The sequence below is a fragment of the Carcharhinus amblyrhynchos genome, chromosome 24 (assembly GCF_965287045.1).
Source record: "Carcharhinus amblyrhynchos chromosome 24, sCarAmb.v2.hapA, whole genome shotgun sequence".
Classification (NCBI taxonomy): domain Eukaryota; kingdom Metazoa; phylum Chordata; class Chondrichthyes; order Carcharhiniformes; family Carcharhinidae; genus Carcharhinus; species Carcharhinus amblyrhynchos.
The window spans coordinates 32503415-32635343 of NC_137347.1; the positions used below are offsets into that span (position 1 = coordinate 32503415).

Consider the following 131929-nt stretch of genomic DNA (forward strand, 5'->3'; position numbering starts at 1 on the left):
AACAGGGAGAGATGCCGAACAAATGGGGGATGCTGGAACTCACGCCATTCACCTACTTTGAGGAGCAGATGGCAAACCTGACCAATGAGGACAAGGACCATTCCTGCACCTAAGGCGAGATCAGTGTTTCAAACCATCCCGCAATCCAAAGATAAGCAGATTAGGTGGATTGGCCACGGTAAATTGCCTCTTAGTGTCCCAATATGTGTAGGTTAGATGGATTAGCCATGGTAAACATATGGGTTTACAGGGATAGGACAGGCGAGCTACTCTGTCAGAGATTCAGTGCAGACTCAGTGGGACACATAGCCTCTTCTGCACTTAGAAATTCTATGATTCTATGAACAGTCTCCAGCCACTCACCAAAACTATCAATGTTCATTAATGTAGGTGACATTCCCAATTGCTTCGTTACAGCCACCAAAATGAAAGGAAAGGCACACCATCGACCAGCCCATTAGTCCCAGTTCACAGACTACCTTGGATCAGAATCTGGACGGTCCACTAGATGTAGAGCAATACAACATTTACCTCCATTTCCCAGCAGCACAGAGACACAAACCTCGGTTGGATTTTGCTTTAGAGCAGGCTTAGAGTCACCATTTGCTGAGCACAGCACACATCCTGGTCCACAGAAAGCAGAAGCAGTGACAGGCAAAGTCACCAACACTCGGAGTACTCCTAAAGGCCAGACTTTTGCTGAGTCCAAGTTTGATGGCAAGTCCCTGTGTCGGCTCTCAGAGAGATGTTGAAACTTCAAAGACAGACAGGTACAGCAGGCAGGGTGGTTGGGAGGATATCAGCAAGATTAGAACGGAAGATGCGTATGTGCTCAGATCTACACATACTCTGCACGTCTGTAAATAAATTTTGCTTATCAGATGCAGTGTTCCAAAATCATAGATTGCCGCCCATTTCCCCCACACCACCTTACTTATCTCCCATCTTACTGTTTTCACAGATCTATGGTGTCTCACACTGAGTCATTTTTCTCTTCACGGGAGTGACATGAGAAAAGCTTGTTTTTCCATCAAGGTGGTGGTTGGGCATTATATATCCTGGATTTGCAAAAGAGGAACATATTATGTTGTCTGATAAGTACAGATTTGCAGTTGTATTTGTTTTCTTGATGATGCTTTGCTGAAGACTGGTCTATGTTGATGTTATAGATTTAAATGGTGACCAGCATTGGAGTCAATCTAGCTTGGTGAATCTTTCAATGGCCTTGATGTAATGCCTGTCAGGCTTGGGTGTGGGTCTTTCCAGTAGTACTTGGGTTCCATAGCTGCTCATGGCAGTCTGCAGCATGATGTCATGACCACGTGTACAGCCAGATATTGACCCAAAGTAGTTCCCACGTTCCTCTGCATGATGAAGAGTTAGGGACCTAGCTAGCACTTGGTGACTCCTGAAATGTCTGCTAGATAGCCACGACCATGCAATATTAGAGATGTATAACTAAGCCCCTGATCCTGACTTTAAATAGGAGGATGCTGGTTTGGACTTGCGGTTTGGTTAGCATAGCTTGACATAATCTCGATTCTCAGCTTGGGTCACTGTCTGTGTGGAGTCTGCATGTTCTCCTCATGTCCGAAAGACTGGTTAGGTGCTGATTAGGTGTATTGGCCATGCTAAATTCTCCCTTAGTGTACCCAAACAGGCGCTGGAGTGTGGCAACTTGGGGATTTTCACTGTAACTTCATTGCACTATTAATGTAAGCTTACTTGTGACACTAATAAATAAACTTAGAACTTAAAAACTTTAATACCATGTGTGCAGTTGATGGCTGCATGCACCTGTGAGAAGCCAGAGATTTTTGCAAATCCCATTGCTCTGGCTGCCTGGCTCGCTTCATCCAGGGGGAGCTGGACATAATTGTGATCCTTCCTGAATAGGATGCCAGCGACCTCTCAGATGCACTTGTGAATGAAAGATTGTGATATTCCACAGAAATCTCCACTTGTAAAAAAGCCACTTGCAAAAAAGGTTAAGTGACGCTGTCAGCTTCAGAGCCATTGACAATGAGTCCAGTCTGTGTGACATCAGTGCACTGAGGTTGCATGGGGCAGATATGAGACACCACATCTCCTGACAACTGAAGGTGAGTCCGGCATTGTTTCTGTCTCATCTGTAAGTAAGAGAAGCAGATTCAATACACTTGGAGTCCCTGTGGAATTGGTCTGTCCTGAGCTTCTGGGTCTTCATGGGGACCTGTTGACCTTTATTCCTCAAAGTGAGTCTCTTTTGTCCTACCTGATGGTGGCAGGCCTTTCTTCTCCTCCTCAGTTGTATGAGAGTCATGAAAAAGATAATATTTGAACATATAATGATCACTTACCATCGCCATGCCAGGGAGTCATTGTGAAGCCCTCGTTTCATCCTCAGATCATTCCTTGTAGCTGTAGCACAAACGTAAGGGTCTCTGAAAGTTGACCACTGCCCTGCCTCCTACCCCAAACCCCAGGCATGACAGTGCTTTCACAAAGGGACCAGACCTGGATGACAATGGCCAGGTACAATCAGCCTCAGTTGGGGCACTGTCAGTCTACCTCATTTGGAGTAGACTACAACCCAACCTTGCATTCATGTAATGACTATAATCATTCGGGCTTATAAAGCCTAAACTTCTCGGCAATAATGCGTAGAGGTCTTTGGAGCATTTTGCAAATGTACTTTAGCCATTACCCCTTTCCATTTGGATGCTTCTGAGCAGTCCAATGAGAGCGACAAATGGTCACTCTTCCAAGAATCTTCACATTGCAGTCTGGTTCCCAAATCCTTACTTAGCATTTGAGTTTTCCTAATATATTTTAGCTGAGCCTTGCATCCCAGGTCCTGAAGTGGAAGTTATTGGAGTGCCTCTTCAATGGGATCAAAAATGCAGCAGTCAGATCCTCCAAGCCCCCAGCCCCCTCCCCTATGATTTCTTTCCTAGCTTATTTTTCAACTGCACCATTCCATCAGCTAGTGAAATGTTGCTGATCTGCATTGACCACGAGGCCATCTTCCAACACCTCCCCATAATCCCCCCACCCCTCACCCACCCCACCTACTAAACATCCAAGTCCTTTCTAACAGCTTGGAAGAAAATCATCTGCGAATTTCCCTCCTGCCTCCCCCTCTAACTCTGGAGCTCATTGTATTGGCTGAATGATGTGTCTACTTGGCATTGCAATGTAAAGGTGTTTGACAGAGCAAGGTTTAATGTGGAGAATAGAGAATAGCACCATCCACAGTATGATGTATATCGCACAGAATCACTTGGTAATAAACTCAGGAAGAACACTCGAGAAGCAGCCTAACTGAATGAAGCAACAGTAAACTGTGATCTGTATATAGTTAAATGGTTTATCTTTAAATACACAAGTCTCAAGTTCTTATTAATGAGACATCTAAAATACCCATTTTGCAACAGTATTTCTTGTATATTTCTCTATTTTCTGTAGCTGCCCTGATGCCCATGTCGACCTCACCCCGTCCCCCACCTACATCTTGAGGCCCAATGCTTAGCAACCTATTGAGACACTGTCTCCCATGAGACCATCGATCGCATCCGCCCCCCTTCTTTGTCACCAGATTTTCATTTATTGGCTCCAGATCTCTCCCTGACTGTGACTGTGCCATCTATAGCATAGTACCAAGCCACCAACCCCCATAATCTAAATGTGTGGAGCACTAACCATGCCCTGCACACCGTGAAGTGCATGACTGACAGCCCTGGACTGGGGCCAGGACCTGCCTTGCAGCATGGCTCAGGACTGCTTTTGCTTTCTGATCCTGAATACAGACTGTGCACAGTCCATGAAAATGGGCAGGGAAAGCTGACTTTTGGCCACACATTGGATTTTCAGGTTTCACCCGTCATAGTGCTGGTGGGATTAGAAAATACGACTCATAAAATAGTCACTTATAAATTTAGCAGAGAGTTCAGAAGAAAATTTGTTGGCCAGAAAGTGGTTAGAATGTGGAATTTGCTACTACTTTTTTTAAAAATGATTTATTTGTGGGACATGGGCGTCGCTGGCTGGCCAGCATTTATTGCCTATCTCAAGATGCCCTTGAGAAGGTGGTGGTGAGCTGCCTTCTTGAATCACTGCAGTCCACGTTCTGTGGGTTAACTCACAATGCTGTTAGGGAGGGACTTCCAGGATTTTGACCGAGCGACTGTGAAGGAATGGCAATATATTTCCAAGTCAGGATGGTGAGTGGCTTAGTGGGGAACTTGCAGGTGGTATCCATGTATCTGCTGCCCTTGTCCTTCTAGATGGAAGTGGTCATGGGTTTGGAAGGTGCTGTTGAAGAATCTTTGGTGAATTGCTGCAATGCATTTTGTAGATAGTACACACTGCTGCGACTGAGCATCAGTGGTGGAGGGAGTAGATATTTGTAGATGTGGTGCCAGTCAAGCGGGCTACTTTGTCCTGGCTGGTGTCAAGATTTTTAAGTGTTGTTGGAGCTGCACCCATCCAGGCAAGTGGGGAGTATCCCATTACACTCCTGACTTATGCCTTGTAGATATGGATAGGCATTGGGCAGACAGGAGGTAAGTTACCCACTGCAGTATTCCTAGCCTGTGACCTGCTCTTAAAGCCACTGTGTTTATTTGGTGAGTCCAGTTGAGTTTCTGGTCAATGGTAACCCCGAGGATATTGATGGTTGATGATTCAGTGACGGTTACACCATTGAATGTTAAGGGGCAGCGGTTATCGTGTCTCTTATTGGTGATGGTCATTGCCTGGCGTTGGCATTGTGTGGTGCAAGTGTTACTTGCCACTTGTCAGCCCAAGCCTGGATATTGTCCAGATCTTGTTGCATTTAAACAGGATTTGAGGAGTTGCAAATGGTGCTGAACATTGTGCAATCATTCGTGAACATCCCCACTTCTGACGTTATGATGGAGGGAAGGTCATTGATGAAGCAGCTGAGGATTGTTGGGCCTAGGACACTACCCTGAGAGACTTCTGCAGAGATGTCCTGGAGCTGAGATTACTGACCCTGCACAACCCCAACCATCTTCCTGTGTACCAGGTATGACCCCAACCAGCAGAGAGTTTGCCCTGATACCCGTTGATTCTAGTTTTGCGAGGGCTCCTTAATGCCACACTCTGTTGAATGCAGCCTTGATGTCAAAGGGCTGTCACTCTCACCTCACCTCTGGAATTCAGCTCTTTTGTCCATGTTGTAACCAAGACTGTAATGAGATCAGAAGCTGAGTGACCCTGGTGAATCCCAAACTGGGTGTCACTGAGTAGGTTATTGCTGAGCAGGTGCTGCTTGATAGCACTGTTGATGACTCCTTCCATCACTTTACTGATGATGGAGAGTAGACTGATTGGGCAGTAATTGGCCGAGTTTGATTTGTCCTGCTTTTTGTGTACAGGACACACCTGGGCAATTTTCCACCTTGTTGGGTAGATGCCAGTGTTGTAACTGTACTGGAAGAGCTTGGCTAGGAGAGCGGCAAGTTCTGGAGCACAAGTCTTCAATTCAACTGCTGAAATGTTATCAGGGCCCATTGCCTTTGCAGTGTCCAGTGCCTCCAACTGATTTTTGACATCATGTGAAGTGAATCGAATTGGCTGGAGACTGGCATCTGAGAAGCTGGGGACCACTGGAGGAGGCCAAGATGGATCATTCATTTGACATTCTGGCTGAAGGTTGCTGCGAATATTTCAGCCTTATCTCTTGCACTGATGTGCTAGGGTCCTCCTCCAGTGAGTTGTTTAATTGTCTACCACCAATCCTGACTGGGTGTGGAAGGACTGCAGAGCTTATATCTGATCCATTGGTTCTGGGATTGCTTAGCCCTGTCTGTGACTTGCTGTTTTTGCCATTTGGCTTGCAAGTAGTCATGTTTGGTATTTTCATCCTGCACAAGCCTCTGGCTTGATGGACGTGGTTGAGTGGGGGATATGCCGGGCCATGAGGTTGCAGATTGTGCTGGAGTACAATTCCACTATTGTTGATGGCTCAGAGCACCTCATGGATGCCCAGTCGAGTTGCTAGATTGGTTCGAAGTCTGTCCCATTTAGCATGGTGATAGTGCCATACAACACGATGGAGGTTATTCACAATGTAAAGGCAGGACTTCATTTCCACAAGGACTGTGTGGTGGTCACTCTTACTGATACTGTCGTGGGCAGTTGCATCTGCAGCCAGCAGATTGGTAAGGATCAGGTCAAGTGTGTTATTTCCTCTTGTTTGTTCCTTCGCCACCCAGTCTTGCTGTTATATCCTTTAGGACCCGACCAGCTCAATCAGTAATGCTGCTGCCGAGCGACTCTAAGTGGACATTGAACTCCCCCATCCAGGGTACATTCCGCACCCTTGCCACCCTCAGTGCTCCTCCAAGTGTTGTTCAACATGGAGGAATACTGATTTATCAGCTGAAGGAGGACGGTATGTGGTAACCAGTAAGAGGTTTCTGAAGAAGGGAAAGGGTTAATGAATTTTGTACCTGGAATTTGAGCAAGACAATTGCAACCCTTATCTGTTTGTGGAGGCTTGTGTGTTAACTAAACATAACTAAGCAGTTGCAGATGCTGAAATGTGATAACGGCTGTTTGAAAGGAGGACTTGTGTTGACAACAGATGTGACTACACAAGGAAGGAACTGCATTCGTGACTGAAGCAGGAAGAACTATGGTTGTGGCTGAAACTGGAAGCTGCGATCGTAACCGGAGCACGAAGAGCTGCATTGTGACTGGGACTAGGACTATACTGTATAAATATCCACATCACTTGTATTCAGAGAGAAGTCTGGCAGACCACTTTTAGAAACCTGCTTCACCAAAAGCTTTTGTAATAAAGCCGCTGTACTTGACTCACTAGCAGTCTCAGGGGTATTATTTTATCTACAACAGTTTCTTTGGCCATGTTTAACCTGAAGTCATGAGACTTCATGAGCTCCAGAGTCAATGTTAAGACTCCCAGGGCAACTTTACATAAAATAAATGACGTGAACAGCGTAGATGCAGTTCACATGAAGGAGAAAGGAATATAAGTAGACTACCTTTTACACAGTGGCACAGTGATTAGCACTGCTGCCTCACAGCACCAGGGACTCAGGTTCAGTTCTGGCCCTGGGTCACTGTCTGTGTGGAGTTTGCATGTTCTCCCTGTGTCTACGTGGGTTTTCACTGAGTGCTCTAGTTTCCTCTCACAGTACAAGGATTAGGTTAGGTGGATTGGCTATGCTAAATTGCCCCTTAATTTGTGTGTGGGCGTGTGCGTGTGTGTGTATGCTTGATGTGGGTAATACCCTTTAAACTCCAAGTCTCTGGTGACAGACTAGCAACCTGTTCCAGGAATAATTCGTGACAGAAACAGATGAAAGTCAATGCAATGCACCATCAGGTGTGGAAAGGCTGAGTGAGGGAGATCTTTCTCATGCAGGAAAAGCTTATAATTATATGTCTCATTTGGTTATCTGTTCAATTGCCCCCTCAGATGCTGAATGGAGAAGTGAAATGCCTCCTGCAACATGCATATATTACTCGGTAAGTTAGACATGGCCCCAATCACACTTTGTGTCATCATAATTTTCCACTGATGGAACAGGTGGCTGCATCCATCTTTGCCCAGAATGGATTTGCTCAAGCGTTGTCCAGTGTCTCCAGCAAGGTTGAAGCCAGCTGTTGGGTTGGTGAGGTTTTTTTTAATGTTGTGTGCCCCTCACACGTCTGTCCACCAAGAGTCATAGAGGTTTATAGCATGAAAACAGGCCCTTCGGCCCAACTAGTCCATGCCGTCCTTTTTTAAAACCCCTAAACTAATCCCAACAACCTGCATTTGGCCCATATTCCTCTATAGCCATCGTACCCATGTAACTATCTAAATGCTTTTTAAAAGATAAAATGGTACCTGCCTCTACTATCTCTGGCAGCTTGTTCCAGACACTCACCACTGTCTGTGTGAAAAAATTGCCCCCTGGACATTTTTGTAAGTCTCCCCTCTCACCTTAAATCTATGCCCTCTAAGTTTTAGAATCCCCTACCTTTGGGAAAAGATATTGACTATCTACCTTGTCTATGCCCCTCATTATTTTATAGACCTCTATAAGGTCACCCCTTATCCTCCTACGCTCCAAAGAAAGAAGTCCTAGTCTATTCAGCCTCTCCTTATAACTCAATCCATTAAGTCCCATTAACATTCTAGTAGATCTTTTCTGCACTCTTTCTAGTTTAATAATATCCTTTCTATAATTGGGTGACCAGAATTGCACAGTATTCTAAGCATGGCCTTACCAATATCTTGTACAACTTTAACAGAACGTCCCAACTCCTATATTCAATGTTCTGACCGATGAAACCAAACATGCTGAATGCCTTCTTCACCACTTTGTCCACCTGTGACTCCACTTTTAAGGAGCTATGAACATGTACCCCTAGATCTCTTTGTTCTGAACTCTCCCCAACACCCTACCATTAACTGAGTAATTCCTGGCCTGGTTCAATCTACCAAAATGCAGTACCTCACATTTGTCTAAATTAAACTCCATCTGCCATTTGTCAGCCCACTGGCCCAATTGATCAAGATCCCACTGCAATTAGAGATAACCTTCCTCACTGTCCACCATGCCACCAATCTTGCAAACTTATTAATCATGCCCTCCTATATTCTCATCCAAATAATTAATATAAATGACAAATAACAGTGGGCCCAGCACTGATCCCTGAGGCACACCGCTGGTCACAGGCCTCCAGTTTGAAAAACAACTCTCTACAACTACCCTCTGGCTTCTGTCAAGAAGCAAAATTTGTATCCATTTAGATACCTCACCCTGGATATCATGAGATTTAACTTTATGCAACAACCTACCATGCGATACCTTGTCAAAGGCCTTGCTAAAGTCCATGTAGACAACATCAACTGCACTCATCTACCTTCTTGGTTACCCATTCAAAACACTCAATTAAATTTGAGACATGATTTTCCACTCACAAAGCCATGCTGACTGTCCCTAATCAGCCCTTGCGTCTCTAAATGCCTGCAGATTCTGTCTCTCGAAATACCTTGCAACAATTTACCCATCACAGATGTGAGGCTCACTGGCCTGTAAATCCAAGGCTTTACCTGCAGCCCTTTTTAAACAAGGGCACAACATTTGCCACTCTCCAATCTTCAGGCACCTCACCCATGACTATCGATGATTCAAATATCTCAGATAGGGGACCCACAGTTTCCTCCCTAGCCTCCTACAACATCCTGGGATATACCTCATCAGGTCCTGCAGATTTATCTACCTTGATGCGCTTTAAGACTTCCAGCACCTCCTTCTCTGTAGTATGTACACTCCTCAAGACATCAATATCTATTTCCCCAAGTTCCCTAACATCCATGCTTTTCTCAACAGTAAATACTGATGAGAAATATTCACTTAGGATCTCACCTATCTCTTGTCGATCCTTAAGAGGCCATACTCCCTCCCTTGTTACTCTTTTGCCTTTATGCATTTGTAGAAGCTCTTTGGATTCTCCTTTGCCTTATCTGCCAAAACAATTTCATGTCCCCTTTTTGCCCTCCTGATTTCTCTCTTAACTCTGCTCCTACACCCTCTATATTCTTCAAGAGATTCACTTGATCCCAGCTGCCTATGCATGTCATGTGCCTCTTCTTGACCAGGGCCTCAATATTCTGAGTCATCCAGGGTCCCTGACTTCTGCCAGGTTTGCCCTTCACTCCAAGAGGAATGTGTTTACCCTGAAACCTGGTTAACACACTTTTGAAAGCATGCCACTTACCAGATGTCCCTTTTCCTTCCCACAGACTGCCCCAATTAACTTTTGAAAGTTCCTGTCTCATATCTTGGCCTTGCCCCAGTTTAGAGTATTAACTTATGGGACAGACCTATCATTCTCCATAACTATCTTAAAACTAATAGAATTATGGTCACTGGTCCCAAAGTGATCCCTCACTAACACTTCTGTCACCTCCCCTTCCTTATTTCCCAAGAGGAAGTCAAGTTTTGCCCTCTCTCAAGTAGTGCCATCCACATACCGAATGAGAAATTCCTCTTGAATACACTCAACAAGTTTCTCTCCATCCAACCCTCTAATACTATGGCTGTCCCAGTCAATGTTGGGAAAATTAAAATCTCCAATTATTACCATCCTATTTTCTTTCACCTATAAGTTGAATTGACACCAGCTGCATGAATATTAGTTACTATTTCCCAGAACAGCCTGCATTATTTTAAGTGTTTTCTTCGTGGGTGTTTGAATGGCGGGGTTGTTGTTGCTGTTGATGCTCTCATCGAGCATGATGGTATTGTGGCAAATTGCAGTTGGAGAAATGTGACACGGCAGAGCAAAACTCAGCTGGAGCTGACTTAATCATCTCTAAGACTGTCATCTTAGTGCTGTTTGGCTTCCCACTGACAATCTTTGTGCAGTAACTGCAGAACCATGAGGCACTACTGTATCGTGCAACAGAGTAGACTAAGGCCACAGTTGTTGTGCTAAGCGTTTGGCTGTGCTCCCTCATGATATTTCAGATCAAATTTATTGCGGTTTTGAATTATTGACCATAGTTGATGAGTTTAGATCAGTGTTGAGAGTTCTATGCAGGGCGAGAACCAGACATTTATGAATAGAGGTCATGGGTAAGTCACCTTTTGCAAATGCAATTTACATCTTTCCTGGTGAAAATACTGTCTTCTGTGGATTGGTGCAGAGTTGCTGTGTGCATTCTACTTGCTTCCTCTAGCAATATGTTGATAGGATTGGATGAGCTGAGGTGAAAGGAGACTTGTGTGCAAAATTGACAATGGTAGACCTTTTGGGGTAAATGTGCTGTGCTCTAAATTCTACAGAAATTCCCATTTATAATAATTACTTATGTAAACTTACCTCATTGAAACAACAGATCCTACAAGAGGCGATACTTTAATTCTGTCACCCCGTGTCACCGGAGGACTAAACTTGTCATGATTCCTTGGCTGCAAAGGGACAAGAAACTAAATCGTAAATAAAATTGATTGATGGGAATCAGGGTCTTGGTGGCACTTGGACAAAGTGGGGTGCGTAGATATACTTACCCTGAGGAAAGATTGGTGTCGATGAGGAGAAGTATATTTGTTTAATTGTGCATTTCAGTTAATAAAACTTTAGCTGTGATCAGCAGATAAATATAATGAGCATAGAGTTTGGTAGAAGCACGAATGAATCAAAGCCTTTGTGCAATTATTAACGGCAGACAGTCACTGTACTTTCACTGATGTAGGACGATAACTGAGTGTTAAAGTGACTAACAATATTTAGGATTCATTTGAGATAGTCTGCAATCCACAGATTTGATGGACCTCACTCAAAAGATCATAAGCAATTGTCCGTTCTTGATTCACTGAAAATGAGTTAAACTGATGAATGGGATGAATGTTGTGGATGGTGATGCAGGATCTAAGTGTGGATAGACTGAGGTAGAGAAATAGGAATATAAAGAACTTTTTTTTTTACAGCATTCACAAATAACTTCAACCAGATCACTAATATTTCATTTTCATTTATTGATTATTCAAAAATGCTTGTGAAAAATACCGAATCAGAAAGTTAAAGGGGTTGAATGAATCCCAACATATTAATTCCATGCAGATAAATATTGCAACATTTAATACAAAGACAGAATTACCACAATAGCAAACAGGCTGAGGACAAGTTGGGAGGGTTGGGGGGGCTTCACATCTCTCTTGGCTGGAAATGGAGTCCTTCTGAGATCTTCAGGCACTGGATTGGAAGGTGGGTGTTGGATCAAGAGCTTGGAGTTTCTGTAACCTTAGCGGAGTAAGTGTCTAAAATGAGATCCACATCATCTTACCAAATCACACAGAAGGTCACTTGGAGACAGGTTTGTGGTTATACAAAAGCTATGAAGATCTCAACCAATGACGAAAAAAAAATGCAGGAATCAGCTCTGTGGCTGAAGGATGTATGATACAACAATAACTTGCATTCATATTCGAATTTTAATATAGCAAAATATCCCAAGGTGCTTCATGGGAATGTAAAATCAGACAAATTATCAATTCTAACTGAGGGAGAGATATTAGGACCAAAGCTTAGTCAAAAAGTTGGTTTTCAATGAACGATTAAGGAAAAAAGGCAGAGGTTTAGTGCTGGAAGTAGAGCCTGGATGGGGCCCTCAATGGTGAGGCAAGAAAATTCAAGGATGCTGAAATGGGAGATTTAGAAGAACACAGAGAACTTGGAGTGCTGCTGAGCAGGAGAGGGCATACATTATAAATAAGTTATGACAGTAACCTAGCAAAAGCTTTGATGCCACGCTTGGTCAATGGACGCCAATTTTAATAGGATAATTTCCAAGAATTGCTTTTGATTAACCAGCATCATTCAAACTTCTTTGAGACTGTAGGCTTCAAGAAGCAAAAGGATTTTACAGAAATTATGGGAATGATTTTCTACCCCACCCCACTCTGCAATGGTGTGTTTTCTGGCCGTGGAGGTGGCTTGTCATTGTCCACCAGTGGATTCTTCAAGTCCCACTGATATCTATAGAATTTTGTGTGGCTTGCTCATCCTGCTGCCTGAAAAGGCAGGTGTTGGGGGGGGGGGGGGGGGGGGGGGCGGCGGCGGCGGCGGCGGCGGGTGGTGTGGTTTCTGTTTCACCTTAGGTGCTAAAAAGATTTGTGTTTTTTTAAATTTTTAATGTGAAGACGTTTGATTAATAATCACAGAACAAATCACAGCCAATTGAAATATTAGAAATAATACCCAGTAAAAGTTTTCTTTGGAGAATTGCTGATCAGGATATGGTCAGAAAGAGAACAATTATGCATGATTAGGTAAGTATTCACATAGCAACTGGTAAAATACACGTGTATCACTGCATTGCAAGGCTGGTGGAGGCATGATAGATAGAGCCTGCATGGCCCTGTTCTCTAATTTATATCCCTATCATAGTACTGTCTATTCTAGGCCCTGTCACAGAGACTCTAGTGATGCAGAGGTTCCAATGTGTTGAGATGGCTACAGTCCAAATTGTTACCTTTTCAGCATTAACACTGAAACTGGTGTTCTTTGCTAGCCACAATAGTGAGTGCCAAACTCCTAAACTCAAATTCTTACACATTTAGCTCCTAAATATAGCCTCATGCTCTCCCAATTAAATTTGGTTCCCCATCTTGGGGCCTGTGACCCATTTGGAATATCTACGAAGGACGGGCCAGGTCACACAGACTATTGATTATATTTTGGAGTGGCACTTTGTTCTGTGATTATTGCATAGAATTCATGTTGAGTCTGAGTGGTAATATGGACTCTACCCACTGCCCAGGTTCTGAAAGCATTCTTTGCCATGCAGAAATCTCTTCCTCATTTGAATCCATCCAGTTGACAGATTGGCCATAGCTGAGACCTAGAATAGGACAGAAATTATGTGTGAACAGTGGGACTTGGCACTTATCTTCATTAAGATTAATTACACAGAGCAGAACTACTGTTAAAAATTACACAAAATCTGGAGTGCTAATTTCTTATCAGCACCTGATCTACAACAAAGAACAATTTGCAGTTATAAAACACAGTTAACATGGAAAACAACAAGTACATTGATATTGTAACCTAGCTTTTAGAATGCGTTAAAACACCAGGGCCTTGCTCATCCCGAAACCATCCCACCCGAGATCAGTGGGTGTTTCCATGTTCCACTTCTTGCCTGCTCCGATTCCTGTGGGTGCAGGAGGGGGTAAAATTCCAGCCCAGCTGTACAATGAGCGGCTTTGAAATGTACAGATACTTACCCATGTGTCAGGATCTCGAATGTGCCTCAGAACCCCAGAGCGAATAGCGAATCGTGAGGTTAACAGCAGGGATTTTCCTTCAAGGTGCAATTCCCAGGACAGGAAAACTGCCTGTTCAGTCTTATAAGCTCTGACTTCACCATCATGTCTGAAGTTATACGTGCTTAAGTTTATGGCATTGGAACAGCCTCTGATTGGAACTTCAACTTTTGATGATGATGCTTGGCCCTTATTGTTGCAGCATTTAAAGAACTAGGTATCATCATTGCACTGATCAATTTATTGTTGTTACGATCTACTGTATGGCTCACAGCCCTTCCACTCCCATTTCAGCATTTTGGGAATTGCAGCATTGCCATCTCTACAATGGACAAAAAGCAGGCTCCAAGCAGAACTGTATCAATTGAAGGAAGTGATTAGGGTGGTGCTTGCAAATATAACCACTCCCTCTTGGTCACTCAGTGCCAGAAAATGACTTTTAGTCAGGCAGTGAGAAGAGTCAGTCATGTCTACAATGTTCACACCTCAGACAGTGCTAAATGGCTTACCATCAGAAACCCCTTGTGGAATGTGAATGTTTCTTGCATTTTTATGGAACTGAAGTACAGACTAACATGATCAAACTTAATGGCAGGACTGACATGAGGGGCTAAATAGTCTGCTCCTGTTTTAGCTTCCTGTTTCCAGCTTCCTATGTACATGTCACTAGGGACCAGATTTTCAAAGTAAAGACAGGAACTCAATACCTGGTTGAATTCCGATGCCTGACCCTGCGCATGAATTGCACTGCACTGTTTTTGAATTCAAATGCTCCAATCAGGCAAACTCAGAACACAACGAATGACGCTGAGTGCTTCCACACGGCGAGAGCTGTCTGCCAGGTTGGGAGCTGCCGCTACCTAGTCAAAGGAACAGGTAGTACTTAGAGGGCCAGACGTGTCAACGGGAATGGAAGTGGACATGATGAGGAACTTGGGCATTCAGAATTGCATTTAAAAGTGTAGGAGCTGCACTCATCCAGGCAAGTGGAGAATATTCCATTACTTCCTGACTTGTGCTTTGTTTATGGTGGACAGGCTTTGGAAGGCAGGGGGATGAGGGTTCAGGAGGTGAGTTGCTTGCTGCAGGATTCCTAGCCTTTGACCTGCTTTGGTAGCCACATATTTATATGGCTAGTCCAGTTCAGATCGTTTTGATTTGATTTATTGTCATACATATTAGTATACAGTGAAAAGTATTGTTTCTTGCACACTATACGATAAAGCATATTGTACATAGAGAAGGAAAGGAGAAGGTGCAGAATGTAGTATTACAATCATTGCTAGGGTATAGCAAAAGATCAACTTAATATGAAGTAGGTTTGTTCAAAGGTCTGATGGCAGCAGGGAAGAAGCTATTCTTGAGTTGGTTGACACATGACCTCAGACTTTTAAGAACAGAAGAACTTGGAGCAGGAGTAGGCCATTTAGCCCCTCGAGCCTGCTCCACCATTCAATAAGATCATGGCTGATCTTTTCGTTGACTCAGCTCCACTTACCCGTCCATTCACCGTAACCCTTAATTACTTTACTGTTCAAAAATTTATCTATCCTTGCCTTAAAAACAGTGAGGTAGTCTCAACTGCTTCACTGAGCAGGGAATTCCATAGATTCACAACCCTCTGTGAGAAGAAGTTCCTCCTCAACTCAGACCTAAATCTCCCTTACTTTGGGGCCATGCCCTCCTAGTTTTCGTACAACTTCCCTGCTTCTTTCTTATCTATTCCCTTTGTAATCTTATATGTTTCTATAAGGTCTCCCCTCATTCTTGTGAAGTCCTATGAGTAAAGCCCCAATCTATTCAGTCTCTCCTCATAAGCCAACCCTCTCAACTCCAGAATCAACCTAGTGAATCTCCTCTGTACCCCCTCCAGTGCCAGTACATCCTTTCTCAAGTAAGGAGACCAAAACTATACACAGGTGTGGCCTCACTGGCACTTTATACAGCTGCAACATAACCTCTGTTTTTAAACTCCATCTCTTTAGCAATCTATTTGCCTCCTTAATTACCTACTGCATCTGAATGCCGATGTTTTGCGATTCATGCACAAGGACACTCAGGTCCCTCTGCACTGAAATTTTTTACTGTATAAATAATAGTCCGTTTTGCTGTTATTCCTACCAGAATGGATGACCTCACATTTACCAACATGGTGCTCCATCTGTCAGACCCTTGCCCACTCATTTAGACTATATCTTTTTGCAGACTTTATGTCCTCTGCATACTTTGCTCTACCACTTATCTTAGTGTCATCTCCAAATTTTGACAAACTACACTTGGTTCCCAACTCCAAATCATCTATGTAAATTGTAAACAATTGCAGTCCCAACACTGATCCCTGAGGCACACTACTAGTCACCAATCACCAATCAGAAAAGCACCCATTTATTCCCACTCTTTGCTTTCTGTTAGTTAACCAATTCTCTAGCCATAATACATTACCAATAATACCATGCACCTTTATCTTATGCAGCAGCCTTTGGTACATCACCTTGTCAAATGCCTTCCAGAAATATAGATATACCACATCCACAGGTTTCCCCATTTTCCACCATGCACAATCTTTTTCCCTGATGGAAGAAGGTGAAAGAGAATATGTCCGGGATGCGTGGGGTCCTTGATTATGCTAGCTGCTTTTTTAAGGCAGTGGGAAGTGTAGACAGAATCAATGGATAGGAGGCTGGTTTGCATGATGGACTGGGCTTCGTTCATGACCCTTTGTAGTCTTGTTCAGAGCAGGAGCCATACCAAGCTGTGATACAACTGGAAACAATGCTTTCTAAAGTGCATCTATAAAAGTTGATGAGAGCTGTACTGGACATGCCAAATTTCCAAAGCCTCCTGAGGATGTAAAGGAGTTGGTGGGCTTTCTTAACTATAATGTCAATGCGGTGGGATGACAACAGGTTGTTGGTGATCTGGACACCTGGAAACTTGAAACTCTCGGCCATTTCCACTTCATCCCCCTTACGCACACAGGGGCAAATCCTCCATCCGAGGTTGATAACTATCTCTTTCATTTTGCTGACATCGAGGGAGAGATTATTATCATCACAACTCAATTGTAACCAAGATGTTGATAGTGGCAGATTCAGTGATGGTAAAGCCATTGAATGAAAGGAACAAAGGTTAGATCCTCTCTAGTTGGAGATGGCTATTGCCTCTCCCTAGTGTGACGTGACTGTTACTTGCCACTTGTCAGCCTAGATATTGTCCAGGTCTTGCTGCATTTGGGCATAAACTGCTTCAGTACTTGAGAAGCTACAAATGGTGCTGAACATTGTGTAGTCAGTGAACACGCCCACTTTTGACCTTGTAGTGGAAGGAAGGTCATTGATTAAGCAGCTGAAGATGGTTGGGCCTAGGACAGTACCTTGTAGAACTCCTGCAGTGATGTCCTGGAGTTGAGATGATTGACCTTCAACCAATGCATTCCTGGTCAGGTTCCCAAATTCCACCCTTGGTTAAAGTTGAGGTTAAAAAAAAATCTGCTGTAATCCTAAATTGCACCAGGACTCGTTCACTCACCACCTCTGAACTTACTGGCTTACATTAGCTCCTGATTAACCAATGCCTCTATTTTAAAATCTCATCCTTCTTTTTACATCACTCCATGTTCTCCCCTGCTGCCCATCTCTGAAATCTCCTTCCATTCTTCACAACCTTCTGAAATATCTGTGCTCCTCAAATTCTGATCTCCCTAGTGTCCTTATTTTTAAAAATATATTTTGATTAGAGTTTTCCCATTCTTACAAAATGTAACACTATCTCGTTCTCCCTCAAAACTGATACAGTTGGTCATTTTTTCATTGATCAATATGGAAAAAACAGGAGTAAATTAACACATTTGGTTCAGTATATTCAGTACACCTGGCCATGTCACATAGACAAAAAAGATGACAAGTAACAGGATGGAGAAAAAGAGGATAAAGCCATTGAAACATGGCAAAAATGGTGTGTGTGTGTGTGTGTGTGTGCGTGTGCGTGCATGCATGTGTGCTATATAGCCTATGGAAAGCCTTGTAGGAATAAGACAGACGTTTACGGAACCTGCATATTTGAGAAAGGTACCCTATACTTCCCGTAATGCATCCATTTTGGATCAGAGCATGCAGGTTAGAATTCCATTGGGATACGATGCATAATAATTTTATGCCAATTCTGAACAGAACGAGATTTACTGCTAATCCAGGAACACAGGATATTCTCCTGCGCTGCAAATGTTCTGATATTGTACTGCTGCTTTTCATGGGTATCAATTATCTTTTCACCTGGGAGCGCCAGGATCAAATATAAAGGATCAAACTGTAAGGTTGTATCAAATATCTTCTCAAGCTCTAAGTATGCCCAACCAGTAGGATTTAATTTTGACACAGCACTACGTGCAATGGGGAGATTTTTACAAAAAAATTCTAAGTGAAAGTGGGAGAGTTGAAGATCCATTTTTTGGGCAGGTGTTTACATCCAATTTTATGCACTTAGTGCATGAAAAATGGGCTAGATGGTTTCTAGCCACTAGAGGCAATGGGCAGGGTTTAACTCACCAGCCAGCCTCATTAGACAGCAAAGGAAGTATTGCACAAGTGCAGACCTCTGTGGCTCCACATGCACAATAGCAACAGCAGAAGTCAGAGAAAAAGCTGTCAGGCCTCTGCTGCTGCAGCCAGCTTCAACTCGTCCCTCCCCCTGCGATGGAGTGGGCCTGTGACCAATCACAAGCCCCACACTGCCCAAAAATATGTGACACCAATGGCAAGCACAGTGGCAGTGGGGCCCTCCCTCTCTCCCCACTGATCGCAGCTGCAGAGTGTGCAGCACCCCTCCCCCAATCTTTGGGCAGGATGAGCCAATAAAATGGCAGCCAATGTATGCAATCACCTCTCATCACTTTGCATTTTTGGTACAGGGAGGATATAGTGGGGTCAATCCTGTGTATTAAGCTTGTTGTAATATGGAGATGATATAATATTTTAAGTTGGGTTTTCTTCATTCTGTTTGCAGACTGGAGATTCTATTATATCGATGCAGATTCTATTGACTCTGCATCTCAGTATGTAACATTACCACTGTTCCACCGCCTCTCCCTAAGCCAAAAAGGAGCCAAATCTACCCACAATATCAATAACATGAGGAACAGAGACAGCTAGCTTAGTTGGAACTTTTTGTTGTTTTCTATCAATTGATAACCCAGAAACTGAAAGAATATGTCTAATTGCGTCCATTAAGGGTTCAATAGCTATTGCAAACAATAATGGGGAGAACGGGCAACCTTGCTTAGTCCCTTGCTAAAGACTAAAATCTATAACTGTTGGTAAGAATTGCCACCAGTGGATTTTTATACAGCAGTTGTCTCCACTTAAATTGCTGCCACCAGCCATCACTCCCCCGAGCCCAAATTTCTGCAACGTTAAAATAATTCCACTTCACCTAGTTGAAAGTTTTCTCTGCATCTAATGCAATCACTAAGTTATGATCTGCTTTCGAAAGACCTGATTTAATAGCCTCCTAACATTGTTACATGAATTCTGGCCCTTTATGAACACAGTTTCATCACCATGGATAATCAAGGAGAGGAGCTTTCCCAGACACAACACCAGTATTTTAGACAACAATTTCAAATTTACATTCAAGAGTGATATTGGCCTATAAAATGTACATTTCTCAGTATTCTCGAATGCCTTCAAAATTAAGGAGATATTTGCTTCTCGAAGTGACTAAGGTTAAAATGGTTAAATGTATCAACCAGAGGATCTATAACCAGTCTCTAAATTCCTGAAAAATTCACTCCCACTTCTTTCAGCATTGAGTAGCTTGGATTCATACCATACTCCCTCTCCTTTTCAGCTAATTTTACTTCAAGCTGGTGCTGTCGCTCCAGCATTTAATCTTTTTATTGACCATATACAAAATGACCAAATCCTTTGCAAAAGCCTTGCAGGTTTTGCACAGGATTGAAGGGCTTACTTTAGAGAGAGAATTGACTGAGTAGAAGAGATCAAAGTTGGCCTTAAAGTACAGGATAAAGTTATGATCCTTAAGCAGAGACGCATTAAGTTTCCAAGATCTAGACTGAAGATGAATCCTCTTGAGTAAAAGTTTCAGGAAGACAGGAGTGTGATCAGAGACCACAATATGACTCATGAAGCTGAAGTCCACTGAGTGCAACAGTGTTTTTGGCATGAAAGATAATCAATTCTAGTAATACATTAGTGAGAGGAAGATAAGAAGGTGAACTCTATCTTTAGGATGCAGTCCTAAACATCTTTAAACATCCAAGAATCTCACTTCCTCACATATTGATGCTAATGCCTTTGCCTGTTGAGTAGGGGGATTCCTAGTTAAGGGAAGTTTATTCATCGAAGGATTAACATGACAGTTAAAAGTTCTCACCTATGAAGGAATTTGTTGATGTGAACTGAGCAAAATCCATAAAGACATTAGTAATAAAATCAGCAAATAATTTGGAGGGGGGGTCATAGACATTTATTATTGAAGTGCTTTCCCCACCCTGCAGCCCCTCAACAATCACATACAGTCCCCAACCCCATCCTTTGTACAGAGCTCCACTCTAAAAGGCAAATTCTTATTAACTAAAACTGCAACCCCTCAGCTTCTAGTCAAGAATGGGGCACAAATCACCTGCCCCACCCAATCCCTTCAATTTCAGATGCTCCTTGTCATCAATGTGAATTTCCTGTGACAAAACTATGTCAACTTTCTCCCCAATGAGGTGTTGGACTGGGGTGAGCACAGTAATAAGTCTGACAACACCAAGTTCAAAGCCGTCAGGTTTATTTGGAATTGCGAGCTTTTGGAGCACTGCTCCTTCATCATGTGAGAGTGTAGAGGTAGGTTCACAAACACGGCGTATATAGGCAAAGACACAATCACAAGATAATTACAAATTGGAATGTGAAAAATGGTTGGAATGCGAGTCTCTTTACCAGTAATCAAGTCTGTACAGGTACAGATAGTCTCGAGCCCTGGCTTGAGATAATTCACACCTCTTTAACCTGTGATTATCCTTCTCTCCACTTGCACTGTCTGTACCTATAAATACTTGATTATCTGTAAAGACTTGCATTCCACCCATTCTTCATATTCCAATCTGTAATTATCTTGCAATTGTGTCTTTGCCTCTATATGCCACGTTTGCGAACTTAGCTCTCCACTCACCTGATGAAGGAGCAGTGCTCCAAAAGCTTGTGATTCCAAATAAACCTGTTGGACTTTAACTTGGTGCTGTGAGACTTCTTACTGAACTTTCGCCTTCAAGAGAAAGAGAAAGGGCAGGATTTTCCAGCTGCGCATATCCCAAAACCAAAATTCCCATCTGATCTCAACAGACCTTTGAATGGTCCACCAAATTCTGTCTCACCTGCTATAATTCCCATGGTGGATGAGACGGGAGAATTTCAGCCAAATTTTTTTTCTTTTAATAGAATCTATGCGCTGTACATTCCAGGAGAAATGTTTCAAAATAGCTATTGTGATTGCTTATTCAGCCAAAAGAAATATAGGATATTGACAAAGAGAAAATGGCTCACCAGCCAAAAATTTTCTTGCCCCGCTCAGGGGTGCGCCAAAACCTACTCTCTCCATCTCCAGCTATACAAGAAGCACCAGTGATATTTTACAAAGTATTTTTCTATGAAATAAGACCTGTCTGTACCCTTGCAGGAACCAGTTAATGATTATTTAACCCCAGAATAGTATGCAAACGTGAAACCCTTAGTTCTGAGGGGCTTTTCTTCACCAAAAGTGAGGCTATGTCAACTTTCCATTATGTTTGTAGGTATAGCCATACAGGAGTCTCTGAAAAAAGTGGAGACAAGGTTTGCCACAAAAAAAGGGCAAGTACATAGCGCCTGCCAATCTTCAAGATAAAAGCTCACTGTAGTGCTCAATTACTAGATCATCTGTCAGAATGGTAAATATCAACACAAAAATCAGGAAGAAGTTTAATCACAAGGAACAGAGTTCAGATTTTACACCGAACTGATCCTGCATCCTCATTTTTCTTCATTTTACTGACGGTGCTTTCAGCAGCCAGGGCCTTATGCTCTGGAATTTCCTTCCTTAAGCCTCTTTGTATTGTCCCTCTTAAAATAGTCCTTAAAACCTACCTCTGCTGAATGTTTGTGCCATCTGTGGCTGTTGGGTTGTGTACCGTCCCATTGATTTGACATTGCAGCTGCCACCAACTTGGTTTGGATATTTTCCTATTTCAACTGTAAGACCATATTAACGTACAAGTCGGAGTCTTGATCTATGGAGAATCTCAACTACAATTTTGAGGTATAAATGGGCAGGGAGCGAGCAACCACACTCATACATTTGTAGTTCAGCCTTTACAATGGTGGTCCTTAGAGATAGGTCTCAAACATACCAAAGATGGTTTTAACTTTTATTATGTATAGCCAAGAGGAATAATTGTTACCTGTTCCTAGACTGAGCCGCAATCCTCCAAGGAGCTGGTTGGAAAAGGTATCATGATCCCAGACAGTGATCTCTGCACAGGTCTCCTTCATATCATCTGTCTGAAAGCCATCATATACCATTGTGTGGTTATAGATAGGATTCAAATCCTTCTTTATCACTCTGGTCTTTTGTCGGCTGGATTTAGCGACGTCTGGGAGAATATAACTGATAACAACAGCATAATGGTACAAGAGTCAGTCACACAACACTCAAAAATCCGTTCAGTATTACTGATCACAACATTAGTATGCTGCATATTGCACATTGCTTCAGTCACACTGCATGTTGCCATAACAGCTTAGTCATACTGCATACTTGGGATGCCAGCCCAAAAGCAGTGCTTGTTGTGGGCACTGTGTTGCCACGAATCTGCTTCGGTATATGCAGCATAATATTTGTCAGGATTCAGAAGTCGTCCATGGGAATCCTCAAAAGGCTGTGGGACAATCAGGGGAACTAGAATGTTGGATGACCAGTTGTCAATTGCTCGGATCAGGGAAAAGTGGAAAGCAGAGCCTCAAACCCTCTGGTATACCAGGAATTTAGCCCAGGTGGCAACAGGTGCACCAGAAGATAACTTATTTCTTCCATTTTCCCAGCTTCTTTATCAAGGTAGTCATCAATTCCACAACTACATCAGTTCCATTGTTCCACAATACCATTGAATCCACCACCATCAGCATTCTGGGCACTTACTATTGATTAGAAATTAAACCAGACTAGCCATATAAATACTGTGGCTGTAAGAGCAGGTTGGGAGCTGGGAATTCTGATGTACTTGCGGTGGGATACTCTCTACTTGCTAGAATGAATGCAGTTCCAACAACATTCAAGAACCTCAACATCCAGGACAAAATGGCCCACTTTATCAGCACCAGAAATATTCACTTCCTCCACCAGCAATGCACAGTGGCAGCGTATACAACATGCACTGTAGCAACTTACCGAGGCTCCTTTGACAGCACTTTCCAAAACTGCGATTTCTACCACCTAGGAGGCTAAGGGCATGGGAACACTACCTCCTGCAAGTTCCCTTCCAAGATACTCACCATCCTCACTTGGAACTATATTGCCATTCTTTCACTGTTGATGGGTCAAAATATTGGAACTGTAACAGCACTGTGGGTGTATCTACAATGCAAGGACTGCAGCGATCGAAGGCGGCAATTAACGATAGACAATAAATGCTGGCCTTGCCAGTTTTGCCCACATCCCATGAAAGAGTAAAAAAAAATCCATGAAATGAAAGACTTTGTTACCATTTGACAAAGGAGTTGACATCCTTGGATCGGATTGGGACGAGATTCCGTGCTTCTTTTAGCCAGATGTGCAGCTCTGCGGTGGGAGGCAGCCCCTGATCTAAAGCAGGATATTAGAGTTCAGATATAATTTCATCCCTACCTCATCCCTGATCTGCCCACTCCACCCTTCCCTCAGAATCTGAGTGACAGGTCTGACCCTTCTTGATCCAATTCCATGCAAGGAACAATAATACAGCAAACTATTAGTGTTACAACAAACAACTACTTGCATTTATGGAGTGGCTTTAACATAATAAAATGTTCCAAAGAATTTCTCAAGAGCATAAGTCAAACAAATTTTGACACCAAGCCATAGAAGGAGAAATGACCAAAAAACTTGGCCAATGATATAGGTACTTTTAAATTATTATCTTAAAAGTCAGGAGGCTAAGAGGGGAAGCATGATAGAGCTGAGGACCTTACTCTCTAACAATACTATGAGTATATCTACACCATGTGGTCCTCAGCAATACAAGAAGGTAGCTCATCACCACCTTCTCAGGGGCAATAAATGTTGACATTATCAGTGATGCCCATATCCCATGAAAGAGTAAAAAAACCAAGATGACAGAAGACATGGCTATTAATGGGACAAAGATGCACATGAGGCTAGAATTGGGGGAGTGCAGAGTTATCAGAGGATTTTAGAGTTTAAGAAGGCCACATTGATAGAGATGGGTGACCTTGGAGAAACTTGAACACGAGGATAAAAATTTTAAGATCAAAACATTGCTGGACTGTAGGTCAGTGAATACAAAAGTAATGGGTGAATAGACTTGATGAAAGGAAGCTAGACAAGTACATGAGAGAAAAGGGAACAGAAAGATATGCAGAAATGTTGAAATAAGGCAGATGGGAGGAGACGTGTGCTGTATAATCACTAGCACAGATTAGTTGGACAATTAGCTTGTTTTTGTGGCATGCATTCTATTTAATTCAATATAAGAAAAATTATTAAGGGATACGGGGCAAAGGTGGGTAGTGAGAATTTGTTCACAGATTAGGCAGTATCTCATTGAACAGTGGAACAGGTTCATGGGCCTAAATCACCTCCTCCTGATTCTATGTTTTAAGTTTCTATCTGTGTAACAGCATTTAGTGCAAGATAGGATATGGGCACCAGATTTTTGGATTCACTGAAGTTTACGGAGGTAGCCCAGGAAGTGTGGCTCAGAATGAGGATTGGTTAATATGTGGAAAACAGAGAATAGGACTAGAAGGATTATTTGCAAATGATTAGGATCAGGAATTCATTGCTGAGAATGTGGTGGCAGCAGATTCAATTGTGGCTTTCAAAAGAAAAGTGAATGAGGATCTGAAGAGAGAAAAATTGCGGAAGGATAGGAAAAGGCAGCGGAGCGTGACAAGTTGAATTTTCTTGCAGAAAGATGGCAGTAAGTGGTGGGCTGAATTGTCTTCTTCTGTGCTGTAACCATTCTATGATTGTCAACTTTCAACCTCGGCTACACTGAGAGTGGGTTGCCATGTTTAAAGGATGCTCTGATCAGATCTCCTCTAGCCCACCATGAGAGGTTTCAGGGACTCCCCCCACACATCCCACTGATTGGAGTCAACATTTAACCCCCGGTCAGATTTGGCTTCCCCCAAGGTTCCCTCTGTGTCTGCCTTGGCACAAATTGACACTGCCAAGTTAGCACCATACTGACCTGGCAGTGCCAAACTGTCTGGCCAAGTTCCTCTCTCCCAGGGCTATACTCCCTTTACACCCCCAGGGAATTCCCATGACAGGTACACATCTGGGTGAAACTGTTGTAAACTGCACCAATGTGACATCACATCAATGTTGCATGAATATACTGCACGGGGTGGGGGTGGGGAGGAGGGAGGTCAATATATGGCGAGGGGGTGTGTTAATGAGAGGTGGCAAGCACAATCTCACTGGCAACATCTGTGACTTCCAGGTTTAGCTGCATCTTGAGCCCCTGCTGACATTCTCGGACAGTGAAAGTGAGCTCAAGATCCCATCCAGGTTTTCAAGATATGGGGGTGGCCATTTAAGGCTGAGATAAAGAAAAATTTCTTCACCCGGTGGGTAGTAAATCTCTAAATTTTCAGCGTGGTGGATGTTTAGTCACTGAGTGCCAAGGTAGCACAGTTGTTAACACTGCTGTCTCACAGTGCCAGGAACCTGGGTTCAATTCTGACCTCAGGAATTATCTATGTGAAGTTTGCACATTCTCCGGTGTCTGGATGGTTTTCTCCGGGTGCCTCCCACAGTCGAAAGACGTGGGGGTTAGGTTGATTAAGGAGTAATTTTGCATGCCCAACGTCAGGGGGATTAGTAGGGTAAATACGTGGGTTATGGAGATAGGGCCTGAGTGGGATTGTTGTTGGTGTGGGTTTGATGGGCCAAACGGGCCTCCTTTTGCACTGTAGGGATTTCATGATTCTATGAGTAGATTCAAAAATAAAGTTGATACATTTTGAATAATCAAGGAATCAAAGACTATGGGTGTTCAGGGGGATGGGGGAAGAGTAGAATTAAGGTAGAAGATCAATGTTGTTTTTACTGAATGGTACAGATGACTCAAGGTGTACTCCTCGAGTACAATGGCCTACTCCTACTCTTATTTCTTATGTTATGATTGTAACTGAAAAGCATTTTGCCAGGACTGAGCAGACTGGATGCAGGGTTGATATTTCCTATGGCTGGGGGTGGAGAACAAGGGGGTCACAGTCTCAGGATAGGCCATTTAGAAGCGAGATGAAGTGAAACATCTTCATTCAGAGGCTGGTGAACCTGTGGAATTCTCTACCACAGAAGGCTGTAGAGGCCAAGTCACTGAATATATTTAAGGAGGAAATAGATTTCAAGACTCTAAAAGCATCATGGGGCATAGGAGGTCTTGTGGTGAAGTGCCTCAACCACTAGATAAGAATTTCTGGGTCCAAGTCCAAAACCAGAACTTGTTGGCCACCAAGAAGCATTGCTAACTTGGATCAATGGGCTGATAATCAGCTCTGGAATCCATCCACTACTTCTCCCACTATTCCCAAAAGATAAAAAGCAATGTGGGTGTGTAAAAAGGGTATGGGGAGAGCACAGGAGTATGCGATGAGAAAAAGGATCAACCTTGGATCATATTGAATGATAGAACAGGTTTGAAGGCCGAATGACTTACTCCTGCTCCTACTTTCTATGTTTCTATGATGTGACTGAACATACCTTGTGTTCCTGCTGGGATGAATTTCAGCGACAAGCACAGCTGACTTTTGCTTTGGAACATGTTTGGTGGCGTAGGAATCTGTACAGGAGTAGATGCACATACTTATTTCCACATCTATTATTGTTTACACTTCACATAACAATATGGGGAAAGACAGTGTGGCTCAGCCTCAGACAGTATTAGATGAGGGCAGCCCAACAATGGAAGATTTTAGCAGGTGGGCGTGCAGATAGATAGATTTGAATCTTGAGACAAGGTCAGTGGTGGATATGGTGATAGGAAGCAAGATCCCAACATGCACATGTATACCTGAGTGGCAATGAGCTAAGCTGAGCTGCATTGTCTATTCCATTACCTAGTAGGTAATTGCAAACTTGCACCCTACAGAAGGGTAATGGGAAATTTAACAAAACAAAAATGGATGGGTTTTCATCAAAACATGTGGAAAGGAAAATTTAGGACAAATCCTACCTGTTTTTGGAATATTTTTGTCCATTTGCAGGCTATTGACAGTAAACAATTTATTTACATGCATCTGGAGCAGATTAGATTGTAAAACTACAGAGATACATATAGGTTTTGCCAAAAAGTCACTCACCTGAAATGTTCAACTCACTCAAAACCTATTTAATTATCGGAAGTTCAAATTGGGTCTACGTACCTCTGTTTTACTCTCTGCAGATGTTGTCTAACCTGTTGAGCCTTACCAATAGGAGGGGTAGGATATTCAAATACCTACGGATGAATTTTGGCAGCCCATGGGTGACAGGGAAGAAAGGCGGATAAATAGTGGGGACCTGTGCTAGGACAGCTTCCCACTGTCATCATGGAAATTTCACTGAGGTCAACACTGCGAGGTGGTGTCTGCAGTGGAGACCTTAGTGCAGGACGTGGCAGGAGATGTCTGCACCATGGTACAGGGCTTTGCCTGCCTGGTGCAGGCATTGGTGGGAATCCACAAGAGTCAGTGCCGGAGGACAATGGGGCTTCTGTATCTCACTCCAGCTGCCCCTCTATACCAAAGGTGGAGCAGAGGCCCCTGGGAACCAGAAGGGAAGATTGGCAGTACAGCCAAGGACCCTGCAGCCAGGGAGTCCTGGGTGTCTCTAGCCCATCTCACACCTGTCACCTCCCCCCCCACTCGTCAAGGTCCCAACCCACCAGGGGACGTCTCCCAAGGTCATCTCAGGTAAAAGGGTGTGGAGGTCAGTAGGTCACCTCAACTTCAGTTGTGGATCCTGGGGATACAGCTGGACATAGTGGAAGTTTCAGAAAGATTAAGAAACTATAGGCATTTAGTGGCTAGGGTGAATATAGGCACTAGCGCAGATAGGTCACCATTTTGTTTTGAATGTTTGGCAATAAATTTCACGTTATTCATTCACAGAGCCTCCACACTGTCTGTTCATTCCACCAAGCTTGGGGGAACCACCACACTCACCCAGTGCCTTGCAACTCCTCCTGAGGAAGGGCACTCCCTCAACTGTGATGTGGACAGGAATCCAGGAAGGAGGACAATGGGAAGCGCTGCCTGCATACCAGCCTTCACAAACTTTTTAAGTTTGTGGGGGAGAATATGCAAACTTCACACAGTCAGTCACCCAAAGCTGGAATTGAATGTGGGTCCCTGGCACTGAGGCAGCAGTGCCAATCACTGTCACCATGCCAAAGGGAAGCTAAGGCCTTCTGACCTCTCTCCCCCGAAATTGCAATTCTGGGACCCTATCCCTAAACCCAAGTTGAACTTATCTATGCCCCCCCCTCTCCCCAGTCCTCTCATGTCCCCGGAGCAGTGCACACTGCGAAGGATGCTGGCTACCTGAATGCCACCTCCAAAATCCTTCTCAGAGGGGAAGACGCCAGGTTCGTGCTTATGTAGACTTATTGTAAATGGCATCGTGTGGTGTCATTATGGCACCTGCTGAATATCTGGTGAGGAGACATGTCCTGGAGAGAGTGCTTGCTAATGATATGCTAATATGTTCAAATGAGCTTTCTGCAGTCCCATGGCATATTTCACGGTGAGGGGCTGGTAAGATTGGAACTTGGAAACGTGCCAGCACCGCCATTCCCTCAGATGGAAAGCACTGGCTCAAAATCATCTCCTATGATTACTTCCAAAAAAGAATTAGATGAAAAGGATGTGGAATGCCCTGCCTGCAACAGTAGTGGACTCGCCAACATTAAGGGCATTTAAACGGTCATTGGATAAACATATGGATGATATTGGAATAGTGTAGGTTAGATGGGCTTTATGTTGGTTTCACAGGTTGGCACAACATTGAGGGCTGAAGGGCCTGTACTGCGCTGTAATGTTCTATATTCTACATTCTATGAATGCTTGAAGTGGAAACAAATGATGGGCTAACGGGACAGAGCTGGGAAGTATGCCTTTTTGGACAGCTCTTGCAACTGTAAATCAGTGTAGTGTTAAGAAAGGTTTTTTTTAAAAAATTCTGTTCTCTGAAATTGTAAGCAGACCCTTTCTCAGTTTGGTTTCATTGCTGTCGAGTTGTCTCTAAGGGGTTCTTTTATTCTTACTTCAATAGCTTAAATGGGATCTGTTTATTTAAACTCTGGGTTGTTTTAGGATCCTGCATTGTTCAGAGGATGGTCATGTGTTATTGGACAGTTTTATTTTCCCTTTCGAGTTTAAGGTTTCATTTTCTGTTTGGCTGAGTTAGAGTTGTGTTTTAGAGGGGAAAGCAAGCTGGAAGGAAGAGTTTCTCTCTCTCCCTGTTTTCTTTGGAAATCCTGCTGGTTACCTGAAAGCAAGTTCTTGTTTTTCTGAAGGGGAGAAGCTGCTGCTGGTGGTTTGAACAGAGTCTCTCCCTGTTGTTCTGACTCCAAATGGTTCCGTGTATCAGAAGACCCACAGCATTCAGCCAAAGGACTCAAGTCCAATATCATGTGAGCATTAGTCTTTGTTGTGTTAAACCATTGAAAATGGTCTTTTGTCTGTGGGATTAATTTGATTGGAACATATTTGATGTTTGTTAAAGGGTTATACGTTATAGTGGTTTTCTTTTGTTTGTTTGTAATTGATAAACGTTCTTGCTAATTTTCTCACTATACACGTTAACTATATTCTTAAATAAACGCTGTTGATAAAACTCCCTAGAGGGTCATTTGAATCATATCTGAAATGAAACATATCATGCTTATCCTAGCCAAATTCAATATGCAAAAATTATGATCCAGGCAGCCTCCAGAAAACACTTTGGAGTTTCTGACCTGACCTAAGACAAAGATCTGATGGGGACATAATGAGCTCCCTCTATGCAATAAAGATTCTTTGATTGAAATATGAATACTGGACTCAGTGGGTGTGAGGTAGATGAATACTGATATTCCTCCCTGGAATTTCACTGCATATATATTTTTTTAAACCATGTGATGCATCAGCAGAAAATTTGATGTGAATAGAAAGACTCGACCAACGAAATACTTTGGACATCTGGTCACCGTTACAATTTCGGAAACACAGTAGCTAATTTACAGATAACAGGCTCCTACAAACAGCAATGTGATAATGACTAGATAATCCTTTTGTGATGCTGATAGAGAGATAAATATTGGCCAGGACACTTCCAGCTTTTCCTACATTCACATGAGAAGGCAGATCAATCTCATCCTTCAACAGTTCAACACTCCCTCAACATTGCTCTGGAGTATCAGCCTAGAATTCTATATTCAGCTTTTGGAGTGGAACTTGAATCCACAACCTTCTAACTCAGAGGCAGAAATGCAACTGACTGATCCATGGTTTTCTTTCTTGGAGTTGTGTGAGAAGCAGAACTCTAAATAAATTCAAATGAAGTTTAAACTGAAGGTGATTCCAGCATTATTTGTGGCAATAAAAACAATTTATTTTTGCAATATGGATATACAAGTAGATTATTTGATGAATTCTTTCAGTGTTAATTTTATTTTTGAGAGTTTATAGCAAGGGAGACTTAATCGCATCACATGTATTGGAATGGGTTATTATAAAACCTTCCCCATTTTCCGCTTTTATCTGAATGTGCCACAATGATTAGAACTGCAGGAAATTGGGTGTGAGTGATTAAAATTGACTGCTTGGGTGATGGAAGGTAGTTTCATCACCAGTCTCACTTTTACAGAAAAAGCTGGGCCATTTATACTTAACTGAACTTACTGACTGTCTTTGCACTACAAACAAAATTACTAAATGGAACATGTCACTAAATGAGCATAAATCAAATACCATACTATTTTCCGTGATTTCAATTAATCACATTCACTGGAACATTTACACTAACATGTTTAATACTCAAATCAAGAATATTACCTAAGAATATGAAAATTAACTGCTGTACAACGTGCAAGCTCAGCATCAATCACCATCAGGATATCCCATGACAGTGCACATCATGCCTACTCTGTTGGAAGGGGCAGCTTTTTTGGCAAAGGATGGCCATTCCTTAGTCCCTATATTGCAGATATAACAGTGTACACGGTTATAATGTGTATTATAATTATTCTGCAGGTAAGTGTGTGCTGGACAGTCATAATATCTTACCCGTGGCTGTAGGACATAGGATGTAGGTTTGGTATTGCTCCAATCCCATATTTCAAGTGGGATCTCCACCTCACCCAGGAAGAGGTTGCGCCCAAAATGATCACTGTGCCACACGGAGAGATTCAGAGTCCGACTCTGCAGCTCATCTTTCTCCAGTTTGTACTTTAACAAAAAACAGAGGGTGAGTGAAGACATTTTCCCAAAAACAGGCAGTCTGATTAACCTCCCAAACCTACAACCACAACCATTTAGAAGGACAAGGGCAGCAAATACCTGGGAACACAACTACATGCATATTACCTTCCATGTCACTCACCATCCTGACTTGGAAATATGTTGATGTTACTGCATTGCCACTGGGTCAAAACCCTGGAATTCCTTTCCTAACAGCACTGCGGGTGCACCTATACCTCAGGGACTGCAGTGCAACTGGGGATGGGCAATAAATACTGGCCTAGCCAGCAACATCCTTATCTCATGAATTAATTTAAAAAAAAAAGGTACAATGCAATGGTTAGCAACCAGATTAAATGGATCAATGAACGCCTGAGCTAAGAGTTGAACTATATCAAAGGAACTAAAGGAGGGTATCAGATTGAAAGAAAATGCATACAAAGTGGCAAAAATTAGTGGGAACCTAGAGGATTGGGAAAACTTTAAAGGTCAGCAGAAAGCCACACAAAAAAAAATAAAGAAAAGATGGATTATGAAAATAAACTAGCTCAGAATATAAAAACAGATAGCAAAAGTTTCTACAAATATATAAAATGAAAAAGAGTAGCTAAAGTAAACATTGGTCCTTTAGACGATGAGAAAGGGGACATAATAAATGGAAATGAGAGCATGGCTGGGGCATTGAACAAGTAGTGTGTGTCAGTCTTCATGCTGGAAGACACAAATAACACTCCAAAAATTGATGGCAGGAAGGCTACGGTAGATGAGGATCTGGAAACTTTCATTATCACAAAAGGGTAATGTTGGGCAAGTTAATGGGGCTAAAGGTAGACAAGTCTCCTGGTCCTGATGGAGTGCATCCCAGGGTACTAAAAGACATGGCAGGAGAAATAGCAAATGCATTAATGGTAATTTACCAAAATTTACTGGACTTTGGAGTTGTTCCCGCAGATTGAAAAACAGCAAATGTGACGCCGTTGTTTAAAAAAAGGAAGTAGACAAAAGGTAGGTAACTATAGGCCAGTTAGCTTAACTTCTGTAGTAGGGAAAATGCTTGAATCTATCATCAAGGAAGAAATAGTGAGACATCTGGATATAAATTGTCCCATTGGCAAGATGCAGCATGGGTTCGTGAAGGGAAGATCATGTTTGACTAATGTGGTGGAATTCTTTGAGAACATTACACGTGCAGTGGACAATGGGGAACCTGTGGATGTGGTGTATCTGGATTTCCAGAAGGCATTTGACAAGGTGCTGCACCAAAGACTGCGACATAAGATAAAGGTGCATGGTGTTAGGGGTAATGTATTAGCATGGATAGAGGATTGATTAACTAACAGAAAGCAAAGAGTGGGGGTAAATAGGGGATTGGCAATCAATGACTAGTGGTGTGCCTCAGGGATCACTCTTGGGACTGCAACTGTCTACGATATTCATAGGTGATTTGGAGTTGGGGACCAAGTGTAGTGTGTCAAAATTCGCAGGTGACACTAAGCAAAGTGTTCAAAGCAAAGTAAGCAGAGCAAAGTGTTCAGAGGATGCTGAAAGTCTGCAAAGGGATATAGATAGTCTAAGTGAGTGAGCGAAGATCTGGCAGATGGAGTACAATGTTGGTAAATGTGAGGTCATCCATTTTGGTAGGAATAACAGCAAAATGGACTATTATTTAAACGGTAAAAAATTGCAGCATGCTGGTTTGTAGGTGCAGCAGGTAATTAAGAAGGCAAATGGAATTTTGTCTTTCATTGCTAGAGGGATGGAGTTTAAAAACAGAGAGATTATGTTGCAACCGTATAAGGTGCTGGTGAGGCCATACCTGGAGTATTGTGTACAGTTTTGGTCTCCTTACTTGAGAAAGGATATACTTGCACTGGAGGGGGTGCAAAAGAGATTCACTAGGTTGATTCTGGAGTTGAGAGGCTTGGCTTACGAGGAGAGACTGAGTAGACCGGGGCTCTATTCATTGGAATTGAAAAGAATGAGGGCAGATTTTATGGAAATATACAAGATTGTGAAGGGAATAGATAAGATAGAAGCGGGGAAGTTGTTTCCACTGGCAGTGAAACTGGAACTAGGGGGCATAGCTTCAAAATAAGGGGAAGCAGATTCAGGACTGATTTGAGGAGGAACTCCTTCATACAAAGAGTTGTGAATCTGTAGAATTCCCGGCTGAGAGAAGCAATTGAGGCTACCTCATTGAATGTTTTTAAGGCAAGGAAAGATAAATTTTTGAACAGTAAAGGAAAAAGGGCTATGATGAGCAGGCAGATAAGTGAAGCTGAATCCAGGAAAAGATCAGCCATGATCTTATTGAATGGCAGAGCAGACTCGAGGGGCCAGATGGCCTACTCCTGTTCCTAGTTCTTATGTTCTCATACATGCTTCAGTGTATAAGGTCACAGGAGATTGCACCTGTATTCCTGGATGTGTCTGTGTTTGTGTTTATGCACTGGTGTCAAGATACATATGCTTATTTATTTACATAGAACATATAGAACATAGAACATTACAGCGCAGAACAGGCCCTTCGGCCCACATTTGTGTCGCAAGTAGGGGTACGTTTATACTGTAATGAAGTTACTGTGAAAATCCCCTAGTCGCCACACTCTGGTGCCTGATCGGGAACATTGAGGGAGAATGGACCCAACCAGCGTGTCTTTCAGGAGGAAACCCATGCAGACACAGGAAGAATGTCTGCACAAACACTGACCCAAGCTGGGGATCAAACCTAGGTCCTTGGCACTGTGAGGCATCAGTACTAACCACTGTGCCACCATGCCGCTCTGTGTACATGTCAAAGTATAGAAAATGTGTGTACATGTCATGGTACATATGGTCTAGAATCAACCAAGTGAATCTATATTAACCAGGGTTAATATAGCATATGTAGTAGATGTGTGTGTCAGCATGTCTCAATAGAAATGATGTAAATTAAAGGTATGTGTCAATGTATACGATATCTATGTCGAGTTGCATCAGTACATATTTGATATTAATGCCAACAACTTGCATTTTTACAGTGCCCCTAACATAGAAAAATAACAGGATTTCATGGAAGAATTATCAAGCAGGAAGGCATTGGAATAATTAAATCTGGAGGAACAAAGGTAAAGATGTTGAAGAGAGACATGTTGCTGTTTTTGTATTGCGCTATTTAGAACAAGCTCAAGAATACTAAATTTCAAATGATTGTTACCACAGGAGAAAGGTATCCAAGGCATTGCCATGAAGAAAGCAATGAGGAACTATAGGCCCCTCATGCTTCTGAGTAATTCAAAACAGGCAAAAGGCTTTGATATATTTTGTTTGCAGAGAATGGATCACTGCATTTGAATGTAAGTTGTTTCTAGCAAGTGTAAATGAGCCACATGCCGAACTTGGCCAATTATCTTATATTGGTTGTTGGTGTAGCTGTTTGAGCAGTTGAACCATTGAGTGCTCTATCATAGAATCATATCTGACGGGAGGCATTTTGTTTGAGTTTTGCAAATATGGGCTAATTGAGTTCAGATTGTACTCTATTACAAACAGTGAAGGAACATATTGCTTGATTTGATCTGCCAATGATTGGGATGTACAATTTAAGTACCTGGCATTATGCCTACACTGTAAGTCATGCACAAGTTGCTCAATTGTGCAATAGGTAAATGTCTTTTTGGACTGATAACATCCTATTAGTGGAAAATTCAACACATGTTACCATTTCATTGTAGCAGCATGAACATTGTGATATAGGAAATAGCAGCAGGAGTAGGCCATTTGGCCTCTTGAGCCTGCTCTGCCATTTGACCTCAATCTGCTTCCTCAGTGCTATTTTCCAGCACCATCCCCATATCCATTGATGTCTTTAATTCCTAGAAAATCAATCAATCCCTATCTCTAACATATTCATCAGCTGAGTCTCCAAATTCCTCTGGAGTAGAAAATTAAAGATTTGCCAGCCTCTGAGTGAAAACATTCCTACTCATTTCAGTCATAAATGGCCTATCCCTTATTCTAAGACTATCGCTGGAGCTTTATCACCCTGTCTGCCACTGGAATCAGAGTGGGCGAGGGGCAGAGCAGGTGAAACTCCATTGATCTCGGATGGGATTTTATGGCTTCAGGGCGAGCAAGGCTGTAAAATCCCACCCTGTCTCTCCTGGTTCTCGGTCCCCAGCTAGGGGAACATCCCTTTTAAGGCCTGGAAGAATTTTTTTATGTTCCAGTGAAACCACTTCTCATTCTTCTAAACTCTGGAGAATACATGTTCAGTTTTCTCAATCTCTCCTCATAGCACAATCCTGCCATCACAGGAATCAGTCCTGTAAACCTTTGTTGCATTTTCTCCATGGCAAGGACATCCTTAGGAAAGGAGAACAGTACTCCAGATGTGGTCTCACCAAGGCTCTGTACAACTGCAGCAATGTATTTACTCTTGTTTCAATGTCCTCAAGCAATAAAGGCCAACATATCATTTGCCTTTCTAATTGTTGCTGCACCTGCATGTTAACTTTCAGTGCCTCATGAAGAAGGACACTCCAGGCTTTCTGGACAGTAATCTCTCACCATTTAATAAATATTCTGTCCTTCTATTTTTTTTTCACCAAGTGGATAACTTCAGTTTCTTATATTATGTTCCATCTGCAATGTTCTTGTCCATTCACTTAGCTTGTCTAAATCTTCTTGAAGTCTGTTTGAATCCTCTGCACAGCTTACATTCTCATCCAGTTTTTCATCAGTAAAATGTAAAATATTACATGTGGTACCCCAATCCACATCATTGATATAGATTATCAATATACAGGGAGAAAGTGCCACAGTGATACTGTCACTGAATGAGTAATCCAGAGACCCAGAGGAAGATCTGGGGACCGGAGTTAAATTCCCGCCACAGCAGATGATGAATCAACAAAAATCTGGAATTAAATATCCAATGATGACCATGAAACCATTGTTGGGAAAACCTATCTGGTTCACTAATATCCTTTAGGGAAAGAATCTGCTATCCTCATCTGGTCTGGCCTACACATGACTCCAGAGCCACAGCAATGTGGTTGGTTCTCAAATGCCCTTTGAAATGGCAGACTGTTGGGGACAGGCAATAAATTCTGGCCCAGCCAACAGCGCTCAAGTCCAAAAAAATGAATTCGAAAAATGATCCTTGAGACACCCTACTAATCACAGCCTACCAACCTGAAAAAGAACCATTTATTTCCACTCTATAGGAGACATGCAAAAGAACTTCAAGAGATTTTTTTTGGAGTGGCTGTAAGGAACAAGTGGGACCTTATTGAAAGCATTCTGAAAATCCAAATGCATCACTGTTACTAGTCCCCCCTTATCTATTCTGCTAGTTATCTGCAGAAAATGCAAACGTATTTGTGAAACATGACGCAGTATTTTCTCTTTTTTTTAAATATCAAGTATAGCAGTGGGCAGGAATAATGGCAAGGAAATCGTCAGCCCCAGCAGTGGCTTTCTCCACCATATCATTAGGGACTTAGTATGAAAAAAAGGATGGATCTCATGATGTCACACTGACAGGGCTGAGTCTGATTGCGCCTGCCCCATGAGTAATGGGTTCTAAAAGATTGGAGTGCTCTTTAATACAAAAGAGATGAAGAATAGAACCTCCCTACTCCCCCCATGCAACACACTCCCACATGGACATCCCCCCACCTCCCCCAATGGACAAAGCCCCCTTGCACTACCCAGGCATGACCCTCTCTCCCTCTTTATACGCAAAGAGAGATAGTCACACTGCAGGCAGAAACTCCTTAGACAGGAAGGGAATGGGTGACCACCAGACAGAGCAATAGAGGTAGGCAGGTAGTGCAGAAATCTGCTGTGGCCTGCAAAACAGATATACCACTTTGGATGCTGTTGAGGGGAATGACCTCTAGGGAGAGCAATAGCAGACAAACATGTTGCACCATGGTTGGTTCTGCTGCAGAGGTGAGGGGTAAAAAGTGTGCCAGTACAATAGTTATAGGGGATTCAATTGTAAGGGGAATAGACAGGCGTTTCTGTGGCCGCAGATGAGACTCCAGGATGGTATGTTGCTTCCCTGGTGCTAGGGTCAAGGATGTCTCAGAGTGGCTGCAGGACATTCTGAAGGGGGAGAGCGAACAACCAGTAGTCATAGTACACATTGGTACAAACGACATAGGACCTCATCCTTTTTTACCAAAAAGCAGAATACAAAGAGCTAGATGAAAGGTAAGAAATTGGATCTCAAAAGATAGTGTTCTCAGGAATACTACCGGTGCCACGTGCTAGTCAGAGTAGAAATGACAGGATATATCAGATAAATATGTGTCAGAGGGAGAGTTTCAGATTCCTGGGGCATTGGGACCAGTTCTGGGGGAGGTGGGACCTGTACAAATTGGATTGGGATTGATATCCTCGGGGGAGTGTTTGCTGGACCAGTTAGTGAGGATTTAAACTAATATGCCAAGGGGATGGAAACCTACGTAAGGAATCTGAGAAGGACAAAGTGTGGGGAGAAGGTTCAAAAATCAGGGAGAAAGTTAAAAAGGAAGGAAAACTCAGGAGATGTTATTAATGGAAGTGTTAGGATTCAAAAAGCAGCAGCATTAGCTAGCATAACTAGCATAAGGGCACTTTATCTGAATGCTCGTAGCATTCTAAACAAGATAAATGAGTTGGTGGCACAAATCATTGCGAATGAGTATGATTTGGTGGCCAGTATAGAAACGTGGTTGCAGGATGGTCATGGTTGGAAATTAAATATCCAGAGGCAACAGACTGTTTGAGGGATTGACAGGAAGGTAAGGGAGGTGGTGTAGCTCTAATATTTAAGGATGACATCAAGGCAGTAGTTAGAGATGATGTAGGTTCTATGGAAAAAAAATGGTTGAATTCATTTGGGCGGAATTTAGAAAAAGTGAGGAGTAAAAGTCACTGATAGGCGTAATCTATAGGCCACCAAATAATGACATCATGGTGGGGAGAGAAATAAACAAAGAAATAACTGATGCATGTAAAACTTGTACAGCAATTATCATGGGGGATTTTAATCTACATATCAATAACCAGGTTGGTCAAGGCAGCCGAGGAGGAGTTAATACAATGTATCTCTGATAGTTTCCTTGAACAGTATGTATTAGCACCTACGAGGGAGCAAGCTATCCTAGATCCTGTGTGTTGAGACAGGAATAATTAATGATCTTGCGGTTAGGGATCTTCTCGGATGAAGCGATCACAGTATGGTTGAATTTAAAATACAGATGGAGCGTGCGAAGGTAAAATCCAATACCAGTGTCTCGTGCTTAAACAAAGGAGACTTTGTCAAGGGCAAGTTGTGCCTTACGACTTGGTTGAGTTCTTTGAAAATGTGACTAAACACATTGACTAAGGAAGAGCGGTGGATGTGGTTTATGTGGACTTCAGCAAAGCGTTCAATAAGGTCCCCCATGCAAGACTTCTTGAGAAAGTGAGAGGGCATGGGATCCAAGGGGCTGTTGCCTTGTGGATCCAGAACTAGCTTGCCCGCAGAAGGCAGAGAATGGTTGTGGATGGGTCTTTTTCTGCATGGAGGTCAGTCACCAATAGAGTGCCCCAGGGATCTGTTCTGGGATCCTTGCTGTTTGTAATTTTCATAAATGACCTGGATGAGGAAGTGGAGGGATGGGTTGGTAAGTTTGCTGACGACACGAAGGTTGGTGGTGTTGTGGATAGTCTGGAGGGATGTCAGAAGTTACAGCGTGACATAGATAGGATGCAAGACTGGGCGGAGAAGTGGCAGATGGACTTCAACCCGGAAATATGTGTGGTGGTCCATTTTGGCAGGTCTAATGGGATGAAGGAGTATAATATCAAGGGTAAGACTCTTAGCAGTGCAGAGGATCAGAAGGACCTTGGGATCCGGGTCCATAGGACTCTTAAATCGGCTTCGCAGGTGGAGGATGTGGTCAAGAAGGCATATGGTGTACTGGCCTTCATCAATCAAGGGATTGAGTTCAGGAGTCAGGAGGTAATGCTGCAGCTTTATAAGACCCTAGTCAGACCCCATTTGGAGTACTGTGCGCAGTTCTGGTCGCATCATTACAAGAAAGATGTGGAAGCTATTGAAAGGGTACAGAGGAGATCTACAAGGATGTTGCCTTGATTGGGTGGCATGCCTTATGAGGATAAGTTGAGGGAGCTCGGCCTTTTCTCCCTGGAGAGACAAAGGATGAGAGGTGACCTGATAGAGGTTTATAAGATGTTGAGAGGTATAGATCGGGTGGATTCTCAGAGGCTATTTCCCAGGGCTGAAACGTCGCCTCGAGAGGACACAGGTTTAAGGTGCTGGGGAGTAGGTACAGAGGAGATGTCAGGGGTAAGTTTTTTACTCAGAGGGTGGTGGGTGAGTGGAATCAGTTGCCGTCGGTGGTGGTGGAGGAAAACTCATTGGGGTCTTTTAAGAGACTTCTGGATGAATACATGGGATTTAACGGGATTGAGGATTATAGGTAGGCCTAGTAGGTAGGGATATGATCAGCACAACTTGTGGGCCGAAGGGCCTGTTTGTCTTGTAGTTTTTCTATGTTCTATGTTCTTTGTCCAAAGGGACGAGGGAGGCATTGGCTAAGGTAGACTGGGAGCAAAAACTATGGTGGGACAATTGAGGAACAATGGAGGACTTTCGAAGTGATCTTTCGCAGTGCTCAGCAAAAGTATATACCAGTGACAAGGAACAAGGGTCGGAAAAGAGGTAATCAGCCATGGATGTTTAAGGAAATAAAAGGAGGGTATCAAATTGAAAGAAAATGCATACAAAGTGGCAAAAATTAGTTGGAACCTAGAGGATTGGGAAATCTTTAAAAATTACAGAAATTCACGAAAAATGCTATAAAGAAAGGAAAGATGGATTATGAGAGTAAACTAGCTCAGAATATAAAGACAGACAGCAAAAGTTTCCACAAATATATAAAACGAAAAAATAAGTGGCTAAAGTAAACATTGGACCTTTAGAGATGAGAAGGGGGATGTAATAAATGGAAATGAGGAAATGGCCAAGGGATTGAACAGGTATTTTGTGTTGGTTTTCACAATGGAAGACACAAATATCACTCCAAAAATTGATGACAAGAAAGCTATGGCAGGTGAGAATCTAAAAACTATTATCATGAAAGAGGTAGTGTTGGGCAAGTTAATGGGGCTAAAGGTGGACAACTCTCCTGGTCTTGATGGAATGCATCCCAGGGCACAAAAGAGAGATGGTGGGAGAAATAGCAAATGCAAAATTTGCTGGACTCTGGAGTGGTTCCTGTAGATTGGAAAACAGCAAATGTGACGCCACTGTTTAAAAAAGGTAGACAAAAGGTGGATAACTATAGGCTAGTTAGCTTAACTTCTGTAGTAGGGAAAACGCTTGAATCCATCAAGGAAGAAATAGCAAGACATCTGGATATAAATTGTCCCATTGGTAAGACGCAGCATGAGTTCATGAAGGGAAGATCAAGTTTGACTAATGTGGTGGAATTCTTTGAAAACATTACATGTGTAATGGACAATGGGGAACCTGTGGATGTGGTGTATCTAGATTTCCAGAAGGCATTTGACAAGGTGCTGCACCTAAGACTGCTACATAAGATAAAAGATGAATAGTGTTATGGGTAATGTATTAGCATGGATAGAGGATTGGTTAACTAACAGAAAGCGAAGAGTGGAGGTAAATGGGTGTTTTTCTGGTTGGAGATCAGTGACTAGTGGTGTGCCTCAGGGATCAATGTTGAGACTGCAATTGTTTATGGTTTACATAGGTGATTTGGAGTTGGGGACCAAGTGTAGTGTGTCAAAATTCGCAGATGACACTAAGATGAGTGGCAGAGCAAAGTGCGCAGAGGACACTGAAAGTCTGCAAAGGGATATAGATAGTCTAGGTGAGTGGGCGAAGATCTGGAAGATGGAGTGTAATGTTGGCAAATGTGAGGTCATCCATTTTAGTAGGAACAACAACAAAATTGACCATTATTTAAATGCTAAAAAATTGTAGTATGCTGCTGCACAGAGGGACTTGGATATCCTTGTGCAAGAATCACAAGGAGTTGGTTTGCAGGTGATTAAGAAAGCAGATGGAATTTTATCCTTCATTGCTACAGGGATGGAATTTAAAAACAGTGAGGTTATGTTGCAGCTGTATAAGGTGCTGGTGAGGCCACACCTGGAGTACTGTGTACAGTTTGGGTCTCCTTATTTGAGAAAGGATATACTGGCACTGGAGGGCGTGCAGAGGAGATTCACTAGGTTGATTCCAGAGTTGAGAGGATTGGCTTATGAGGAGAGACCGAGTAGACTGGAACTATACTCATTGGAATTCAGAAGAATGAGGGGAGATCTTACAGAAACATAAGATTATGAAGGGAATAAATAAGATAGAAGCAGGGAAGTTGTTTCCACTGGCCGGTGAAAGTACAACAATGGATCATGGCCTATTGTGTTTTTACATCACTGAATGTTTCTAAGGCAAGGACAGACAATTTTTTGAATAGTAAAGGATTAAGGGTTATGCTGAGTAGGTGGGTAAGTGGAGCTGAGTCCATGAAATGATCAGCTATGATCTTATTGAATATTGGAGCAGACTCAAGGGGCTAAATGACCTACTCCTGCTCCAGTTTTTATTTTCTTATGTTCTCCCCTTGGCGATGCACTCAACTGTACTCTGGTCACCAGGTGCATGCCCTGGATGATCAGCCATGATTCATGCTGATGTGAATGAACAATCTAATTGCTAAGGAGGCATCAAAATTTACTCTAGTGGGGATCCAATTTTTTTTTAATGTCATTGGTGGGAGCGAGGGACAATTGTTATGGGACATCCCATTGACATAAACCGCGTTTTAGGACTCCAGCAGGATTTTCTGCTATCACTGCTGACCTCACTGAAAACAGGAGCAGAAAACACCCCCCCTCCAATCGCCATAATTTCCCTTTCATAAATCTATGTTGACTCTGCTCAAACCTATCATTGTTTTCTAAGTGTCTAGTTACCACATTCTTTTTAAATAGGTTCTAGCAGTTTTCCTATTACTGATGTGAGACTAACTGGTCTGTAGTTTCTGGTTCTCTCTCTCTCCTGTCTTTCTTAAACAATGGGGTTACATCTGCCACCTTCAAATGTTCAGGAACCGTTCCAGAAACTATAAAATTCTGAAAGATGATATCAATGCATCGACTTTCTCAAAAGCCACCTCTTCCAACAATTTGGGTTGTAGCTCATCAGGTGCATGGGATTTAACAACTTTCAGTCCCATTAATTTCTTCAGTATGACTTGTTTAATAATATTAATTTAATTCAGTTCCTCATTCTTCCTTGTCCCTTGATTCTCTAATACATCTATGTAGTTATGAGGAGAGATCTGATAAACTCGGTTTGTTCTCACTGGAATGACGGAGGTTGAGGGATGACCTGATAGGAGGTCTACAAGATTATGATTGGCATGGATAGAATGGATAGTTAGATGTTCTTTTTTAGGGTAGAAAAGTCAAGAACTAGGAGGCATAGGTTTAAGGTACATGGGAAAAAGTTTAGAGGAGATGTGCAAGACAAGTTTTTTTTAAAAGAGGGTGGTGAATTTCTGGAATGCACTGCCTGGAGAGGTAATGGGAACAGGTACAATGACTGCATTTAAGGAGCAACTACATGAAAACATGAATCGGATGGGACTGGAAGGGTACAAACTCTAACTGCATATGGTTTTAGTTTGGGCAGACATCATGATTGGTGCAGGCTTGGAGGGCCGAAGGGCCTGTTTCTGTGCTGTACTTTTCTTTGTTCTGGGAGATATTTTGTACTTCCTCTTTGAAAACAGGCATGTCTGCCATTTCCTTATTCCCTATTTAAATGTTCCTAACTCTGGCTTCAATAGGCTTTGCTAATCTTTTCCTTTTACAACTTCTTATCTGCAAACAAAATGAATATATTCAGGCCTTGAAGCTTTGAGTTATTGAAAAGGATGGATGCTGATAGTACCTTGGTCTATCAGAGTTGACGTCAACTAATCAGCACCCTTTTAAGTCTTGTGATATAAATTGTTGTGTTCATTTGAAATTTGGCATTCTTGTCTTTGTCCTGGTAAGCACAAGATGAAAAGTTTTGGCAAAATATCTCTCTTTTCAGTAAGATTCAAATTCTGAAATACAAGGGACAAGGATAAGGGTTTTTGTGAATAGTTGAGTTAAGGCAAGGGTGGAGTTAGGCGATGTAATGGAGGTGGAAATAGGTGGTCTGAATGGTGTAGTACATATATGTTAAGCTTTGTCAGTATGTACGTGATAGGAGGGGGTATCTCAATTACTATCAGGATTTGTATGTTTACTGACAAGTAGATGAAGATAGATATAGATTAACTGATCTTACCTTTAACCACTCATTAAAAGTAGGATTCAGGGTTTTCTTTTTCACTGAGGTTTTACGTTTGCTTCGAGATGATTTGTCTGGGAGAAGATAGCTTTTCACATAACTGTTAAAGGGTTAAGTTAGTAAAATCACTAATCACCTCATTATGAAACATTTGAATCAAAATAAAACACCGGGCAAGGTTTTAATGTCTCGCTTGACCTGAGATCAGAAAATCCCACCCAAAGTCAACAGACCTTGCCATTGTTCGCCCCTCACCCGCTCCGATTCCTGTGACAGGACAACATTCATGTCAGACATTGACATGCAAACTCAGGGACACCAAGATAAGTGTACGCAGACACAAGCGCTTATATATTAATCTCTGAGCTGAATCATGATGCCAAGTGGGTGGTCCTGCCTTAATGTGGATGTCACCATCTTATCACTCACATCTGAGCTTCTGTTGCAAGTCAGTAAATTTTTGTCAAAAATCACTTTTCACAAAAGACTGTACTTACGGGTCAGAACGATTTTTCTTGGCTCCAGCTAGATCATCACATTGCACCACATGAATACTGAACTCAAGATTGTTCTCATCATAATGGAGTGAGAAAGTGATACTGCCTCTCACATCGACACATCCAAAATCGGCATTGCTGTACAAACTCATCATACTGCCACTGAGCTACAAGAGAGAACATACAGCATCAGTTAGTGATGCTTCTGATGCATTATTTATCAAGGCTCCAGCATCAGAGAAATTGGTGCAGTCCAATGAACTCCAAGAGCCCTACTATGTAAATAGAATCATAGAAATTTTACATCAGAGAAGGCGGCCATTTAGCTATTGTACCTGTGCTGGCCAATGAAGAACTATCCAATGTAAACACACTCGACAGCTCTTGGTCCTCAGCCTGTATGTTAATGGCACTTCAAGAGTCATCTTTACCACAAACAAAGCAGCCATAAGTTTCATACGGATTTAATACAGTTAGCTCAGATTCAGACACTAACAAGGTGTAAAATCTGATGTCTCAGACAGTCAAAAGTGAAGTTGACACTGCATTTCCCCACTCCCCACCCCTACAGTAAGATGCTTGACAATGTAATTGCACTCTAAGTGATGAACCTTTCCTTATCTGAAGTGCAACATTGAGATTGATGTTAAGTGAGTTGTCTTCTTTGAATATGAAGGTGCTGTTTGAAAGCAAATCACATATATACAAGTTAGCAGAAAGCACAGCAGCTTAATTAACTTGGATCAACAATAGTTTGGACAAAATATTGCATATATACAGGATGGATGTGCTTTCCTAACTGCTGTTGGTGGAGGGAATCTGCAATTGGATCCACTTATTCTACACAAACATGTATAATGACTTTAACAAGGTCCACTTTGTGGACCTGTTAGAATAGGATCTCCTTGATTGAGGAAATTAATGCTGTCCAATCCAGGAGGCCGGCAGAGATTTTTAATGTAGAACGTTTGGATTACTGGCACTTGGGGTCGATACTCTGCATAGGAAAGTACCTGTCTGAGTAGTACTAATTATTGTAAATAAATCTAAGTTTGGTGAAGGGATACCAGCCTTGGTGAAGTTATTTCAACATTAGTAGTGTGGTTTTAATCAAAAAGGTGGAAATTGGAAAGTTTTCCAATCAGGCAAGGCTGTCATCTCTCTTCTGTCTTATTTGTGTGTTGCATCAAACATTTTGCCAAGTTCATCAGGCAGGATGCAGACATAAAAGGGGCAATGATCCTCAGCAGTTGAGGCATTCAATTCAAAGCCTCCTTGTACATCAAAGACATTACTGTCTTCTGCTTGGACCCACTTTCTGTCCACATATTGAGGAGCATCTATGGCCAGGCAAATTAGTCTTGGAAGCTTGAGTAAATTGCATCAAAAAACCACTTTCTTAGGAACTGGGACTACTGATTCTTTGTCCCCTCCACAGTCAGATCAGGATTGCCTGAAAGGGATGGGAATATGATTTGGAGGGGTTAGGACATGCACCAATAACTAAATACGCATACAGCTAAAGTAGTCAAGCAGAATCTGGGTATGTGGGAGAGATTTTCCCCCTTGATTGTGGGTTAGAAGCTGGTCATCAGGAGTGAGGTGTTCCCAGTATTGTTGTACAACTTGCAGTACTGCCTCATATTCTGACTGTATGGTGACAATTACTTTGTCTGGAGATCAAAAATGGGCCATGCCTTCAGGGTATTGATGCAAAAATCTTCAGATCAAGGGGAAAGAAATGTAACCAATGTCACCTTCATCCTAATGGCTATTTTTGAGTATGGTTGCATCAAGCTATGCACAGACACTTGAAATGGAACCACCAAATGTCACCATGTGCTAAAATCTGATGTTGTGAAGGATGCATCTGAGTTGTACTATACCACTTGCTCCTCTTAGAAAAGGTTGTGCAAAAACAAAACACTTTTGATTATAAGTCAATCAATCAGACAGTAACCTGCATGAATAGCCCTGAGGCCCTGTTGAAAATGAAGATACTGGATCCATCACGCGGCTCCCAAAGCAGACTGTCAATACCAGATGCAGTTAGATTGGGTAAGACTGTCACATTTCCTTTTGAAATGTGCAGTTGCAAACATGTCTGTAAAGTGCTGCAGTTGTTTTTGTTGATATTGATCCTGAGTATCTCCATAACACAGGCCTCCAGCTCTATGAATTGCTCTGAGAGATGTGCAATGAGATGAACAACCATTAGCTGCTACTGGGAAGCCATCAAGAGAAAGATGCTCTTTGATCTGCCCAAAACCTGCTGGTCTTCCAGAGCAAAGAAAAGTCCATTACCAAGCACGTTCCATACTTCAGCGTCATGTGCTGAGGGACTCACTGAAGCTTGGTATAACTTAAAGTCTAATGGAGAAAGGTTTCAGTTTAAGGCCCCCTCCCCCATCATTGTACACCCTCATTGTAGGATCCCTCAGGTTGTGTTAATTTTTTTTATGTGCAATCTAAATGTTGATGTAATCTGCATTGTAAATGGCGTGAGATACCCAATACACTATGTTTAAGCAAATTGATCTGTATTGTAAAATGTGAACTGCCATGTTTGAATTTTATTGTAATGCACCTTTAAATAAGACACGCTTTTAGAAAAAAAAAGTAGCATCAGTCTGGCTCAGTTATTTTTATTTATACCTTAAAGTCAGAGAAATGTGGGTTCAAACCCCAATCTATGACTTTGGCCTGTAATTTGGGTTGAAAACTGCATTGTCAGAGGTGTTAGATGAGAAGTCAAGCCAATGCATCACTTGCATATTCAGCTGAATGTAATTATTCCGAAAAAGAACAAGGAGTTCTCTTGGAGTCCTGGTCAACATTCATCCTTCAATAGACACCAGTAAAACAGTTATATTATTATTCAGTTAATTTGCTGTCCTGCAATCTTGCTCTGCATATATTGGTTGCCACAATCGCCCACATAACAATAGCAACTGAATTTCAAAAGTAATTGGTTGGCTGCTAAGTCTTTTAGGTGATCCTGAGAATGCCAAAAGCCCATAGCAAATGTAAGTTCATTATTTTTGCCTTAGATTCAGCTTTGGAAATATTGGCCATGATTTTCCAACCCTGTGCGCTCATGCGCAGATCACCCTGGGGACATACGGGACCCTGGAAATGGCATAGGAGGGGCCGTGGCGCATTTAGCACCAAGAAACCTTTTGGGATTCTCCCAGACCCATGCCTGGAAGTAATCTGGCTCATGTCCAACATGGCAAAGGGGGGTTGGAGCTGGATTCTCCTGGTTCCTGCAATTCACTGATAGACAACGGGAACCCAGTCTGAATCACTAGTCTCCACAAACAATCTTCAAAAAGGCCGCACCAATCTTGGAGGACCAGGTCTTGCCAGCATCTTGAGGTCCCCACTTTAAAACAAATTCTAAGTGTGAAAGAATTCAGTGAGAACCTCCTCAGGCTCCAAACAATTTCTAAGTGTGGTTGAATTGTGAACTGAATTGTACTGACCCTCCCAGTGGGAATCTCACTGGTTTTCCTACTGCGGACAACACTTAGAAATATTTTGGCAGAATTACGTCCATTATCTCAAAAATACTGACAATCCAGAGAATGGTGACAACATTGGTATGAAATGGTGACTAACAAAGTGGGAAAGGAACTAATAAGATGTGAATCTCATCCAGATTAGCCTTCTAGTTACATAGCAGTACCAACAGGCCATGTGTATACTGCTTATTCATGCTGTACCTTGAAGGAAGGATCAATATCAAATGAGACCGGCATTGAGGATTTTACAACAGAAATCAGGATCAGAATAACTTCAGTTCAATAAGTGTGACTGATTATAGAGTGAGTTCCTGACATAACCAATTCTCTGCCCAACTGTTACTTCTTGAGACTGGGGGACATTATGCAGCGTGTCACACCTGATAAACATTCAACCACAACACTGAGTCACAGCAAAAGGTTCTGGTACAGCAGAAACATCTGTGCATTCATTTTCAATATTTTTGCTGTCTAAAATGTGCCAGTTAAATTAAGAGAAAATCCCAGCACGAACAACAGTCGAAATAAAGTACATCTCAGTACACACAACCGGGATTGGAAACTATCGCATGCACGCGCACATGGAAGGGGAAACAACACATCTCCAGAAGGGGTTTCAGAACTTAGCATGTTCCAATACTCACAGCAGGGGATTGGAAACTGGACAGCGAGCTGTTAACATCCACATCTTTTGATGGCACACTGAACTCATTGCTGTGCTGGGAATGTGTGTTGCCATCAATCTCATCATCACTCTGTAGCTGGCAAGAAAATAATTAATCAGAACATGAAATTGATCAGCAACAAACCCAATCTGTACCATCATCTCAATTCAACAACCTATTACTGAATCCATCATAATAGCACTAAGCTCCAACCTTGTGGGCATTGTGGGCCCAAATGAACATCACTAGCAATATTGCCACTGGCACCCAGTCAGCATCAATGGATTGCTGCCACGGATTTCCAATCTCACTATATTCTATCTATGCCCTCCCTCTTCCCCTTTACCCTCTCTTTCTCTAAGTGTCTCACTCACTCTCTCCTAGCCCCATGCTCTTCTTCTTCTCATCCCAATCCTCTCTATCCTCTTCTTTTCCCTCTAATTCTCTTTTTCCCCTTCTATTCATTCCTCCTTCCCACTCCTCTCTAGTCAACTCAATCTCCCCTTCTTTCCATCTCCCCCTCTGTCTCTCCCTCCCCAACTCTGTCCATTCTTCCCTCCACCTTCCTCTCCCATCACTCTCTCCTGTTTTCCCCTCCCTTGCTGCCCCCAACACACATTCTTTCATTTCTCTCCCCCACACATGCTCTGTTACATCTCTCCCCTGACACATTCTAGCGCTGCTACCCCCTGCGTGCACACATTCTCTCACTACTGCCCCCACTCGCCCTCCAGCTTACCCCACATTCCCCCAGCCATTCTCCAGATCATAGAAATAGCAGTAAACCTAAAAGGCCCTTCAAGCCTTTTCCACCAATGAAAGCACAACTGTTTTGTATCCATTAATACCTTTGGTTAATGGAAACAATCAATTTCAGATTTAAATTTAAAAGAAGTTCAATAATGGTTACCATGTTGTACCCTCAAAGTTGAATTTGCATCCATAATTCATTCAATTTGTTCCTTGTACCGTTTTTACAATGAGTACCTACTTGGACCACATACTCAACCTGTCTTTATGCTCTAATATTCTACTCACAAGCTTCTTATTTCTCGCTGATGGTTTACAGCTTTTCATTTTTTTCTCTACCTGTGATGTCTAAGCACAAATTCTGATTGCTCCTCAACTCTCACTGCTATTAAACCATTATTTATACTACTTTTCCACTTGAGTCTTTCCTCCATTTACTAGTTTAAAATCCTTGCTTCTTTTCTGGTAGGGTCCTGATTCCACCCTGGTGCTGTGGTACAGTTTCTTCTTGCCTTGTATCGGTGCCAGTGGCTCATGAAATGGAATTCCACTTTTCCACACCAATCCTTCAGCCAGATGTTCACAACTTCAAGCTGCTTACCCTTACAGGCATATGGGATTCAAGTAATAATCCAGACATTTTACGCCTTGTGGCTCTATTCTTTAATTTAGTTCCTACTTCTAGGCAAACAAACCTCTTGCCTACTCTTCCTTATGTTATTCATTCCAAAATGGATCACAATTTCTGGATATTCCATCTCCCTCTGCAACATCCTTTCAGGCTAGTTTGAGATATTCTTCACGATGACACTAGGTTGGGAACTCAACATAAAGGACTCTTGAATATGTATAGAAAGGATGTTATCTGACCCATAATTATTGAATCCCTTACAAATACTACATTATACTTCCCTTCCTCTCTACTTTGGGCAGCCTCCTGTTTCTAAGTACTATGGTCAGCATTTTAGCTGTTCTTCAGACAGTCTTTATTCTTATCATTAAAGGTAGCAAGTACATTGCACCTGTTGCATAGGATCAATTTCTGTAGGTTGTCATTCCTTATCTTAAATAGGTTGTTCTTATTCTGTAAATTATCAGTGAAAGCAACTCTCTCTCATCAATCCTACTACAAAGTGTGACCATGGACTGGAGAACCTGCCCAGTTACTTCTTGTATCTCAAATTCAAGTACTATGAACTGCAGACACTTAAAATACATATCTTATGTGGAAGTATTTGCTCAGAACAGTCTTGCTGTTCCACATTTTTGATTCAGACACATAACCTGCTTTGCTGTGCCCTAGATTTTCAGTTTCACTCTCGCCTTCCCATTCTCTCTCTTCCTCCATCCCTCCCCACCTTACTCTCACCCCTTACTATGCTCTCTTGCTCTGTACACCTCTTTGCCCCCCAGTCTCTACCCTGAGTCTCTCTTCTTGCCCCATCTCCCTCACCCATCCAGTCATCTTTCTCTATCCCAACCCTCCTCGCCCATTACTCCCCTCTTTCTGCCTTACCTCCGCAGTTTCTCCCTTACCCTTCACTCCCTCCCTTGCTGTGGAAATGCTGTTAGTGAATTGCTTCCTCTCCAGTCCACATGCAATGAGTAGGTGATCAATAGTTCTATTTGTGTGATGTGTCTGCAAGTGTTGCAAGTTTTGCATTCATTACCTGAACTGTTACAGTAGGGATCTGTATGCTGCCCCCCTCAGTCCTCAACATCTCATCGTCCATGGCACATGTTGCACAATCTATGAACATAATAAGAACATAAGAACATAAGAAATAGGAGCAGGAGTAGGCCATCTGGCCCCTCGAGCCTGCCCCGCCATTCAATAAGATCATGGCTGATCTGTCGTGGCTCAGTTCCACATTCCCACCCTTTCCCCATAACCCTTAATCCCCTCTCTTATCAAAAACCCATCAACCCGCGTCTTAAAAATATTTAGCGAGGTAGCCTCCACCACTTCAACGGGCAGAGAATTCCAGAGATTCACCACCCTTTGAGTGAAGAAGTTCCTCCACAACTCCGTTCTAAACCGTCCCCCCTTTATCTTGAGGCTATGCCCCCTAGTCCTATTGTCCTTTCTGAGCGGGAAGAGTCTCTCCACCTCTATCCTATCCATCCCATTCATCATCTTATATGTCTCAATGAGATCTCCCCTCATTCTTCTAAACTCTAACGAATACAAGCCTAGTTTATTCAGCCTCTCCTCATAGCTCAACCCCCTCATGGTTACAAAAACAATCAATATGGTCATAAATATAAATCAAATAAATGAATCACACCAAAAATATCCATTTGTATTAGTTTAAGGGATTGGAGAATGGGCAAGTGATCAGCCGTGTGTACAAAGACCCTTATTTTGTCTTTCCTGGACAGGCAAGTCAAACACTGGCTGAGACCCAAATCTGTAATCCTGCCAATGTGGAGGATCAGGTGTTGGTCAGAGGACAGTCATAAAATCAAGAAAATCTCAAGTTTGTTTCTGCACCTGTAGCCCCTCTCCCTGCACCACAGGGCCCAAGGCCTGAAACCATAGAATCTCTTCAGTACAAAAAAAGCCCAAATGGCATATTGAGTCTGCACCAACTCTTCAAAACAGTATCCCACCCAGGCCCTCCTCTCCATCCCATCTCTGTAACCTTGAGCATTAACATCACAGGGCTCAGCAATGGTAGTGTACCTTTAAGAACTTTTTTTTAAAAAATCATGTTTTCTGCAGTTAAGCGGCTTTCAGTTTTTTCACTGTTGCCGGGCTGTCTGGTTAGAAGTCCTTTCACTGCTGCTTTAATGGTTTAAATGTGGTTTTGTTTGTTTATATTCTGGGCCTTAGTTATGTTCTTATAAGAGATCCCAGAAAGAAAGAACTAGGAGTAGGAGTAGGCCATCTTGTCTCAGGTCTGCTGCGCCATTCAATAAGATCATGGCTGATCTTTTCCTGGATTCATCTACTTTTAACCACCCGCTCACCATAATCCTTAATTCCTTTCCTGTTCAAAAATTTATCTAGCCTTGCCTTAAAAACATTCAATGAGGTAGCCTCAACTGCTTCACTGGGCAGGGAATTCCACAGATTCACAACCCTGTGTGGAGAAATTCCTCCTCAACTCAGTTCTAAATCTGCTCCCCCTTATTTTGAGGCTATGCCCCCTAATTCTAGTTTCACCTGCCAGTGGAAACAACTTCCCTGCTTCTATCTTATGTATTTCCTTCATAATTCTGTATGTTTCTATTAGATCTCTTTTGAATTCCAATGAGTATAGCCCCAGTCTACTCAGTCTCTCCTCATAAGCCAACCCCCTCAGCTCCGGAATCAACCTCGTGAATCTCCTCTGTACCCCCTCCAGTGCCAGTATATCTTTTCTCAAGTAAGGAGACCAAAACTGTACATAGTACTCTAGGTGTGGCCACACCAGCATCTTGTACAGCTGAAACACAACCTCGCTGTTTTTAAACTCCATCCTTCTAGCAATGAAGGACAAAATTCCATTTGCCTTCTTAATTACCTACTGCATCTGCAAACCAAGTCCTTGAGATTCTTGCACAAGGACACCCATGTCCCTCTGCACAGCAGCATGCTGCAATTTTTTACTCTTTAAATAATGGTCCATTTTGTTGTTATTCCTACCAAAATGGATAACCTCACATTTACCAATATTATACTCCATCTGCTGGACCTTCGCCCACTCACTTAGACTATCTATATTCCTTTGCAGACTGTGTGTCCTCTGCACACTTTGCTCTGCCACTCATTTTAGTGTCATCTGCGAATTTTGACACACTACACTTGGTCTCCAACTCATCTATGTAAATCGTAAACAATTGCGGTCCCAACACTGATTGCCAACCAGAAAAATACTCATTTACCCCCACTCTTTCCTTTGATAGTCAACCAATCCTCTGTCCATGCTAATATGTCATTGTGCACCTTTATCTTATGTAGCAGTCTTTGGTCTTTCTGAAGTGAAGCATCTCAAGCTCACCCCAGCCAAAAGCAAATTGCAAAAAACTTATGATCCAGGTGGGATTCATAAAACTTTGGAGTTTCCGACCTGAATTACAACAGCACCCCTAACCTACACATTTTTTGGACACTAAGGGGCAACTTGGCATGGCCAATCCACCTACCCTGCACATTTCTGGTCTGTGGGAGGAAACCCATGCTAACACAGGGAGATGGTGACTACTTGTTGGAGCTTGCACAAAGGCCAAAATTGAATCTGGGTTGCTGGTGTTGTGAGGCAGCAGTGCTAACCACTGTGCCTGTTAGAATGTAACCAATGATAACATTAGATCTGTTTTATTATTATTAGTCAGGAGCAGATCAGCAACAATGTGAGAGCAATATTTAGTGAATTATAGTTAAAAGTCATAAAATGAAGTCTCTTCACGGAAATTTATGGCATTGCTTTTTATCTCTTGGAGGGACAAAGGGCAGGGGATGAGGGGGGAGAGGGCACTTGGTTAATGAGATGATCACCTTGGACTTGTAAAGGACAAATTGTATTCAAGTATTATTGTTTTAAATCAGTGTAAAAACAGGGTAATATGCTGTAAGTTTACTGGATCAGTTGCCCTATGTAACCAATGACAAAATGATGACTCAGTATAAATAAGAATCTGCTGGGGTTTGTGGGATCTTGGAATGGCCCAGGATAAGCCTTCAAGTGTTGGAGTAATGAAGTTTGTTTATTAAATTTTTTTCTTTATTTGTAATTTGGAGTAAGTCTTGTTTTATTTCACTGCCTACAACTGAAGAGCTCCTTTTGGTGGATCAACAGTGCCACTGTGCTGCCCATACCCCACTAGTACCCTCACCACAGGGTCAAGGACAAACCTGCAAGGCTCCCTACTCCCTCTCCTCATAGCTTCATCAACCACCCCCTTCAAAAGGGCATGGGACTTCCTCCATCTCTCTATGGGCCTGGCATTCCCCCTTGTACCTCCCCTACAGGACTTGGGACTCAGATTGCATGTTTGTAGGAAATAAAGATTAGGACTATAAAATAAAAAAAAGAGCAGAATTAGGCCACTCAGCCCATCTAGTGTGCTCCGCCATTTAATCATGGCTGATATTTTGAGTAAAATTAGTAAGAATGTTTACTTTTTCATGAAAGCAAAGCTACACATCAATTTTTCAGGTCCAATCTTAAAGCTGACCTCCAATCCTCTATTCTCACCCACGAACTTCACCTCCGCCCACAACACATGATCTCTACTCCCGATCTTACCTTTTGTTTGAGGTGTCATGTCACCATTTTTCTGGGTCTGAAACAAAACATCTAAATATTAGACAGGAGCAGATCAGTAACAGTGTGTGAGCAACTTATTGTGAATTATAGTTAAAAGTTGCAAAATGAAGACTATTCATGGTAATTTACGGCATTGTTTTTTATCTCTTGGAGAGATAAAAGGGTAGCAGATGAGGAGGGAGGGGGCACTCAGTCAATGAGATGATCAACATGGATTTGTAAAGGGCAAACTGTATTCAACTATTATAATTGAGTTTTAAATCAGTGTAGTAACAGGGTGCCATGCATACTGTATGCTGATTTTTCAGGAAGTATTTGCAAAGTAACTCCAAAAGATACTTGTTACAAAAATTAAAGCATTTGGCACCTGTTCTATCTGCTCAGATAGCTGTATTCTCTCAGTTCTGGGACAATCCTTGTAAATCTTTTGTTGAAATTTCTCCAGTGTTTCTATGTCTATGTTATAATATGGAGCCAACAAGATTGTGCGAGGGCTGAGAAGTCAAGTTCATGCCTTACCGTCATTGGATATCTGGCATGATCAACCTCTCGCCCATTTCTGGCATGAGGCTGAATAGTTTAAATTAAATTTGAAACTATTTAGAATTGAATACCTGAGTCTGGGATGTTATTGTCTGGACTTGCTGGTCTCTCTGGCCTTCCATGACACCTTGCTTCCAACCTGGCTCAGATATAGCCTCTCTAAATGGTACAGGTCATTCCTACTCCAATACTGGTGCCCATACCCCATGAAATGGAAATCCTCCTTCCCACACCATTCCTTTAGTCACAGGTTAATTTGACCAATCTTTTTGCCCCATTCTAATTTGTATCTGGTTCAGGTACCTACGATGTCCAGCATATTAATTTAGCTCCTAATTGCTGATATTCACTTAGCAGGACTTCTCTAATCTTTTTTATTTTGTTGGCTTCAATGTTGATTTCCTCCTCCCTTCTAGATTCTTTTCCAGCAGTTTCAAGGTATTCCTTATCCTTCACTGGGTAGACAGCACAACCTTTAGGAATTCTATCTATTCCCCAATTATGAAATCCCCTATAATTTCAAACTTTCTACTCTGCAACTCTTCCTTTGGACAGTTTTCTGCTATCCAGTGCCTTGGCTTACATTCTGGCAATGTCAATTAACTGACAGTCACACTCTTCCTTTCCTGCAATTATGATTTCCTCTGGTGTTTGGCTATTCTGGAATAAATTTTCCAGTAATTCCTCTTATCCCTTCTTTCTTATGTGTCAGAGTATCTTTAGCTCAGACTCCAACTCAATAACTCTGAGATGGAGTGTCACAAGGCAGAGACATTTTTTGCAGATTTGACAGTATGGGACAGTCTTGTTGTTCACAAACTCCCACATAATTCAATCCTTAAGCCTGTACATCCATATCTTTATTAGCTTGTTGGCTTTCTGTAGCTTCTTGTTTTGAACTATCACTTGAGTATAGATTTATGGAATTGGTGAATGTTGAGTAAGTGAATAATTAGTTACTGTGATGAATTACTCAGTATTTAAATACCATAAATTTATGGCTGTTAGAATATAATAACTTAGCTTGTTTTCCTTTTAAACTTACTTGCACTAATATTAAAGCTTTACCAAATTAAGAACAACACTAACCACACAAAGGGACGTCTCTCACATTTTTCATCAGATAAGCCAGTCGACCATTTAGCCTGCTGGATTAGTGCCAGCTCTCAACAAGAGCAAATCAGATAGCACTATTCCCTGCACCTGTTTCATGTAGCCCAGCAATTTTTATCTCTTCAGGTACAAAGCCATCATTGAATTTTCTTCCACCACACGGTCAGACAGTCTTTCCAAATCCTAACCATTCACTTTGTGACAAAGTTTTCCTCATGTCACCATTAATTGTCTCAATCACCTTAAGGCAGTGTCCTTTCGTTCTTGGCCCTTCCAGCAAAGAACAAACAACAAAGAAAATTACAGCACAGGAACAGGCCTCAAGGCCCTTCAAGCCTGCACTGACCATACTGCCCGATTGAATTAAAACCCCCTACCTTTCTGGGGACGACATCCCTCTATTCCCATCCTATACATGTATTTGTCCAGCAAAAGAAACAGTTTCTCCTTACCTATTCTGTTCAGACCCACCACGAGTTTGAACAGCTCTATTAAATCTCCTCTAAGGAAAATAGCCCTAGCTTCTCCAATTTATCCTTGTAACTGAAGTCTCCCATCCCTGCAACTATTTTAATGGTAAAAAAAGTCTGACAACACCAGGTTTTAGTCCAACCGATTTATTTGATAATAGACTCACAAGCTTTCGGGTTAGTCCCTTCGTCAGGTGAATGGAGAGTTCTGGCCTCAGACAGAGCATATAAAGCACAGACAGTTTAGAGATCACTGATTAGAATGCGAATCCTTACACCTAACCTGCTGTTCAAGACCTGAAGTGGCTGACAATGTGAGTGGAAGGAGCACTGATCACAGGTTAATACACATCTCTGTAACCTGTGATCAGTGCTCCTTCCATGCACATTGTCAGCCACTTCAGGTCTTGAACAGCAGGTTAGGTGTAAGGATTCGCATTCTAATCAGTAATCTCTAAACTGTCTGTGCTTTATATGCTCTGTCTGAGGCCAGAACTCTCCATTCACCTGACGAAGGGACTAACCCGAAAGCTTGTGAGTCTATTATCAAATAAATCTGTTGGACTAAAACCTGGTGTTGTCAGACTTTTTTCTGTGTTTACGCCAGTCCAACGCCGGCATACCCACATCATGACTATTTTAATGGGGCAGAATCTTATGGTTTCTTCCACTGGTGGGATCTTCTGTTCCTGCCTACTCTAAACTCTTTACATGCCTCCTAAAATGCAGTGCTCAGAGTTAGACACAATATTCCAACTGAGACTGTAATTTTTCAACCTGTCCTTACCGCCTTCAATGATCCCTATACACGTACTCAGATCTTTCTGCTCCTATTTGCTTTTAGAATTGTAATCTTTAGATTATACTGTCTTTCCTCATTCTTCCTACCAAAATCCACCACTTTACACATCTGTCACAAATTCGTCCATTCAACCAGCCCTTTCTGTCCTGTTGGAGTCTATACTTGCCTCTTCACAGTTCACAATCCTTCCAAATTTTATGTCACCTGAAAATTTTGAAATTGTGCTTTGTACACCCAAATCTAGATCATTAATATACATCAAGAAAAGCAGCGGCTCTGGGTACTCCATTGTACAGTTTCCTCTAGTCTGAAAAACAACTATTTATCACCAACTACTCTGTTTTCTGTCACTTAGTTATATTCATATCCGTACTACCATGTCTGTTTTTATTCCATGGGCTTTAATTTTGCTGACAAGCCTGTTACATGGCACTTTACCAAAATCCTTTTGCAAATCCATATGCACCACATCAACCATGCTACTCTCGTCAACCCTCTCTATTACATCATAAAAAACTCAGTCAAGTTAGTTAAACATGATTTGCCTTAAATAAATCTATGTTAGTGTTTCTTAGAATTTATCCTTTTGCTCTTTTTTTAAAAAAGATGTTAATAGTTACAATTCTCCACTCTAAAAATGATTGAGAGATTATGGCCAGTACCTCTTGTGATAATACTGCGCCTTTAGGAAATATATTTATATCATGTTTCTTGTGAGAGGTATGTTTAAAATTCAGCTGATTTACACAGTGCTGATCTGTCTGCAAAATAGGCTGCTGACATGCTGAGAATGCAGGTTAATGATTTGTTTTAGCTGGATGTGTGTTTGTTTTAATTTTAGTTAATGTATTTTTGTTTATTTGGTTATTCCCCTGGGGTTTCAGAGTAGGGTTTTGATTAGGTTGATTGACAGACAGTCATGTGCTTCAGGGGAAGAGCTAAGATCACAGGGGAAAATTAGCAGTTATTGCTGGGTTCTGAAAGAAGCAAGAGGTGTCTCTTTCTCTCTCTCTCTGTCTGGAGACTGTTTGGAGCCTGGTAGGACAAATAGGTCTCTCTTCCTCCAGAGGTGTTCTGGAGACTTGTGGACTGGCAGTCAAAGTACCAGCACGTAATCTTGTGTGTTGCTAACTGATTTCAGAGACGAGTTTAAGTCTATGAGGGAAATATTGCTTGAATTGGAACTAATAAAGATAGATTAGCATTTAAGAGCTGTATCTTGTCATTTTTAAAATTCATTTGTGGTACATGGGTGTCATTGTTTGGCCAGTATTTATTGCCTATCACTATTTACCCTTGGGAAGGCGATGGTGAGCTACCTTCTTGAATCATTGCAGTCCATGTTCTGTGGGTTGACCCATAATGTCATTAGGGAGGGAACTCCAGGATTTTGACCCAGTGACTGCGAAGTAATGGCAATATATTTCCAAATCAGAATGGTAAGTGGCTTAGAGGGGAACTTGCAGGTGGTGGTGTTCCCATTTATCTGCTGCCTTTGTCCTTCTAGATGGAGTGGGTTTGGAAGATGCTGTCTAAGGATCTTTGGTGAATTGCTGCAGTGCAAATTACACACTGCTGCTACTGAGCATTGGTGGTGGAAGAATTGAATATTTGTAGATGTGGTGCCAATCAAGTGGACTGCTTTGTCCTGGATGATGTGAAGCTTCGAGTGTTGTTGGAGCTGCACCCATCCATGCAAGTGGGAAGTATTCCATCACAATCCTGACGTGTGCCTTGTAGATAGTGGATAGACTCAGGGGAGTCAGGTGGTGAGTCACTCACTGCAATATTCCTAGCCTCTGACCTGCTCTTGTGGCCACTGTGTTTATGTGGAGAGTCCAGTTAAGTTTCTGGTCAATGGTAACCCCAAGGATGTTGATAGTCAGGGATTCAGTGATGGTTACGCCATTGAATGTCAAGGGGCAGTGGTTACAGTGTCTCTTATTGGTGATGGTCATTGCCTGGCATTTGTGTGGTGCAAATGTTACTTGCCACTTGTCATCCCAAGCCTGGATATTGTCCAGATCTTGTTGAATTTGAACATGGACTGCTTCAGGATCTGATGCACAATCATCAGTGAACATCCCCATTTTTGACCTTATGATGGGAGGGAAGGTAATTGATGAAGCAACTGATGATTGTTGGGCCTAGGATACTACCCTGAGGGACTCCTGGAGAGATATCCTGGAGCTGAGATGACTGCTCCTCCACATCCACAACCATCTTGCTATGTACCAGGTATGACTCCAAACAGTGGAGAGTTTGCCCCGTCATACCCATTGATGCCAGTTTGCTAGGACTCCTTGATGCCACGTTCAGTCGAATGCAGCCTTGAGGTGAGTGACAACAATTACCAACTGATGTCAAGGGCTAAGCTAATACATATGTTGTAGTTAAGTGATATTGTTAATAAAGCTTGTTTTGATAAAAGCTTCCTAGTGTTTTAATAGAATTGCACCTGAAGTTCCTTACTGTAATGCCAAAATAGAAGAAACTGTTGGGGTCTAGTCGGATTTCATAGCATACTCTGGGGTTTCTGCTCTGCTATCCTTGCAACCCCAAACTTGATTGCAGTGTTAATGTAAGCCTACTTGTGACTAATAAATAAATAGGAGGCAGAGAGTGGGGGTCAATGGGTGCTATTCGGATTGGTGGTTGGTGACTAGTGGAGTGCCCCAGGGGTCGGTGCTGGGGCCTCAGCTATTTACCATTTATATAGATGATCTGGAGGAGGGAACCGAGTGTATGGTGTCGAAATTTGCTGATGACACCAAGATTGGCGGAACGGCAAATTGCATGGAGGGTGTGGAGAGTCTGCAGAAGGATCTAGATAGGCTGGGCGAATGGGCCAGGAACTGGCAAATGGAATTTAATGTTGGCAAGTGCGAGGTGGTCCACTTTGGTAGGAGTAATGGTAGGAAGGACTATTACTTACGTGCAGCAGGCGACGGTGCAGAGGGACCTCGGGGTCCTTGTGCATGAGTCGCAAAAACCCAGCTTGCAGGTGCAGCAGGTGGTCAGGAAGACTAATGGGATGCTGGCCTTCATAGCGAGGGGGATTGAATATAAAAGTAGGGAGGTCTTGCTGCAGCTGTTTAGGGCACTGGTGAGGCCGCAGCTGGAGTACTGTGTGCAGTTTTGGTCGCCGCACTTACACAAGGATATTTTGGCCTTGGAGGGAGTGCAGAGGAGGTTTACTAGGGTGATGCCAGAGTTGAGGGGGTTGAGCTATGAGGAGAGGCTGAATAAACTAGGCTTGTACTCGTTAGAGTTTAGAAGAATGAGGGGAGATCTCATTGAGACATATAAAGGTGATGAATGGGATGGATAGGATAGAGGTGGAGAGACTCTTCCCGCTCAGAAAGGACAATAGGACTAGGGGGCATAGCCTCAAGATAAAGGGGGGACGGTTTAGAACGGAGTTGTGGAGGAACTTCTTCACTCAAAGGGTGGTGAATCTCTGGAATTCTCTGCCCGTTGAGGTGGTGGAGGCTGCCTCGCTAAATATTTTTAAGACGCGGGTTGATGGGTTTTTGATAAGCGAGGGGATTAAGGGTTATGGGGAGAGGGCGGGAATGTGGAACTGAGCCACGACAGATCAGCCATGATCTTATTGAATGGCGGGGCAGGCTCGAAGGGCTAGATGGCCTACTCCTGCTCCTATTTCTTATGTTCTTATTTATGTTCTAAACTATGAAAGATGTATCCAATCTGGGTGTTGGTAACATATCAACTTTAAACAGACAGCTTCTTTAACACTTCCTTTTTATCAGTTGATAGCCCAGCCAGTGTTGCAACTATTTCCTCTTTTACTATGACTTTGGCAATATCTACTTTTTTGCCACATCCCCAACCCTAAATTCTGCAACCAGCAGAAATATTTTTTCTGTATCTAACTTGCCAGTTCCCCATAGCATCTTAAGTCTCCAATCAAATTATTTCCTATCATACAAATTTCAGATAACACAAGCATTGTGATTTCCAGTTCACTTTCCTCTGGTTTCAAATAGAACTATTTATCACTACTCTATATCCTGTCACTTAGTTAAATTCATATTCATGCTACTATGACTGTGTGATTTCTGTAGAATTAATGAGATGTTGTGGGAGAGTACCTTGTAAATGTTTCACATGTCACCGCTGGCTTGTTTGCTTTACAATGTCAACTTGTGATCATTGTCCAATTACAATGTATTCACAAATAAAATATTGGAAAACTATTTAGGACATAAATATGTATAGAAATTAGTTTTAACATCTGAACTAACTGACCTGGCTGTTGGAAGGTGAAGTTGATGTTTCCTGTTTTGATGTCACGTTACTTTCGTTGTCAACCAACCTGTAAAATGTAGATACAAGAACCATTAATGCAGATATAACTTCACCCCCACACTCACTTTCTTCCCTGCATCACCCCCCCAACTCTTTACTCCTACATTTACCTTAATCTCAGCATCAGATCTTTATCCTCTCATCAGCATCACACTCAATACGTATTGAGACCTATTGCAAATTCATATTTATCCTTATCCATTTCCCAATCACTAGCTGGAATTCAGGCCATCTTTGTTTTTTTTCTGCTCAAGTTATTAAAAATAACAGATTCCCATGTTTGTATAGTGTCTGTATTCTCAATGTTTAATGTTTTAATTTTTCAGTTTAAACATATTATAGAAAATCACATCAATCAGGACGTCATGTCTGAACAATCTACATAAATGTGCGACCCCAGGTTCACTGTCCAAAGATATATTTTTTCCTTTGGTATCCCTAATTCAGGTTGAGTCACTTGTAATTTTCTGACGCGGATAATAGCCACTAATAAAATGAAAAAGAAACTCAACTTAAATGCACTTTCGTGGCAGAAGGAAAAGTTCAGAAAGTCTAGGATCATAGAATGATTGAATTGCTACAGTGCAAGAGGCCATTTGGCCCATCAAGCCTGCACTAACAACAATTCCACCCAGGCCCTATTCTCATAACCTCACATATGTACCCTGCTAACTGCCTGATACTGAGGGGCAATTTAGCATGGCCAATCCACCTAAGCTGCACATCACTGGACTGTGGGAGGAAACTGGAGGGAACCCATGCAGATATGAGGAGAACATGCAAATTCTACACAAACAGCAACCCAAGATCGGAATTGAACCCAGGTCTCTAGTACTGTGAGGCAGCAGCACTAACCACAGTGCTTGACCAGGAAATCAAAGTTGCAACAACATTGCTACACATACATAGGACTCTTTGTACCTCTGGTGAATTTCTGACTCATCACAGTCTGTTTCAACCATTCCTGTATTCGCCTGCTCAGGGTTAACTCCACTGGTTGTAGCACAGTCCACATTCTCTTGCTGCTCGAGCTCCTGATCTCCTTGCTCATTAATAATGACTTTTTTGTCACTAATTGTCACTCTTTTCTGTCTTTCACCTGTAAACAACATAAAAGCATTACTTTAACAAACTAAAAATTCAATCCAACTTTGAATACTTCAAATCTGACCCAGTTAACAGCAGCTTTTGTATTACAGTATTAGAAGCTGCATAGTGAGATTAAGTTTGTTCAGGTTCCATGGAACTCATATACAACATCGTAGTATTTGTGTGCGGAAGAACCTAGCCAGCAGTCCAAAAAGATTCATTGTAAATCTTGGTTGTTGTATTGGCCATCGTCTTCAAGTAAAACATGGGATGCACAGTGAACATACTGCAGTAACTCATAAAATGGTCACCTCTTGCAAGTTACAAAGATCACCCACCTTGTTCCATGTGTCAAATAACTATGGTCCACATAAATTCAAACAAAAAGTAGCATTTTTTTTTTACACAGTATATGAAAGGGATTTTACTTGTCAACAATAATAACTTGCTTTTATGTAACATGTTTGTTATAGTAAATAAGCAATTTCATAAGGTTAATATTCCTGTTGGATGGCAGGTAGGTAGAAAAAGTGGCAAGTAGCATAGTGAGGTAGCTCAGATCTCTTAGCACATTGTCAAATCTTAAGGGCGGCACAGTGGTTAGCACGGTTGCCTCAGTGCCAGGGACCCAGTTAAATTCCGGCCTCAGACTACTGTGTGGAATTTGCACCTTGTCTGCGTGGGTTTCCTCCCACATTCCAAAGATGTGCAGGTTAGGTGGAATGGCCACGCTAAATTGCCCTTAGTGCTGGGGACTGGGAGGGTGAGTGCCTGGGGTTACAGGAATAGGACTTGGATGGGATTGTTGTTGGTGAAGGTTCAATGGGCTGAATGGCCTCCAACTGCACTGTAGGGATTCTATGATTCTAAATGCCCCAAGGTGCTTTACATCAGCGTTATCAAATCCAATTTGACAGCAAGGCAAACAGGGGATATTAGGAAAGGTGACAAAAAGCTCGGTCAAAGAGTTAAGGTTTTAAAATGTGTCTAAAGGAGAGGAGAGAGAGAGACCATTAAGCAGAGAGGTTTAGGGAGGAAATTCCCAAACTTAGGGCCATGGCAGCTGAAGGCACTAACATAAAAGTAAAGCAATAAAAATCAGGAAAAGTCCAGAAATGGAGGAGTGCAGAGACCTCAGAGGCTGTAGTTCAGAGACAGGGAGTCCATGGAGGAATCTGAAAGCAAGGATGAGAATTTTAAAGAAAGGTTTAAAGATGTTGCCTTTGGCTACAGGGCCACAAGCTTCTTGGAAGGGCCTCACAAAGGGATGAGAAGCGCTGTCTGAAGGAAATAAATCCCAACAGTGTAAAAGCACCCATCTGTATCTTAATTGAATCCCTACAGTGCAGAAGGAGGCCATTTGGCCCATCACGTCTGCACCAACTCTCTCTGAAAGAGCATCTTATCCAGGCTGAGATCTCCACCTACCCTCATAATCCTGCATATTTACCATGGCTAATCCACCTGATGTACACATCATTGACACTGAGGGGGCAATTTAGCATGGCCAATCCACCTAACCTGCACTTCTTTGGACGGTGGGAGGAAATTAGAACACCTGCAGGAAACCCCGGCAGAGATAAGGAGAACATGCAAACCCCGCACAGACAGCCACTCAAGCCAATCAAATCTAGGTCCCTAGCAGCCATGATATCCATTGTGATGCAGCCATAATATCCATTGTGCCATCATGCCACCTCAACCAACTAGTAGAGGGGTTCGCAAACTGGGGCTCCTGGAACCCAGAGGCATGCAGGAGCTTTCCTGGAGGTATGTGGCAAAAAGCCACATTTCAAAAATTTTAAAAATGCTGCAGAGCTCCTTATCTATTCAGAGGCTGGCTTCTTGGAGCGGAGGGCCATCCAACTTTGGAGTGAGAGAAAGGGAGTGTAGAGTGTACGTGAGAGAGAGGGTGTAAGCACGGCTGCCTCAGTGCCAGGAACCCAGATTTGATGCTGTTCTTGAGTGACTAAGTGGGGTTTGCATGGTCTCCACATATCTGTCTGGGTTTCCTGTGTGCTCTGGTTTCTTCCCACAGTTCAAAGATGTGTGTGTGCGCGTGTGAGAGAGAGAGAGAGTGTGAGACAGAGAGAGGGCATCAGCATGTGTGAGGGAGAGAGAGAGAGAGAAGGTATGAGCGCGCGCGTGTGTGAGAGTGTGAGGGGGGGGGCGGGGAGGAGCGTAGAATATGTGTAAGGGGGATGGTGAGTGTGAAAATGAGACCTGTGTTTGTGTCCTCCCATTAAAATGGCTAAAGGTAAGACTTTTTTTTAAAATATGAAAACCTTTTAGATTACCCACTCCTAAAAGTGGGTAGCACTTCCAGAGGTTAATGTTAAGGGACCAAAGGAGGGTGCTTAGCAGGGGTTAATGTGAGGGGGCCACATAGTCACAAATACATTTGCCAGCTATGTGCCTCTATATGCATTGTTGAAGCTAGACAAGACTTGTTTACATTTGAATTGTATTTGCACTTATTTTGTGGCAAAACAAAAGGGGGCATTGATTTTATGAGAATGTTTGGGATTTCCTGATGCTCACTAGAGGTTCTGGGTCTCAGTCTGATCTAGTAGATCTTTTCTATTTGGAACTGTAACATTATCCCTAATAAATACAGCCAAATTTTCATCTCTTTCTTTCCCTTATCTAAGGGTCATGAATACTTGGTAACCAGGAATGGTTAAAAACCCATTTCTGGCCTGGCTTGCAAGCCATGTCATTATTAAAGAAACCATGTCATAATCCCATCTGTAGGATTTGTGCCTACAGCTCACCAGCCTCATACATTACATCAAGAACATTAACATTTATATCACTTAATACCTCCCTCTTCAAAGATTTTTATTTCCATCAGTCTTGTCTCTGAATTTTTTAGGATATTTATAATTTTGTTGCTACTGTCCTCCAATCCCATTTCTGTTTCTTTCTCCAATTTTTTCATTCTTCCATCCTAACAAATTAGTTTCAACACTCTTCAGCAGTACTAGCTAATCTCTGCGTGCAGTCAAATTTCCTATTGTGCCTGGGGTTTGATTCTTGCTGCATTCCTCTAGCAGTTGTCACTATTCCTGGTATTTAAAATACGCAGGCCCTTGTCGCTCCCAAGTTGAATGTGCAGAGATGAAAGACTTCCCGGCTCTGTGAACCTAATGTTTAAAATTTACTTTCCAGACTTAAAAGATTTTCAGTTCGGGGGAGGGGGGCAGACTAGAATAGGAATTGGGATAGATGACCTGGGAAGAAGTGAGGAGGTTGCCTCATGTGGAGACGGGCTGGGCAGAAGGCCTGCCTTGGGCACCAACATGGTGTTCAAAATAAAAAGATATTTAAACATTAAATATTTCTTCATCCCTAAGGATCACCCCCCCCCATTCCACATTGTCCATCTGCATCACCTCATGACCCTCATCCACACTCCATGGCCCCTCAAATCCTGTGTGTCAACTTATGTCCCTCTACCAATCCCCATAGCCCCTCATACTCCCTATACCACACTATTTTCCCAATCCCAGGGCCTGCTAAGGTGCTTATACCAATTCACACCAATACATATTTCCCACAGCCCTTTCCCATTATCTGCTGTATACCAACTCACTTAGTATTTAGCATGGGCAAAACTTGAATAATGTTGACATAAAATAAAGTTGTGTCATTTGATGACATTTTCATTAAAAAATACTAATTAAGAAATAAATACATTGAACTTCCTTTAACTAATCTCTTCTGAAAGCAAACATTTATATTCTCTAATCCTCTGAGGCTGTCAATATAAACCACTCATTTAAATGCACCCCACTGTGATAATATTAGTTTATAAAATCAGTCAAAGCACAAATGCTATAATGATAACCCTCAGGTTTTTGTCAACAGGTAGAATGAAATATCAATATTATTTTTTAACTCTATGCTTTCTTTTTCACTTAAAGAGCAAAGTTAAATTCATTGACACGTTTAACAATTCCAAAGCGCCACAGTTCTTTAATAGCATTTTTTGACAGGGTTGACAGTTCTTTGAAAGTTTTGCCACTTTTCTTACAGCTTTCACAGTGCCAATGAATTTCTATACCTTTTATACACAATCATACCTACTTTTAACAATCCCAAAGGATAGCCTACTTCTGATTATTTTACCCTTCTCAAAAGAGTGCCTTGCCTACCCCAAAGAAGCTTTAACTCTTCCAAAAATGTCCCAGGACCTTAGTCAAAGATGGATCTTACTTCTCGAAAGAGGTTCCCTGGCTATCTAACTGAATTCATTAAATTAGGGTGGCATGGTGGTACAGTAGTTAAGACCGCTGCCTTACAGCACGAGGGACCCAGGTTCAATTCTGGCCTTGATGACTGTGTGGAGTTTACAAATTCTCCCCGTGTCTGCAATGGGTTCCAGCAGGTGCTCAAGTTTCCTCCCACACTCCAATAGTGTGTGGATTAGGTTGATCGACCCGAAAGACTGACCATTAGTGTGAGGAGGATACGCAGGGTAAATATTTAGGGTTACAGCAATAGAGCCTGGGTGGGATTGTTGTCAGAGCAGACTTGATTGGGCTGAATAGAATCCCTATTGTGCAGAAGGAATCCATGAAATTCAGGCCAGATGTTACCTGGAATAATCTGCACGTCAAGTTTCACACCCCGGCCTATCAAAATCTCACTTCAATGAAGGCAGCTGATGATTTAATTGGCCAACTAGCTCCATAAACCACATGTGCCTGAACCGCCAAGACCGACTCCATTCCTGCTCGGCAAAAAATGTCAAGAGTCAGGATTTAGGATTTAGGATTTTGATCCTTCCCACTATTTTCACCATGACAGTAAGCCCCTCCATTGTGGTAAAAATCTGGGTCACAGTCTTTTCCCTGTATATCTAAGAGAAGGAGTGGAATGTCAAATGCAATTTGTGACTTGATGTGTCAGAAGCAATGGGGAAAGGTTCTGCAAATACAGAAAAGTCAGGAATGTCTAACAGCTGGAAGTAATGCAACTATTAAGGTTAATCTAAAGGATAGAACTATAGAAGTTTACAGCATAGAATAAGGCCAGTATGTCTGAGCTGAAACTTTGATAGACCAGCCCAAAAATAATCTTGCTTCCTGTGTTCTCTCTGTATCATCATCTATTTCAAATATTTATCCAATTTCCCTAAAAGTTGCTCTTGCTGCTTCTCTCAATCACTCTCTGCATTCATCCTCCAATCATTAACTAGCTTCTGCATAAAGCCATTTCTTTGAACGTCTCTCCTCACCCTAATGAGAGTTGGAAGTTACAAAAGTATATGGAGAAATTGAAGGTCTTTCAAAACAATCTTTCCTATTCTATCAAAACTCTTCATTGTCTTAAAATCCTCTAAGGTTTCTCATGACACCAGATTAAAGTCCAATAGGTTTATTTGGAATCATGAGCTTTCAGAGCAGAGCTGCTCCTTCAACAGATGAGTGGAAAGGTAGGTTTCACAAACACGGCATATATAGACAAAGACACAATTGCAAGATAATGGTTGAAATGTTCAACCTGGTGTTGAGAGAGTTTTAACTGTGCCCACCCCAGTCCAACGCCAGCATCTTCACACCATTAAAATCCTCTGGTAGATATTTGTAATTTTCTTATGTTCCTGCAAAAATAACCTGTGAAAAATTTCAGATTTACCTTTTGTTTTTTTCTTCTTACGAATAGAAGCACGGACAATGTCTGATCCAAACTTTTTGTCTGTGTGACGCTTTGCTCGGACTTCCTTGAACCAATCTCCTGTTGCAATTTTTAACTGCTTGGGATCGAGAACTGATTGTTGCAATTTCCTGAAGAAACCACAAGAGGCAAGACTTAGGCAATAACATGGGGCTGAAGTGTCATTTGGGCCAGTAATGGACATAGCCTACCAATTATCTCTGAAATCTAAGTAGTAAGATTCGTGAGCATTGGTCTAAAGTTCTAAACAGTGGGACGTGACTTTTATCAATTCCCCTCTGTATAGTAAACTAATCCTTTCATTAATGGAATTCTAGAAACAAATCCAAAACTAATGAACATTTCTTTAATAGATTAATTGGATGAATCATTGAGGCATGTTGTGGAATTTCCACAAAGTTGCTGGAAATATGGTAGCATCCCTGATTTTCTGGCATAACCCTAGTGAGATAATGGTGGTTGGGCTGGAGCATCTCTTTGGAAATTTCAGGGACAAGTCACTAGATTAGGAGAAACAATGGGTTTAGTCTATGGAAGTTACAGAAGGACATTGACAAATTAAATGAGTGGGCAAAAAAGGACAGACGGAGTTCAGTTTTGGATGCCTTGGCCAGAATTCTCCACCATTCATGCCCCGTCACCACTACCAGTGACAGCAGAGAATTTGGCACTCAGCCAAATCTCCATTCACTGCAATAGGATGACAATCCCAGCTATGGGCAAGGTCAGAGAATCCAGACTCTCATCTCAGGAAGGATATACTAACCATGTAAATGTGGTGTGTATTCCCTTGAGAAGTGATCCAACAGAGGTTTGAAATGATTGAAGGATTCAACAGCGTAGTTAAAGAGAAACTATTTCTTCTTGGTGGAGAATCCAGAACAAGGGAATATAATCTTAAAATTTAACTAGGTCTTTCAAGAATGAAATTAGGAAGTACTATTTCACACAAAGGACTGTGGAAATTTGGAACTTTCTCCCTCAGAAGGCCAGGAATCAATTGGAGCTTTCAAAAGAGAGATTAATAGTTTGGTAAGGGCATTAAGGGGATGTTGGTCAGAGGTTGCTAAATTGCACTACGAATTTTAGGGTAGCATATGAGTTATAAAACAATTTGAGTACTGCGTATTGAAGACCTTTTGATAAACTGATAGCAGTAATGGGCCATAGTTACCATCTCATAATGGTTCATGGTTGCTTGTTTGTAATGAGTGACAGTTAATACTTGATAATAAGATATTGTTTTAAAGAGTTGTGGCTATCACCTCATAGCGTCAGGAACCCCAGTTCAATTCCAGCCTTGGGTGACTGTGTGGAATTAGCATGTTCTCTCTCTACCTGTGTAGGATTCCTCTGGGTGCTCCGGTTTCCCAAAGATGCGTGGGTTAGATTTATTGGCCATGCTAAATTGGCCCTTAGTGTCATGAGGATTAGCAGGGTAAATACATGGAGTTAGAGATAGGGCCTGGTTGGGATTGTTGTTAGTGCAGGCTTGATGGGCTGAATGGCCTTCTTCTGCACTGTAGAAGTTCTATGAATTCTTTGGCAGTGATTATAGTCATTTATTGATACTGATTACCATTTGATGACTGATCACAAATAGTGTTTAGTTATTGACAATAAAAACAAAATTGCTGGAAATACTCAACAGATCAGGCAACATCTAAGAGAAAAACGGAGCTAACATTTTAGGTCTTGATAGGTCATAGACTTTCACAAATGCTGCCTGAGTATTTCCAGCAATTTCTGTTTTTCATTTTAGATTTCCAGCATCCATACTGCTTTCCTTTTAGTTTAGTAATTGGAGTTAGTTTCTACTTGATGACCGATTATGGTTAATATTTGTTAATGACTCACTTGTCTTGCATACTAATAGGGCATGGATAATGTTTGGTATTGAATCACAGGCCATAATGAGTGAGTCACAAACAACACATGTCAATGAGTTACAAATCATGAGCATGTCCAACTTATCTGTTGGCTGGGTTGCATCTTTGGAAACTGTCTGCATATCTTATTGTTATTGCTTTGAGACATCCACTTATTGCAAAGCCCCAGTAATAATTATATGGCCTCTTAGTAATTGATAGCAAGGTGTTAAATTCCCAAATGCATTAAGATTATCAAAGGTCATTGGAATGTTTTGACCAAGGTAAAGGCTAATGAATATTTCATTCAGTCACAAACAGCTTTCACGATTTTACTAAGTCCAAGAAGAAGATCACATTTAACTTTCCCAGAAGTTACTTTTGCTATTTCACTAATTTACTGCTGATAATTAATTTTGAATCTGTTGCACCACAACTAACAATAAAGGTTAGCACAAAGTTACACACGAGAGAAGCTTCAAATGTAATGGCTGAAAAAGGTGAAACAATGATACAAATCACTTGCTCAGAACTGCTGATCTCCAGCAGGGTAGGGGTCATACTACAGATATACTGGGCCACCCCAGAAGATATGCTGGGGGGGGTCCCTTCAGAAATCTGTATGCAAGGACTTCATGGGAATTGCCCAGGAAGTTGAAATTCAAAATTGCAATTTAAATCAGAGACATCTGATAGTTCCAACGCTTTTAGCAGGATAAATCACCCAGGAAAAGTCAGAAGAATTAAAACCACTAACTCCTGGATGACTATAGTAATGACCCTCCTAACCCCCACTGGACACTGCCCCAATACCTTCCACCCTGCAACTATCCCTCCACCTTCTGACAATGCCCTCAATACCTGCCCAACCCCAGACTACATTATAACCTGACCAACCCCTCCATACTTCCCTGTCATCTACTCCCCATCACCTCAAATATTCCTACACCCTCTAACTACTTTCTGGACTCCCATATTCATCCTTCCACTCCAGACCACCCTGAGTACCCTCTCTATTGCCCAATCACAGCCCTATCCTCTTGTCTACCCTCACCTATCTTCCCCACCACACCCCCCCATACTTACTTGGATGCCTCCCAAACACCCCCCCTTCCCCAACCATCCAACTCCTTACCCACATACATTCTCTCCCTGCCATCTCAAAGTGGCTGGACCCTTTAAAACTGATCTGGTTTACAACAGCTAGTGCTATAAAAGGCGATGTGGCTTCACTTCCCTCTGCACTAGAGAATGAAGGCCTCAGGAATCTGCTGCAGTGCACTTTTCTCCCAAGTGAGAGGTTGGGTGAGAAGCATGCAGCTCCCAATTAAGATAAGTAGAAAGGACCAGAGTGGCAATTCCTCTGTGATTACCATTCCTTGGAAGTTCTGGCCCTATTTGTTAAAATCTCAGTGAGTAAATTTGGATAGAATGTAAAATTTCCATTTACTCACTCAACACGTTGGTCCTCCAATAAACGGAGCTTGGTGTCACGGCAAAGTACTTGTACAATCACATCCAGCTCCTCATCTGTTAGGAAACTCAAATCAATCAGTTCTTCTACATTGAAATCCAACTCCATGGCAAATCCAATGCAAGGCAATACTTCAAGAGCAATCTATAGTAAACATTAGCTAGACTTTGTGGTGAAGATGTTTCAGTGTTTTGCCCAACAGTTCAGCATTTTGCAGTCTACTTAAAATATTTCCAATAAGCTCCACTCTTCAAGGGTAATGAAGCAACATTCATCCCTAAAAAGTCAATGTCGTCTATTTCTGAGGAATGGAAGTGCAGAAATCTCCATTGCATCCCAATATTTCTTTCTTTGCTGGTCCGGCAACAGTCACTGCAAAGAAACACAGAAAATTGAGAGATTTTATTCAACAATAGATCAATATTCTACCTTGGTATAAAGTAATCCATGTTGCAGCTAATGTGACATGTCAGTCCTGCAACTAAATGTAGGTTCTACACTATTGAACAATTGTGAGCTGTGTACCCCGGCTCAGTAAGTGTGTTAGATAATATATAGATCCAAAAACTGTCCGACTTCAGCCCCTTGTCCCTTCATCGCACAGTTCCTTGTGCTGCCAGTGATGGACACCATATTCTGCTCCCCATCCTCATTGTTTTGGTACTGACCAGCTTCTTGCCCTACCTATCCCTTCTTACTGCCATTGTCCAGCCCTGTGTCTAGTTCTAATTTTAAGATTATATTTCCTTGTTCTGGACTCCTCCACCTGGGGAAATAATTTCTATCTACCCTATCAAATCCATCATAAAAGGATGACTTAATTGAAGTTTTTTTAAGGAAAGGAAAGACAAGCCAAGTTACTTCATTGGTTATTTTGTTCTTCTATGTTTCTGACACAGTCGTTTTGCGATTAAAAATTGTTGTAGTTTTGCCAACAACAACAATTTGCATTTAGGTAATGCCTTTACATCAGTGTATCTGGACAAAACTTTAGCAAATCTCAGAATACAAGAACTGCTATAATCACTGGGATCAATAACTAACTATTACCACATCAGTAACATGAGAAATGATTTCAGCATCAGCAGAGACACTTCCCCTGAATGTTATTGCATTTCTCAAGGGTTTCACAGTGAAGCTGCTGCCAAATGTGCACTTTTAAAACTGCACCTCTCAACTGCTGCTAGGTAGCTTTTACACACACAAAATACACAAATTTATAACAATAATGCTAGTTCCAATGATCAAGGTTGAGATTAGACACACCTTTCACTGTTGCAGGAAGGGGAGAGGATGTGTGGTGAGAAAGCGAAGTAGTGAGTGGTCAAGGCTCTCACATGACTGGATAGGGATATTTTAGGACGATAAAAGAACAACCGTTGGCCTTCCAGGGAGTGAAGCAGAATTATGAGAGATGCCGTTCCAAACTAGGATGGTCTGACATGTTCAAGGGTGTGGAGATGCCGGCATTGGACTGGGGTAAACACAGTAAGAAGTCTCACAATACCAGGTTTAAGTTCAACAGGTTTATATGGTAGCACAAACAACTAGCTTTCAGAGCACTGCTCCTTCATCAGGTAAGTGGGAGTTAATAAGTGGGAGGTAAGTGTGTGAACATAACTGCCACTTACCTGATGAAGGAGCAGTGCTCTAAAAGCTGGTGGTTTCTGCTACCAAATAAACCTGTTGGACTTTAACCTGATGTTGGGAGACTTCTTACTATGTTCAAGGACTTCAGAGAGAAAAGGAAGGTTGTGGATAGTGCAGTAGTTGGTGATGATGAAGGCGTGAGGTTTTTGTTGAGGAAGAGTTGATGACAGCAGTCTTCAAGAGAGGGGAGTGTGTCTTGGGATAGGGAACTATTAACAATATGTCCTCACATAGAGGATAGAAAAGGCAGCTGGCTAATCTGGAGTTTAAAATGGGAGAGGTGTAACAAGTAAGTAGGCAATGATGTCATGAATGAAATAAGCTTGAAGAGGGCAAGAAGGGGAAGAAACTACAGAGATACAAGGGTTCATGACTACAGTGGGTGGATAGCTGGGAGATATTAAGGCTAAGAAAAGGGAAACAGAAGGGGAAGAGAAAACATAGTAGTGAAGAGTTGCATGGACCGGTACAGAGAAATCATAATCTGTTTACATGGTGTCTATGATAAGGTAGGCGAGGGCAGTGGGGACAGAGATTTAAGGCAATGGGGAGAAAGATCTAAAAAACAAAAGGAAAGTTATAGTAGAAAAGCAAATTAGGTAAAGTGACGGAGAAAAATGTTTAAGACGGTTTGCTGTAGGAAGAGGGAGCTTAGAATGGAGGCTTCCTTCATAATAGATTCCAGCACTTCTCTGACAACTCAGAATAACTGGCCTGCAATTCCCCAATTTGCTTTCCCTTTTAATCAGGAGGAGTACAGGAGAGAGGTAGAGAATCTGGTGAACTGGTGCAAATGACAATAATCTCTTTTTCAATGTCAACAAAACTAAAAGGAGATAGTCATTGATTTCAGGAAACATTTTGGAGGACATGCCCCTGTCTACATCAATGGGGATGAAATAGAAATGGTCGAGAGCTTCAAGTATTAATGTCTGAATAGTGAACAACCTGACCTGGTCCCTCCATGCCAACAGTATAACCCACAGTTCAATTTCCTTTGAATTATAACTTTAAAACAGCCTTTTAGTCCGAATGGTACAGTTCCACTGTGTTATCACCCCTCTGTTTTTTTGTGGTGGTGAAGGGGAGGGGTTCAATATAAATTATCACTTGTTAGCTGAACTTGCATTAACTAGTGTTCTTTGGTCAATGTAGTGTGATGATAAAAGAGAATTTTTGCTCCTGTACTCCAGTTTACTGAAATATATCATACTCCATCTTAAGATTCTCCTCCCTTCAGTGGGTTGATGAACCTCTAAAAGGGCTGCAGGTCAAGTTAGAAAACCAAATAATTTTATTTAACATTAATCAGGTATATGAATGGTATTTTAAATAGCAATTTAAAAGCTTTACCATTGTCTGCAAAATATGAATGTAAAGCTTCTCTTCTGTGCACTACATGAATTACTGCCAGAACTCTCCCTAGCAATTGATTCCACTCACTAACACATGACTCTTCAGATGTAAACTTGCTAAAAGTCTCACAAACTAACGTACTTCCATTAATACACTTCAAAACTTCCGACTGACATGCAAATTAAAACACATTTGGACTAACACACTCATGAGCATGAACCCAGACTAAAACGAACATTTGCCCACTGACATACACACACTAATATGGCTGGTCTCACTCACATCATCAACACTCTCTCAGCTAACACATTCCTTGCCAATAATAGATTCTCTGTAATTTTCATACTTAGTACAGAATGTGACTGTGAGTCTAACAGTTGCACTGTCTGATTCTTGTAACTTAATGCAGCAATAACCTACTTGTGGCTAATGTAAAATGCCAATGCTATCAACTTGGCTTGTCCTTTTGAAGCTTTTTCTCCCCCCTTCTTTTCCAATGTTTTCAACATCCGATCAAAGTTAATTACCTTTTGGGGCCTAACAAACACCTTATCCATTGAGACAGTTGGATGCTTCTAACCAATCTAAATGAAGTGTGACCAGAGTTCACTGCAGAATCAACATTAGGTTACAGTTAAAATAAACAGCCTCACCTGAGCTATGACATTTACCTGACCAATTTTGAAGAAAGAAATGTTCAACTTGAGAAGAAAGGCCCCACAATCAGGGAGGTAGTAAGGCCTCAAAACAAACCAGCAGCTGTGCAATTCTGAAAAAGTAGCTTTGAATTTGCATTAGCACAGTCAGATTGTGACAGCATAGATAGGAAATCTAACCACAAGGTATAGAGAGAAAAACAGAACTGGATTTCTGTCCAATATGGACTGAGTTTTAAAAACTCCCTCAGCCTGTGATACACAGCCACTTGTACATAAGCTCACAATACTAAACTCAATATAACTTCACACACACTCTATGTAGACTCAGTTGTATTGTACTTTTCATAGGAAAGTGAGTCGGCCATACTGCTCTTTAAGCCTGTTCTGCCATTTATTTATATCATGGTTGATCTGTGTTTCAATTTAGCTCCGTTGGTTCCATAACCCTTAGTACACATTCCTAACAAAACTCAATCAATCTTAGTGTTGACATTTTCAACTGACATTTCCTTAGGAACTTCTTAAATGAGAATTATAGATTCTCACTATCCCTTTGTGTGCGAAATGTTTCTAACATCACCCCAAACATTTTAGCTCGAATGTTAAATCTACATTCCCATGTTCTGGATTCCTGCATCAAAGGAAATAATTTCTCATGTACCCAATCAAATCCTTTAATGAATTACAGAATCACAGATTGGTTACAACATACAAAGAGGCCATTCAGCACATTGTGACTGTGCTGGTGGCTTTTTAAAGGAGCAATTCATCTCGTGCCATTCCACTACCTTTTCCCTTTCGCTGTGCACATTCATAAGATATAGGAGCAGAATTAAGCCATTTGGCCCATCACGTTCACTCTGTCATTCAATCATGGCTGAAATGCCCCATTTTCTTGCCTTCTTACATAACCTGTCTAACTCCTCCTTAAATTTACTCACTGTCCCAGCATTCACCGTGCTTTGGGGTAGCAGATGCCACAGATTCACAACCCTTTGGGAGAATTAGTTGCTCCTCAATTCTGTTTTAAATTTGCTATCTCTTCTCCTAAGCCTATGACCTCTTGTCCTAGAATGCCCCACAAGAGGAAGCATCCATTCCATGTCTACTTTAGCCATACTTTTTAATCATCTTGTATACCACAATTGAGTTCCACGTATTTCCTTTTCAAATAATAACCTAATTCTCTTTCGAGTGCCTCGACGAATATACCTCTGCTACATCCTCAGACAGTGCATTCCAGTCCTAATCAGTTGCTGTGTAAAAATGCTTTTCCTCATTTGCCAAATACCATCGTTCTTTGAGGAACAAATTCCTGGGAATGAAAGTGAATTGATATAAAAACTACATTTTTGCAGGGTAAAAAATTTCAAAGGGAAGTGTTTTTGAAACTACCTGAAGAGGTTGACTATATAGAAGGAAAACTGTGGAAATTAAACAGTTATGAATGATGTATTAAGAGTGTGGTATTTCTCGGTTAGATCCATCCTGCTGAAAACGGGTTAGATTCAGCTAAAGGCAGATCCAGGCATGTTCTGTTGGTATCACAAGGCGGAACTAGCAGGTACCTTTCTCATGCATGTTGATGATTTTCTGTGCAGTGGTTCTGCAGAATTTGTGCAATGGTCAAGAGATAAAATGAGGAAGAAATTTAAAGTTGGAAGTCACGCTTTGGAGTCTTTAAATATATTACATGAAGCAGAATAAGTCAGGAGTGAACTTGAATCAATTAATAAGTGTGTAGAAGCTAGATATGATGGACGGAGATTCATCAAAGATGCCAAAAGACAGTACCAGACCAAGCTACAGTCCCAGGCCAGCCACACAGATGCCCACTGACTATGACAAGGTCTGCAAGACATGACAGGCTACAAGATGAAGGCATGCAAAATCCCCGGCACAGATGCAGCCCTCCCCAACGTGCTCAATGCATTCTATGTCCATTTTGAACAAGAGGTCAGCGAGAGTGTGCCTTCTATTCCGGATGAACCTGTATGCAAGGTCACCATTGCAGATGTCAGAGCAGCCTTCTCAAAAGTCATTCCACGGAAAGCGACTGGTCCAGATAGCGTACCTGAACAAGCACTTAGATTCTGCACGGACAAGGTGGCAGGGTGTTTGCTGACATCTTTAATCTCTCTCTACACCAATTTGAGGTCCTTCTGCTTCAAGAAGACGACCATCATCCCAGTACCACATAAAAGCCAGGCAACGTGCCTTAATGGCTATCTTCTGGTGACTCTGACATCCATCATTGTGAAGTGCTTTGAAAAGTTAGTCATGGCACGAATCAACTCCAGCCTCCCAGGTGGCCTGGATCCACTATAGTTTGGCTACTGCTGCAACAGGTCCACAGCAGACCTAGCCCTGGAACACTTAGATAACAAAGACATCTACATCAGACTCCTATTTATTGATTACAGCTCAGCCTTCAACACCATTATTCAGATGAAACTCATTTACAAACACTGTGGCCCAAGGCTTAGCCCCACCCTCTGTGACTGGATCCTGAACTTCCAAACTCACAGACCTCAAATCAGTAAGGATAAGCAACTGCTTGGAAGGTCTTCAAATGGTAAGTTACTTCCTCTCGCTTGCCATTTCAATGCACCACCTTGCTCTCCTGTCCACATGTTCAGTCTTTGGCCTTTTGCAATGTTCCAGTGAAGCTCAACACAAATTGGAGGAACAGCACCTCATCTTCTGACTGGGCACTTTACAGCCTTCCGGACTGAACATTACGTTCAACAACTTGAGTATGAATTCTCCCCTCCACCTTATTTTATTTCTTCTTACCATCTCATTCATCCACTTTTATTCTTACTTGTATTTTTCTACTTCTCAAATCTCACTCTCCTTCTTGTTGCCAATTCTTCCACCACCACCACCATCATGCCAACTGTCACATTCTTCAGGTAGTTCCTTAACCATCTGTAAAACTGTTCTGCCATTCACACATTCTAATCACTTAATAGAAGCTTTAAGTGCCTTTCTCAGCCTTCGTTGCCACATTTTACATTTCCTTTGTCCTCCCACATCACCCCTCCAACCCTCAAAGTGTAAATTTCATCTGATTTTCCTTGCTTTCAGCCCTGATGAAAGGTCATCCAGTGTCAGATGTTTACAAGATGGAAACAGACCCTTCAACCCAACTTGTCTATGCCACCCAGTTTTTAAGCTAGTCCCAATTGCCCACATTTGGCCCATATCCCTCTATACCAACCTTACCCATGTAACTATCTAAATGCTTTTTAAAGGACAAAATTGTACCTACCTCAGCAGCTCATTCCACCACCCTCTGAAAAAATTGCTCCTCTGAACCCTCTTGTATTTCTCCCTTCTCACAAACCTATGCCCCCTAGTTTTAGATTCCCATACCGTGGGAAAAGATATTGACTATTTAGCTGATCCATGCCCCTCATTATTTTATAGACGTCTATAAGATCACCCCTAAGCCGCTCCGGGAAAATTGTCCCAGTCTATCCAGCCCTTCCTTGTAACTCAAACCATCAAGTCCAGTAGCAACCTAGTAAATGTTTTCTGCACTCTTTCTAGTTTAAGAACATAAGAACTAGGAACAGGAGTAGGCCATTTGGGTCCTCAAGCCTGCTCCGCCATTCAATAAGATCATGGCTGATCTTTTCATGACTCAGTTCCACTTACCCATCTGCTCACCATAACCCTTAATTCCTTTACTGTTCAGAAACCTATCTTTGCTTTAAAAGCATTCAATGAGGTAGCGTCAACTTTTTCACCGGGCAGGGAATTCCACAAATTCACAACTCTTTGAGTGGAGCTCCTCCTCAGCTCAGTCCTTAATCTGCTTCTGCTTACTTCCAGGCTATGCCCCCAAGTTTTAGTTTCACCTGCCTGTGGAAACAACTTTCCTGCTTCTATCTTATCTATTCCCTTCATAGCCTTATGTTTCTATAAGATTTCCCCTCATTCTTCTGAATCCCAACGAGTATAGCCCCAGTCTATTCAGTCTCTCCTCATAAGCCAACCCTGTTCTAAGTTGATAGCAGAATTCAACTAATGGCCTCGATCTCAGTGTCAAGTGAGCATTAATCTGTGCTGAGTTAAATCTGTGAAAAAGGTTTTTTTTGTTGTCCATGAGTTTTAGTTTTAATTGGAACACATTAAAGATATTCATTAAGTGTTATATATTATCGTGATTGTTTTATTTCTTGTTTGTAATTGATAACAGTTCTTGCTAATTTTCTTACTACACGTTGACAATATCCTTAAATCTTTGATAAAACCTTCCTACTGGGTCATTTAACTCACACCTGAAAACAAGTATCTCATGCTTATTCTAACCAAATTCAAGATACAAAATTCAAGGTTTGGGTGGGTTTCAAGCTTTGGAGTTTCTGACCTGCACCATAACGCACTGAAGGACAAAATTCCATTTGCCTTCTTAACTACATGCTGCACCTACAAACCAACTTTGTGACTCGTGCACAAGGACACCCAGGTCCTTCAGCACAGCAGCATGTTGCAATTTTTTACCGTTTAAATAATAGTCCAGTTTGCTGTTATTCCTACCAAAATGATGACCTCACATTCACAATGTTGTACTCCACCTATCAGACCCTCACCCACTCACTTACCTATCGAAATGCCTTTGCAGACGTTCTGTAGCCTTTGCGCACTTTGCTCTACCACTCATCTTAGTGTCATCTGCAAACTGTCACATGCTACACTTGGTCCCCAACTCCAAATCATCTATGTAAATTGTAAACAATTGCAGTCCCAACACTGATCCCTCAGGCACACCACTAGTCACTGATTGCCAACCAGAAAAACACCCATTTATCCCCACGTTTTGCTTTTTGTTAGTTAACCAATTCTCTATCTGTGCTCAGAAATTACCTGTAACTCCGTGCACCTTTATCTTATTTAATAATATCCTTTCTATAATAGGGGACCAGAACTATACAGTATTCCAAGTATAGCCTTGCCAATGTCTTGTACAACTTCAACAAGACATCGCAACTCTCGTATTCAATGTTCTGACCAATGAAACCAAGCATGCTTAATGTTGTCTTCAACACCCTGTCCACCTGTGACTCCACTTTCAAGGAGCAATGAACCTTTACCCCTAGATCTCTTTGTTCTATAACTCTCCCTAACATCCTACCATTAACTGGTTAAGTCCTGCCCTGCTTCAATCTACCAAAATGCATCATCTCATATTTATCCAAATTAAACTCCATCTGCCACTCATTAGCCCACTGTCCCATTTGACCAAGATCCCATTGCAATCCTAGATAACCTTCTTTCCTGTCCACTATGCCACCAATCTTGGTGTCACCTGCAAACTTACTAAGTGTGCCTCCTAAATTCTCATCCAAATCATTAATATGACTTGGACCCAGCACTAATCGCTGAGGCACACCACTGTCATAGGCCTCCAGATTGAAAAACAATGCTCTACAACCACCCTCTGTCTTCTGTTATTAAGCCAATTTTGTATCCAATTGATTACCTCACCCTGGATCCCGTGACATTTAATCTTACGCAACAACCTACCACGCGGTACCCTGTCAAAGGCATTGCTAAAGTCCACATTGACTATGTCAACTGCATTGCCCTCATCTATTTTCTTGGTTACCCCTTCAAGAAGCTGAAATTCACGAGACATGATTTTCCACTCAAAGCCATGCTGATTGTCCCTAATCAGTTTTTGCCTCTCTAAATGCCTCTAGGTCCCGTCTCAGATACCTTGTAACAACTTACTCACTACAGGTGTTAGGCTCACCAGCCTGTAGTTCCCAGGCTTTTCCCTGCAGCCCTTCTTAAACAAAGGCACAACATTTGTCACCAAATCCTCACCAAATTTGTTCAATCTTCAGGCACCTCACCTGTGACCGTCGATGATTCAAATATCTCTGCTAGGGAATCCGCAATGTCCTCCCTAGTCTCCCACAATGTCCTGTGATACACTTCATCAGGTCCTGGGGATTTCCTTATTGACCCTGATGCACTTTAAGACCTCCAACACCTCCTTCTCTGTAGTATGTATACTCCTCAAGACATCATTATTTATTTTCAAGTTTCCTAACATCCACGCTTCTCTCAACGGTAAATATCAATCAGAAATATTTATTTAGGATCTCACCCATCTCTTGTGCCTCTGCACATAAATGACCTTGTTGATCCTCAAGAGGTTTTATTCTCTTCCTAGTTACTCTTTTGCCCTTTATGTCCTAATAGAAGCTCTTTGGATTCTCCTTTGTCTTATCCACCAAAGTATTCTTGGGTCCCTTTTTGCCCTCTTGATTTCTCTTAACTCTACACTAACGCTCTCTGTACTCTTCAAAGGTATCCATTTGATCCCAGCTGTCTATACACGTCTTATGCCTCCTTCTTATTCTTGACCAGAGCCTCAATATCCCAAGTCATCCAGGGTTCCCTACTTCTGCCAAACTTGCCCTTCACTCTAAAATGAATGTGCTTACCCTGAACCCTGGTTAACACTTTTGAAATCCTCCCACTTACCAGCCATTCCATTGCCTGCCAACAGATCCTCCAGTTAATTTTTGAAAGTTCCTGTCTAATACCATCAAAATTGGCCTTGCCCAAATTTAGAATTTTAATTTTTGGGCCAGACCTATCATTCTCCATAGTTATTAAAACTATTGGAATTATAGTCACTGATCCCAAAGTGATCCCTCACTAACATTTCTGTCAGTTGCCTTTCCTTATTTCCCAAGAGGAGGTCAATTTTTGCTGCCTTTCTAGTCAAGCCAGATATTAAAATGAGAAATTCCTCCCAAATCCACAAAACACATTTCTCTCCATCCAAGCCCCTACTACTATGGCTGTCATGGTCAATGTTGGGAAAGTTAATGTCCCCTACTATTATCACTCTTTTTTTCACTTGAAACATTGCCTCTATTCTCTCTCCACAGATGCTGTCAGACCTGCTGAGTTTCTCCAGCATTTTCTGTTTTTGTTTATTTTACCTTTACACAATGCCATGGTGCCACACACATTAAGCCACTTTGATCCGTGGACAATAACAAAATACTGTCCATGACACTTCCTAAAATGTGGCACAAAAGTACGCAATACTTCAGATGAGACTGAACCAGTATCTTATACAAATTTTACATAAGTTTTTTGCTGTTGTACTTTATAGATATAGTGTGCTGTATACTTTAACAACTCGTATGATCTTCCATCTTAAATGGCTTTTAGACATATACACCCAGGTCCCTCTGCTCTTATACCTCAATTGTACTCTTTATTTCATATTGTCTCTCTGCATTCTTTCTACTAAAATGAATCACTTCACATTTCTCTGCATTAAACTTCTTCTGCCATTTGTCTGCTCATTTCACCAACTTAGCTACATCCTTTTGAAGTTCTACACAAGCTCCTCTTAGTTCAGAACACTTCCAAGTTTTGTGTTATCTGCAAATTGAAATTGTGCCCTGTATATCAATATCTAGGTCAGTTATATTTCAACTATATTATAATGCACTACGATTCTAAACACTTCAATACAACTGCCCTTTGGGGAATACAGATCTAATCCAGCTTTCCTCATAGTTTAACACTCCAGCGCCAATATCATTTTGGTAAAATCAGCTTGGCATGTGCACCAGGGCCAATAAATCCATCCTGAGATGCAGTGCCCTGAGCTGAACACCACACTAAGGCTATAAATTTTACATCTTTATCTGGAGAAAGATTCTAACATTCCATGTTATTTTTTGTACCGGTCCACTAGCTTTTAGTGATTTCTGTACCTGGAGACCTTAATCATGGAATCATAGAATCCCTACAGTGCATATTACAGCCTCAAGATTGCTGAAGAGTAAAGGAAACATGAGTTCTGCTTCTTCACAAAATACTATTTCTTTGATCCAACGTCACACAATTCTCCACCAACAAAATAGTGCCACTATTTTCTGTGACGCTTTATATATCAGTGACATCTATTAAATAATTGATATCAAATGAGAACTTAATTGGAAGGTCTGTTAACCCATTCCTAACAGTCTCCCTTCCTTGGAGGAAAAATAATATTTTAATGCATATTGGTTTTCCACAGAAAAACAGAAAACATAAAACACGCCCTAATTCCCCCTGTTCTCTAAATACATTTTTGATGAAAAAAATACATTCACAGAAAGATACGCCCTTCCTTAATAATGTCCAAAAGCTTCTTCTGATTCCTCTCTTAATAAATCAGATAACTGATAGCTAGTATTGACCAATTTAATTTTTGATATTTCCCCTTTGTCCAGCATCTGCTTTTAGCTGATTATGTTGATCCTCAATCTTCTCATTTACACTTTGTGGAGTACATATTTTCCCCCACAGGGATTTGTCAATGTGATACTCAATGGGTATTTTACCTGAACCCCCTAATCCCAAAATTTCTGTTAATATCTGGGATATACAAAAGGTCATATATACTGCCTCTACAAGGCTTAGTGTCTCAGCAGCCAATATGCTTTTAACCACTCCTTATTTTCTTTGTTTCATAAGAACATAAGAACTAGGAGCAGGAGTAGGCCATCTGGCCCTTCGAGCCTGCCCCGCCATTCAATAAGATCATGGCTGATCTGTCGTGGCTCAGTTCCACTTTCCCGCCCTCTCCCCATAACCCTTAATCCCCTCTCTTATCAAAAACCCATCAACCCGCTTCTTAAAAATATTTAGCGAGGCAGCCTCCACCACTTCAACGGGCAGAGAATTCCAGAGATTCACCACCCTTTGAGTGAAGAAGTTCCTCCTCAACTCCGTTCTGAACCGCCCCCCCTTTATCTTGAGGCTGTGCCCCCTAGTCCTACTGTCTTTTTTGAGCGGGAAGAGTCTTTCCACCTCTATCCTATCCATCCCATTCATCATCTTATACGTCTCAATGAGATCTCCCCTCATTCTTCTAAACTCTAACGAGTACAAGCCTAGTTTATTCAGCCTCTCCTCATAGCTCAACCCCCTCAACTCCGGTATCAGCCTAGTAAACCTCCTCTGCACTCCCTCCAAGGCCAAAATATCCTTGCGCAGGTGCGGCGCCCAAAACTGCACACAGTACTCCAGCTGCGGCCTCACCAATGCCCTATACAGCTGCAGCAAGACCTCCCTACTTTTATATTCAATCCCCCTCGCTATGAAGGCCAGCATCCCATTCGCCTTCCTGACCACCTGCTGCACCTGCAGGCTGGGTTTTTGCGACTCATGCACAAGGACCCCGAGGTCCCTCTGCACCGTCGCCTGCTGCAGTTTTTCGCCACGTAAGTAATAGTCCTTCCTACCATTCTTCCTACCAAAGTGGACCACCTCACACTTGCCAACATTAAATTCCATTTGCCATTTCCTGGCCCATTCGCCCAGCCTATCTAGATCCTTCTGCAGACTCTCCACACCCTCCGCACAATTTGCCTTTCCCCCAATCTTGGTGTCATCAGCAAATTGACACCATACACTCGGTTCCCTCCTCCAGATCATCTATATAAATGGTAAATAGCTGAGGCCCCAGCACCGACCCCTGGGGCACCCCACTAGTCACCAACCGCCAATCCGAATAGCACCCATTGACCCCCACTCTCTGCCTCCTATTTGACAACCAATCCTCTATCCACGCTAACACCCTACCCCCAACTCCATGTCCTCTGACCTTCTGCAGTAACCTCTTGTGAGGTACCTTATCAAACGCCTTCTGAAAATCCAGAAAGACCACATCCACCGGCTCTCCTCTATCCACCGCCCTAGACACATCCTCATAGAACTCCAGTAAATTTGTCAGACACGACTTCCCTTTAATGAAACCGTGTTGCGTCTGCCCTATCAAGCAATTCCCTTCAAGATGCCTCGCAATTTCCTCCTTAATGACGGATTCTAACATTTTACCTACCACAGACGTTAAACTAACCGGCCTGTAATTCCCCGCCTTTTGCCTGGCACCCTTCTTAAACAACGGCGTAACATTAGCCGTTTTCCAATCCTCCGGCACTTCCCCGGAATCCAGCGACGTCTGGAAAATAACCACCAAGGCATCCACTATCACCTCCGCCATTTCTTTCAGAACCCTCGGATGCATTCCATCCGGTCCTGGGGACTTGTCCACAATCAGCCCCTCCAGTCTGTCGCGCACCACCTCTCTAGTAACAGTCCCACACAATATTTTCCATTTTCCCCCCAAAAGAAATATCCTGCGCTTGAAACCCCATCACAAATTGGCATTGGATGTGTCACTATAAACTTGAGTTTATAGTTTATAAATTCGAGTTTCAAATTCAAAGAGCATCCAAAAATGGGAACCTCAAAACACACTCCTGCATTTTTAGTGTGGCCAATGCTTTGTTTGCTCTCATTACGTTTTCCATCGTAGGCACATTTATTTTTTGCACTCAACTCTAGGACATCAAAACTAACATCTAGTCTGATCTGTCTACCTAGAAAATTCAGCTGTCCAATCAAACTTCAGAGTTCTACTTTCTCCATCTTTGAAACCAACATGTCCTTTTGTGAAGCCCTACTGTGACTAATTGCTATTGGGCTGATACTCTCCAAATAAGATTGCTGACGTGAAGTGACACCTGACTCAGTCTGTCTGATTTCCAGCCCAATATAATTGAACGTGCCTGAAGCCTGACTTCCAACCCTGAATTTCTTCCTCAGCCCAGAGATTACTATAGCTTCAAAGTCACTACTACCACCCAAAAAAATCAGCAACACGCATCATAAAGATACCAGAAAGATTTCCTTTATAGTGCCAGTAAAAAAAAAGTCGCAGGATCTGCTTTCAACTGGCAACAGCCTAACTTTAATAAAACCAACCTTACTGAAAAATACCAAATTCTAGATGGATCATTTAACCCATATACACATTTATTTAACTTCCATAGTAATCTGTGTTAGCTGCCTCTTTGGGAGGACGGAGAAAAAAAAATCTCTGAAGCTGGTGCCCTACAAAAAGGCAGCTTTTATATTTAAAGATTTGCATTCCCACGCCTTTGTAGCTAACAGAGCCAAAGATGATCTTTAAAATAACCTTTCCTACCAAAGGTGAATCCACCCTTAAATCCTAGTCTTCTAAATTTTCTTCAAATCCCCTTGCCACAAGCCTGGCCTTTGCCAGGTTGCTTCCAAATGGAACCTCCTTTTCCATGCACGTCTATCTTCGAGTTAAATTTCTTTGTCCTCTATCTTGTACCTCCGTGTATACCCCAAATTCCAGTTGTCTGGCATCTTTTATAACTTTTTGATCTAATTTATTGGAAGCCACCAAAATCTCACAAGCATGTGGGCTTCTACTCCTAGTAGCATTCGTAGTCTTACCCATATTCCAAGACCTTGTCAAGTTTTGCCCCGTTTCCTGCCTGATATCTTATTCTGTACACCACTGCTTGATCTTTCCCTTGTGCAGTGGAATGTTCTTTCAGTAGTTCTCGATCTCTTCCTGTGATCACGTTCACTATTGGACTCACTGTCTGAACTGGTGCCCTCCATTTTTGAATTTCATGTTCCCAATCCATGGTCTTGACATCCTCCCCTGCATTCTGTACATTCAACCAGTGTTTATACTTTCCAGTGGCCTTCCCTGCTTTACTAATGACAGTTGCATCTTCCATTGACTGGACCTTTCAGGCAAGTATGTCACCTTTGCATCAACTTTGGGTAGCTGTCCTTTCAGGAAAATTGCCTGTTCTAGTTCAGTAGAAGTGTGGTGTTCCTCGATTTCAGCTAACTGGTTCTCATAATTCTGTAACACCCGAGTTTCAGATGACCCTGGTTCCTCATCATGTTCATCTACTCTATCTAGATTTGCAGGTTTGTAATCTGCACCAATTATCCTTGATGAATGTATCCTAATAGTCTAATTTGTTGCAAAACAATTGTTTTGCCATCTATGCCTTCTGTGGGCCTTTCGATTCATTAAAATTGTCTCTCTTATAGTATACGACATCTCCTCACTGAAAAACAGTATTTGATGACTGTACATTGGGCCTTAAAGCTCGGTGAATTCTTTCAGAGACTTCTGCTTCTAAAAATGCTCTTCTACTTTTGTAAATGCATTTAAATTCTCAGTAAGTAATCTCACAACCCCAGGTTAAAGTCCAACCTGATCACCTGGTGAAGGGACAATGCTCTGAAAGCTCATGCTACCAAATAAACCTGTTTAACCTAGTGTTGTGAGATTATTTACTGTGCCTACTCCAGTCCAACGCCAGCAGTTCCACATCATGGCTACCACTGACATCTTTAAATTCTCAGCAAACGCATAGCTAATTGTAATCTCTTCCCATGCTGAAGGCTGACCATTCAAAATGGATGGAATTTTAGGATTCCTACCAAATATTAATTGATAGGACCTCCGACAGTCCAATCTGTATTAATTTAGTATTAAGTCCTATCCTATTAATATTCCTACAAATATTAATTGATAGGACTACAGTCCCCATCTGCAATATATCTTTTGCAGATACCGTCTATGCTCAGGCTGAGTTTAACTTGCAATTTGGTCAATCCGCCAAAATTTTAGAGCATGTCATCTATTACAGCATGGTTTTCTCTCACAGCCCATTACAAAATGGGCTTTCCACAGCCGTCTTCATGACTATGATATGTTTTCACACATATCCCTAAACTCATCATTAGCAAATTCCTCCCCTACCCCCATTGTCCATAAGGAACTTTGCCAGTGGCCCCATTCCTGTCCTTATCAATTTTTCCATGTCTCATCCAGGGTTACTCTTTTCTTGACAATGGACAACGGTTGACTATAGGTTTAGCAACCAGATTTGGTCAAAATGTAAAATGAATACATTTTGTTTGCTTTATTCCAGATCTTGAAGGTCCATAGCCACAACATCATTAGAACCTCTGGCCAAAGATATAGTTACTATCAGTCGTGATGGTGTCCTTCTGTATTTCCTACAAACGTCACATCAATCACTGACTTGTTCTATAAGCTTAGTATAGTCCTCATCTTTTACACCTGCATCCTTTAGTAAAATTTGCAGTTTGAGGAAATGATGCACAAATTTGAATTATCGTTGTCATATGTATTAACATAGTGAAAAGTATTGTTTCCTGCATGCTATACAGACAAAACGTACCGTTCATAGAGAAGGAAACAAGAGAGTGTAGAATATATATTACAGTCATAGTGAGGGTGTAGAGAAAGATCAACTCAATGCAAGGTAAGTCCATTCAAAAGTCTGACAGCAGCAGGGAAAAAGCTGTTCTTGAGCTGGTTGGTACATCACCTCAGACTTTTGTATCTTTTTTCCTGAAGAAAGAAGGCGAAAGAGAGAATGTCCAGGGTGTGTGGGGTCCTTAATTATGCTGACTGCTTTGCTGAGGCAGCAGGAAGTGTAGTCAGAGTCAATGGATGGGAGGCTGGTTGGCGTGATGGATTGGGCTACATTCACAACTTTTTGTGGTTCCTTGTGGTCTTGGACAGAGCAGGTGTCATACAAAGAGCCATACTAGCTCTTCGGGCTAAATTGATTAAGGGATATAGGGATTGGGATATTGAATTTGATGATCGGCCATGACCATAATGAAAGGCGAAGCAGGCTCAAAGGGCAGAATGGCCTACTTTTCTAGTTTCTGTGTTTCTATGGTACAGGGTGCAATTGACTGCATGCGTGTAGTTCTACAGATTCCATTTGTTGACAGGACACAAGTGGGAGAGTCGTAGCTGACATGCCAAATTTCCTTAGTCCTCTGAGAAAGTAGAGGCATTGGTGGACTTTCTTCACTGTAGTGTCGGCACGGGGGGGGGGGGGGACCAGGATAGGTTGTTGGTGATTTGGACATCTAAAATTGCTGATGCAACTTCAACACAATGAGATTTTTATCTGCTAAAGTCCTATTTCCAGATGCTAATAACACTTCCTTAACCTCTACCTGACAAATAATTTGTTGGGTAATGAAATAGAATTTACACAGTCAGGACACTATTGTAAGTCCTATGCTTGTCCAAAAATTGTTGCCTTATCATTCCATACCCAGTTTCATGTGTGCTTCCTTCATCGATGGTCTACACAGAAACAAAGTTATCTCACCTATGCTAAAGAAATGATTCACTCTGGCAGTATTGCAAGGCATCACCATTCTTTTCAGTGACTTCAGGGTATTATCAGCCCCAAACCTGAAACTTGTGGAACTTTCAAATTCCTTAACCTTGTTTCAGTTTTCAGCATTTAAAGAATCCAATTAATATTTAACCAGTCAATTCCACATACAGTAGACGTGCAGCCACTGTCCAATACAACACAATTAAAAGGACTCTGCAACCAAAACTTTCATTACAGGAGTAAAACTTCTTGTTATTAAGACAATGTCATTTTTTTGGTCACTATTTTTCCCTCTTCCAATTCCTGTACCATGTGTGGCTTCAAACACTCCACTAAAATTGTTTTGGGCAGTTGAAGTTATGAAGTTTAGAGCCACACCGAAAAGACTGACTGGGACAACTATGAAACAACTGCAACATGGAGGTGACATCTCAGAAGAACAGGAGTCTTAGTATGCACTTGTGGTTTTATAATAAAGTTATGGAGGAAAGAATAGAACAGCACAAACTTTGGAGACAAGCTCCGATGAGCACAGAGGACTCCTACTGATCGGTCTAAAACGAGGCTTGTCCAACTGGTAGCCCATGGATCAGGAGCACTTTGATGTAGCCTGTGAAGTTAATGTTTGAAAGCCAGGTCTGTAAGTTCAAAATGCAGGTTATTGAATTTCAAGATAGTGCAAGAGGCTGCTCCTCCAAACACAGGCAGTTCCTTTCCTGTATTTGCTGCCCATAGACTCAAGAGGAGACAATACAATTATGATACAAGTGATATTCACCATATACATCCACCTGCAGTGGGTGAGGGTGAGTCAATAAATCCCCTGAGACTGGGAGTGAGACTGGCCCTTTCACAGACCTGTTCACATTCTGGCCATTGATGTTAATTACTTTTTAACTTAATTTATTGTTATTGCTCTAGTTTTGCTCAGAAATTACTTATTTTCTTAAGACCACAACTTTTTTTTTTAAAGTAATTGTTATGGCAAAATTTATCTTTGAAATTTGCTCATCAGCACCTTGAGTGAGTGAGAAGAAAATGAAAACGTGGGCCCCACCCAGAGCGAGAAGGTTGGATAAGCCTGGCCTAGACAGTAGAACCATTGCTCAAGCACAATAATTATTTGCTCCATGATGTTCCTGGTGGTTGCATGGCTTTCACTATTGCCATGCTATCCTCATGAGGTCAGGTGGCAGCCAGCCTCTGCTAGTTTGTGGTAGGCCAAAGATCGCATAGGTTACTGGCAAAGGATAATTGATTCATGGCTGCTGCCAGAAGAACTGATGTTCACAGAGGATCTTCTAGGCAGGGTCACACACTAACTGGAAGTTAAAACTACCCTTCTAGTTACAAAATGTGTCCTGTTAACAAATGGAATCTGTACAGCTACACGCATGCAGTCAATTGCACCCTGTACCATAGAAACACAGAAACTAGAAAAAGTAGGCCATTCTGCCCTTTGAGCCTGCTTTGCCATTCATTATGATCATGGCCGATCATCAAATTCAATATCCCAATCCCTGTTTTCCCCCTTATCCCTTAATCCATTTAGTCCTAAGAGCTACTTCTAATTTCTTCTTGAAATCAGTCAACATTTTGGCCTCAGCTACTTTCTGTGGTAGTTATTTCCATACACTCACCACTCTCTGGGTGAAGAAATTTCTCCTCACCTCAGTTCTAAAATGTTTACCCCTTACCCTCAAAGAACAAAGAAAATTACAGCACAGGAACAGGCCCTTCGGCCCTCCAAGCCTGCACCGACCATGCTGCTCGACTTAACTAAACCCCCTACACTTCCAGGAACCGTATCCCTCTATTCCCATCCTATTCATATATTTGTCAAGATGCCCCTTAAAAGTCACAGCCGTATCAGCTTCCACTACCTCTCCCTGCAAAGAATTCCAGGCACCCACCACTCGCTGTGTAAAAAAAATCTGCTTCGTACATCTCCTTTAAACCTTGCCCCTTAAACCTGTGCCCCCTAGTAGTTGACGCTTCCACCCTAGGAAAAAGCTTCTGACTATCCACTCTGTCCATGCCTCTCATAATCTTGTAGATTTCTATCAGGTCACCTCTCAATCTCTGTCATTCCAGTGCAAACAAACGAAGTTTCTCCAACCTCTCCTCATAACTAATGCCCTCCATACCAGGTAACATCCTGGTAAATCTTTTCTGTACCCTCTCCAAAGCCTCCACATCCTTCTGGTAGTGTAGCAACGAGAATTGAACACTATATTCTAAGTGCGGCCTAACTAAGGTTCTATAAAGCTGCAACATGATTTGCCAATTTTTAAACTCAATGCCCTGGCTGATGAAGGCAAACATGCCATTTGCCTTCTTGACTACCTTTTCCACCTGCATTGGTACTTTCAGTGATCTGTGTACCTGTGTACTCAGATCCCTTTGCCTATCAATACTCTTAAGGGTTCTGCAATTTACTGTATATTTCCTATCTGTATTAGGCCTTCCAAAATGCATTACCTCACATTTGTCTGGATTAAACTCCATCTGCCATCTCTCCACCCAAGTCTCCAACCAATCTATATCCTGCTGTATCTTCCGACGGTCCTCATCGCTATCCGCAAATCCACCAATCCACCAACCTTTGTGTCATCTGCAAACTTACAAATCAAACCAGTTACATTTTGCTCCAAATATTTATATATATTACAAATAACAAAGGTCCTAGCACTGATCCCTGAGGAACACCACTTATCCTTGTCCTCCATTCAGAAATGCACACTTCCACTGCTACCCTCTGTCTTTTTTGATCGAGCCAGTTTTGTATCCACCTTGCCAGCTCACCTCTGATGCCACACAGCTTCACCTTCTGCACCAGTCTGCCATGAGGGACCTTATCAAAGGCCTTACTGAAGTCCATGTAGACAACATCCACTGCCCTACCCTCAATCATCTTTGTCACTTCCTCGAAAAATTCAATCAAGTTAGTGAGACACCACCTCCCCTTCACAAAACCATGTTGCCTCTCGCTCATAAGTCCACTTACTTCCAAGTGGGAATAAATCAGATCTCGAAGAATCTTCTCCAATAATTTCCCTACCACTGATGTAAGGCTTGATGGCCTGTAATTACCTGGATTATTCTTGCTACCCTTCTTAAACAAAGCAACAATATTGGCTATTCTCCCCTGTAGTCAGTGAGGATATAAAGATTTTTCTCAAGGCCCCAGCAAATTCCTCCCTTGCCTCTCTCAGTATTCTGGGGTATATCCCATCAGGCCCTGGAGACTTGTCTACATTAATGTTTCTCAAGATCGCAACATTACTCCCACCAAGTCCTTCTCTGTGGTGAATACTGAAGCCAAGTACTCATTTCCTCTGGTTCCACACATTGATTCCCTCCCTTGTCTTTGTGGGCCAACCCTCTCCCTGGCTACCCTCTTGCTCTTTATGTATGTATAAAAAGCCTTGGGATTTTCCTTAATCCTGCTGCCCCATCCACGCCCCTAGCACTAAGTGAGTCCCAGTCAATATAGGGGAAGTTAAAATCTCCCACTACAACAACTTCTACACCTTGCCAAAATCTGCCTGCATATTGTTCCTCTATTTCCTGCTGGCAGTTGGCACTGGCTGCTCACCCTCTCCCTTCAGAATGCTTTCTGCCTGTTCAGAGACAAACTATGACCCCTAGTTCTGGAATCCTCCACCATTGGGAACATTCTTTCTGAATCTATGCTGTCTAACCCTGTTAGAATTTTATAAATTTCTATTGAGATTCCCTCTCATTTTTCTAAACTCCAGTGAATATAATCCTAACTGACTTTGTCTCTCCTCATTTGATACTGATAGTAAACATTGTGACTACACCCTTCCTATTCCTGAGCTCTACCCTCACTGTAGGAACCCTCCGAGGTGTCCTCCCACAGTACAGCTGTGGTATTCTCTTTTAACCAGGAGTGCAACTCCCGCACCCCTTTTATATCCCCCTCTATCCACAGGAAATATCTGTATCTTGGAATGTTAAACCGCCAAACCTGTCCTTTCCTTAACGAAGTCTCTGTAATGGCAACAACATCACAGTTCCTAGTATTAATCCAAGCTCTAAGTTCATCTGCCTTACCTGTTACACTTCTCGCATTGAAACAAATGCACTTCAGTCCACCAAACTAGTTTAAATCCTCCCATGTGACACTTGCAAACCTCTCAGCCAGAATATTTATGCCCTTCCAGTTTAGATGCAACCCGTCCTTCTTGTACAGGTCCCACCTGCCCCAGAAGAGACCCCAATGTTCCAGATATCTGAAACCCTCCCTCCTACACCTGCTTTTTAGCCACGTGTTGAGCTGCACTGTATTCCTAGCCTCACTAGCGCAAGGCACAGGGAGTAATCCTGAGATTACAATCCTAGAGGTCCTGCTCTCTAACTTTCTACCTAACTCCCTAAACTGCTGCTGCAGGACCTTATCACTCTTCCTATTTATATCATTAATAACAATATGTACCACATTCACTGGCTGTTCACCCTCTCCCTTCAGAATGCTTTCTGCCTGTTCAGAGGCAAACTATGACCCCTAGTTCTGGAATCCTCCACCATTGGGAACATTCTTTCTGAATCTATGCTGTCTAACCCTGTTAGAATTCTATAAATTTCTATTGAAATTCCCTCTCATTCTTCTAAACTCTAGTGAATATAATCTTAACTGACTTTGTCTCTCCTTATTTGATAGACCTGCCATTCCAGGAATCAGCCTGGTAAATCTTTGCTGTATTCCCTCCATAGCAAGGACATCCTTCCTCAGATAAGGACACCAAAACTGCACACAATACTCCAGGTGTGGCCTCACCAATCTCCTATACAATTGCACTATAACATCCCTGTCCGTATATTCAAATCCCCTCACTATGAAGGCCAACATACCATTTGTCTTCTTTACTGTCTGCTGTATCTGCGTGCTTACTTTCACTGACCAATGCATGAGGACACCAAGGTCTCACTGAATATCCACCTCCCTCAATTTATACCCATTCAATAATCTGCCTTTCTATTATTGTTACCAAAGTGGATAACCTCACATTTATCCACATTATCTGGCATCTGCCATGCATATGCCCACACACTCAGCCTATCTAAATCACACTGAAGAATCTGTGCATCCTCCTCAATCCGACCTTGTATCATCTGCAAATTTGGAGGTAATGGCTGGAACTCTACCACGGAATCTGACAATGGAAATCTCCATTAACCTCAGTCTCGTCTGAGCGAGGCCATAAAATCCCACCCAGTACATTTAGTTCCCTCTTCCAAATCATTAATGTACAATATAAACAACTGGGGTCCTTGCACTGATCCCTGTGGTACCCACTAGTCACTGCCTGCCAACCAGAAAAAGACTCATTAATGCCAACTCATTGCTTTCTATCTGCTAACCAGCTTTCCATCCATTTCAATACATTATCTGTAATCCCATGTGCTTTAATGTTACATAGTAGTCTGTTATGTGAAACCTTGTCTAAAGCCTTCTGAAAGTCTAAATAAATCACATTCACTGGCTCTCCTCAGTCAACTCTACCAGTTACATCTTCAAAGAATTTCAATAGATTTGTCAAGCATGATTTCCCCTTTGTGAAAAATGGGAAATGGGCATGGGATCCAAGGGGCTGTTGCCTTGTGGATCCAGAACTGGCTTGCCCGCAGAAGGCAGAGAGTAGTTGTAGATGGGTCTTTTTCTGCATGGAGGTTGGTCACCAGTGGAGTGCCCCAGGGATCTGCCTGGGACCCTTGCTGTTTGTAATTTCCATAACTTACCTGGATGAGGAAGTGGAGGGCTGGGTTGGTAAGTTTGCTGACGACACGAAGGTTGGTGGTGTTGTCGATAGTTTGGAGGGATGTCAGAAGTTGCAGTGTGACACAGACAGGATGCAAGGCTGGGCAGAGAAGTGGCAGATGGAATTCAACCCGGATAAATGTGCAGTGGTCCATTTTGGGAGGTCCAATAAGGTGAAGGAGTATAATGTCAAGGGTAAGACTCTTAGCAGTATAGAGGATCAGAAGGACCTCGGGGTCCGGGTCCATAGGATTCTTAAAATCGGCCTCGCTGGTAGAGGATGTGGTTAAGAAGGCATATGGTGTACTGGCCTTCATCAATCAAGGGATTGAGTTTAGGAGTCGGGAGATAATGTTGCAGCTTTATAAGACCCTAGTCAGACCTCTCTTGGAATACCGTGCTCAGTTCTGGTCGCCTCATTACAGGAAGGATTTAGAAGCTATTGAAAGGGTGCAGAGGAGATTTACAAGGATGTTGCCTGGATTGGGTGGCATGCCTTATGCGTATAGGTTGAGGGAGCTCGGTCTTTTCTCCTTGGAGAGATGAAGGATGAGAGGTGACCTGATAGAAGTGTATAAGATGTTGAGAGGTATAGATTGGGTGGATTCTCAGAGGCTTTTTCCAAGGGCTGAAATGGTTGCTACGAGAGGACACAGGTTTAAGGTGCTGGAGAGTAGGTACAGAGGAGATATCAGGGGTAAGTTTTTTTTCACTCAGAGGGTGGTGGGTTAGTGGAAATTGGCTGCCGTCAGTGGTGGTGTAGGCAAATTCAATAGGATCATTCAAGAGACTTCTGAATGAGTACATGGAACTTAATAGAATTGAGGATTATAGGTAAGCCTAGTAGCTTTGGATATCATCGGCGCAATTTGTGGGCCAAAGGGCCTGTTTGTGCTGTAGTTTTTCTATGTTCTAAATCCATGCTGACTTTGTCTGATTATACCATTGCTTTCCAAATGCTAAATTATGAAATCTTTGATCATGGACTCTAGCAACTTCCCCAGTACTGATGTTAGTCTCACTGGTCTATAGCTCCTGTTTTCTCTCTAACTCCCTTTTTAAATAGCAGGTTTACATTAGCTGCCCTCCAATTTGTAGGAACAAGTCCAGAGTCCAAAGAATTTTGGAAATAGACCACCCATCTACTATTTCCATGGTCACTTCCTTAAGTACTCTGGGACAAAGATTATCAGGCCCTGGAGATTTATACACCATCAAACCCATCAATTTTTCCAAACCATTTCCCTACTAATGTTGATTTCTTTCAGCTCCTCACTAAAACTCACTTCTCTCAGAACTTCTGGTACATTATTCATGTCTTCCTTTGTGAAAACTGAAGCAAAAGAACAAATTTAGTTCATCGGTTGTTTCTCCTGTTTCCGACTGTAAGAGACCTATATTTGTTTTTGTTAATCTTTTTCTCTTTATATACCGATAGAAACTTTTACGGCCAATTCTTATGTTCCCTGCCAGCTTACTTTCATACTCTATTTCCCCCTTCTTAGTCAATCCCTTGCTCCTCCTTTGCAGAATTTAAACTGTTCACAATCCTGAGGTTTATTGCTTTTTCTTGACAATTTGTTTGCTCCTTCCTTGAATCTAATGCTATCCCTAACTTCCCTTGCGAGCCATGGTTTGGCTACAGTTCTCTTACCACTCTTCTGCCTTTTAGGAGCTGTTACAATTGTTTTCTTGTTGTATTTAAAACTATCGTTTCCCTCAAATAACCAAAGTAACACAATGGTTTAAGATGAATTTTACTATAGCTATAGGACACTGGATGAAGCCATTCAGGGTGAAAAATTCAGAAATACCTAGGCGATTAAAGTTTCAGCTTCGATTATAAGTAATTAGCATACACCAATAAACATATCTATGATTGGCTTGAGATAACTCCTATAAGATTACATCATGCATACATAAGATATAACGTCCAATTAAAATGTTATGTTTTCAAGAAATGATCCCTATATCTCTGACCAATGGTATCTCAACCTCCCTTTCCATCGTTCCTTGTTCTAATAGGCTTATCTGGGTTTACTTTAATCAAAACCTGATATTTGCATGTAACTTTCCCTGTGTGGCTGAGGTTATGTAATCAGCAAAGTTAGCAACTATACCTTCAGTTCCTTCATCCAAGCCATTTATATAAGTGGTAAAAAGTTGAGGTACTGATCACTTCTCACATTTCTGCCAATCAGAAAAACCCTACTTTTTCCAACTCAGTTTCCTGTTAGCTAGCCAATCTTTAATCCATACCAAAATGTTATCCCCTATTTTACACAACAACCTCCAATGTGGCATCTTCCAGAATGCCTTCTGGAAATCTAAATACCAGTGGTTCCCCTTTATCCATGGGACATGTGATTCCTTCAAAGCGCATTGGTTAACCATGATTTTCTTCTCACAAAACTGTGTTTCTGCCTGACTGCCTTGAATTTTTCCTTGCTATAACATCTTTAATTTTGTTTTCATTCATTCATGGGGCATGGCTGGCCAGCATTTATTGTCCATCGCTCATTGCCTGGGGGCAGCCAAGAGTCAACCACATTGCTGTGGCTCTGGAGTCGCACGTAGGCCAGACCAGATAAGACGGCAGATTTCCTTCCCTAAAGGATATTAGTGAACCACATGGGTTTTTCCCAACAATCGACAATGGTTTTATGGTCATCTATAGATTTTTAATTCCACATTTTTAATTGAATTTAAATTCCACCACCTGCCATGGCGCAATTCAAACCCGGGTCCCCAGAACATTAGCTGAGTTTCTGGATTAATTCCACTAGATCATTACTTCCCCTTCATGACTTCTAACATTTTCCCAATGACAGATGTCAGGCTAACTGGCCTGTAGTTTCCTGCTTTCTGTCTCCTTTTTGCATAAAAGAGTTACACTTGCTATCTTCAGATCTAATGGACCCTTCCTTGAATCTAGGGAAGTTAAAAGCAATGTATCAGTTATCTCATTAGTCACTTCTTTAAGACCTCAGGGTGAAGTCCATCCAGACCTGGGGATTTGAGAGTCTGCAGAACCAACAATTTTCTCAATTACCTACCTTCTTGGTGACTACAATTTTCCAGAGCTCCTCCTTGCCTTCCACTTCCTGATTTGCAGCTATTTATGGGATGTTACCTTATGTCGTCTATAATGAAGACCGAATCAAAATATCTGTTTAATTAATCTGCTATAGCCATTGTTTCCATTATCAACTCCCCAAATGCACTCTCTCTTGGATCAATGTTCACTTTATTAAGAACAACAAAGAATGACAAAAAGATTGATATGGAGGGAAAAAGACTAGAGTAGCAGATAAAGCTAGCTAATAGTATAAAGTTGGATTGTAAGAGTTTCAATGGATATTAACAAAGCGAACATTGATCTTAATTTGAACCATTGGATTCTGGGTGACATTTTGCAATTTCTTTCATGCTCAAAAAAGTAAAAAAGGCTTATAGTCTGTTTCAACTTTGAACCACAATCCCAAGGTGAAACAGTCTGAGAGATTCTCACGTACCCATGTTGCTGCCAACACTTATTTTTCAATTGTGGTGTAACATCGTTTTGATTCTGATAATGACCTTGAGTCACAGTAAACTGGTCTACACTGGCCATCTCTCTGCACTTGAAATATTACTGCACTCAGGCTATTGACAATGCAATGCATCTGCTGCTATTATGGTCAATAGTTCTGGATCGTTGTGTGTCAATATTTTAAAGAAGAATTGTTTTATCTCTCCAAAAGCATGTTGCTGGTCCACATTCCAGCACCCTACTGATCATCCCAATAGCTGTCCCAAAGAATCATTGGCCTCTGCCAAATTTGTGTTATGATCCCGGCTGATGTCACTACTGGACAGTAAGGTCCCAGAATGGAACTCTGGCTTGTAGATTGTAACTTTTATTTCTTGTTTCAAGACATCAATGAATAGAATCAGAGAACTGCCAATTAACTTTTAATGAACTAATAAAACATTTATTAAACAAGAAGAGCTTGACTAAAATACACTACTCCTTCACCTCCTACCTGTAGCTTCACTGGTGTACACAGATTTTAAGGATAACACAAATCACAAAGTATCTTAAATTCTAATGTTTTCAATAAGTACACAGTCCATGTAAATCAATAGGTGAAATGTGGTCAGACACACTACATTTTAAAACAAAGTTTCAGATGCCACCAATATAACATATGTGAATTTCTCATCAAATGCCCCTAGATGCTTAAACCAACTGGTCTCACTGGAAATCTACTTTCCACACAAATGTTTCCAAACTCCACTCTGAAAGAAACAGATCTTAGAATCTTCTCCAAACTATGTTTTCTCTTAGATGCCTTCAACAAGGGTCTGCTTCTAGGATTTCACTCTCTCCTTTCAGTATTCCACTGCCTTGGATTGCCATGTGCATTCATGCTTCCACACAATCTTGCAAATATGAAGCCATGCCAACAGAACACCATTGCCTCACAGATTGTATTCAGGTCACCTACCTTAGGATTACTTCAGGCCCAGAATTCTCCGGCCAGTAACTCCAGCTGCATTCTCTGATCCCGCTGGCAGTGCATGCTGTTCCACGGGTGACATCAATGGGAATTTCCATTGGCAGCAGCAGGACCAGAGAATCACACCACAAACAAACAATACACCACCTCCCACCAGTGGGAAACATGTGGCTAGGAGGCTGGAGAATCTTGCCCCAGATGACTGGCTTCTTGCCAGTAAACCTCATAAGGTTTGCACCTTTAATCCAGGTCTTTAACTGGGAGCCTCTCTTTACTTTCAAAAACAGTACTTCATTTAGACTTCAGTTCTCTTTGATTTTCATCCCTGGAAGTTCTCCCGCATGCCCTGGTTTTGAGAATTACCTGTTCCTTAACTTCAGGGACTTTCTTTCATGGAGATCCATCAGAGATACCAAAAGTCAGTACTGGACTAAGCTGCAGTCCCAGGCTAGACACACAGACTCCCACTGACCATGGCAAGGTCTGTAAGACATAATAGCTACAAGATGAAGGTATGTAAGACGACCAGCACCAATGCACCCCTCTCCTATGAGTTCAACGCGTTTATGAGCATGAGGTCAGCAATAAGACACCCTCCACTCCAGAAGCTTTGGACAAACCTATATCCAAGGTCAACACTGCAGACATCAGAGCAGCCTTCTCAAAAGTTAACCTATGGGAAGCGAATGGCCTGGATGGGATACCCAGACAAGCACTCAGATCCTGCGTAGACCAGTTAGCGGGGGTATTTGCAGACATCTTTAATCTCTCCACTTCAATCTGAGGTCTCTATCTGTTTCAAGAAGACAACCATCATCCCAGTATCAAAAAGCCAGGCAGTGTACCATAATGACTATCGTCCAGTGGCTCTGACATCCATCATTATGAAATGTTTTGAAAGACTAAGTCATGGCACAAATCAATTCTGGTCTCACAGATTGCCTGGATCCACTATAGTTCGTCTTTTGCTGCAACAGGTCCACAGCAGACGCCATCTCCCTGGCCCAACACTCAACCTTGGTGCACCTAGATAACAAAGGCATCATGTCAGGCTTCTATTTTTTGACTGCAGCTCAGCCTTCAACACCATTATTCCTACAAAACTTACCTCCAAACTCTGTGGCCTGGGGCTTGGCTCTTCCCTCCGTGACTGGATCCAAGACTTCCTAACCTACAGACCGCAATCAGTCAGGACAGGCAACAACACCTCCTTTCTTATCATCCTCAACATCGGTGCCCCACAAGGCTGTGTCCTCAGCCCCTTACTATACTCCTCATACATTTGACTGTGTGGCCAAATTCCCCTCCAATTTGATTTTCAAGTTTGCTGATGACACCACCGTAGTGGATCGGATTTCAAACATTGTTAAGACAGAGTACAGGAAAGAGATAAAGAATCTGATGAACTGGTGCGATGAAATAATCAACGAAATGAAGGAGATAGTCATCGACTTCAGGGAGCACACTGGAGGACATGCCCCTGTCTACATCAATGGGGATGTAGTGGAAAAGGTCGAGAGCTTCAAGTTTAAGTGTCCAGATCACCAACAACCTGACCTGGTCCCTCCATGCCAATGTTATAGTTATGAAGGCCCACCAATGCCTCTACTTCCTCAGGAGGCTAAGGAAATTTGGCATGTCTGCTACAACTCTCACTAATGTTTACAGATACACCATAGAAAGCATTATTTCTGGTTATATCACAGCTTGGTATAGTTCCTGCTTTGTCCAAGACAGCAAAAAACTACAAAAGGTCATGAACGAAGCCTAGTCCATCACGCAAACCAATCTCCCCATCCATTGACTGTGTCTACATTTCCCGCTGCCTCAGAAAAGCAGCCAGCGTAATCAAGGTCCCCATGCACTCTGGACATACTCTCTCCCACCTTCTTCCATTGGGAAAAAGATACAAAAGTCTGACGATGTGTACCAACCGACTCAAGAACAGCTCTTCCCTGCTGTCATCAGACTTCTGAATGAGCCTATCCCTTTTAATTTGATTTTTCTCTACACCCTAGCTATGGTTGTAACACTACATTCTGCATTTCCTCCTTGCCTTCTCTATGTATGGTATATTGTGGTTGAGTACAATTTTGCTGCTGCTGCTGCTGGCTCATAATGCCTCATGATAGCACAATCTTGAATTGCTAGATCTGTTCACAATCTATCCCATTTAACACAGTGGTAGTACCAGACAACATGAGGACAAGTATGTTTTTCTCTCTAGATGGTTCCCTTACTTCTTGCCAAAGACCCAAATGAGCAGCTATGTCCTTTTGAACTCAACCAGTTGAGTCAGCGGTGGGCGCTGTTGGGCTACTTTTGAGGATGGACATTGAATATTTATTCTATCCAGAATAAATTTTGCAACCTAGCCACACTTTGCTTCCTCCAAGTAGTGATCAACATGGAGGAATACTGATCAATCAGCTGAAAGGTAGAGGTATCTGCTAATCAACATGAGGTTTCGCTGACAAAAACAGAAAATGTTGGAAAATTTTGCAAATCTGACATCTGTGGAGAGAGAATAGAGCCAATTTTTGGAGTCTGGGAGACTCTTCATGCTTTTGTATTTATTTCTGCAGTATTTTGCCTTTATCCAAAAGGTTTCATTGTCCATCTTTGATGGCATGAGACTTCATAGAGTCTGGTGTTGATGTTGACGACTCCCAGGGCAACTCCCTCCCAACTGTACACCACCCTGCCACCACATTTGCTAGGTATGTCATGCTGTTGGCACAGGACATACCTGGAAATGGTCGTGTCTGGGACATTGTGAGGATGACGATGTCAGGCTATTATTTTATGAGTCTGTGAGACAGCTCTCTCAGTTTTGGCACAAGCCCCAGATATTAGAGAAGAGGACTTTGCAGGGTCATCAGGGCTGAGTTTACCATTATCACCCCTGGTGCTAAATGCTGGGTGAATCTATCCAGTTTCATTTCTTATACCACTTCAGATCCAGTTTGACCATATGCAGAATCTTGTTACACCAGTATATCCTAAGCACAGCAGGAATGATTTTTTCATTCCGTGTAAAGTGATCCAGTCCCTGTTTTCTGATTGGCTGGCAGGGAATGGGTCACTGCTTTATTTACTATGCGGGTGTGGTATCACTGCTAAGGTGTCAGTTGTCATGGTGTCAAGTCTTGACACCATGTCAAGTCTTGATATTTCAAGCTCATCGTCACTTTCATTGTTCCATGGCAATGACATTCTTGATCAGTTATATAAATGCAAAATACTATAACTACTGGAATTCTGAAATAACAAAAAATGCTGGAAATACTATGCAGGTTCACCAGCATGTGTGCTAAGTAAAAAACAGAGTTAATGGGGGCGGTTCTCCCAAAAAATTCTAAATGTTGAATTTGTGGGAAAACTGGAATAATTCATGCTGCTTTTTTCATTGGGGATTCACACTGGAATTTCCCACACTCTGTGCAATGCAAAGGTCAGAGTATGAATATCATTAGATTTCAGGGGGCAGAGCCTATTCCCGCCTGGGATGCTGAAACCAACAGGTCTCTGTGCATGCAGTGTCCCCAAACCGTCAGCCTCCCATTCGCTGGTCAGCTCAATCGTTGGCCAGCCTGGGACCCCTGCAGTGCTGCCCCCCAACCCCCCCATCTCAGCCTGATCGTAGTCACCACAACCATTCCCGGGCAGCTTCGAGCCCTCCCCCAACCCCACTCCCAGACTGCCCCTACCCGCTGCAGTGCTGATGCCCCAGCAGGCAGAAACTCCTGCTCAGCCTGCCTAAATTCTCCAGCACCCCCTCTGCATGGAGAACCCCCACCCTCCAGCTGGCCCCCCACCCATCCACCCACCAGCTGCTGGCCTCTCTCCTGCCCCATTGACCTCCGTGCAGAGTGGCAGCAGGACCCCCATCCTCACTGATTGCCCCCTCAACCCCGCCCCTACCAGGCCCCCAACCACAGGCTCTACACCCTTGGTACTGCCCCATGCCTGATGGGCAATGCCAAGATGCCCCCAGGCATGGGCACTTTGCTCCTTGGGCAGTGCCTGGGGCACAGGCTGGAATTGCCAGGGCGCCTGTCCCTACGGGGCACCCCCACCACCAGTTCCCCTGGGGGGCCTCATTTTGCCTCCTGTCACTCCAGGGGGATCGTCCCGATTGGTTCCTTAAAAGTGGGAACCTACTGTAAACCCTGTTAGAATGAAATACTCTGGCAGGGTGGGAGACTAGAGGGCCTGGATAATTCAGTCCCAGGCCCACTACACTCATTTAAATGGCATTAAAAATAGATGTAAATCACTTATGTCTTCCCGCTGGCTTCTAGTGCAGATCTGACAACGCCAGAAATCTACCATGCTGCGCTAGGAAACTAGTGCAGTGTGGTGGGAAAATCTCACTCAATGTTTCAAACAAAGGATCTTTCTTTGAATGAATGACAAAAGAACCAGAAGTGACATAAGGAGAAACCTTTTTGCCCAATGAGTGATTATGATTTGGGATGAGCTGTCTGATAGGGTGGAGGATACACATTCAATTGCAGCTTTCAAAAGGGATTTAGATAAATATTTCAAGGGAACAAAATGTAAGGATATCAGAAAGAGCAGGGGAGTGTGATTGATTGTTTTAAAAAATGACTTGGTGAGCGGAATGGATCCTTCTGTGTTATGCCACAATTCTATCAGCTTGACAACTTTGATAATACCTCTTGGAATCCAATCACAATTCACATACTGCTTTATCCAGAAAGATGTCTATGATGTTTCACACACCAAATCCTATAATCTCTGGGATTATTATCCCTAACAGTGCTGTGAATCCTCTTTCAAGCTTTCAAGGACATAATCCTAAGAGATGATGTGGAGATGCCGGTGTTGGACTGGGTTGAACAAGATGAATATGGCACCAGGTTATAGTCCAACAGGTTCATTTGAAATCACAAACTTTCGGAGCACTGCTCCTTCACCTGATAAAGGAGCAGCATTCCGAAAGCTTGTGATTTCAAATGAACCTGTTGGATTATAATCTGGTGTCGTATGACCTCTCATCTTGTCAACTCTAAGAGAGGTGTTAGAATTGCCAACTATCACACAAGAACACTGCACATGTCACCACCCCAGAAAGCAATGTCAAACCTGGAACATCAGAAAATGGCAAGAATGCAGACCAAGTGGTGCCAATCTTTCGTAAAGGTTACATTTTGGATTGTATTGAATTAATTCCTGAATTGAAGCACATTGAAAAATGCAAATAAAGTGAATGGGACAGAGTGACAGAATGTGACACATCAGAGATCTAACAAAACTTTTGTTAGTTCTCTCTCTCCAAATTCTCTCTCCAAAGCCCGACCCACTGAGTGTTTTCAGCATTTATTTTTATTCTAGGGAGTTTTAGTTCTGCTGTTGAACTAATATCTATGGTGCAGCTATACAGTTTTATCTATTTAAATTGAAAAATATGAAAACTACTGGTAAAATTTTACGAGATTTTTTTCTAAGTATCCAGCTGACATGATAACGTTTTTCAGGCAAGTTTTTAAGCCGAATCTCAGTTTTCAAAAAAAAAAATGGGCTAGAACATTTCTAGCCACTAGAGGCAGTGGGTGGGGCTTAATTCACCAGTCTGCAGCTCAGAGTGGAACCACAAATTGCGCATGCGCAGAGAAAGCTAAAAATAAAAGCAGGTCTCCCGACAGAACACCCCTGGGGCCAGATACAGCCTCCCCCTCCCACCCACAGACATTGGAGACCCCTCCAACATTACTGACTCCCTTACCCCCAGACCCCTTGTACATGGCTCCTTCATCACTCCCCCCTTACCCCGATGGCTGACTGACACAATCCTCTCTCTCCCTCCTGTTCCTGATTATCACAGAGGCACAAATCCGCCTTCCCCCATCAGCATACCTGTAAGTGCTGACTTGGCTTCCCCTTCATGGGGACAAGGCAAACTATTTTAAACTCACTGGAATGCTCAATGGGCGTGTGATTTGCCCAAACTGCCTGCAGCCCTAACAAGGGGCAGCTCCAAAACAGATAGACAGGCGGTGCAAGCAGAAATAGCCTCAAGGAAGACAGCTCGTTTTTCAGATGTTGATCTGGCCAGGTTGCTGGAGGTGGTGGGCCACAGCTGAGGGCCTCAAGAGGCTTCTTGAAATTCTGCAGCCCATGTCTGAGGGGCTGCAGAGCTTGCAGGAGATCCAGCGGGACAGTACTGAGACAGTGGACTATAGATGAAGCCCTTGACAAAGTGGCCCACTCACAGACGGTCATGGCTGAGGAGCTGTAGAGCATGGCCAGTCTCAAAGGGCATTTGCTGCTGCCATTGACATGTGAACTGCGACTCAGAGGGCTATTGTAAAGAGCTTGGCTACCATGGCAAGAACACAGATGGTTCTCCAGGGTTAGCAGGGTCAGGTGACACTGAAGTTTCTGGAACTCACTGCAGAAATACTGCCATCCCATGGAGTGACCTGGAGACCCACAGGAACCTCGAGGGAGGAGGATGGGCTCGATAACATACCAGAGCCTTCCACCCAGAAGACTACAGCTGTTTCCCCCCCCCCCCCTTTCTAACACAAGGGCATCTCAGGGGCAGCAGGATGGAGAGGGTGTCATGGATTCATCCCTAACACCTGGAAGCCAGCCTAGGCCCTCCAGAGGACAATCACCAAGACCACAGGGCATAGTAGGCAGCTGGCCACCTCCACCTCCAAGGTACTTCCTGGGGAGACACCAAGACATGGTGGTAGACCATGTTAAGTTAAGAAGTTGTAGCAATAAGATGGCATGGGTGAAGGGCAACACTGGTTAGATAGAATGTTTATGCAGTTTAAAGTCTCATGTTCACTTGTCATATTAGCAATTATTTTGAAGGCACTTTTATTAGCACCAATAAATATTATTTTACCCCAGAGCATCTGCCATAGCATTCCTAGAATCCACGAGAGATTCCACCCCCCCCCCCCTTCCCCCTCCAACCCCAGGGCCCTGCAGTTCTTCGAAAGCTTGTGATTTCAAATAAACCTGTTGGACTATAACCTGGTGTCATGTGGCCCCTCAACCAGTACAAAGAAAAAGCAGCACGGGATTATGGGGAGCTTGTGTGGTCCAGGGTATGGCCTGATTATTGGTGCAATGAAATTTCTTTATTAAACCTTTTTCTTTGACTTATTTTGTGAAGTAAGTTATTGCTCCCTTACCCATCACCCAGAAGGCTGCAGTCTGGATGGAAGACCCCGAACTGGGCTCGAGCCCTTCCTCCTCCCTCGAGGTTTGCTGGGGTCTCTAGGTCACTTCATGGGATGGCAGTATTTCTGCAGTGAGTTCCAGAAGCTCCTGTGTCACCTGACCCTGCTAGTCCTCTGATCCAGATATGTCCTGAGAGGCCGAAGTTGGCCCTATGAACAACAGCAGCCCCCCCACATACTGTCAGGTGCCTCCCCCAACCCAAAATGCAACATGGCCGGCACCACCCCCCCCCCCACCCCACCCCCACAAAATGCAACATGGCTAGCGCCCACCCCACCCCACCCTGCCCCGCCCCTGAAGCAGTACAGAGCAGTTTGAAAGCAGAGACTTTCTCACTCACCCTCACTGCTCAAGTGCTGAATGCGATTTTTAAACTTGAGGTAATTTCCTGTCTGACCCAGCTGCAATGAACAAAGGGTTAAGGCAGGTGAGCTAGGACAATTGGGAGTGAAGTTGCTAATTACATTATGGTGAATTGAAATTGACATCTCGCCCATTTCGAGCGGGGTCCCAATCATGCTAATTTTTTTCTTGATTAAATGGGAATGGATGCAAAAACGGGCATCATTCCCGCTAGTCATACCATGTCTGATTACATGACATTTTCTATAAATAAAGAATAATGATTTTAACAAACAACAGTGTTAAGCAGCGGTCCTCAGGAGCTGACAACTAATCAGATTGGCTGGCAGCTCAGAAGTCTCACCAGTGCCAACAGTGGATAAGTGAGTGTTGCCAGAACTGTAAGCTGGCCTAAAAAAAACAACCCATTCTCCCAGAACCAGGGTATTGTGGCTGGGGAGGGTTCAGGCAGTTTAGGGAGGGGAAGAGTTAGTGAAGTGGTGGGTTTGAGAGAGCAGGAGGGAAGGGTACCATATTGGGAAGGCGGGGGTGGGGGGTCGTTGGTGGAGCGCATTGCTCTTTATGTGCAAAGGACACCTCCCATATGTTACAATATAACCAATGATAACATGCTGTGAGGGTCAGCTGACCCAGTAGACAATGTAACCAATGGCAAAATGATGTGGTGGTCAGCTGATGTAGGAGCAGTGCTTCAAAAGCTTGTGATTTCAAATAATCCTGTTGGACTATAACCTGGTGTCAGATGGCCTCTCATCCAGTATAAAGAGAAAGCAATTGGGGATTATGGGGAGCTTGTGTGGTCCAGGGTATGTCCTGATTGTTGGTGCAATGAAATTTTTTTATTAAACCTTTTTCTTTGACTTACTTTGTGAAGTTAGTTCTTTTTATTGCTTGCATCAGAAAATATTAGAGTAAAAAGGAGATGATGAATAAGCTTGTATTTTCACAGGTAAAGAAGACTGAGGGACAGTCTAATTGAGATGTTCAGAATAATTAAAGGATTTGGTAGGATATGGGCATTGAGTATCCAGCTGAGTGGTGCTCAAATGATGTTCATTCTTACTGCCAGATGAACACCAAAGATGGCACCATTTTTCTTTAAAATGTTTTTTAAAATTGGCCATACTGGCCTGATTGCCCACACCAACCACATTATGTCATGGGCAGCATACTATCAGGTTCAGCTGGCTTGTTAACAAGACCATGACCCTCGATTGTTTACTTAAATGGGGCAGGTAGATTTTGGTGCCAACCCACCATGTTATATTATGGGGAGGAATTCAGGGGTGGGTGGGAGGTAGTGGAATGGGCATCAACCATTGCCTGGATGAGTGCAGCTCCAATAACACTCAAGAAGCTTGACACCATCCAGGACAAGCATCCCATTTGATTGGCACTTCTTCCACAATCAATCATTCCACCAAAGATGCACTGCAGGAACTCACCAAGGCTTCTTAGACAGCATCTTCCAAAGCCACAACCAACTAGAAAGACAAGGAGAACAGACACATAGGAATACCACCACCTGGAGGTTCCCCTCCAAACTGCTCACCATTCTGACTTGGAAATATATTGCTGTTCCCGCATTGTCACTGGATCAAAATGCTGGAACTCCCTCCCCAACAGCATTATGGGTATACCTACATCCCATAGACTGTAGTGGTTTAAGAAGGCAGTTCACCCCCACTTTCAACTGAGGATCAGCAATAATTGTTAGCCTAGCCAGCAAAGTCCACACATCTTGAATGAATAAAAAATAATAATTGAGGAGTAAGGTCCAGCAGGTTTAGATTTTTAGTAGTCCAAACATGATATAAGAACATAAGAACATAAGAAATAGGAGCAGGAGTAGGCCATCTGGCCCTTCGAGCCTGCCCCGCCATTCAATAAGATCATGGCTGATCTGTCGTGGCTGATCTGTCGTGGCTCAGTTCCACTTTCCCGCCCTCTCCCCATAACCCTTAATCCCCTCTCTTATCAAAAACCCATCAACCCGCTTCTTAAAAATATTTAGCGAGGCAGCCTCCACCACTTCAACGGGCAGAGAATTCCAGAGATTCACCACCCTTTGAGTGAAGAAGTTCCTCCTCAACTCCGTTCTAAACCGCCCCCCCTTTATCTTGAGGCTGTGCCCCCTAGTCCTACTGTCTTTTTTGAGCGGGAAGAGTCTTTCCACCTCTATCCTATCCATCCCATTCATCATCTTATACGTCTCAATGAGATCTCCCCTCATTCTTCTAAACTCTAACGAGTACAAGCCTAGTTTATTCAGCCTCTCCTCATAGCTCAACCCCCTCAACTCCGGTATCAGCCTAGTAAACCTCCTCTGCACTCCCTCCAAGGCCAAAATATCCTTGCGCAGGTGCGGCGCCCAAAACTGCACACAGTACTCCAGCTGCGGCCTCACCAATGCCCTATACAGCTGCAGCAAGACCTCCCTACTTTTATATTCAATCCCCCTCGCTATGAAGGCCAGCATCCCATTCGCCTTCCTGACCACCTGCTGCACCTGCAGGCTGGGTTTTTGCGACTCATGCACAAGGACCCCGAGGTCCCTCTGCACCGTCGCCTGCTGCAGTTTTTCGCCACGTAAGTAATAGTCCTTCCTACCATTCTTCCTACCAAAGTGGACCACCTCACACTTGCCAACATTAAATTCCATTTGCCATTTCCTGGCCCATTCGCCCAGCCTATCTAGATCCTTCTGCAGACTCTCCACATCCTCCGCACAATTTGCCTTTCCCCCAATCTTGGTGTCATCAGCAAATTTCGACACCCTACACTCGGTTCCCTCCTCCAGATCATCTATATAAATGGTAAATAGCTGAGGCCCCAGCACCGACCCCTGGGGCACCCCACTAGTCACCAACTGCCAATCCGAATAGCACCCATTGACCCCCACTCTCTGCCTCCTATTTGACAACCAATCCTCTATCCACGCTAACACCCTACCCCCAACTCCATGTCCTCTGACCTTCTGCAGTAACCTCTTGTGAGGTACCTTATCAAACGCCTTCTGAAAATCCAGAAAGACCACATCCACCGGCTCTCCTCTATCCACCGCCCTAGACACATCCTCATAGAACTCCAGTAAATTTGTCAGACACGACTTCCCTTTAATGAAACCGTGTTGCGTCTGCTCTATCAAGCAATTCCCTTCAAGATGCCTCGCAATTTCCTCCTTAATGACGGATTCTAACATTTTACCTACCACAGACGTTAAACTAACCGGCCTGTAATTCCCCGCCTTTTGCCTGGCACCCTTCTTAAACAACGGCGTAACATTAGCCGTTTTCCAATCCTCCGGCACTTCCCCGGAATCCAGCGACGTCTGGAAAATAACCACCAAGGCATCCACTATCACCTCCGCCATTTCTTTCAGAACCCTCGGATGCATTCCATCCGGTCCTGGGGACTTGTCCACAATCAGCCCCTCCAGTCTGTCGCGCACCACCTCTCTAGTAACAGTAATGTCATTAAGACCCTCCAGTCCTACCACCTTTCCATCGCTAACATCTGGTAGATACAGTAAGAAGTCTCACAACACCAGGTGGAGGTAAAGTAGTTTCTGCCACGTTGCTCACACCCAACAAAAGCAATCAGCCAGAGTTAAAGCTTGGAATCTATGCATTATTTATTTCTTCAAATTTACCATTCTCATAGGTATCAGCAGAAATGCTTAAATAAAGCCAGGAAAATGGCTTGGATTAGTGAAAACTTTTATCAACAATTAGCTTCGGAATTAGAGAAAACCAACTCAATTAATTCCTCCTATCTGCAGCTATCCAAATTGTGGCATCACAATGATCTGTATTGTATAAATCAGGTGATGAAGGGGTAGCGTTCCAAATGCTTGTGCTACCAAATATACCTGTTGGACTTTAACCTGGTGTACCCCAGTCCAATGACAGCATCTCCACATCATGATCTGGTAGATGGGAGCAGAAAGGTACAAAAGGGAATTGATAGATTAAGTGAGTAGTCAAAAGCATAGCAGATGGGAGTTTATTGTGGGGAATTATAATTCACTTTGGACCAAGGAAAGACAGATTAGAGTATTTCCCAAATGTTGAGAAGCTAGAAACCATGCATTCGGAGAAAGATTTAACATTCCAAGTAGAAATATCACAAAAAACTGGTGGGCATGTACAAAAATAAAGACAAATGTAATATTGCCCTTATCTCAAGAGGGCTGGAATACAAAAGGCTGGAAATGTTGCAATAGTTAAGACTCCCTATCTGTGTACCATTCAAGGCACTGCACCTTAGGATGGATATAATGGCCTTGGTGGAAGTTTTTTTATTTATTAGTGTCATTAGTTTTATTTATTAGTAATTTAAGTAGGCTTAAATTAACACTGCAATGAAGTTAATGTGAAAATCCCATATTCACCACATTCCAGTGCCAGTTCAGTTACATTGACGGAGAATTTAGCATGGCCAATGCATTTAACCAGCACATCTTTTGGGCTATGGGCAGAAACTGGGACACCTGGAAGAAACCTATGCAGACTCAGCAAAGAGAGTTACTCAGGCTGAGAATCGAACTTGGGTTCTTGGTGCTATGAGGCAGGTGGTACAATGCTAACCACCATACCACCATGCCACTCGATGCAGCTTCACCAGAAAATATCAGGGCAGAAGGGTACAATGAATAAGTTTGTATTCTCACGGATAAAGGAGATTAAAGGGACAATCTAATTGAGATGTTCAGGATAATTAAAGGATTTGGTCAGGTGTGGCATTGCGTACCCAGCTGAGTAGTGCTCAAATATTGATGTCCTTTGCATGTACTGTGATGTGGACGTCAACACAGCACCTTTTACTTTTTCTGGTAATGCTAAAATCCTGAATTCTCTCAATTTTTTATAACAAAATCCACAACTGTTGATGAATAATGGAGGAATAGTGACTTGTAAACTCTACAACTGCACCCTGCCAATATCTTGAACTATACTCGGTTTCTGCCATGTTGCTCACATCCAACAACAAGCAGTCAGAGTTAAAGCTCTTAATCTATGCATTACTTATTTCTTCAAATTTACCATTCTCATGGGTATCAGCCCAAATGATTAAATATAGCCAAGAAAATGGCTTGGATTAGTGAAACCTTTTATCAACAATTAGCTTCCGAATTAGGGAAAACCAACTCAATTAATTCCTCCTATCTGCAGCTATCCAAATTGTGGCATTACAATCATCCCTGTTGTACAAATCAATTTAATCTACAATTCTCTATGGAGCTGCTCTTGTTCCTCGAATAGAATTTAATTAAGATCACATCTATGTATTTTCTTATGTAATCTAACTGTTGCGCAATTAACAAGGGCCATCTATATATTTAAAGGAACCTGACAGCTTCAAATTAAATAAAGCATGTAGATGCGTCTGAAATATTGTCACAATCGAATCTGGGCTGTGGCATGATAAGTTTAGTGTTTTTAAAAAAAATTTAATCAAACTTTATTTTCAGAGATTTAAACACTATTCTTAGGAATTTAAAAACTCTATCCTCAGCTAAGTGCTAAGTAACATTATTGATAGCAGAAAATCTAAGTATCATAACATTGAAAATTGTAACCAATATTCTAGAATTTATGACACTGAAGATGACCATTTGGTCTGCTATGCCAATATCAGCTGTCTGAAAAGAGTAAAATACTGTGACTGCTGGAAAGTCAAAAATAAAAACAAAAAAGTGCTGGATGAACTCAGCAAGTTGCGAGAAGAGAAACAGAGTTAACTGATGGCACTTAAAGGACATGATGGGGTCCTGGTTGGCAACTGAAAAGCCAGTGAGCACCATGCATCACCATTTTTGATGAAAGCCTGCCAGTTAGATACTTAACTGCAGTGGCCATCACTGGGATCGAGCAGCCTAGTACGTCCTGTCTATTAACAGGTGCCAGACAATCAGAGGGCAGCAGCTTTTCATTGGTGGCAGTGCCACCAGGGAGGCAATGGCAGCTGCTGATATTCCACCCACCTGATGCCTAGGACATACATTGATTGACCCAATCAGGGGCCTGCTTTTTAATGGCTCAGTTTATGAGCTCTACCTGGTAAGGTGATTACCAACACACTACCAGGGAGCTTGTATTCTACGGATCTCACAGAGAGGTCAGTGATTCCCAATCCAAGTTCTGGGGGTTATCACACCCTAATTCCCTTAACCTACACATCTTGGGACACTAAGGGGCAATTTAGTATGACCGCTCCATCTAACCTGCACACCTTTGGACTGTGGGAGGAAACCAGACACCCAGAGGAAAATCTGATTGGGCCTAGCGGGGCGAGTTGAGTCATCCCGATAGTCTTCATGTCCGAGAGTCCTGATTTTTTTTGCTGACACTCCATTCAGCAGGGCATCGGGATTCCCCACAGACATTTGACAAAGTCAGTGAACCCCACCCTCCCATGTCTCTGTTTATAAAACCAAGAATCCTATATGCTTTTTTTTTTAAAAGCAGCCTTTGCAAGTTGCCATCTCACCTTCAAAGATTTTGTGCATAAACCCTCAGGTCTCTGTCCTACTCCCCATTTTAAATTGTACCATCTGGATTATTTTGCCTCTCCTCCTCCTTTCAAAAAGGCATTTCTTTGCACTTTTCTGCATCAAATTTCATATCATTGTAGCGTAGTGCTTTTCCTCATACAAAGAGTAGCCAGATGCCACATTGATGTCAGATTAACCCAACAGCTGATTTACCTCGATTTCCTTTCGGCTTTTTTCTTTTTAACTCCCCACTGATTAGTGTACTTCTACAGATTTACTATTTATTTTATGAGACTTCTCTGCATTTAATTGCATCTGCTGTGATCTGTCATTTCATTGTCTAATCCTCCTGAATTTTGTTACTAACCTCCTTAACTGTTTAATACATTTCGAAGTTTTGTATCATCTGCAAATTTTAAGCCCTGTATATCCTAAACATGAGAACAGATCAATAATATATGTCAATAAGAGTAGAGATCCTCATGTTGACTCTGGGGACATCACTATAAACCAAACTTGTCCAACCTTTTCACATGGGAATCACACTTTAAAATTTTTCTCACTCAATGGCCCAATGGGCAAATTTCAGAAAGATAAAGTTTGGCATAAACATTAAACATGAATTTTAAAACACTGAGGCATGAAGAGAAATAGCTTGCTGAGCAAAAAAAAAGTACTGAATAAAAGAGAGTATCAGAGTGTAACAGAGGGCTTTTGTCTTAGAGCCAGAAGCCCTCTGTTACACTCACCAGAGGACTTGATGGCCAAGGAAGGTATATTTATAACGTGGCTGAACAGGTTGAATGTTAACCTGTGAATCTTTCCAATACACCAATGGCTGACAGTGTGAGTGGGAGAGACTTCTGGTCAGCCACACTTGATGTGGAGTGCTGCCCCTCAAGCTATAATGAGCAATGGAAACAGACAAACGACTGCCTTAATGTACCTGTTGGTGCAGGAAGAGAATTGGAACCGGAGTGTAATAGGGTGTGTGTGTTTCTGACTCATTCCCAATTTTAGGGTGCTCACTCATTCATCTGCACCTAATGTAATGATGGATGAAAATACATGTTGATGTGTGTGGGTGAGGACGAATGAGAATCCTGATACTAGGATTGAGCGGATATATGGATGCATTGTGCCTCTGCACACAAATTCCCCTCACACATGTTCCTTTTCTCCCTCATATTCTCTCTCCCTTTACACCCTCTCCCAATTCACACCATCATTCTCTCCCCCTCAAATTCTGGCCCTCACTCTCTCCCTCATACTCTTCCCTCTACACTCTCCCCCTCACATTGTCACCCACTTCACATCCTTACCTGCTTCACTCTCTCATGAGCCCTCACACACACCACACTCTCTACCTTCTCTCACTCTATAGCCCTTCACACTTTGCCCCATTACACACTCTCTTCCCCCCTTCATAGTCTCTCTCTCACATAGTTTCCAGTCCCTCGTCCTCTCAGATGCCAGTGAGCCCACTGCCACAAGTTCTGCTCCTGCATATCTGAGCCCTGCGCTGGACATCTGGGCCACCCTTTCTAGCACCTCCAGTTCCTTGGCACTACTCCCTAGCACCTCTGCTATCTTGGCTCCACTTCTCAGCTTTCAGCTCTCCAACCCCATCCCTTGGTTCCCTGGGGCCTGCTAGTGAGTCTATCAGCAACAAACATGGGAAAGAAATAGCCTGTGATTGGAGGAGCAGCTCCATGCAGAATCTCCCATTCAGCCATACTTGTTTGACAAACATTTTGAAACCTGGCTCCAAGACCACACTGAGGAGCTTCAAGGGCCGCATCTGGCAGTCAGACTGCATTTTTTTTGTTTTTATTCCAATTCAATCCAATCAAGTCCAATCCAGAGTCTCAACAAGTTGAGTCATTCCCGATCCAAGCTGACAAGACAGGGCACTCACCTCCTGTCTTGGGCTTGATCTACATGATCCAAGCTGATTCGAGTAGGCATAGCTCCTCCTCCAAAGCTTGATCGCATTTGCATTTTTGCCAAAAGGCCAAGATGCCGCTTTTAAAAATTGCTTCAAATGAAGCTGAAATGCACAGCATTTCAACCAAGCACAGCATGTCGATACTACACTTGATCTTAGCCAAAAGGCCGAGACCGCATGTTGTGCAAGCCTCCTATATACATGGCTGCAATATGAAATATCTCCACTCTTATCTATTTACTGACCCTTAATTAATTTCAGATTTACATCGCATTGTTCCTTTAATCCCATGGGCTCAATTCTGCTAACATTAAGTTACATAGTCCTTCATCAAATTCCTTTTGAAAGTCAATGTAAAAAGCACCAATGCACTATCCTCATTAACCATTACTGTTACTTTATCAAAGAACTAAAGGTTAATCAAACAAGATTTGCCTTGAACAAATTCATGCTAGTTGTCATTTATTAATCTACATTTTCCCCAAGTGATAATTTTGTCTTGTACTGTTATCTTTAAAAGTTTCCCCCACAACTGATGTTTACTGACTGCCCTCTAGTAATTAGGTTTATTGCTTTCTCCTTCTTTAGGCGGGGTTGGAACATTTACAATATTTCAGTCTTTTTGTACCACACATATTTAAGGTTGGAAAACTATACTCAAAGCCTCCGCTATCTCCACCCTCACTTTCCTCAGCAAACGAGGTTGCATAGCATCCGGATTGGGTGACGTTTTTATTTGGGTGTGGCTAACATTCTTAGTACTTCCTCTTTATCTATTTTGTCTCATTCAATATTACTTCCTTCTTTTATTGTGGCAACCATGCCTTGTTGGTAGCACTCTCACATGATTCAAAAGATTGTGGGTTCAAGCTCATCTCTCGTGGTGGAAATCCCATATCCAAGATTAAGTCCCATGACAGGAGCAGGGATGAGGAATGTTCCTGCTGTGGAGGCTGACATGCAATCCTGCAGTGTCTTTTGTCTCCAATGTAATTAACTATGCATCCTGAGGTTTTGTCTCATCTTCCAGGGTGGGCTTGGAGGTACATATCCCACCATCACACCAAGTGCCATATTGAAAAGCTGCCAGACATCACTGACTGAAAGAAGATGGATCTCCTTGAAGACATTGAAGAGGAAAGATCCATCTGATAGTTACTTCCTACGCCCACTGCTATGTTGTTGAAGGGTCCAGGGTTGCAGGCAGCCTCCATCCCTAACTCTGAAGGCAGCCCCAGGCCTTCTTCAGATCAGTCCTGATTTCCGTACATCATGTTGGTCTAACATGTTCTGGACCAATTTGTTTTTCTGATGATGTTGCAGAGAATCAGGGGAAATATTCTGGTTGGGCCTCCATCTGCATCCTATTAGTGGGATGCAAACTGGTTTCATGCCAGTCTCCAGAGTAATTCCTCATCTGCCATGGCAGGTAGCATCAGCAGATCCTGCTGTAATTTCATGCCAGTGTGTAACCAATTTTTGGGCCTCCTGCCAAATTCTCACTTCTGCCCACCATTTATCCTGCCAGCGGATCTATGGGAAAATTCTGCCCCAGGACTTGAGCACAATGCAGGTTGGAAGAAATGTTGCTTTGTCAAAAACGTGCTGTCATTTGGATGAAACATTAAACTGACACCCGGCCTATTCTGTCAATAATTCCAAGGTACCATTTTAAAAAGAATAGGGGAGTTACCTTGTTTGTGGGCCTATATTTATCCCTCAAATAACATCACCAAAAAGATCATTCTCACATTACTATTGTCTGTGATTAGCTGTTAAGCTTTCTACATTACAAAAGTGACTACTCCTCAAAAGTACTATTTGACTGCAAACTTGTTAGTGGATGTGAAAGATGCTATACAAGTGCAATTTTTTTCATGTTGGCAGCATCCTCTACTGAACACAAATGCAAACTATTCAGTTGCTCCAATCTGACACTGCCTCCAATTTTTTCCTGATCAGCCACATACTTCCTTTAACGATCCTAAAGTGCTTTTGCGTTCCCTTTTATGGTACCTTTTCATCTAATACACTTTCTTTGACCTAAACTATCTTCCTCATGAAGGCCTCCCATTGTTCATTTATAGGTTAACTTGACCTCGGCCAGATTCCTATTTGATAAGTGCAATAAAATTGAGTGTTTTCATGTTTAATTGTTGCTTGTCCATTTCTTCAGCTATAAACTTAAACATATTGTGACCATTGTTTCCCAAATGCTTCACCACTGAAACACTTCTCACCTGCACCCTTCATTCTCCAGAACTAATTTGAGTACCACTTGCTTCCTTGACTGGAATACTGCAGATGCTAAAAATCTGATTTAAAAATATGCTGAAACTACTCCAGGTCTGTGGAGAGAGAAACAGAAACAGAGTTATTGGGTTGAATTTTCTGCGGTGTTGCAGCAGTTGTGAAAAATGTAGGATTTTAAAAGATTGGGGCACTCTCTATAAATCAATTCTAAAAAAAAAACCTCCCTCCCTTCCACCACACACAGAACTCACTCCATCCATCCCCCTTGGAAATGGAGCTCTCTTCCTCCCCAGTACACCACCCAAAAAAAAACATTTCCCTGCCCCTGCAAGAACATCCTCTGGCACTGCCTGAGCACGATTTCCATCCTTTCTGAAGGATGTACTCACTTGTCTGCTTCAGGCCAGTTCTGCTTGCCAGATGCATGTCGTGAGTAACTGTTGTGATTCACATTGGCATTCCGTCACACTGAAGCGAACAGACAATTTAACCTGGGGAGACTACGGTGTAAAGGCTTGATAATAATATTTAAATATATTCAAATGAGGATCCTTATGATATCCATTACATTGTTGGCAGGGACAGGACAATCACAATATGAAATCCCACTGGCATGACATACTTTTTGGGACTCCCACGAGATTGTCAGCCCCCACTGCCAATCCTACCACCTGAAAATGGGAGCAGAAAATTCCCTCCAATGTTCGTAATAAGAACATAAGAAATAGGAGCAGGAGTAGGCCATCCAGCCCTTCGAGCCTGCCCCGCCATTCAATAAGATCATGGCTGATCTGTCGCTGCTCAGTTCCACTTTCCCGCCCTCTCCCCATAACCCTTAATCCCCTCTCCTATCAAAAACCCATCAACCCGCGTCTTAAAAATATTTAGCGAGGCAGCCTTTCATCAGAAGTTCCTTCTCGATCACTTCAGGAATTCTGGTCTGTCTTTGCCCTTAATACTGTTATAACCCCAGTGTTGGTGGGGTATCCAAGTTACCAGTACTGCCTAAGGTTTAGACAATACAAGACTCATGAGGCAGATATCTCTGTAAAAAGATGTAACTTCATTTAAACCAGTAGCCACCTGGAGCTCAAAGGGCTAAGTAGTTCTGACATAGAGAAGCAAAATCTCTCTGATGAATCTAACATATATAAATCAAAAACAGATCAATTATAGATTTTTCTCATCAATCATTCCTGCCTTTCATTAACTTTAAATCAACCATTTTCAAGATATGTAACTCAACAACAATACCTGTCAAATATTTTGGCCAATCGCATTCCACTCCTCAGCATACATTAATCCGTGTAATCCAGAAATTGACTCCTCTCTTGGTTGACCGGACACCCTGGTTGCATAGTAGCCCAAGATGCTCAGCCCATGTTCTCACAGGTTCTCTTAAAGGTCACTGTCTAACCAGACTAACTCGTGATACCACATCTGGGCACTAGTCCAGCTTGTCTGGACACTGAATAAATCTTTTTCGTGAAATGTGATTAAGCATTTGAAATGTTCTTTCCAACCAAAGCTTTAACAAATAAAGCTTGCATATTTCCAAGGTCCAAACACTCTCTCGAATATGGCTTTGCCCTAATGTATTTTACCGTGATGCCTTGCAGTAAATTGCTTTTCACCAAAGCAAAAAGATTCTTTAAAATCAATAATAATACATTCAAAATATCAGCATGTGTGTTTTACAATCATAATCACTCATTTGAATCAATCACTGCATCTCTTCTTGTTAGCTTGTTTTAAAAGTCATTTAAATGTATGCTACTAGTTCTGTCAGTGCCTTAATGTTTACTAGTTTAAAAATCTTACCGCCCACTAGGGGTTCCACTTACACCAAGTTTAAGATTTTAATTTGTTCATAGGATGTGAGCATCACTGGTGAAGTCAGTGGCTGTTTGATATCCATCCCAAATTGCCGTCAAGAAAATGGTAGTGAGCAGCCTTCTTGAACTGCTGCACTCCATTTGGTGTATTGAAAGAGAATCTAATCATCTCCTTTTGATATTTAACAGCATTACCATTTCTGAATCCTGCACCATTAACATCTAATACCATTGGTGGTCCTATTAAAATTTTGGTCACGCAAATACTCTGACCCAAAGACTGTGACCACAAGAACAGGTCAGAAGTTGGGAATGAGGTGTTGGTATCTACACTCACAGTTGAGAAGGGAGTCCCAAGTCTCTGACTCACTGACAGTGAAGGAACAGTAATGTAGTTCCAAGTTAGGATGGTGTGTAGCTTGAAGGTTATCTTGCAGATAGCGGTGTTCCCATGCTGCCCTTGTCCTTCTTGGCGGTAGAGGTCATAAGTTTAGAAGGTGATGGATGCAATCTTACCTGCTGGTTATGCCACATTCCTGCTGCAGCAAAGTTGGAGAATCTGGCGGCCAGCCAAATCTCCATTCACTGTGATGGGATGGGAAAAGCTCACCAGCATGAACAGTGACATGGCTCCAGCCAATGTCTAAGGAGGCTTGGTGAATTGCTGCAGTTCATTTCCTATATGGTCAGTGTTGGAACGAGCGAGTTGTCATTGTACATTGCACTGGTTAGTGTCAAGCTTCTTGAGTGTTGCTGGAACAGAATGCAGCCAGAATATTCTAGGATTCTATCACACTTCTGAGCGGAACGGTGGCACAGTCGTTAGCACTACTGCCTCACAGCGACCCAGGTTTGATTCCCGGCTTGGGATACTGTCTGTGTTGAGTTTGCACGTTCTCCCTGTGTCTGTGCGGGCTTCCTTTGGGTGTTCCGGTTTCTTCCCACAGTCAGAAAGAAGGTGTATTGGCCTTGCTAAATTCTCCCTCAGTGTACCTTGACAGGTGCTGGAATGTGGTGACTAGGGGATTTTCACAGTAACTTCATTGCAGTGTTAATGTAAGGCTGCTTGTGACTAATAAATAAACTTTACTTTCTGATACCAGGTTAAAGTCCAACAGGTTTATTTGGTATCATGAGCTTTCGGAGCAACTGCTCCTTCATCAGATGAGTGGAGGAGCTTGATAAAGGACCAGCGCTCCAAAAGCTCATGATACCAAATAAACCAGTTGGACTTTAACCTGGTGCTGTGAGACTTCTTACTGTGCCCATCCCAGTCCAACAGTGGCATCTCCACATCATTACTTTGATATGTGCCTTGTAGGAGGCTGACAGGCTTTGAGGAGTCAGGAGTTACATTCCTTGCTGATGAATTCCCAACCTCTGAACTGCTCTTGTTGTTACAGTATTTGTACAACCAGTAAGTTAACTAGATCAGCCAATGGTATCCCTTAGGATGTTAATGGTGTATTGGATGTTGTGCAATCACCCTCACTTCTGGCACCATAATGGACAGTAGGTCATTGATGAAGCAGCTGAAGGTGTTTAATCCTACGGTACCCTGGGCAATTCTTGCAGCAATGTCCTACGGCTGAGATGATTGACCTCCAAAAATGATTATTTTCCCTTCTGCAAGGTATGACTTCAACCAGAAGAGAGTTTTCCCCGATTCTACATTTCTATGATGCTACAAATTCTACTTTGACTCTTTGATGCTTCACTTGGTCAAATGCGATCTTGATGTCATGAGCAATCACTCATCTCTTGAATTTAGTTTTTTTGTTGCTATTTGGACTGAGGCTAAAATGAGGTCTAGAGCTACGTGACACTGGTGGAACCAAAGTTAAACACTGGTGAACAGATTTCAGTTGCCATGACAGTAGTTGATCCCAACTTTCATCACTACTGATGATCGAGGATAAAATGATGGACCAGTAATTGACCAGACTGGAGATATTAGGATAACTGAAGTTTCCCATCACTACTATAGGTTTTATATCTTTCTGACATGTGCTCCTCTTTCTCCTTACCATTATTTGATGGCTTATTATATACATCAGTAACCTTATAGATCCTTAGCTGTTCCTTAATTCTTACTAAATAGAACTTTTGAACATTTAAGTACATCATCCTTTCCAGTACTGTAAGAGTATAATTGATGAATAATGTCACCCCAGTCTTTTTCTCTTTTCTGAACACCTTGTAGCCATTAGTATCAAGTTCCCAAGCATGTCCTTGCTCGAATCAAAGGTCTGTCATTTGGACTATCATAATTCCACATAGCAGCTTATCACAGTGGCAGTGGTTAGCACCACTGCCTCACAGTGACAAGGACCCGGGTTTGATTCCTAGCCTGGGTCACCATCTGTGTGGAATCTGCACATTCTCCTTGTGTTTACGTGGATTTCCTCCCGGGGCTCTGGTTTCCTCCCATAAGTCCGAAAGACATGCTAGTTAGATGCATTGACCATACTAAATTCTCTCTCAGTGTACCCAAACAGAAGCCGGAGTGTGGCGACCAGGGGCAGTGTTAATGTAAGCTGACTTGTGACAGTGATAAATAAAACTTTAACTTTATTTACCATGTTGTATGCATTTAAGCATTCAGAACCCTTCTAATTAGTCTCTTATTTCCCCTGCCATCACCTGATGTCTTATATTTGTTAGATCCTCTTTACTATAATGATCAGCCTGTTTCGCATTTACTTTCTTTTCCCTGCATCTTATTTCACCTCTCATTGTATTAATGCTGATTTTGCTACAGGTTTTTGGAAATTCAATAGTTCTGCTTGAAATATTCTTGTTAAGAGAGAAATCATAATGTAAGGCAGGAAGGAATACTTCATTCAAATTTAGTACTTAATTTTCCAACCTAGGAGATCAGTTGCTTCCTTCACTGTTGAGTCTGTATGTGTGGTGTTTAAAGTGCAAAACTGCTTCTTCGAAGTATTCATTAGTAGATCCACATCAGGGATAGGAAACAATTTTCTCCACACTTTTTTTAGAAGATTGAAGCAGCGACCCATGAGAAGCAGCGTAGGGCATGTAGGTAAAGCCTTGAACTTTGCCAGATTAGTTAAATTACTAGGGAAGGTCAAGCATTCCTCTCCTTTTTCTGTTATATCTGTTGCAGAACTAGGACAGGCACCCCATGCGATCCAGTGTAATCTGAAGCCAGTCCTAAATTAGGAGAGAGTGCAAAGCATCTGCTTCTATCTTTTCCTGATTTCCTTTGTACTGACAAAATTAAAATCAAATTACGCCTTCTAATCTGTCCACCTTGCTGGCTTTGGAGGGTGAAAAAAAATGATATCTGATCTCAGGTTTCAGGGTGGATCAGTACATCAATTGACTTCTTATGTAATTCTAAGTATTTTTATTAAGTCATTTTAACTTATAACAATCAGACCACAAGGTAAATAGAAAATGAAAGTATTTTGATCGCTTTGAAATTTGTTAACAATTGATCTATTTGCATATTACCAAATCAACTGAAACAATAAAAAAAGAAAATGTGCAATAAATCAGAATACATATTGTAACTTATTGGAGCAAATTAAGATACAAAAGATTTGCTGTTGGCACAGGCACAGATAGATGGCCACCATGTATGATATATGATTCTATACAGGAAAATGTCATGCCAAAGAGTCACAGTGAAATTTCATAAAATTGCCAATGTATCATTTGTTAAACTTCCATCAAGGAAATCCCCTGATTTAGCCCAAAACTTGCATCTTTCTCTCATTTCTCTCTCCTCTCCCCTCATGCTTTCTCTGATCTCACCTGTCCATGGTTCCACCTTCTTCTCCTCATTCCTATTTCTTTCAACTGCTAATTGCCTAACTTTCTTCCTGGCCCCTATATTATCTGATATTCAATTAGCCCCCTTCATCTTTATCCCTTTCAAAACTTCTATTATCATATCATCCTCAAAAGATACTGTGCAATTTCAAACGCTTTGTCACTGAAAACTATAGCCTGATCCCAAAATTCCCCTTTCTCTCTGAACCTTTGAATATTTTGTTGTCTCCTATGCCTATTTTTTCACACCTCTGTTTAAACCTTTCCAGTCTGGTTTCTGCCCTGCTACAGCAGAAATGGCTTTTCTCAAATCACAAATAGTATCCACTGTAATTGGGATCACAGTGCAGTATATTCTCTGTGGCTTTTAACATAGTTGACCACAGTAGCCTTAATCAATATCTTTTCTCCATTATCCAGCTAAGCAAAACTGTCTTTTTTAGGACCCATCTTACTTGTCCAATCTTGGGAAAAGAAGTTTCAACCATGACTTGTCTTTTCACCCTTGTACCACTACCTTTGAAGTCCCATAGGGATTTATCCTTGGCCCTATTTTTTCTTCATCTAAATTCTGCCCCTAGGAGATATGATTTGCAGATATGGGATTAGTTTCCAAATGTACATTGGTGATACCTCAGTTCTACCTCTCTTTGATCATATAATTGATTTCCATGCCTTCTGTCACCTAGGCATCATTGGTCTGGCCTGTATGTGATTTTACCCACACTAGAGTGGTTGACTCTTAACTGCTCAAGCAAACCAGTTTGTTGCATTAAACTGCTGCTGCTGCAGTTCAAGAAAAAAAGCTTGCCACCACCACCTTCCTAGGGCAACCAGGGATGGACAATAAAATGTCAAATTTCACTAGTACCCATATGATAAATGAATAAGATAAACCTCACATTTACACAGCTGCTTGGAAGCTGGGATGTCAGACTATCTTCAATTGATCTGTCATACTAGTTGAAAATACATTAATCTCATTATCTCAATTGAGACTACAAGTAACCCTGTTGGTCTTGAATCACTAAAGCAGAAGACTTGAGAGCATACTTTAGTTACATTTATATTCAATAAAATTAGATTCAATTATTAGATTGATGATTGTACAGTTCAGTCTAAAACAGAAGTGAAAAGTATTCAAATTCTACATCTGATAACCCAGTATTAAAGTTTAACAATGCAATAATGAAAGAGTGATGGTAATAATATTGACCTACATTGGCTCCTGGTCCACAAATCATTCAATACTTGACCATCCAGACCTAGAGGGAAGAATATTAACAGAAAGTTACCAATTACGTTATGTGAGTTCCTGGTTTTAAACGGCTAGAGATTGAATTTCTGTCCGAGGACCTGGTGTCTGTTACTTCTGTAGGGACGGTATCATCCCTTCTTAGTAAGATTTAGTCTAATTCTTTAATTAATGCAATTAAAGGATAACTGAAACATAATGGGATCACATGTGTCAGCACTGAATTCACTACAGCTATCCGACAGGTCAGACAAAGTGAATGTGATTGTAGAGCTTTCAAGTCAAAATACTCTCCCTAAAACATCCAGTGGCTATTAACATTTGTGTCAAAAGTGGGTATAAATATTACGACCAGTTGTTTCTCTGCACCTGTGCCAATCTTGTTGATATTGACAGTTTATCATTGGTTTCACACTTCGAGAGAAAATTACCTACCGTTACAGCAAAATTCTATACATAAAGCCAATCTGATATTGCATAACGGAAACGAGGTATGATTATTGCAGAGTTATGACTATTTGAATAATGGTGCAGTTAAATATAGATACATCTCTTCCTGAGCAAAGTGAATTCATTTGAAAAGATGGTGCAAAACAACGAACTAAGAATAAACTACTGGTAGTATTTACCATGTTTACTCATTCTAACATAATTCTAATTCAGTACCAGGTTTAGTATCAATGCTGGGACTATTAGATATATTTTTGTAAGATTAAAGGAAAATGTAACAATAGTAGTTGAATGTTCCATCTATTTGTTTGTAAACCTATTTAATAATTATGAAAATATTGCAAAAATTGCTCAAAATTACAATTTTAAATGAAAAACCAATCCAACTTAAGAAATATAAAAACAAATTACTGTGGATGCTGGAATCTGAAACAAAGGAAGAAAGTGCTGGAAAATCTCAGTAGGTCTGGCAGCAAGTGTCAAACCTACTGAGATTTTCCAACTTGCAAAATCTTTCTTAATAACTTAGATTTGATATAATTTTCATAATGCTATGCTGCATGTTTGAAAAAAATTCTATGGTATATGGGCACTATCTATAGCGTTTAATTGTCTGGCCCATCTATCATATTTTAAAATGCCATCCAGTGCTTGAAAGTGTCACATAAGCAGAAGTTTGTGTCACAGTGTACTTAAATTATTGAAGATGGCAGGACAAGTTGAGGCAACTAATGAAGCACATGGGATCCTGGGCTTTATAAATATGGCCATATAAGCACACAACAAGGAAATTATGATAAACCGCATAAAACACTGGTTCAACCTCAACTGGAGAAGTGCATCCAGGGTTAGGCACCAAACCTTTGGGGAAGATGTGAAGGCATTTGAGACAGTGCAGAGAAGAGTCACAAGAATGGTCCCAGAGTTGATGAACTTCAGTTTTGTGGAGAAGTTGGGGCTTGAGAGAAGATTTGGTTGAGGTATTAAAAGTCATGAAGAGTTTGGACAGAGTAGATTGGAAGAGACTGCTTATGTTGGTGGAAGTGTTGAGAACCAGAGGACACTGATTTAAGGTGATTGCCAAAAGAAACAAAGATGACATGCGGATAATTTTTTTTAATGTAACAAGTGGTTAGGATCTGGAATACACTGTCTGAGAAAGTGATGATGGCAGATTCTATCTTATCTGAAGAGGAAACATTTGCAGGGCTTAGTGGAAAAGATGGAATGTGGTATGAGTTGAATTGCTGCTGCAGAGAGCCAGAACAGACAACAGACCAAATACCACCTTTTGTGCTACAACCATCCTATGATTCATTAAGTTCCATGAGTAGTTCAACTAAAAACTTCCCTCCAATTACATAGAATTCAAACAGGTCAAACTATTTCCAATTTTCCATTGAAATTGTAACATGAAAACAGGCCCTCTGTTCCCAGCAGTCTATGGATGATGTTTATTCTCCATAAGAGCATCCTAATCCCACCTACCTATTCTGCCCCTTCAATCAACTGTCAAATTTATCTTTAAGTGTTGTCAGGGTCTCTGGTACAACCACTAACTCCAGTGTATTCCACAGGCTCACAATCCTTTCCATCAAAAAGGGCTCTCTAACACCCTGTCCTATTTTTATCCACTCAGTCTAGACCTACCCATCGTTGGAAGCAATCTGTTTCTAACAACTCTACCCACCCCTTCATAAATTGAAACACTTCACGTTCACTTACTCCAATTTGCAGGGAGTCGGAGCCAATCACGACAGACACTACACATTAGCAGGATACACCCAGGATGGAATGCCAGTCCACCACAAGGCACACACAAACAAACTGAGGGACAATTTACCACTGCTGATCCACCTACCTTGAGAGGAAACCAGAACATCTGGCAAAAACCCACACAGACATGTAAAGAACATGCAAACTCCACATGGACAGACACTGGGGCCAGAATTGAACTCAGGTCCCTGGAACTATGAAGCAGCAGCACTAGCTACTACGTCACCCTGTAAGTTTTAACAACTCTATTAAACGAACTCACAATCTCTTCTGTTATAAGGAACACAGCCCCAATTTTGCAAATCTTCTAAATTGTATTTTCTCAAACCAGGCAACATCCTGGTGAATATGTAATGAGGCCTCTCTATTGCTTCAAAATATTTGTAATGTGGAGTCCAAAATTGCACATAGTTTTCCAACTATGGTCTTATAAAGGTTTATGAAGATTTGGCATTACATGTGTGTTAGATTTTATGCATTTGAGCACAAAATCCAGTATCTATAATATTTCTTAATTGCCTTATTTACTTCAGGTGCTGCTTTTATTGTCTCGTGAACCTGAACCCCCTAATTCATTTTCCCTTCTGCATTGCCCAGCATTTTTCCCTTCACTTAACTCCTTATTAAGGGACCATACAGGGGCTCACCCCAGCTTAACTTTCAGAGAGAATGATGATCATGATTTTAACAAGTTGAATTCTCTGATGTCATCCAATTTAGATTAAGCACCTTACCAACCCTCAAGATAATGAGTGAACGAATTAACTATTTTGACCAAATTGTCAAACATAAAGTCAGACATGACAGGTATAACAACTAATAATTGACTCTAAACTACAATTAGCACTACTTAAATTTAAACATTGAGTTTATAAATAGAAATAATCATCAACATGGTCATTAAGTTTGTCAAGTACATAATTAATAAAAGAAATAATTGCAGTTTTAAAGACAATTCATTAGCCTGACCATAATTCATCATTAGCTGGATCACTGATTGTCAAATTATACTTGCAATTGCTTTTTGACATTGATACATAGGGAATTGCTCAACAGACCAGAGTCACAGGAACAGATATTTTTGACTTGGGAATAACATACAAATTAGGAGCTGGAGTAGGTGACTCTGCTTTTGAACCTGCACCATTGTTCAGTAAGATCATGGTTGATCTGATTGTTCTAAATTCTCCCACAAGACAAAACATCCATTCCACACCCACCTTGTCAAAACCCCTCAGGATCTTAAAGGTTTCAATCAAGTTGACTCTCATTCCTCTAAAGTCCAGTGAATAGAAGCCTAGCTTCATCAACCTTTCCTCATAAGACAACCTACCCATTCCAGGTATAAGTCTAGTAATCTTCTCAGAACAGCTTCTAATGTACTTACATCCTTCCTTAAATAGGAAGACCAATTCTGTGCACAGCACTCTAGATGTGGTTGATCTCACCGGTGTCATGTACAATTGAATTATAATCTCCCTATTTTTTTATTTAGTTCCACTCACATTAAACAATAACGTTCTATTAGCTTTTCTTGCTAATCCATGCACTGATCTCTCAATTGACCTTCAGCAGGAGGGAAAGCAACCTGAGGACGCACCTACACATTGTTTTTGAAGTCTGCACCTATGCAGGTACACATAACTTAGTCAATAATACTGTTGAGATATGTAGGTTTTCACATAGTAGGGAGCACATCACACGTGAGCAAGGCAATGTTGAAGGCAAGGACAGCATTGGTGAATTCCTCTTGGAGAACATAAAATACTTCAAACAATGCTCAGCTAAACTAGGTGCTAATTGATCCTCAGAGAATTTCTGAAGTATGAGTAGGAATGTATGTGCTCCTCCCAGAATTTCTAATGGCAATGCACACTCATGCAAAGACTTTGAAGAGGTCTGTCTGTAGCATTAGTGCCATGATATATCAGACATTTGTGCTGATGTCCACCTTCATGGAAAGAGTGGCGACCCAAATGGAGAATCAGACATAGCAGGCAACCAAGTGCATGCCGGCCCTGACCAATGGCTTGCATAGTCAGTCTTTGACTTCACACAGGATGGAGAAAAGCCTCACCTTAATGGCTCAGTGCCTCACCGAAATTTAGTGAAGTTCTGTCTAACGCTTGACTGCAGATAAAAGGGGAAAGACTCTTCTCAAAGTGCTCCTGCTTATTTACCCTTTCCTGTAACTCTTGTCCACCCCAACAACATCTAAACAGCCCCAAATGTTCCGTGGGCACAGTCAAGGCCTTCCGTGCCTGTTGGGCACGTAGGGGCTGAGGTGCCTCATAGACCCCAATAATCACATTTTGATTTGACGTGTCTTAAGTTTCCTCTGTACTTTTTGTTTCTGTTCGGGCCACTCCCCCTCCTTTTGGGGAGCCGCCCCCTTTTTCTTTGTCCGAATGTAATTTAAGTTTGTTTACTTGGTTTGATCTGAAAGACCCCCCGCCCCCGCCCAAATGTTGTCACATGCATGGGTTAGGCAGCCTCACAGGCTTTGCAGTGCAGAGGACATTCACCATGAGCATCTCATCTGTCAGAGCAGAGGAATATTAGCCTGCCTCTAGCTCGGTTTAAACCACAGGAATTGCAGCACAAGGGAGAAATTGGAAGTGAATGAGAACAGCTTAATACTTTTACAGTCAAGTTTGTAATAATGATATAGATGATATTAGACATATGTTTGTTTCAATGAATCAAGACTTTATTTGAATTTGTCATTCTCTTGCCATCTATTTTGCTCCCGAATTCCAAATAGCCTTAAAGGAATGATATGACCAGGTTGGAAGGTGTAAAAAGGGATGAGGATTATGAGCAATGTTATGGTAGAATTTTGATTGTAGGAAAGATTTTGTTGTGGAGGAGCAATAGAGGCACATGGTTTAGAATTGAAGTGGCATATGGCCTCACATTTAGATTAGCTGAGGCTTCTCTGGCAGCCAGCTGAGTGGCTGCAAGCATCTTGATTATAACTAGCTCCTCCTCCTCTCTTCTTCCTCCTCCTTCTGCCCCTCATTCTCCTCGTGTCTGCGTGGGTTTTCTCTGGGTGCTCCGGTTTCCTCCCACAGTTCCGGGTTAGGTTGATTGGCCATGCTAAAATTGCCCTTTATTGTCCTAAGATGCTTAGGTTAGAGGGATTAGTGGGGTAAAATATGTAGGGATATGGGGGTAGGGCGTGGGTGGGATTGTGATCGGTGCAGACTCGATGGGCCAAAGGGCCTCTTTCTGCACTGTAGGGTTCCATGATTCTATGAATGTTGTTACTCCACTCATTAAAGTTGAGAGCAACAACCTCCTCTTCCATGCACCCATTTTCCCTTCTCTTATTTTCTGTTCTCTATTCAACTTTCCTTCCTGTCCAAATTCCTTCTTCTTTATCCTTTTCTCTTCCTACCTATTCCCTCTTTAATACACATGACGATCCTAAGGGGCTAAAGAGGAAATTGCAGGGAATCTGCCATAAATTTCCAGCAGTTGTTGAGTGTTAAAAACATACCTGAGGACTGCAGAAAGTTATTCCTGTTTTTTGAAAAACAAAAGATACCCAGGACATTCCATACCAGTAAGTTATATATAAACTTTTATCAAAGATAAAATCATGGAGTATCTGGATGGAAGTAAAGGGGCGTTTGAAAGATGAAAAGAGATGCAGAGAGGTTTAGAAAGTAAATTCCAGAGCTGAGGGCTTAAGCAGTTGAAGGTATGGATGCAGTTAATGAATTAATTAAAATAGGGGATATCTTGAAGGGTTGTGAGGCTCAAGGAGATTATAGAGTTAGGAATTGGCAAGGCTTCTGAGGAATTTGGAAACAAGTATCTGACTTTACAGATGTTTAAAGCGGTGTTGATGAATTGGAAGCCAATAAAGGTTAGAGAGCTCAGGGGATGGGTAAACAGGACTTGACGTAAGGACATAGTTTTGGTGAATCTCAAGTTTACAGAGGAGTAGAAGAGCTGGCCAGGAGCGTATCGGAATAGTTAAGTCTAGAGGCCATAACAACATGTTTGAGGGTTTCAGCAGGAGATGAGCTGAGGCAGGGGCAGAGTCAGATGGTGTTATAAAGTTGGAAATAGGTAATCTTGGTGATGATATAAATATGCAGTTTCTTGATGCTATAGTTAAGCAAGCCCACCAATGCCTCTACTTTCTCAGGAGGCTAAGGAAATTTGGCTTGTCCGCTACAACTCTCACCAACTTTTACAGATGCATAGGAAGCATTCTTTCTGATCGTAGCACAGCTTGGTATGGCTTCTGCTTTGACCATGACAGCAAAAAACCTACAAAGGGTCGTAAACGAAGCCCAGTTCATCATGCAAACTAACCTCCCAGCCATCGACTCTGTCCACACTTCTTGCTGCTTCAGAAAAGCAGCCAGCATAATCAAGAACTCCCCACACCCCAGACAAACTCTCTTCCAGCTTCTTCTCTTAGGAAAAAGATACAAAAATCTAAGGTCACGTACTAACAATTCAAGAACAGTTTCTTCTGTGCTGCCCTCAGACTTTTGAATTGACCTATCTCATAATAAGTTGATCTTTCTCTACACCCTAACTACATCTGTAATATTACATTCTGCACCCTCTCCTTTCCTTTTCTATGAATGATATTCTTTGACTGTT

The 131929-nt window shown here is 42.1% G+C and overlaps 1 protein-coding gene and 1 non-coding gene across 2 annotated transcripts; both read right to left on the reverse strand.

Annotated features, from left to right (window-relative positions):
* Positions 1-12613: 12613 nt before the first annotated feature.
* On the reverse strand, positions 12614-75688 carry LOC145357940 (synaptotagmin-like protein 1). The gene is made up of 15 exons (XM_080211528.1): positions 75577-75688; positions 71880-72271; positions 68519-68667; positions 62708-62885; positions 61727-61793; positions 54506-54542; positions 50942-51021; positions 48501-48617; positions 44333-44499; positions 43833-43935; positions 31310-31471; positions 26766-26844; positions 23537-23636; positions 22237-22442; positions 12614-13372 (listed from the first exon to the last, which is right to left on the reverse strand). The coding sequence occupies exons 2-15, from the start codon at positions 72005-72007 to the stop codon at positions 13233-13235; spliced, it is 1713 nt and encodes a 570-aa protein (XP_080067654.1). The 5' UTR covers positions 72008-72271; positions 75577-75688; the 3' UTR covers positions 12614-13232.
* A 40229-nt stretch (positions 75689-115917) lies between these two features.
* On the reverse strand, positions 115918-116112 carry LOC145358049 (U2 spliceosomal RNA). The gene has a single exon (XR_013889420.1). It is a non-coding gene; the product is annotated as a U2 spliceosomal RNA (small nuclear RNA).
* Between the last annotated feature and the right edge of the window lie 15817 nt (positions 116113-131929).

Excerpts from the sequence above, each read along its gene's own strand:
- LOC145357940 (XM_080211528.1), bottom strand. The coding sequence starts at position 72,007 with ATGGAGTTGGATTTCAATGTAGAAGAACTGATTGATTTGAGTTTCCTA. Across the intron at positions 61,794-62,707 it reads GAGTCAGAAATTCACCAGAG|GTTGGTTGACAACGAAAGTA; the intron begins GTACAAAGAGTC and ends TACATTTTACAG. Across the intron at positions 13,373-22,236 it reads GCGGCTCAGTCTAGGAACAG|GTCTCAGCTATGGCCAATCT; the intron begins GTAACAATTATT and ends GTCCTATTCTAG.